This window comes from Micropterus salmoides, unplaced genomic scaffold, assembly GCF_014851395.1.
Source record: "Micropterus salmoides isolate LMB-PRFRI ecotype aquatic unplaced genomic scaffold, ASM1485139v1 Ms_hic_scaffold_3, whole genome shotgun sequence".
Classification (NCBI taxonomy): domain Eukaryota; kingdom Metazoa; phylum Chordata; class Actinopteri; order Centrarchiformes; family Centrarchidae; genus Micropterus; species Micropterus salmoides.
This window is the reverse complement of record NW_024042261.1, coordinates 16,087,754-16,200,088: the sequence shown is the minus strand read 5'-3', so window position 1 is coordinate 16,200,088 and position 112,335 is coordinate 16,087,754. Positions and strand designations below refer to the sequence as shown.

Genomic DNA, 112,335 nt, shown 5'->3' with positions numbered 1-112,335 from the left:
GGCTTGCCAGAAAATGTTTGGGAACCGTACTGCTTTTGGAAATGACAAAATGATTCTGAGGAGTTGTTCATTTGATTCACAGGTTAAATGGAAACGTTAATTAAACACTCCTGTGATGGGATGTTAAAACATTTTCAGGCGCACAACCAGAGGTGGAGAACCAGTCAGATGTGATGATGTCAGCGCCACCCTGTGGAAAACTTAATGAATAACACTTTACACCACACAATTATTAACATGGTCATGTAAGATACTAATTTCTGATGGTAGGTGTCTGTGAAAACCAGTCAAACTTTAACCATCATTCTAAACCAGTGCACAAATAATATTAACTTAACCATAGCAACAGTACTCTTTAGTCAACTCTCACAGGTGAAACAGACTTCACCTTGAGCATGGCTGGATTAATCCACACGGGACTGCAACGACCTGTGGGCCCTTGTCATCCCTCTGGTTATTTATTTAGGAATATGCACCATGTTTATTTTGACACAGAGCACCTTTAGAAGACAGGTAGACAAGGCAAGTGATAATGCAGGCCCACATAATAAGAGTTGATATTGTGCTTTTATTGGTGCATGTTCACAAACAAATTTTCAGTTAATGAGACTACCACAAACCAGTTGAGACATAATAAATATGGGGCCTTTAGGGGCCCTAGGCAGATGACCAGTTTTGTTAGTAATTCAGCCTTGAAAATAAGTTAAACAAACATGAATGATTGGAGCAAAGCTTTTCGTTTAATATTGATATTTGAACTATTTGTGATAGTTTGACAAACCCTCTCACGTAGTTACAACTGCAGCTTCACAGTGCGCCTGTTATCACATGCTGATCCACCCAAATATGCCTGTGTGGTGTCACATGTCATCTGTGGGGATAAGCAGCTTCACATGCACTCATGGTAACCACAAGGCAGAGCGTGACGTTATTCATTACCTCTAATTCGAATGGGGTGTGATAGGTGCATCATAACCTTTACTGTGCCCAAAGATCTTTTGATCAAAGAAAAGGTTTCAGTATGGTTTCTGTTTAAGACTTTCTTCTTAATTTTGTTTTTAATGTATTTTGTGTTTACACTCTAATTTGGATCCTCAGAGTTACAAACTAACACCTGAAAGTTACAAGTCTCCCTTTAGTGTCTCACTGCTATGAATCAATAATAACATATGCTGATTATTTTGTATTTATTAACAGGATGGTCACTTACCACCATGGATCAAGAACAAGCTTGAGGTCACATTCACATATCCTTACTAGACAACACAGAGAAATGCGAAAGCGTACTTCAAACAATGACAGAAGTCAAACTGTAACTGTCATCTTTAGCTGGCAGTCTCAGATATCTGATGTCATTCTGTGACTTCTTTTGATTAATTTAGACAGCAAAACTGTAAAACTGCTCATTATGAAAAACATCAAAGGCATGATCACAGTGATAGACTTAAAATAATAATGAATCTATAAATTAATCAATCTTTATTTATATAAAAAATCCTACTTATGTGATATGGGCTTTACAATTAATAAAATAATAAAATGTATTGTTCAGATATCTGAGGATTTGCTTGTTGTTTTAAATGTTCTTTCTTAGTTTTACTTCATGTAAATGTAACATAATACACCGACACAAAGCATCTTTTGAATTTCAGGACACTGTTAATTCATTATCCTGAGGGGGGCTTGAATGTGTAAAAAGTTCATGGCAATCCACCCCACAGTTGTTGAGACATTTCACTCAAAAGCACGAATGTCAACCTCATGACGACGCTAGAGGGAAAGTCAATGGATCACCTATAAGTCATAAGAATTTACCATGTTGGAACCATGAATGTCTGGCAATCAATCAGAAAATAGTTGTTGTTAGAATATTTCAGTCTGGACCAAAGTGGTGGACAGAATGATCAACCATCAGACCGACAGAGTCATTCCTATAATTACATATTGTGTAGTAACAATTATTGCTGGTTAATTGGGTGTTTTGTGGAAATTATGTCATTGCTGGTGTGATATTTCCAACCTCTGAGGAAACAGCCCCTAAGTTAATAATGTGTGTGTCACGCCCGTGCGTGTGTGCGCGCACGCAGGTGAGGACCAAATCTCAACAGCCCACTGTTGCTGGGAGGACATTCGAGTTATGAAAACAAACCACCTTTTCAGTGATGGCCCCGAGACTGTGGGATAAACTATCTGTGAGTCTGTTTAGGGACACTTGTGTTTGTCTGTATTGTTTTTCTACTTTTTTGTTGTATGTCATAATTCATTGGCCTGTTTTCATTTAGGCCTATCTGTTGTTATTTATTTTTAATTGTATAACTTTGTTTGGTACTTTGGTCAACTTTGATTGTTTTTAAATGTGCTTTATAAATAACAGTGACTTGACTTGATGAGGACAGTCTCAGAAAGTGATTACAGGCTCGAATTTTATGATTTGGGCTTAAAAGTACACTTAATTGAAAATCTTTCTTTTTAATTGTATAACTTTGTTTGGTACTTTGGTCAACTTTGATTGTTTTTAAATGTGCTTTATAAATAACAGTGACTTGACTTGATGAGGACAGTCTCAGAAAGTGATTACAGGCTCGAATTTCATGATTTGGGCTTAAAAGTACACTTAATTGAAAATCTTTTCTTCTGGTATTACATTGTTATTCCAACAGCACTTTGTGTTTAGATTTTTGTTGAGCCTGTCTAACATTCATTACAAAATAATTGTAGGTTATTTGTCCCGTATGATATATTTTCACTGAAGCGGAACTACACGCAGTTGTGTTTTGACACGTCAGCTGTAGGAGCCGGACACATTTAGACGTCGCACGCGCCGCGCTTCCTCGTCCTTCTGTGTTTTTGATGTTCACTGCTGTAATCAGTTTTAACTCAAACGGTAGTCATTTTCTTATTTTTATTAAGATGGCGCCAGTTAGAGATTGAATAAACACAGAATAAAATCGGGTTTCCGGTTGAATGGCTCCGTAATTCAGCCGTTTAGTTCTGTTTTGTTAATTTGGCATGCTGTCATCATCACCAGGTATGTATGAATCATATTACTGCTTGTCTTTTACTTTACTTTTTCACCACATACATGCCCTTTGTATGTCTTTATATTTGCCCTAATTATTCTACTGGAATATACATATATTGTATCGTTTTGTATATGTAAATTAAATGAATCTCCTTATATTTTTAGGCTAACATAATAACTGGTAAATTAATGTGGACAGCTACACATTAATTGATTTATCTGCTCTATAATAAGCCTTAATTGCTTTCTGCCAGAGACTGATGGTGTCAGCGAGCCAAACAGTGTGCACACATTGTATTAGTTTATGACTTTTTTTCACACAGTGGTCGGTCAGTTTGTCTTTTTTTGCTTGTACTTTACCATACGGTATATCCTCCTGAGAACCAAGGAAAATATTTTTTTCCTAATCATATTTTTTTGTGATTCCAGACCTGTTCAGGGTTAAAAAACCATCCTACAATTCACACATTTTTATTTTTATTTTTTATTTTTATTTTACAGCATGTCCACTGTAGTAGACGACAGGATCATTTGAGTACGAAAACAGACACATTTGGTAGATACAAATTTTACCAGATTATAGAGTTTTTTTAACTAAGAATACATACATTTTGGGCTGTAAATTGACTATTATACAAGAATGCAGACATTTTGATTATAAAATAGACACATTTATCATTCTTGAACACTTTTCCTTACATTTTGCAAATATATCTTTACTATTCAATCCTTTTATTGGTCCCCTTTAATCCTTGAGTTATTTGAACAATGAACATAGAACTAATGTGAAACTGATTTTTTGGGGATTTATTTCTTCTGTCAAACTGAATCCAATCTAGTTTTTCTTCACTCTTCATTTTGTTCTTAGTATGTTCTTTGTTAGTGGTGATAGTCCTGGAAGCAATTTCTCTTTTTGGTAATGCAGAGGAACATCTTGCATTTGGTACATCTCATGTACGTCTTGCTCTTGCAGCCCTTATTTCTGCATCTTTCTGCATGCTTGGTATCCATCATCTCAGGCATGTGCATGGCTCCTAGTCTGCGCACAGATGGCTCTGGTTGTGGGATCCTCATTTTAGATGGTGGCTCATACTCATCCTCACTCTCTTCCCAGCTGTTATCCAGTTCCGGACTCTCCAACAGCTCTTCAGCTAGGACTAATTTGAAGTCCAGGTACTGATGTGTGTTCTTGGATGCTCTGTGCAGAGCTTTGCTGTCAGACTTGTATTGTATCCAGGAGTTTGTGATGGCAACATCAAAGAAGTGACTGATCACACGCGATGTCCATTTCTTGGTCCTGCTTGACATACGATAGAAGCTAAGCATGCGATCACAAAGATCCACGCCACCCATGTTGTCATTATACTGCTTAATTACTGCTGGTCTTTTAACCTGGACCATGTGCTTTTCTTTCTTGGACCATCTGGTACAGATGTCTTCTGGGTCTTTCCCATGTACAGTGGATGCCATGAGCACTGGTTTGTTGTCGAACCATTTTGTGATGGCCAGCTCAGGACTCTTTCTGGCCACTGACACTGATGTTCCTCTCCCCTCTTTTTTCAACTGTTTGTCTTCTGGCAGCTGGCACAGCTTTGGGACACGGTTCTTCATTATAGTTCCAGTTGCAGGAAGGCCCTTTGCCAGCAATGCATCCAATAGATCTATGGTTGTGAAGTACCTGTCGAAGAATATGTGGCTTCCTTTTGGAACAGATTCAACCATGCGTAGAACTGCTGCAGCTCCAACTCCTAACCTTTGGACTGTAAAGGTATTCTTCCCTTGGTAGACTTCAAAATCAAGCATCAGACCATTTGGGGATGCGAGGACAAAGACCTTTAGGCCAGTAGGGTTTGGCTTGCCAGGAACATATTGCCTGACTGGACAACGGCCTGTGAATGGGATGATTTGCTCATCAATGCAGACCCTCTCTGGTTTTGCAAGGCTGAGACAGCCTTGCCGTACACGATCGAGTATTGGCCTAACTTTCCAAAGAATATCTGCCTTCTTTGTTTCCTCTGTTACAGCCAGGTCATTGACAATCTTGAGGGAGTTTCTTATCCTGAAGAATCTATCCCTAGACATTTTGCTACTTATGACTGGCACTTTAGTTTTTTTGGCCCAAAACATTTTAATTCTGGGATAGCCAAGGCAGGCCATGTGGACTGAAATGCCAAAGAAGATTTTTATTTCTTGTGGTGTAGTGTTCATACACACTCCTCTGCTTTGCAGCTCTCTTTGATTTGTGTATGTTGCCAAATCTTCAAAGACCTTGTTGTCAATGTACTGTGAAAAGTATTCAATTGGACTCCAGTCTGCACGTGTTGTAGGGTCATCTTGACACACAGGAAGCCCAGGTAACACAGGTGCAAATCTGATATGAAGGGAAAAAAAGATTAATAAATGATAAATAAAAACTCAATGCAGCTAAATTTAAAATTGTGGAACTGCATCAAACATACATATTACTCCTGGCCCACAGGGGGCGTCGAGTTTCCTGCTCATCCCTGTCTGTGTCTGACTCTGTGTCTGCATCTGTCCCTTCAACTGAGCCTTCTGCATCATCTTCATCTTCTTCATCACCGTCTTCTCTCACTGGTTGAAACTCATCCTCATCTCTCTCATCATCTGACAACTCTAAATCTGAATCTCCCTCGACTATTTTGTAAAGAATTCTTTCTGCTTCAGTTCTGTTTCCTATAAAAATGTGGAGTCATTATTTACATGAAGATAGTCCTGATGTCCACTATAGTTGACATTCATAAAATGGCAAATTTTTCAAAAGATACATAATGTATTTGCTATCAGAACTAAATATATGATTCCTAACACCTTAATGAACAAGAAAATATATGATTATCATAGTAACAAAACCATAGACAAACAATATTTGACTCACCTCTTATCTTTCCATAAAATGTGCTTGTTCCTATGCCGTCCATTTTGGATTGAAAGATAGAGGGGGTTCCCGGCCTCCCAGCCAATCAAATAACATATCATTGAAAAGCCCAGGATGTCCTCTGTACAGTACAGCAGGAATTAAGAGACTAGCACAAAAGATTTAAAGGAGAGGGATGAAACTCAAATGTCCACTACGGTGGACATAAGTCAATGGGCTGGGTCTCAGGAGGATATAAACTACAAGACATTTTAAATTCAACATTCAATTTTCCGTGGGACCCTGAAAGTGTCACCTTCACCTTTCACCCCAATAATGACTGACTGTCTCAATTTTTAATTTCTTTACAAACTAATTGCACAGGTGTCTGCTTGTCATATGCAGCGTGTGTATAGTGTGCACAGCACACATGATGAGCGTCATATCATCATTATAGTCAGTCAGAAATTCACTTGACCAGCTGTTTGATCAAGTGCAGTCCATATATCACCACTGTTGGCTGTTTGCATCCGCATATTCAGAATGACAAGACGTACTAGCATTAGACAAACCTGTTGGTTCAATATTGTATTGTAGTTTTTTTGTTGTTGCTGCAGCCTTTCTTTCCATAACTTGCCTGCTTTCAAATAGTGGGATTTACATAAATGAACATATTCATGGGGGCTTCAGAGACTTTCAGTTAATGCCTGTTTTGCTGTCTCAGTAGTTCTCTCTCATCTTTTTTTGCAGGTTTGTTGAGGGCACAGCGGGTTTGATGCCCACCGCTCCAAAATGGAGCATTCAGATTTGATCACACATAAGAACGGGCGGCAGCGGAAGCTGGCGGGTGCCGCCCTCTCTCCTGAACACATGAGAGACATGGACAGGGGAGAGATGAGCTCCTCTGAACCAGAAGTGGAAGAGGAGGCAGAGGGTCTTATCAAAGGGTCTGACTCTGAGGACAGGAGGCACAGAGTCCGTCCTGGGATCCGTGGCGAGTTAGGGAACGTGTTGCTGCTTCTGTTCCTCTACGTGCTGCAAGGGATTCCTCTGGGACTGGCTGGTAGCATCCCTCTGATCTTGCAGAGTAAGAGTGTCAGCTATAAAGACCAAGCCTTTTTCAGCTTTGTCTTCTGGCCATTTAGTCTCAAGCTTCTCTGGGCGCCACTGGTGGACGCTCTCTACTTCAGCAGGTTTGGCAGAAGGTAAGAAGGACACGTGTATACTGTTAATGTAGATGTTTTCATCTGTGTGGATTCTTTTTGCTGCCCTTATTTCTCTCCACTGTCAATCCTCCCACCTGATTTCTGCAGAAAGTCATGGCTGGTGCCCACACAGTACCTGCTGGGCCTCTTCATGCTCTACCTTTCCATGACGGTCAATTCACTGTTGCAGAGTGAGGGAGGACCGAGTGTGGTAACACTTACTGCAGTCTTCTTTATGCTTGCCTTCCTGGCAGCCACACAGGTAGGAAATCATGAACACTGTGTCACAAACACATATTCAGGAAGAGAAATACATTCAAGTAGATCATTTCTGTGCCATTCGTCAAAGGCTGTATCTTCTCTGCCTCAAAGGACATAGCTGTGGATGGCTGGGCCCTGACTATGTTATCCAGAGAGAATGTGGGCTATGCTTCTACATGCAACTCTGTGGGCCAGACAGCTGGCTACTTCCTGGGGAACGTGCTCTTTCTGGCCCTGGAGTCTGCAGACTTCTGCAATACATACCTCAGAATAGAGCCCAAGGACACAGGCATCGTCACCTTGTCAGGTATTACCTATCCTTGACCTAATGGATTAACAAGATAAATTATAATTCATGTGATACTTTACAACGCAACAGTACTTTGGGGGATGGAAGTGAATTTCCTAATGCTTTCTGTTCTTCCGCTGTAGACTTCTTGTTTTTTTGGGGAGTGGTCTTCCTGGTTTCCACCACATTGGTTGCCATCATTAAAAGGGAAAATGAGCACAGCAAAGGAAAGAAGAGGGTGCATGAGGAGACACAGGGTGTCATGGAAACCTATAAGCTGCTGTTCTCTATCATCAAGATGCCCACAGTCTTCACCTTCTGTGTCCTGCTTCTCACTGCTAAAGTACTTAGTACTTTAAATATTTGTTTTACCTTTTGAAATATAAGTTTGAAAGTGTTGCTTTTGCATGTTTGCTGCTTAACATTAAGTATTCATCGTGAATGAGGAGATTTCTCGTGTGTCTTCTCTCAGATTGGCTTCTCCGCAGCAGATGCAGTGACGGGTCTGAAGCTGGTGGAGGCTGGAGTTCCCAAGGAGCAGCTGGCATTGCTGGCAGTGCCCATGGTGCCCCTGCAGATCCTACTACCTGTGATCATCAGTAAATACACAGCAGGTCCCAGACCTCTGGATGTCTTCTACAAGGCCTTCCCTTTCAGGTTATAACACACACACAGGGGCACATAAACCCATGCTTACACACATTCGGTAAGCTAAACACTAACAGAATGGTGTTGCTTTGTGGTGGCAGGTTGCTCATAGGACTGGAGTACGCTCTGCTGGTGTGGTGGACCCCCAGTGTAAAACATGAAGGAGGGTTACCTCTTTACTACTACGCCATAGTGCTTGTTAGCTATGCACTGCACCAGGTTTGTTTTTTCTGTTAATTTCTTTATTGTCTTGTTTTTCTTTTCTGTCTCTAGCACAGTCTTTTAGCACAGTTTTTTCCAGGTGACAGGAACTCGCTGAAATGAGCAAATATGACTCTGATTGAGCACAGCAGGCAGTTGGTTGCAATTTGTCATTGTTAGACATGTTAGCGGCATGGTCCTTGGAAATACTCTGTTGAGATGGTAAACATTATACCTGCTTAACAATAGCATGTTAGCATTATCATTGTGAGCATGTTCGCATGCCGAAGTACAGCCTCAGAGTGCATGACTCTTGTTGTTTGGCTTTATTACTGTAGGAATTAAAAGGAAATTCTGTATGTAATCTATTATGTTGTAGACACACTAATGGATGTTAACGTCTCATTTTTTAGGTATAATGCACAGGTACATAAAGGCCAACAAGTAGTCTTTTTCTATGAACCTTATCTCATTTCCTCTCTCTGCCCCCAGATGTCACTGTGCAACAGAAATAAATCTAAAATCTTGTTTTTTTTTGTTATCCGGTCATGAGGATCCACACAACAGTTAGAAACATACAGTTGATGTGACAGGAATGAAGTCTTTAAATGTCATGATCAGTTTGAACAAATGCTTCTCATGTTGCTACCCTCAGGTGGCGTTGTACAGTATGTACGTGGCCTGCATGGCCTTCCATGCCAAAGTGAGTGACCCCCTCATCGGCGGCACCTACATGACTCTGCTGAACACAGTCACTAACCTCGGTGGAAACTGGCCGTCCACTGTGGCTCTGTGGATGGTGGATCCACTGACCTCTAAGGAGTGTCAGGGGGCCGTCGGGCAGAGCTGTGGCTCTCCAGACGAGGCAGGGGTAAGTAAGCACGGGGAGAGGGGGAGAGGGGGAGAGGGGGAGAGTTGGGGGGGGGGGGGGGGGGGGGGATATGCACAGCAGTGTATGTGATTACCTAGACTTTATAAATGAGCAATTCTTCTTTTGTGTCCCTGTCCCCTTCTCCAGCTGTGCGTTAAGGAGGGCGGTACTTGTGTGACAACACTGGACGGCTACTACGTGGAGTCGGTGGTGTGTGTTGTGATCGGTTTGGCGTGGTGGTTGTGGTTGGGGAAGAAAATGAGGCGGCTGCAGGAACAGAGCCCCGCTGCATGGAGGTGCAGAGCTAATTAGTGATGACACTGTATCAGCAGTACCACAGAGTCTTTATTTTTCTTGCAGCTCTGCATACTGTGCTCCAACTATGACTGAATGGCGGACACACGGTCATTCCACTCTAATCCATCTGGTTTTGTCCCTCTGGTCCTTCTCTAGCTGCTACGTTCAGAAAACCCTCACACTCACACTTTCTCACCTCTGTCACCTTAAAGTACATAAATCTTACGGAAGACACCATTGTCTCTCTGGAGCTATAAATCCATCTCATTGTTACTTGTGCTACCTGTGTTTGTGCCCTGAAAACTCCCAACAACTGGTCAGACTAGTTAACTTTTGCAGAAATTTTTTTTCTTTGTTCGTTCTGAAACCATATTCTGCTGCTTAAAACAGCCTAACCAAACCAGAGCCGAGTCAAAGGATATGGTTAAATCATTTTCTGGGTTTGTATTAACCTGCTTGGATATCCAGATTGTTGAGTTAACTGTGTGCGAAGTACAAATTAAGCTGTTCTGTGCAGTGTTTGCCTTTTGCCCTAAATAGCTTTAAGCTTTAGTAAACTCAGCACTTCAGACCGACTTGTTTACCTTCCTGGCCAGTCACCATTTCATCTATATTAAAGGGATACTTAAGGGAAAAGAAAAGCAAAGCATACAAATGCACTTCTTCGAACTGACTGTATGCACTCAGTTTGAGTTTGACTTCAGACTATCTGAACTGTCCTGATGCTGTTTAACTCAACCCATCTGTGAATCCAAATGATTTAAACCCAGTGTAAAGAACATCTTTCTCTGCTGTTGGACTCAGATCTGAACCAATAATTATTTAAATTTCTTTCCTCTGAAATAATGTGTGCCTTGTTTAGTTTTTCAAAGTCTCTAGAAGCCAACCTTGTTTGAGCTGCAGTGAAACACAGGCAGGGAATATTACAGTCATTTGAAAATGAAGCACTGAAAACGATGAATACTCATTGCGTAACACTGTTTTCATTTATATGCTGTAATTTGGTAGTTTACACAAAACATGCCTGCTTTCGTTACTGTAGTTGATTCTCTGTTTCTACACACACATTCCTTACAAAGATTTTAATTTGCACAGTGATTTATGGATAAGATATCAATATATAATATGACCAATATCACCAATGGTTAAATTAATGTCTAAGATATTAAATGTTTTTTGGTTGGAGTAATGTTTTTATTTTTCCACACTTTACTTAAGTAGCAATACTGGACAGTGCAGCTTTTAAGTTTTGGAACATCTTGTTTATCAATTGGGCCTGGTTGGTAAGTTATTTTTAGGTCACAAGAAGAAAAATAATATTCACAATAAACATGCATATTTCTTTTTTTTGTTAGATTTATATACACGTTATTGAGACACGTTGCATGCTAAAGGCCAATATACTGTAAACTAACTACTAATGCAACATACGATTACAGGAGTCCTAATTAAAACACCATTTGCAGTGTAGATGAAGGGTCCCTTAGCAGATCCCATCTGAGTGGGACATTACCACCAGCCTGAAAAGTATGCAGGTGAAAGAAAACAATTCAGATGCCAGACCAGCAGCCTTGGCGAGAAACTCGATAAGCCAATGCTCTGTTTGTTTTGCATATTGTACAATAGAATTGAATGTTACAGTATTTTCTCCAAAGCCAGCATTGAAAAGAATCCAACGGCTCTGTCAAATGTAAATGCTGAAGCACACAATCAGGGTTCATATGAGGACACAAGAGGAAAATACTGAATTTTTATCACATTTTGCATAGTTTCTGATTTCGATTGCTGTCTTTGTGAATCGACGTAAAATGTCAAACGTCTCCAGATAATGGTGGTTATTTTTTCTCTTTTGTCCGCCGATTCCTGTGAAATGCAATTAGTCCCTTATGCTGTACATTAAACTCACACTGGGCAACTCCTATTAGTTTCCATACTACATGGTGTTGCTGTGATGTTTTTTAGGCCTTTCATGTTCATTTGTGCCAGTACAACACTGTAATGTCACAACAATCCATCCTTAGAGCCTTTTGCCAATAATAGGGCAACACTACGTTTTATGTTTTGATTTTTTTGACATACTAAACTGTGTGACCGTTCATTTACAGCAACATGTGTGTTAGGTTTCATAATGTGGTTTTTAGGATTTGACTTCAGTTTCTTAAAAAAAAAAAAAAAGGCTTTTAAGTGGTGGTGAACTATTATTTCAGCTACAGAGAATTTAATGCATCTTGAAATGTTACCTCACAAACCTTTTATTGAAGACTTTTGTTTTATGACAATTAGTGATTTTGTTTTTTTTTTAAATTGCACAACTTTTGTTTACATCTGAATCCCCAATCATATAAAGGATTGCAGTGTGACAGTATAGCGATACATTTAAATATATTAGCAGCAGTGCTCTGATGTTTTGATAATGAAGTTGGACATTCATAAGATCCAATGTTGAAAAATAATGTAATTTAAAACATATGTAGTTTGTTTTTCCTGAAACTTTGAATACAGATTATAAAGAAAAAAACACGACGCACTCTGTTTTTTACATTTTATTGTAATTTTCCTTGCTTTTCAGGATTTCTAAAGTTTCCCTCCTAAACAAGTGAACGCTGATGCAAGAGGTTATAAATGCTGTCCCATGTTTTTGGAGAATTAAACCCCACAACTGCAGACAGTGTCCAGATCAACTGGTGCCACGGTCTCTAATTTGAGATCACTCCAGGGAGTCCCCATCACCGCCACGGCCCACAGTCTCTTGGGTGGCTGGTGTGGGGTCATACACAAAGCAGCACCATGACCAGTGTGAGGTTTTGGGTGGTGATGGGAGAAGTGAGGCGCTAATGTGGCATCAAGCTGAATTATGCCTGGTGATGCGTCAACTTATCCAGTGATAAATCCCTGTGTCATACGCCCGAAGAGCAGATAATGTGAATGAAGTATGGGTCCCACATCAAACACGCCAATCCATAACACCAATGCCGAAAGAATGTAAAAAGTCAACATGTTTTTTTTTTTTTCTTGTTTAATTGAGGCTCTCTGATTCATCGTTGATGTATAGCACAGTTAATACATCCATTTTGTAAAACATCATAAGACATTAAGCTATATTCATCAATATCAGAACCTCTGCTTGTCCGCTGCTCACAATGATGATTTCTTTGATCTTCAATAGTAAACCTAATTCATAACATTTCATTCAGAACCAGGAAGCATCTGTTTAAGAACTCTCAAAATCTCCCCATGGAAGCAACTTCCTTGCTGGCATTCATTCAAACAGCACAAAGCAGCACTTTGGACGCCGTCTTGAATTGAGGCCAACAGCATTTTTAGAGTAGATCGTTTGCATACTGTGTGATACATTATCGCCTTTGATTTCCAATTCGCACAAAGGCTGTAGGCTCCTCAAAACATTTCCAGTCCTACTAGTCCAGTTCAGAAGACAAAGGTCATAAGACCTGAGGTGTCAGAGGAGTGGTGGTGAGACAATGATGTTGTCGGTAGCACTTTTAACTGCAGCACGCTGGAATCCCAGACCCATGCACAAACTCCCAAGTTGTGACAGTATATGTAGTGTGCTGATGTGCAATTTTGGGATTCTAATTGTCTCTAGCATCCGTATCTTTTTGCTTCATTTCTTAAAAAATATCAACAAAGAAAAAAAAAAAACAGAAATAAACTCTCCTAAAGAGGCGCGGTGGGTCATAGGTTCATACGTAGATGTTCTGGCCGTTTGGCCATGACGGGATAGGTTTGCTGCTTCATCTGAGCCAGGTTGACCCCGGCAGGCTGACGGATGGGAAGAGGGGCCGAGGCCTCGGAGCTTGTTGTGACGTCCATTTGCTCTGGGGTGGACAGCTCCATGGCCTGGTCCTGAGGTGACTGGAGGACGCTTGGTCCTCCGCCGGGAAGGAGGGGGCTCCGGGCCCAGCACTCCCCCCCCTGAGAACTTGACTGGGCTGAAAAGACAGGAAAAGATGAGGCATTTGTAACGACATGGAAGATTTGTTGATGATGTGTCTTTCTGCTATGTTACCGACTATTTCAACAGTCTTCAGAAACCAAATTCAGCCACGTAGAACAGAACTGAGATGAGAAGTTTTAGGAGAACAGACTTCTGGGCTTAATCTATTAGTGTGCATGATAAAGCGAGCCAAAGCTCAACATTATTACTGAATAGACAACATGTATATTATTATTTTCATTATGTAGATTAAGATGCCATATTTTTCTCAATATCAGTAATTAATGTAAGGCCCAGTGTAGGAATCTGGGGGCTTACCAGTCAAGGACGTCAACCAGTACACAATGTCAGACATTTGTCTCCCTAGTGCCTGCTGCAGACACGCCGACATACCTGAGGGGGGTTCTTGGGCTGTCCATGATCCGTCGAGGGGAGCGGATCTTTGGCTCAAATGAGAACTTTTCTTTGATGTTTTCCAGGACTGATGGAGCGACATACGTGAAACCCTACAAGAACAAAGACATCAGAGATAAAACACAGGTACGGTTGGGGAACATTTGAAAGGCAGAGCTAGCGCTAGGAAGAAATCATCAATTACGGAGCCAGAAGCAGCAGCGTGATCCAGATCTAACTGGCCAAAGAGCTCCAGCTGACTGGTTTGGTTTCTTCTTATTATGCACACCAGAGTTGTCTTATTGATTGAATATATGACAATACAAACTTATATTGCGGCAAAATGGAAGAATTACATGTTTATCATGAAAACCTGTGGTGTTTTTGTTAACATTAAATAACTGAAAAGAGAAGTAAACAGAGTTTTCCATGCTTTATAACAGAGGATAAGAATGCAAAATGCAACATTTCAGTACAAGCTTATGAATCACTTCTTTGCATGTAAAAGGTTCTGTGATTTCTCACCGTGTTCCTGAAAACATGAACCTTTGGGGAGTTTTTCTTTTGTGATCAAGAGACACTGCCAATTTAAAATATCAACGAGCTGTCAGAGAAAGATGGGGAAATGTAGTCCGAGAAGTTACCAGGAAGGCTTGATTCGCACTCTCACTGAGGGTCGAGTCATCCGGGCTGTCGACTGGCGTCTGACTGGTGAACTTCGAGTCAAACTGACTCACGTCTTCAGCTGATTGCTGAGAAGATGGAAGAGAAGGCAAACACAGGTGAGGAGGTGCGGCAATATAAGTAAGATGTGTCGACTAACAACACGTGGGTATGAAACAAGAGAGGACCCTGGTTCAGTTACCGAAACATATTCAGTTTCGGGCTGCAACTAATCATATTTTCACCGTGAATTATTTTCTCAATTAACTGATTAGTTGTTTGGTTTATAAAATGTCATATCAGTATTTTGCAAATCCCAAGATTACATCCTCAAATGCCTTTTTTTGTCCACAACCCAAAAATATTCAGTTTAATGTCATAGGGGAGTAAAGAAGCCAGAAAATATTCACATAATGGAACTGGAAGGAGCTAAGGAGCTTGAATCAGAGAATTGTGACTTTTTTCCTTAAAAAATAACTCAAACCGATGATCAAAATAGTTCAAGATTAATTTAATAGTTGACAACTAATCGATTAATGATCGCAGCGCTAATTCAATTGGTTTCATCTGAGCAGGCAACCAGAATTAAACCCTTCTGGATTTCACAATCCAAATTTGTGAGCTGACAGAGATCTAACTTAAACATTTAACCTTCTTATATTTCCCACCCTAAGACTACAAGTAGAAGTATCCGATTCAGAATTTCCCAGTGCTCTGCTCAGATACTCACCAGAAAAGGTTTGAAGGGAGGCTCCACTTTTCGAGCCAGCAAATCCTCCCAGTTGATGTGTCGAAAGAAGGGATGAGCCTATGGGGTATCAAATGCAAACAAGAGTGTTACTGTATGAACAGACGACCATAAAACATAGCCTCTCAGTCTGGGAAAACTTAAAACAAGTTGCCATTCATGCACCCACAGCTTTTTCCAATAAATCAGAGTGTGAGTACAAGCAAATCATAAATAACTTCCATACACAATGTTAAAATGAGTATTTTTCCCTGCGGGTGTTGCAGCTGCACAGATGAAAATATTAGGTAATAATATTTTAGTATTTTGTAAGTCATGCTCCTTAGGGCACTGTAATTTTGGCATATAAAAGCAGTATACTGGTGTTCAGTGCTCAGTAGGAGTTGGTGTGTTGTGTCGTCCAGCCCCTGCACGTTCTCACCTGCACCTCTGTGGCATCTCCAGTTCCCGCTCCCAGCCGTGACGAGGCGTTTCTCTTCAGCAACTGTACAACCAGCAGTCAAAAGTCAGAAGAATACACAGCACACAGCAACCCCACACTTATTCTGGATAAACACAAGCGGCGTACGCTTTAAACAAACAGGAGATACCCGCTTCAGAAGATCTCTAGCTTCTTGTGTGAGGTAGGGCGGGAGGCTGAGCTTACACTTCAGGATTTTGTCAATAGTCTTTTTTCGGTTTTCACCAGTGAATGGTGGCTACAGCGGGAAAAAGAGATGCATATTTTATAACAGTGCATAATAGTGAGAGAGAAGTAGAAACTTTTTTTTTCATATGTTGTAAATGTTTAACTGACCGCTCCTGTGAGCATGTCGTACATCAGAGCGCCCAGACTCCACCAGTCCACGGCTCTGTTGTGTCCGCTTCTCATCAAGATCTCGGGGGCCCTACAACAAGAAGGTGAGTGCACATTTCTTACTAATGAACTAATGTCAAGGAGTCAACGGTAAGCATGACAGAAGGAGGAGAAGCATGTTTGTATGTGAGAGAGGGAGAGAGATCAGGAAGAAAATGAGAGAGCGCTTTTTGTGTTAACAATTGTATACACTATGATTTCCTGCTGTGAATCTATTCTGTACATGACATATATTGCATCTCTGTCTGTCCTGGAAGAGGGATCCCTCCTCTGTTGGCGTTCCTGAGGTTTCTACAATTTTCCCCCCCGCGGTTAAATTTTAAATTTGTTTTTTTTGACAGAGGGGATTGTATGCTGTACAGATTATAAAGCCTCTTGAAGCACTTTGTGATATTGGGCTATATAAATAAAAATGACTTGACTTACATATATTCAATGGTACCACAGAAAGTGTGGGTGACTGTGCCGTCGTGAATTGACTCTTTACACAGCCCAAAGTCTGTCAACTTTACATGGCCTGAAAGGAAAAACAAAAACACATATTCAGTAATCATTTACAATCCTTTTCACCCCTTTGTGGTGAATATACTGGACAAAAATTGCATTCAGTCACGATAAGACCTTTATTTACTTATAGTCATGAGGCATGCGTGATATTTGTGCATATGGATGCTTATGTTATAAGGTTAAATACTGTTTCTTTTTTTGGACATATGCAGGAAAGGTCTGAGCTCATTTCTTGCGTGCGCGCACACACACACACACACACACACACACACACACACACACACACCTTGGTTGTTGAGCATGATGTTCTCAGGCTTTAGGTCTCTGTAGATGATGCCCTTCTGGTGCAGATGGCCCAGAGCCATGGAGATCTCTGCCAGGTAAAAACTACACAAAAAACAAAACAAACAATGAACATATTTAAATATCAACTTCATGCCAAGAAACAGCACTTTACTTCTAAATAAGGAACTGGTCTGTTTAACCGACTGTCATTTTACTGGTGAGAGTTGACTGGTAAGAAGTTTCATATACTGTACCTTGAGTTTGAAAATGGTTAAACTGCTGATCAAAACTGCGTTTGAGGTTTCCTGAGGTGCAATTTTAACAGACGCCTGCCAGCCAATCAGAAACGGGTATTTTCCACAGTGATGCCGATAGTCCTGCCAACATGTCTGTGCATCCCTATTTACTATGAAGATGAACAACGCTCACCAGGCTGTGTCTTCCATGAAGATGCCCTCCCTCTCCAGCTGCATGAAGAGTTCCCCTCCTGCACAGGTGAACACATGTTTATGCCATTAACATGGGTGACACGCATATGTAGGTTCCCACCATCCCCAAAGGTTAGGCTGTGTGACTCTTACTACTGACTACCCCGGAGGAGACAAGTAGAAAGTTTAGCTGCCTTTCTACTTATTAGATAGTCTGTTTTGGCACTGACCCACAAACAGAAACCTGATTCCTTCTTCATGAATCACACTATTAATAGACTGCCATACATAAGATAGAGCAAGATTATACTTATGCCATTTGATGGAAAGGAGAAATGAGAAGCCAAGCTACAACCTGTACTGCAATATTTTTTTGTCATTTTGCCAGTGTGTATACGAGAGGTAGAGAAAAACAAAGGTGTGAGAATTTGATACAGAGAGACTGTCGGTGTGTGTGTGTATCCTAAGTTTGTGTGAATGAATCAACAGACTTATGATAAAGTTATGCAATCTGATTATTTAAGCTTATCTAATTTAGACTGTAGACACAATTAATCACAATAGCAAACACTAAAATACAAGCAGCGTTTTCACACTTACTCTGCATGCGTAAATCTTCCTGCAGAATGAGTGTTTGGAGTGGACAGACTTTATTGTCCCTGAGGGGCAATTTGGTTTGCAAACAGTCGACACAATAAAAAGAAAAAAACGCATAAGTACATATAATAACTCTACAACAGATGCAATCAGAATAAAGTTGCAATGAGCTATAAAAGCACTAAGAGTCCACGACTCCTCTGTTAAAGTGTGTATGCAATAGCAACTAGAAATACAGTTTGTTTAAGAACCCAACAGCTGAGGGAACAAATGATCTCAGATAATTGTTTGACTAGGCCCTCCCAGGGGAAAAAAAACTGTACCTCCTCCCTGATGGCAGAAGTCAAAATACTGCATGGAGAGGGTCTGAGTGGCTCTAACTTGATAAACCTGGCCAAGATCATTCAAAGCGGTGCCAATGGTCCAGTTGTGTGTCTATGTGTACATTTCTGGTACTAACCACTCAGGTACTCCAGAATGAGATACAGCTTCCCTCCAGTCTGGAAGGCGTAGATGAGATCAACAATGAAGGGATGCTTCACTTCCTCCAGGATGTTCCTCTCTGCCTTGGTATGGGCCGTGTCCTTGGCGTTGCGCACAATCATAGCCTGGTGTGTCCCCACCCCACCCCCGAAAAAGCATATCAACGTTAAGTCATGTTTTGACCCATGCAGATGTGAAATGCTCCAAACAACATTTCCTGCCAACAGGCTTTGTGTCGCTGCCTGACGAGCTGCTTGCTCGTTTGCTCTGCATGACTAATAGAGACAAGTATTCCACTATACAACATCTGAGAGGCAGTGGTTGAGCTGGGCAATTTAGGCAACTATGTCACTGAGATAGACGAGCGCCAATTCTTAATTATTGCTAATGTAGTTTAATGAATAAACAAAGTTCAACAAGGCAGATCATACTACTTCTACATTTTTATTAGAAATTATGCTCAGACAGCGACAGGCCTTTACTACTCTAAAACTATACTAAATTTTTTTTTTATAATAATAATAAATATATATATATATATATATATATATATATATATATATATATATATATATATATATGTGTGTGTGTGTGTGTGTGTGTGTGGATTACAATCCTATAGAGTTTACTGGTGTCAATAGACTGATCACTATTGTGGTTTTCTATGTACAGTGCCTTCTGTTCCGCTCCTTTCTACTGCTCCCGGTTCTGTTTATGTTTGCTAACCACTTCTGTGCTGAAGAGCTTTATGTCAGCAATAATGTTGTCTCAGCTTTGAGTGTTAGAACTTCGACAACAGATGGAGCTCGGGCAGACTGAGGCTGTGACAAGACCTTTGATTTTTAAAGGTGCAGTATAGCTTGCTGACTGAGATGTCTTTACATTTCTTGATCACGTTTTGCTTAGGCCGAATACGAATTAGGGACTGTGTTCAGTCCCTTCTCACTCACAAACGGGGCTTTTGTTCACTTTACTGGACGACCAAAAACAGTAACTAATCGTCATCTATTAATGCAACCCTTGTAACTGCTCTACTATGCTACTGGCCATTACTTCTGTTGTATAGTCTGGCCCGTGTTTATCAAGCATCTCAGAATCCCTGTAGTTCCACCTCAGAGTAGGGGGCGCACACACACAGCAAGGAATCAAAGTTCTCATTTAAGACTAAATGACATGACTGGTACATGACACTCGTATCAGCATAAAGAGAAAAATTTAGAAAAAGAAAAAGTTTTTCTCAATGGTTTCAATGTGCAGTCAACACATTCAAACACAAACAGGCTGAATTAGAAATAATGTGAAGCAGGAAAACCTATATTAATTACAGTATTATATTGCTTGTATTACAACTTAGTTTTGCCCATAGAGAGACTAAGAATATATTTGATCAAAACATATAAATTACACACTTCTGAAAAGTAAACTGCATATTTCTCTTACCACTACAGCCTGCTGGGAAGTGCAAACAGGTTAGGACAGTTCTGCAGCTCTCTGGAAAGACATGAAAATCTTCCTCGTTTGAGATAAAGTTGATAAAGTGCTTTCACTCCTAAGCCTATATGTGAATGTGAGTTTTGGGCAAGTCAGGGCTGATTTCGTACTCTGAGATGCTTCATAAATGGTTGGACTGGTTGGAATCTGGTAGGTGTCACTGGGGTCTCTTTAGCCAATCAAGCAGAAGCAGTGTGACTATCAAGCTGAATCTAACAGGCTGAGGCAGAGAGTTTTAAGTGCCAAGGCTGCAGCAGGACATATGGCAATCTACCAACAAGCAGTGAAATCTTACCCCACCACAGGCTTCGAGGGCAGCCAGTATTTGCAGACAGAAGCACCATAATGTTTGTTTGTAATAACAAGCATACAATTATATTCATAGGATACAAACTGAAGGCAGCTGTACATAACTCTAATTGAAGTGACTGAAGCTGGATTGTATTTCGGCATTGACAAGGGCAAAAAATTAAGTACCTTTTTTAAAACTTTCATGGCAAATATTTTGCCCGAAGCGGCTCCAACAACTTTTCGAACTTGAAAAACCTGCACAGAAGGGAAAGCATAAAATAATCAAATCAACAGCTGAAGGAATTCTGACTCAAAATCACTCTGTACTTCACATTACAGAGGGAATCTACAGGAGTGTGTGCATGTTAAGTGAACTTTCTCATGTATTTTCTTAAGACTTGCTGCTGCTTCTCTACAACAAGTACCTTTCCATAACCACCTTTCCCCAGGACCCGCAGCAGCTCAAAGCACTCCGGTCTGATGTTCTCCGTCCCCTGATTGACGTTGTCCTCTGATATCTCAATCTTCTCGCAGTCGTCCATGTTGCTGCAGAGGCACATTTAATGCATTGTCCTCACACTTTCATGAATTCAATTGCAAAAATCACACAAACACAGGTGGACATATTGAATACTTACAACTCAAATCCACTGCACTGGTCCATGATATTGATTTGAGCCTGGAAGGAAAAGTGAAAACACAAGTTATTTAGTGTTTTTGGTCATTCTTTCTTCCATTTTTCCTTTTTTACACAATACACCTGTAGGAGCGTTCGACCTCATATGAACATTTCTGTATTTTGTAACAGAAGTGTTTCAACACAAGGAGAAAAAAAGGAAATACAGAAATGTACTATGATAGTAAAGCATTTATAAAATGTGACATCCTATACAAATAAATTCCTATCAACAGGATTATGGCTGCAATTAAATAAAGAAGAAGTTATTCAAATCTAAAAAATAAATGTACTTGAGATATAACATTTCAGCATCGCATCGCAATGTGCCCTTGCGCAATAGTCACATCGCAGAACAATGCAATGTCAAGTCAAATTAACTCAAACAACATTTTTGCTGCTTGATACAAAAGGAAAACTTGCACGGTTCTCATTTTTCATGACTCATCTACAACAGAAGTCTGCATGCACAGCAAACCACCTTTCACAATATTGTTCTTGATCAGTTTATCATATAGCCAAAACAGGCCACGCCCCCGACAACTTGAAAATGAGTGAGGAACATGAGAAAACCACAGAAACAGTGGATTTGGATGCAAAAAGAAAAGAAACTTCTGTATAGCACTCAGGGGGATGGTGTATAGCTGCTCTTTATTTTTTCCTTTAATCATTTAGTTTAAAATATGTTTACTACATTAAAGCTCAAGAAAGGATAGTTTGCATTCAAAAAAAGTATTCTGACTAAAAAGAAATATTTCAGCTTATTTATTTTTACTATCTATGTATTTCCCTTACCAAATCTCCCCAATATTTCTAGGATGCTTAATTCTTTTCAAATAGAGCACTTGAAGTCATCTGGTGAAAATTCCTGTATTTTGTCATATCGCAGAAAAGAAAAATATTGCAATGTCAGTTTTTTCCCCAATATCGTGCAGCCCTGTTTTAGATGACATCATATAACTACTGAGCTAGAATAAAACTGAATTACATTTAGAGCTGCAACGATTAATCGATTAGTTGATCAACAGAACTGCTTTTCTATGTTTTGATATCATTGTAAAGTGGATGTCTTTGGGTTTTGGGGCTGCTGGCTGAACAAAACAAGACATTTGAAGGAAAATCTGAAGGGCAATTTTCACTATTTTCGGTCATTTCATAGACCAAACAACAACAAATTGATTAATGCAGAATTTAACTGTCAGATTACCCGGTAATGAAAATAATCTCAAAAGATATACTACTGTACAAAACTTTAGACAAACTATCTACCTCTTTACAAAGTTGTTTGGTGTCACATTCACACCTGGGTGTGATGTGATACCAACAAACAAGAGCTATTATGAGGAATAGTTGCCCAATTCATACTAAATGAACATCAACATGATATTTAGCAAAAGCAGAACAGTTGTTTCTCTTAATGGAAAATATGTGTATCTCCTGTTGAGTAACGTTGCTACTCCTTTAATAGCAGGCAGTGATGGTTTTGTTGTAACAAGATACCCAATCACACTAAGTGTTGGTTGATGTTAAATGCAGTGACTGTCTGTAGTAGTTCTGTGCTGCTGCTGCTGCTGCTGCTGTGACTCTTGTGTGAACAGAAACACGCAGGCGACAGCTTTAATTAACTCCATATAGTTTCGGTCTGTCAGTCTTGCCAAAATAAACTGTTGCACACGGAGCCACATTTATCACTGCAGCACCTTTGGCCAAGTAAGGCTCTGCTTGCACAACCCCAACATGACAGCGGTAGTTTTTAGACGTGACAGCCTGAACAACGCATGCATTTTACCGCTCGCTATCGTTACTAGTAAAATAAAGACAGAACAAGTGACAGCTCTGTCATGATTGCTGTCAGGCTAAAGGCGGCGAGCTAGCATTAGCCTCGGTAAACCCTGTTTGAAAAGGCCCGAGAGCCCCGGCTGCAGGAGCAGGCCCACGGTGGCAGGCAGGCTACCAGGCTAGCTGCAGCTAGCTGCTGTGCATGAAGTGTTTCTGCTGTGAAAACTCTCGCAGCTACGTTTAACATCTTCCATCAAAGTACCTCCTCAATCTCATCGTCGGAGACATTTTCCTCCGGCTGGTCCAAATCAATGTCAAACACTCCAGCCATGGCAGCGCTTCGCTCGAATCGCTCTGTCACAGACCGCAAGGATAGCAGGCTTCCCCCACCTCATGGACAAACACACACCGCCGCCATAACCGGCTACTACACTGAGCATGCGCACTGCAACCCTCAACAAAAGGGGCGGCAACCTGAGAGGTTTGGTTTTATTTTGTCATAAAACAACAACAGCACACGGTGCATTCAGAAATATTAAATAAACCTCCTCCAATAAAGTATTCCAAATCCTGGCCCTTATCAAAAGCACCTGGATCCGGAATCCAGTCTCTGGTAACACCTCAGCTGTATTTAAACATTTATGCACGTACTCTGCTACTAAATACTGGAATGTATTATGTTTAAATGGGTTCTGTTTTCTACTAAAACCACCGTAAAAAGACAATAAATCCACGTTGAGGAAAACATCAGATGTTATGTTGTTGATGCCTGTTCAGTTAATTGCCCGCATTCTAATCACACACATCCAAATAACAATAAAGGCGAAAGGCGGGGTACTACTACTACTACTACTACTACTACTAATAATAATAATAATAATAGTAATAATAATATTAATATATCCAAATTATATTTTAAGAAGTAAAGTTTTTAGGATTTAATCATTTTTCTTTTGAACTCATCACCACCGTATCACCAGGAGTCACTTGGGTTTATCTTTTTAATACAGTTTATGGTAGGGATGCTTTAGGGAGGCTGTCTGTGGCAAAAAGAAGCCCATTTTGTGACATAAAAACCTACAAGTCATTTAGACACCAAAATATGTAAAACAAAAAAACAACAGCAACAAAATAAAATTGGGCCCAGGTTTAAAAATACCAAATGGTCCTTGAAGACGACATTTATCAGCGTGTTAACGCTTAATGGTTAAGGTTAACACCTGTGGTTACCACGGCATATTTGTACTCTTAGAGTAGTAGTCTACAGAAAACAGCAATGGTCTTAAGAGTACATAAAACAGCTTGCAAATGCTATTATTTATTTAATATATTTGATATATGACGTGTTAGATAATGCATTTTGTACATGTGAGAAAAGGTTGCTTTCGTCCTTTTGGACAGCTTCATGCACCTGTAACGTTACCGTTACAGTCGCATGTGAAGTGGAGTTTTATTTTGAAATGTTTGACCGTTTGTGCCGGAAATGCCGTTCTAACGTCTCATGGCGGCACACGACAGTACGGGCACCTCTTTTAAACCCCATACCGACAACTCCGTGGAAACAGTCATGAAACCGTTCAGTCACAGCGTGAATTCACCGGTGGATCTCACATGGTATGCGCTCATCCTCTGATCGATAAACTATCGATCCTTCAGAGAAGTCTTCATTTACATGAGTGATAATGTCCATAGTAACAGTGCAGCTCGGTCAGTGTGGTAACCAGGTGGGTCATGAGTTGTTTGACATCATCTGCAACGATGCTCGCGAGGGACAGAGGAAAGAGTACAGCACAGCCAGCTGTGAGCGATTCTTCCACCACACAGCACAAGGAGGTAAGACACCTGTTCTGTAGTCCCCTTTTCTGGATTAGGCTACATACTGGGCACACCTGTTCACCTGTCGTGTCTTCCTGTCCATTATTAACCAGACCTTGTAGCCAGGGCGGTGCTGGTCGACATGGAACCCAAAGTGATCAACCGGAGTATCAGCAGGGCTGCCAAATCTGGCATGTGGCGGTATGGAGAAACTTCACACTTCAGCCAGAAGCAGGGCTCTGGAAACAACTGGGCTAATGGGTAAGGACTGCTAACAAGAGGATCATTTTGGTAATCATGTCATGTCAATCCCAACTCAAGGCCCACTTGAGCGGTTGGTTTGCTCAGTTGATGGATCTCGGTAGCTGTTATGACCTCATCAAAAGCACTTTAAGGGCTTATCAAGATCTATTTTGCCTTTTATGTTAAGTATAACATAATTATCTGGAATTATCTGCAGATCAATTTCTAGATCAATCGAATTATCGATTTGTTTAATAAATGTTTGAAAAACAGTCAGAACCCAAGGTCATCATGTTTTCAGATGTCTTGTCTGGTCGACCAACAGTCCCAAACCCAAAGATTAGAAACGTTTACTATCATTCATGACAAAGAAAAGCATCAAATCCTCACCTTGGAGAGGCTGGAAGCAGCAAAGTTTGTTGCTGGAAAAACAGCTGAGCTCAGAAATGAAGCATTAAGGTTCATTCTTGACCTTAGAAAAAGTAGTTTGGAGGCTGGTAATGAGCTTTTTATGTCACCCTAGGTTCTGTGTCCACGGCCCGCGTCACAGAGACGTGGTGGAGGAGCTGGTGAGGCGGGAGGCGGAGCGTTGTGACAGACTGGCCGGGCTCATGGCCATGATGAGTGTGGCAGGGGGAACGGGATCCGGGGTCGGAACCTACGTCACCCAGTGTCTCCGAGACGTCTACCCCAAGTCCTTCATCCTCAACCACCTCACGTGGCCGTATGGGACTGGGGAGGTACGGACACTGCGGTCAAGTGACTAGTGTTTAATGTTAGTGTAGAATATTGTGTTATTAAACCTCCTCGTCCCGTCCTTTCAGGTGATCGTCCAGAATTACAACTCTGTGCTGACGCTAGCTCATCTCTACCAGCTGTCAGACGCCATCCTGGTGCACGAGAACGACACGGTACACAGGGTTTGCAGCCAGCTGCTCAACATCAAGCACATCTCCTTTGGCGATGTCAACAGGGTTATTGCTCACCAGCTGGGCAGCGTCCTGCAACCCGCCCTCACTGCTGACTCCCACGGAGTCTACAGCAGAAATCCTCTGGGTGAGAGGCCAAGACACACACACATGGCAGGTTTTCCACAGGGCATAGATTTCCTGGAATATCATTGGATTAGTCTATTTACCAACTTTCAAGATGTCACATTTTAGGCATAGAAGGATACAGACACACATACACAGTTATCTTCTTGGGTTACACACACAAGAAAAACGAGTGTAAATTTAGAAAATGAAAGTCACAATGCAAAATTTTTGTTAACTAGCAATACTATCATGAATGCAAATTAGAAATATGACCCATATATTACAATATGGAAACTAATTATTAGGGTGTTAAGCTGTCATCTGGTCAACATGCACTTCCAGTTGGACAGTTTGTGTTTGGTGTTTACTTGGGTGGACACGGTTGGCCCGTTGGTCAATCAAGTTCAAGCCTTCCTCTTTGAGACAAGGTAGCCGCACAGGTAGAAACTGAACTCGGAAAATGCCCTCATTATCTCAGCGTCACATCCATCTGCCACTGATTCAGCCACACCAATAGGTGGAAAGAGAGCAACTACCAACATCATCAGATCAAACCTTCATAGATTCAGTCTTGGCATTGCATGTACTCTTGTCATGTCCTAAACCTAAATGGTAGCACTCTTCTTTAATGTCTCTCAGGTGAGTTGGCAAGCGCCCTTGCATGCCACCCAGAGTACAAGCTGCTCAGTGTGTGTACGATCCCTCAGATACCCAGTTCCTCCATAGCCTACAGCACGTTCAGCTGGCCAGGCCCACTCAGACACCTGCGACAGATGCTCATCTCCAACACCAAGATGGAGGAAGGCAAGCTCTGTCACAATCTCATTGATGCACTTCACTTCAGTTTATTGACAAGATAATGGCATGTTTATTAAGTTATTGTATGGCTTGAAAGTGGAATCGTGCTCGCCTGTAACGAGTCAGAGCACCTCTGAGGGTCCTTGGTGTTTGTCCTGTGTCAGGTATAGACTGGCAGGTGCGTCCACTTGCAGACTCTGAGCGGACCAGGAGCCTCACAGGACCCAGCTTTAACACCTCTCTGGCCAACCTGCTCATACTGAGAGGGAAAGACGTCTTCAGCGCAGAGACAGGTCAGAGAACTGGTTAAAATGTCTGGATTTTTTTGTTAAAATACCTAGACTAACTGGGTCAAATAAAAATTCTTGATTTGTTACACCTGATGAATCCACAACAGTCATAAAGGACATGAACATGATGTGATTCAGAACATGTCTTACAATAGCATCTACAGCTTTCAGTTTTTAATATTTACAACTCTTCAGATGGAGAACAAGGGAATTATGTGAAATATGTTCTGCCCGTAGTTGGCTTTGAGGATGCAGCCCTGTACACCTCCTGGCTCTCATCAGAGGAGGCCTTCCACTTGTGGAAATCCCCAGTGCCTTTTAATAAGTATGAAAAATCTGCCACGCTGGTCAGTAACAGTCAGGCTCTGCTCAGACCTCTGGACAACATGGTGGGAAAAGCCTGGAATATGTTTGCTTCCAGGTGAGTTAGTCCTGTTACTCAGAGAATTGCTTTATTTATATATATATATATATATATACACACACACACGTACCCACTTTTGTTGCTGGTGGTTTAGACATTGATGGCTGTGTGATGTGTTATTTTGAGGGGACAGCAAATTTACGTTATGTAAGCTGTACACTCACTACTTTACATTGTAGAAGTGTAATTTCTTCAGTGTTGTTACTTGGAAAGATACAATCAAATATTTTCAAATATGTGAGGGGTGTACTCACTTTTGTGAGATACTGTATAAATATACATACGTACAGTCCCCTCAAAGTATTGGAACGGTAAGGCAAATTCCTTTGTTTTTGTTGTTCGGCCTCATGTTTGTCGTGTTCTGTCCATAAAGAAAAGTTTAAAACCACATTTAACCATCTGGTTTCTTCAACTTTCACTCAGGAGCAAAAATAAGCTTTTAAAGTGGAAAAGAAACAATGAAACAATGACTTGCCATTTAGTCTTTTTCCTTTCCCATGTTTTCCTCTGTTACAGGGCCTACATCCATCAGTACATTAAATTTGGGATCTCAGAGGAGGATTTTCTAGACAGCTTTACATCTCTTGAGCAAGTCATTTCCAGCTACAGTCAACTGAGCTAGAAACCACTGTTCCTTTGGACCATATGTAGACAAGAGATTACCATTATGTGGGACAACAATGAACATGTAAATAAAACTAATTCCCTGACTTTGACGTCTGCAGTGGAAAGGACTAATGCAATTTCTTTACACCGAAAGTATCACACACAAAATAGGTGCCTTTTTAAAAATTAACTGCTGTTTCCAAGGTCAACAATAATGAATGGACTCAACTTTTAAACAGACGAGAAGCCTCAGACAAATGGACAGGTCAACATTAACAATTCTGCAAACCAAGCATCTCTGCTGAAGATGATCATGTGATGTGATCTAAAGCTCCAGAACGGCTACTAAATGGACGTTGGGGTTGAGATCAACAGGGGCTAATATAGTTTGTGTGAAATGTGAATTTTTAATTAAGCGTGTTCAGCAATTAGGAATAGCAGCACTGCACAAAGAAAAGCAACAAGGGCATCAGTTTACGTACTTTATTGATCATTAATCTTACATAAGTTATCCAAAACTGGCATGATAGGCAGAAAATCAGAGCGCCAGTAAAGAAAGGTCATTGTATCCACAAATGGACCAGCTGGCATGATGACCAACGACGTCGGCCAGCCTACAGACCGCTGTTGCCATATTAATTTAACAGCCAACACCAGTCTGATAAGCTAGCCGATGGGGTGGGAAAGTGGTGACGAGGAGTGTGCCAGCGAGAAGACATAAGGGGACCTCTATCCAGTCCACCGTAATGTGCCAGATATGTTTCAGGTAGAATTTATCCCCAACACAGGGAGGATTTTAGGAGTCAGGAAGGTGTTCCAATAGGAAAGTGTGGCTCAGAAGATCATTCAGATAAAGACCAAAAGGCAAATTTAGCTGCAACCATTGAGACACAATGTAGTAGTTCTTCCAAGAATTACTAAAAGGTAGTAGAATGTATGAGTGCCGAGCTGTTCACTTACCTTAAAGATGATCATTTGAGAGAAAAATATGCATTAGCTCTGGTGTGATGGTTACATAAAAAGAAATGGTTCTTAAACATCACAAGATCACAACAGAGCATATTTGGAAATATTTGAGAACAGGGTTTAAAAGTGAATCTTGTCCTACAAGAGAACACAAAAAAAATGACACTCAGACTTGGAAACAGGTGCCATGATTTACATGTTTTATCCATGATCTGATCCAAGTTTCAACCTAAATGTACAGTATAGAAATGGGACTAGTTAACTAGGCGTACAATGTCACTTTACAAATGATGTCACCTTTTTCTTTTTTTTGTTTTGGTTCAAGATAACTCACGTCCACACAGACCATTAGAATAGAAATACATCTGCGCATACTGTCAAAGATATTTACACAATGTGCAAACCATCAATACCACACTGTTTTAAGTTGATATTGCTTTTTTTCCTCTACCATTTTAAACAGAAATTTCTAGAAACAAAAAAAGACAATTGGTCTTACTGTTTTAACAGGACAAAAACATGAGGAAAATTAAACCCTGAAAAGCAAGACCACCCATCGCAGTTATCATGGCAGCACACTGTACAAACAAATCAAGATCCATACATACATACATGTTACAAAATTAAATAAAAATCAAGTTTATAAGTCAAGAACTATATTCAAAAGGAAGTTAGACCTTCCAGTCTTGCATAAGGCATAGCATCTAATGGGCACTGCCCGTACACAGCAGTCACCACCAAACCGCTGCTTCTGAGGTCAATGAATGGGTTCAATTTACCGTTAAAATAACATGTTAAGACCAGCGTTAGAACCAATCGTACTACACACACCTAGAAAGTTGAGATGAGGGGAAGAACTACAAAACTTGAAGAGGGACAAACAGTAAATAGCACATACATCCTCTCTAAAGCACACACACACCAACAAATAGTGTCTGGTGTTTTGTAACGTTCAGTCTCTGAGAATGGATGGGGGGTGAGGTTTGTTGTTAAGTTGTGAGTGGCTGGGGCTGAGCGGAGGGCTCTCAGCAGCAGCAGAACAAACACAGTCACTTGGATGTTTGCACCGCTTTGTCTCATCATCACTTCGTTTTCTCCTCTGAGTGCCTCTGCTGCTGCAGGCGCTTGGCGTAGCTCTGAGCCATGGAGTTGACGATGGAAATGACAAAGTAGCAGACCATGACCAGCACCACCTTCTCGAACACCCACGACAGCCAGTTCTCATCCTGGAAACCCAAAGTTAGGGTGTACATGCTGTTTATTACCATCATAAAAGCAGACTTTAATATGACAGTTCATGAGCACACAAATCCAGGTATGACAGAGAAAATGTTGGTAATACTGTTGTATGCATCTTGCATACATGACAGCAGTACATGTTGGATGAAACTGGTATTCAAATATAAAGACAAACTTTCCCCATGAGTGTGTGTTTATCAGCAGCCAAAGAACTAAAAACTGATAAAATCCTCCGATATTAGCGTACAAACCTATTTGTATTGGCGCATAAATAAGAAATAGTACAGAATCACTATCAGAATAATTAAAATTGTTTCTTTGTTACATAATTTGTCCACCAGAGAGCACTGACAAGTATATTGTCAACTAAAATGTCTCAGTACATATCTAATAACCATTTTTATAAAAAGGTCCTTAATTTGGTTGTTTTATTATTTTTAAGCTTTCAAATATCGATATTAAACTCAAACTCAAACATCAAGTATCAAATGGGCTATCTTAAAAAAAAAAATCTCCCAACTATGATGTTGCTATTATTTTTTGCTATGGCAGTGTTGAAGTGAAGAAAATTGGGGAAATTTTTTGAAAAAGTTTATGAAACCTTTTTAAGTCTGACAAAAAGCGTACATACATACAGTTGTTAATCTTAAATAAAAACATTTATAAAGCTAGTGAAGATATGGTATTGTTCTTACCGCTGGTGCACTTCCCCCAGCATGGTGCAGCTTGTTCCTCTGTGCTTCCAGGTACTGGCTGAAGGGCTTCTGAAGTGACGGTCCAACTCTGGGCACAGACCTGACATCGCAGCCCCGTCGCATACATCCGCACAGAATGGCAAAGAAAAGAAACAAAAGAGGCAGGGAGGAAGAATGTTAATGCACTTACCCTTTACGCACCCTTCCTTTGACAAGGAGCCCAAAACACTTGCTCCCTATAAGCCGCAAAGAGCAGTTCCTGAAGACTTGTCTTTCCCTGAACACTACCAAAAGGCCCTCATCACTGATCCACCAGTCAACCAGCTGCTGAAGGCCCCATCCTACACGTGTGTCCTGTCTTGCAGCTTCCACGTTCTCTACTTAATGCTGTGAGCAGGAGCAGGCAGCAGAGAGGAGTGAAGCAGAATCTCTTCAGCCCTCCTTTTATACCTCTTAGCTCTCTATAGGCGACTGTGTCAGCCCCTTCAATCAGGAAGTGAGTCGACATGATGTCATCACCTTTACCACCCCTGCTGCCTTCTTGGTGGAAAGACATCTAATCAGGGCGTGCTCATGCCCTTTTTAGGCCGTGTGGATTAGCTCACCAGGGGGCCAATCATAACGGACACCAGTTTATCAGTTCACGTCATATAGAGGCATTGGTGTTGTAGTTCAGCAGTGGCGCAGTTCAAAGTGGTTTCTGCATGACGTGAAACTTATCATTAACATGAAAAGAAAAACATAATGCAGGCTATCCTCAGACACCGCATACCCACATCGTGAATTAAATTCTGTCCCTGTTCAGGACATAAACAAAAACTGAGTGACCCTTTACTAAACAAAACACCTAAAAGGGGAGTGCAGTTTTGACTGACTCATTCTTGATATCGCTCCTACTTTACAACTGCCAAAAAAAACATCCTGTATCAGCACTGAGGCACTGTTTGCACTCATCATAGCGAGTCATCGAGGGAAAGAACCTTGACTTTTATTTCTAATGAATAAATACAATTTTAAAAAACAGGACACTCCAAATATGAGCAAAGTTACTACCTGGACATTACATACATGTAAGTGAAAATTTACCAGCCAATTGAGATTGAGATTGAGATATATATATATATATATATATATATATATATATATATATATATATATATATATATATATATATATATATATATATATATATATATATATATATATATATATATATATATATATATATATACACACACACAAACTTTTTAATGTGAATGGCAAATTTCCTGTACATCTTTAGTTAAAACCAACAAGTCAAGATAAATTGGCTAAATCTGACATTAGTAAAGTAGTCCTACAGAGTTTTGATTGTGTTTCCCACCTCAATGGGGGAAATTTTCTCAGAGCTCAACTTGGTGAGTCAGATCAACATGTTAAGATGGGACCTCATACGCGTGACCACCAGTGCTACACTGATGGATTGCAGTGTGGCGGCGGAGACGGTGGGGGATCTTTGTGTGGAAAATGCATGCACATACCCCCCCCCCAGTCAAAGCATTTATTCATACAGGATCCCCAATCAGTGGTCAAAATGCATCTGAAAATGTTTACAAATGCGTTGCCAACCACAAAATGAGGGGAAAGACAATGACTCCACAAAGTACCTGATTAATGCAGTCTCTCTCTCTCTCTCTCACACACACCCACAGACTTACCCGATGAGCGACACCATTTGCTCCACTATGTGCTTGCTGAAGGTAATGATGACAAATAGTTTCTGTAGGAAAACAAGGGAGAGATAAATAAACCCTTTACTTTCTGATCACATGCAGAGGTATACACATTTTATGATTGACAGACATTTTCTAAAACAGCAAATGCTTTATAACAACAGAAGGAAACAATAAAAAAGTAACAATTAACAAAACAAAAAGAAACACGTAAGACAAACAGATAAATCAATATATAGACATATATTGTGATTTTAAATTTTACAGCTGTGGGAAATTGGGGCCACATCAGCCACAGTCCAAAGACATTATAAAACTCAAACCTGGCGCTAAGCTAAATGTTGGACTGCGGGGGGCTTTGTATGGTTTGCAATCTGCCAAAGGGGGGAGGGGGGGGCACAACCACAATGTGCTTCTCCGGTCCTGAAACTGATCAGCTTTAAAAGAGCATGACACATGGCCCCCTGGACAAAATCAGACAGGATATGACACGTGATGTCCGCAAAAATTAGGGCAAGGAGTTCCCCCTGCAGCCTCTTACCGTCTACTCAATTTCCCTCTTTCATGTCTACTGTCTCATGTCCACTCTACATCCTCTATAACCCCCGCTGCCCTCCGGGCCCCTTTATCTGAAAGGTCTCTAGAGTGCTCACTGACTGGTACCACCAAGAGATGGATAGGTTTAGTTTGTTAAGCCACTCAGCGACTCACCGACAGACAGACAGCCTCTTCTAGTATACGCTTATATTAGTCACTGATGTGGCAGACTCAACAATACGCTCCAAATTCTTGTTAAAGACTTCTTAAAAGCTTCCCTCGTTTCATCTGGAGCCTGTTTATATGGTCTGGATTGCATCGCAAAGCTAAAACCAGAATAAGGAACCCCCCAAAAGACCAGAGCGCCACCAGAAAGAGTCAAGAAGTGCCCAATTAGAACTTTCTCACAGTCACCAACTCATAATCTAAGCACTTGGTTTAATCTCATCTCTCCCACACGTTTTGAGGTTGTGGGGACTGATTTAGTGAAGTCAGCATTGCATACCTAATTTTCTTAAGAGTGGATTTTTTTGAGATGCATTTTTCAATGTGGACAGAATTGTGATGACACGAAACTACAGTTGAGTCATATTCGAAGCAAAGATGCTGCAAGTATGGTATGCGGCTGTATGGTTTGTGTTAAGAATGGAAAAACCTGGTATTATTTTAGGTGATCTGTTCTAACCACCACTTTTAGTTATGCTACCGACCTGTATATGCATCTTGATGATGGCTTTCCCAATTAGAGTTGCGCCAAAGAAGGTCCAGAAGGGAACCATAAAGTGACCGCAAGTTATACCAGCCAGATCAAAGAGAGGATTGGGGATCTGAAACACACACACACACACACACACACACACGGTCAGATAATATTACTCAAAGTCTTATCAATTACCCTGACAGGTTACAGGTTCATTTCCTACTGTGTTCATTAGCATCCACAGGGACAAATGAGGAAAGACACTTTAATCTTTTATCATACATGTATAAAAATTGCGGGGACATTATAAACAACCTCAATTAAATAAACTTACAGAGGCACAAGCCAAGATCCCAAAAAATCCCACTTTCTGCACCATGTGCTGGACTCCCAGTTTAGCTCTTGTGACAAAATCCTGCAAACAGATTAAAAAAAAAAAAAGAAGAAGAATTTAACACACACATTACTGCTGTAATACCTATACGAATGGGTAGGATTTTCAAAATGTGACTTTCATGACCCATAGTTTGTAAAACCACACTGCAACACAAATTTAAAAACACATGGGTGTCTCTAAACACGTCACCCTATTATTCTTTTCTTAAAGTCACACTCTGTACTTTCTGCTGATGTGTGGTTTTTAAACCAAACACCAGTGTCTGCAATGTTATTACACAAAATGAGGTGCAAGAAAAGGGGGGGGGGGTGTACCATCATAATATATCTGCTAGTTCTGAGAAACATACGATTATTTTTTTCCCCCTTGATGACTTGGGTGGTGTTACAACTGAAACCTGTGTGGTACAAAAGTGCTGAGAATCTTCGGTTCCATCTCCATCCTTGTGGGGGGTGAAAGGTCTGTGGTAAACAAGATCACAGCCGATGCAGGAGGGAGATTAAGAGGCAGTCTCAGAAGCTGGCATCGTGTCAATGTCGATATTGGAAGCAATTTAAATTTCAGTTGAGCCTTAAGTCCTCACAATTAAAGTTTTCATCTTCAAATTAATTTTAGTTAATGTCAGTTACTTTTATAGTCAATATTTGTGGTGCCTGTTTTTATTCAGAATTTAGTTTTCCTCATGTAGATAAATTACAGAAAAAAATCCAGCCTTGAGATTTACAAAATAAAATAAAAAAATGACGTTCTGATTAGTTTTTTCATTTTTGTTTTAAATTTATCTCATCCCTTTCCAGCGATGCCAAGTCATTTTAGTCCAATGAAGTCTATGTCAGTAAAAAATAATCATCATTAGTTTAATGAACTGATAATTATTGTAAAAATTCAATTAAAATAAATCTCATATTTTGTAAATGCTTTTCTCTTTTTGTCTACTGCAATTCTTCACACTTTTTTCATTTTTATCATGACTTAAGGATACGGACTAACAGGTTTTTACATCTCTAAGTGCTGTACTTCTCTTTTAACATATTTGGTGTGATATTCATTCCCCCTGAATCATGTGGTGTTCTTGGGATCTAAACAACAGTGCATCTGACTCGCCTGTGAGATTGTTGCTTAGAAAACATAAATGCACATGTGGATACATCCTGAATGCATTCCCATGATGAAAGACATGTGACAGGAGGCACCTTCACCCATTCAGCTGAGACCCAGTGAAGTGAGAATAGGTGATGGAGACAATGTACACAATGTCTCTGTTCTGCTGACTCAACATCTGAGCTCAGCCGTCTGTAGTCATGTGAACTTAGTTCCTGACTGTCATTCAAATTAGAGACCGGTGAAAAGAGAGAAAGAGGGAGTGAAGGAGGGAGGCAGAGAGAGCAAAGCCCGAGGGATGATTAAAGGGGGAGCTGTGCTCAGGGTGACTCACCCACGAAAAGGCAGATTTACTGGAAGTGTAAGGAGGGAGGGGCTTCATTGAAGTCACATGGCATATTAAGACCAATCACAGGACAGTGGCTCTATGGTCAGTTGTGCATTATAAAGATGAGGCCAAAGCAGATATGATCATATCATGGCAAAGTGTCAACACCTATGTGAATATGAAAACTAATAGAGGGATGGATACTTCAATATAATTCAGTGTAACTGCTGTGTGGAAAGCATTGGGTTGAGTCTGGGCAACCTTTTATGCTAATTATAACTAATTTAGGGATTTTTTTCCTTTTACATATATGCTGTTCTTGTGCACTTTCGAAATTCTTGAACTGAATGAAGTGAAGAATGACACACCACACGTTAAAGGTGTCACCTTCTGACATGTCAAATCAAAAGAAAAGTACATCTGGGCTGGGTAATGCTTTTTAAATCTTCGTGCAATGTATTCTTTGTATTTATGTGCCCATGTATATGACCTGGAAATGACCATGACAATGGTTCTTATAATAGATGTGTACATGTGTGAAACTCTGACCTGAGCGCCTTCGGCCTGCTCCAACATCTCCTCAAACTCCTCATAGTCTTCATCCTCTGGATCAGCTCCTGACTGACGAGCCGCTCTGGCCATGAAATATGGAGGCAGCTCCCCGATGGCCGTGCCTGCCCCCTACACCAACACAATTTATAAATGTTCCATGTCAGCATTTGCTTATTTCTTTCCCACATTCACACATCGGCGACTATTCGCGCCACCATGAACTTTTGCAATTACATGCAACTGCTTTGTGTAAAGTAATGCTAATTTTAAGATACAAGAGGAGCTTTTATAAGTTCTGTAAGCATTAAAACTTTTTAGCCCGGCCATAAAACATGCTGAAATGAGGGAGTCACAATTCTTGGAACAATTTCCAGCTGCCACAATCGAAACCCACTGCTGGCAATGACAAACATTGCCATTTTTTCCAGTCTGGATCACTGTATTGTCTCTTTATTCAAACTACTACTCACCCACATGCATGCCTCCAGGCGGACCTTTGACATGATTGAGAAGAGGGAGATGCTTCCCTCCACCCCTCCACCTTGGGGACAGACAAGCTGGTCTGGGTACGGAGGCTCTGGGAAGTCTGTGGAGCCGCACTCGTATGCTGCCAGGGTTACTGATGCTATGTGAGGACCCTGAGAGAGAGTTAGGACAGATGGATAGGATGAGCTGCGTTAATGGACTGGAAACCACTAGGACACTCAGTGTACTGGCACATTCAATCATTTTGTCCAATGTGTGCCATGAAACACTTGTGCCTATGTGATGTGATTGAAAATGTGGAAAATACTGTAGCTTGGGGGAGCTGAGCAATGGGACACTGAATACACACATAATCTGCAATGGTCACGGGTAAAAAGATATTTTAGATTCAGATATAGTTACTAGTTTCAGTCTGTCTCAACATCTTGAATATTCTCAACAGCAGCAGGAATTTTAAAATGGAGAATAGTTTAAATGTTGCTAATACCATTTGTCATTATTTACATGACAGTTTTTAGGTACACCTAGCTAAAACTGATGCAGTCTACTCCAACAGTCCTGTAATAAATCATCCCTTTGTGAAGGTTATAATTCACTTTTTTGGATTTTGGAGGCTCTAGTGTGTGGCGCTGTTGGATTATATTGGAATGCGAGGTGTTTCCAATATTTAGTCTACACTCACTGATATAAACACTGTTAGAAAACACTTCTCAGTACACTCAACAGCACCGCAATCTGCAGCCTCCAAAATGATCGCAAAGCTGAATCAACACCTCTCTAAAACAGTTTCAACAAAAACTGATAACCTTCCTAAAGGTTTTATCTACTGCATGGCTGTTGTATTAGATTGGGGTCATTTTAGCTGACTGTATGTATGTATGTATGTATTAACTGTGGAACTTTTAAGAATGGTGTAAAGTTATTTTGCACAGCCCTACATAAGTACGCGTGTTAAATTTAACCTGTTGTTGCATGGTTAAACACAGCTCGTGCACTAACAGACTCATCTGCCCACAGGTACAAACACACAACAGTAGCTGAGTCACACAGTCTCTCTGACAGGTAGGTATGTCATCATTTAGCATTGTATAGACGTCTGGTTAGGCCGAGCCACCTGGCCTCAATAACACTTGGCCCACCTGTAACTACAACACAGCTCTTCCATTATGCCTCCTTAAGGTGATACAGGCAACACGGACAGTAGATTGACAGCTCACAATGAGTCTGGGTTGACTGCTCCCCCATACTAACTCACCACCCCACCCTGAGTATGAGCACACAGGAGGCTTCTTCAGTTTACAAAACACAGTCTGTTTCAAACCATACACAACTTCACTTAACGGCGTTTTTCATGACACGACAAGTCAGTGTTAAGAAAAACCTCAGCCGTGATTCAAACTCTGAAACCGAAATTCGGATAGACTCATTTGACAGGCAATGCAGCGGCCCTGTGGTGAACGTCTTCGTTCACTAAAGTCAGCAAAGCAGAACTCTCGAAATACAGGGCAGATAAACCATGTCTTGGCTAAGCAACTATTCAGCAAGTGGATTTCATCAAGTACCCGTCAAATGAAAAAGAATTACAAATCACATTGACTTAAGAACACAATTACTGCTGAAGCTTGAAACTGCAAAGCACATTACAACCCAGATTACCAAAGTGTTGAATGGAACCAACAACATAGAGATAGTTTTTTTCTGTTCTCACCAGAAATGGGTGTAAATTTGTCAAGGTTATTGTGAAGGTGACCCAACAGGAAGGGCAATAGTGTCATCAAAATGGCTTATCCTCTTAGCAGCGTGAATGAGCTTAGGAAATTTGTGAGCAATCTGCTTTGTCAGTTTGACCTGTGGATGGCGCAAGACGAAAGTTCTTGGGTGTGGTTCCCGTGTATCACAAAAACTGTTGTGATTAATGCTCTAGGGATCATGAACAACCCCTGCAAATTTCATGGCAATCCAATGCTCACTTTTCAAAATACCGTTAGTGGCACGCAGTTACCAAAACTAAGAACCATGCTCTGGGCATCGAACAAAATTCATGATAAAGTGAGCAGTAATGGTCCAGATATCTTGTTCTAAACCAAAAGAGATGGCTGAAGAAATGGCTGGATTGACCAGAGTGGTCTAATCTACAACATCAACATCATCTCCCATGATTACAGGGGTGCAAACTGAAAGAATCAAAACAGCCAAATCTACATGTAAAAGCAACATTATATGAGCTCTTGTTTTAACTACATTATAATGACTAGTATCCAGTGCTTAGATGCAGGGCAGTGACCTCTAAAAAAACCATGATGAATCATAAGATCATACTGGTGAGTGAATCCCCTTTCCCAGGAGCAAACTGATCTCATCCTCTCTATGGAGCTGTCTATTAATGCTTCAGACTAGAGGTAAATTCACAGTTTTTCTTTAAAACTTGACACCGGCAGTTTCCTGCCTATGGCTGACATTAACCCTGAGTAGGCAGTAGTGATAGCAGCTGTTGCACCGTGAACACAAACTATGGTTTAGTGAACCGGGAAACAGGAAATAGTCTCCTTATGAGCAAAGGGCTTACATCATGTGGCATCATGGTACAGAAGGATTTTAGTTTTCTGTGAAAAATTAGAGATGGTCACAGGAGTTTTGGGACACTCAGCATGGTGCTCTTGATGCATATGCTCAGGATATGCAGTGAGATTCACACAAAGGGGGAACACTGATAGGTTGATAGACTGTTTCACTTCATGTTTCAACTTTTGTATAGACAAAAATATTCTCATCAGAAAGGTATGCTGTTTCCTTAATACCCACACACTGGATTAACAGCTCCCTTAAGGCCCTTTGGAATAAGTAACAAGCCCTTATGGCACGGCATAGTGAGGGGTTAAGTGGTTATAAGTGGATTTTAAATGGAAGCTAGAGGAAGGCAAAGGCTCCTACAATAGGATGTTGGAATATAAACTAAAGGGGAATGAGATAAAGGATGCCAGGATTGCCAGCTTTGGGCAGATGGCAGAAGATGTAACAGAGAGGAACTGGGAAAAGACAAGTGAGAGTAGTCCTCAACCTCTGCAAAAGCATTGCCCCACAGCTACAACTCCTTGAACATGCTGTTGAAACTAATCCTATCTCTAGTCAATTAATAATGTAAAGTTAATGAATATTCAAAGCAACACATTCTAGCTGTCAGGCCACTAGAACCACCTCCAACGGCAGAGGTGAGACATGTTACGATCTTTCTAAATTTCAAGATTGCCGCTTCTGCTGTAATATGAAGGAGAAAAAGAAAACATAGTGTAGACTGAAAATAGGAGCCATTCAGATATTGAGGACTATTGTCTAGACATTGTTTCTGATTATATTTTGATTTTATCCAATTTTAATTTTAATAATCTCCAAGTGTGCAATGTCACGTTAAGAAGTAAGGACTTTAAGTACAGTAAGGACTGTACCTTATCAGATGAGCCTCCAGATGGCCATCAAATGTTTAAAGGACACAAAGGGATGAGGTTTTCAAAAAGTGGCTTTTAAAATAGTCTCTACTGCAATAGCAAAAGCTGGTAATTGAAAAAGAAAATGAAGGAAAACTGTCTTAACAGATGCCAGATGCAATGACGGTGCCTACTCATAGAAAAAAACCTCCCTCACACAGAGAGGAGAGAGAGATAATGTCCCACCTTCCCAGTATTATGACAGATACACTAAGGCTTTGTTCAGACTGCAGACAAATCAAATTTGTTTCTCAAATCAGATCTTTAAGACTAACAATTAAGGCACTGTTATTTGCACGTGATCAGATCGGATTTGTGTGTCCAGACATCACCAACCTATCTGCATGGGTTGTAGTGGTAAGGACACAGGCGTCAGTAACAATGTAAGCTGTGTGGCACATTATGAGTAACGCAAAAGATACTTTGAAATTCCACTTAAGAGGCCAGAGCATCCGGACTGAGATGCATTTGTAGAAATCCGATGTCAAAGTGAATTGCATTTCAAACCTCCTCCACATGAAGACTGGATCGATATGCAAAAATCGTATTTCATGTGTTTTTTGTTTCTCCACGCTTTCTATCAGTCTGTATTTGGGCTGGAACAAGGCTAAAGAAACACAAGAGTGCACACATGTACACACACAATACACCGTTTGAGCCACTGTTACTATTGCGACACTGTTGAACACAGTATATACAGTAAATGAAGACTAAGACAGTTAAACCACTCAAAACACGCAGTGAGCTGTAAAGCATTAGTTGAACGAGTGTACATCAACTCTGAAAAACAGGAAGGTCAGTTACATCTTTTCCCATGATTTCATTACGATGGAAATAACTGACTCAGCTGGCCCACATCTGCACATGTTCTACAGAACAGAAGCCACATCATCATCTTAAAGCGGACTATGGTGCAGCATTTCTTCCTCTCTTTCATTTTGCTATGTTCTCCTTTTTACCACAACCAAGACAAATGGCACATTTTAGTGACTCAGGCATACAGTCATTCTGTGACTGCCTATCAGGGAAAAGCTACACTTAACTTTTGGTTAGACAGACGGGTGACAAAATGGAACGAGTTTGAAGAAGCAGAAGACAATGAATAATGGAGAATGACGCCACTTGCTGGCAATTACAGGGATAGCAACACTGGGAACTAAAGAAAAAGAGTTTCATGTCATTTATGCAAGTATATAAAGAAGAAAAAAGCTTGCAGGTAATTTGATGGAATTTACATCTGAACAAAAAAACAGCCTGCATATAATAATAATGATGAGTTACCAGTTTCTCTTTATAGCCACTATCATTTTGCAGCCGTTTGACTGTTGAGATATGGGTTGCGTGTGGGCCAGCTGAGTCAGAGTCAGTCAAAACATATTGACGATTAGATCTGAATGTGGTTTAAAATGAAATTCTCATGCATTTATTGTGTCTGTTTTGTGAAGCTCCACTATTTTGTGTGCACGGGTGGGCGACTGAATGACTTTAACACTGAGACATTTCCAGCTACTTTTTTCTGCTATTACAATTACAGGCCGCTCATTCAAATGGAATTTCAAGACGCCCAACTAGGGAACATTTGCTTCAACATTATGCTCAAGTTGAGTTCAAATTTATTTAGCGCACCACAGTACGTAGCTTCAAATTTTACAATGATGTGTTAATTATTCTATTTCCTCAATTGGGGCTTTTGCTATGTTGCTCATTTTGAGCCTCAGCTGTCCTCAGGGTGAGGTGGCTGACTCCTGTTTGAATATATTTACAAATAAAGATGTTGCATGTGCATTTTTACTGTCACTGTTGGCAAGTGTCTCTGTGTTCTGCACTAAACCAGTTCAAGAACTAGTTTGTACACTTTTGCCAAACCATTAAAAAAACTTGTTCTCTTACCAGATAGAGGAGGAAGGTGTGCAGGCCAGTCCCAAGGCCTACTGAGGACAGGATCCCAAGTCCTACCCAGTAGGCACACCATAGGAACTTCTTCTCCAGGTACTCAACATACTTAAGTGAAGAAAGTCAAATAAAACAGATTAGAAGGCAGGGGACACAGGAAATGCTATATTTATTACTGATAATTGCAATGCACTTAAATTCCAACAAGAGAACCTTCTCAGTTGTAGTCATAGTATGATGATGACCAAAAGAAAATATATCTATCTCACATCTTTAATTTAATTAGTATTAACATTTAAAAAAATTTATTTGTTCTTTCATCTCATCGTATACTTTAAATTACCAGTAGTGGGTTTAACTGTTTAGATATAGATTGGTGATGCTTCCCTGAACTGTAAGAGACAATTGCACAGAGGAATTTGTAAACAAAACTCTCAGCCAACGGACTATATGATCAAGGGTTGCTTGACAACAGTGCAGACCTCATTATCTCCCAACATAAGCTTTCCTCTAAGAAGGTTTTTAGGTGGAGTGACTTATCATTAACCTTTAAACATGCTGGTGATGGAGCAATGGTGTTGATTATTAACAAAAATAAAAAAAAACCAAAATCAGTCAAGCCTTACATGTTGGTGTGCTCCCTCAGTGGAGTAGGCAATGGAGAACATAGAACATAACACCAAAACCAAAAACACTGTGCCCCGTTGCTGCCAAAGCCTGAAAGGGAATACAAGAAAACAAAATATCAATGAAAAAAATTCCAAACACACAAAATGAAAAATAAATGTATGGCTGTTAAATTTGATTGGAGGAGCCTGACATCACAAACATCCAGCTCCCTATATAGGGGAATCACCTAGTGCGTCACTGCATTTCCCCCAAAAAATGTTAATGTCTTCGATCCGTCTATAGTATAAAAGTATGCTCACTATAAGCTTCATAACTCCAGCTTCTCAGGGACAGAGAAATTACTAATTAGAGAGAAATACAATGTCACAAGAAAAACAAATAGGACAAAAGGTCACAAGCTTGGGTAAGCACAGATCTCCTGGCAAAAGCAGTGCACCAACAAAGGCAGACTGGAAAAACCTAACACCTTACTTAAATGTCCACTCCTTTAGCTTGATCAGGGTCTCCAGGAGGAAGTAATGAAGCGTGGTGACAGGTCTCCTCCATACCACTAGAGACAGGCGGTCCTCCTTATCTTTCTGCCGCCGCTCTCTCACCGAGGAGTCTGGAGAACAAATACAATTGCAATCACCCTGACATACTGTAATACTTGTATCTACATCAATTATTGCACCCTGATGAAATGGTAACGCTAAGCACATGATACATCAACGAGTCTGGGTCTGTTCTTGTTCTGTTGTTTGTAACACCGGAGGCAACCTAAAATAAGCCACCTTGAGGCTTTTCATGACTCATTCAAAACCATTTGGTGGCACTTATCATTCTGTACCATCAGATGTTACACAACTTTACTGGGGCACTTCTTATAGGAGTGTTAACTTCTCTACTGCACTTTGTCATACAGATGAAAGTTTACCAAAACTGACCTGTAGACCTGCCATTCTGCTTGTCTTTAGCTCCTGCACGTTTCTGAGGCTGTTCACAGCTCGCTCCATTGGCTGCCATGTCAATCAAGATTTAGTAGGTCAGGCAGTCTAAGGACGAAAGAGAGAATGACAAGTTGGTGTCTCACGTTCAACAGCTGCTTATTCAGCTTTCCACTGCCCGCGAGAATATGACAGACACGGCGGCCAGTCATAAAATACATACCAGAGACTATTAAGCAATAAAATATCAGCCTGGTAATGTGAACATGTTGCAACAAGCCGGCTGACATTCAAATTACATGATGCTTACAGAGAGAAAATAGCATTTAAAGCAACAAGGCGAAGACGAAAATGTCACCGACTGCCTCACGTACAGTTAACTCAAATAACAGTCGGTGTGTAGGTCAATTTGTAATAAGATATGATGCCAAATACGTGCACATCATCCTCCTCCACATGCTAACCGGTTAGCCAACCTGTTTAGCAAGGGACGTTGGCAATCTCTATATCAAAATAAGGGTTTTAAAAACAATAACGAGTCGCCTTACTTGTGGGGAAGTGTGTAAAAATGTTCCTTGCCGTTGCGCTGTAACAGTAATGAGAAAAGACACACCACATAGAAGGGAAACCGAGCGATGTTTGGTAAAATTAAATGAGTCGTACCCCTTTCCAGTCCTCTTTACCCGGAAATAAACGCTGGGCGTGTCAAAGTAAACTACTGCTGTTCAGCCTTGAATCATTTTCTTCAAACAAGTTTGTTTATAACCTGGAATGGTGAAATATTCATTTGTATGAACATGGAAACATGACACAGCATACATATATAATTATATTACCTTCAGGTTCCAGTTTAATGGTTCAACCCATAAACAAGATATCTTTATTGTGAAATTTTAAGCGAAGAAGTATTTCCGTAAAGTGTGTCTTTTGGTCCAATCAGAGGTTGCCAGATTTGCCAACAATTGCAATACAGCAACTAACCTTGGACTTTCCATACTTCTTTATTTTACCAGACACTTACAACAGACGTTTACCTCTTTATGGAAATATCGTATCCTGCATTTTATGGCAATATTAAGGGGCGTGGGAACATAATAGCTAAGAGTTAAAGGGGCAATAGGTTCATTTCAAGTTTGAGTCATGTTGTCTAACAGCTCCCAAGTCAATTCCTAAAATTGTTGCTCAGTCCATTTCTGCCTTTATGTCCATCAGGGGTGATCCCTTAAATAATTATTTACCTCACACAGTTAAGGGAGCAACAACCAATACATTTAACTACACATAAAACACACTGGACTCTGGCATCCTCCCAAAATTCACATGTGATATTTCAAATAAAGCTTCAAGTTTAAGATGTACAACAGTACTGAGCCAACGTGTGCATACTGAGGAAAACACACAAGACTGTTTCTTTGTTTTATTACAACATTGAATGAAGCCTGAGTGTGCACATTTGAACAGTTACAGCCTTTTCATGCTCACTGATTCAACAACAAAACATAATCTATACACGTGTATGCCACACAATATAATCTTCACATTAGTTTATTTTTCAATAACCAGACTTTTCTGAGCATGAAAAACTAAAATAAACGAGAGCTCTTCATTCAGTGTTAGTAAAATTACTGTTAAAGACGTATTCCAAAATGTATATTACACACCAACCTGTCAGTCAGTCGCAGCTGGAGTCAAATATTGACCATGGAAATGCTTTGAGTCATATATTTTCACAAAACCTGTTTGTTTTGTTGCAATACAAAACAATGATTAAAAGAGAAGTGAGCATGAGAACGAAAAAAACAAAGTGCCTTGGTTACCCTACTGCTGCTGAAACTAGTCAACCAAATCAAAGTCCATCATTGGCTGAAGGAGACAGCTTATAAGGTCACAGGCAAGGTTATTAACAGGGACCATAGGCACTGGTTCAGTAGATGGCTTGTTCTATTCCTGGATAGTAACCGAAGCAGGTAGCGTTATTAATCCTTTCCGTTTGGTGGTTCCGTTTCACTCATCATAGTGAAGTGAAGACAGGAACTTATCCACATCCAAGTCATGGGGGAAGCAATCAACAAGTTTCTTCCTTTCCTGCAGATTTAAACCAAAAGTCAGAATTACAAGACAAAAACATGTCTTACAATTCCTCTTTGCTTAATGAGGTAATCTATTTTAGTTATCAGCCTGGCAGTCTTTGCATAAACACTGCATTACCATGTAAAATGAAAAGTACTGATATCAAAAGGCAGTTCTGCTGATGAAATCACCACAATTTCTGATCGTGAATAAAACGCCACGCTGGTGGCCCTGTGTGGTCATGATGCTTATTACACACCAAAAGTGTTGGACAGATGCCAAATAGACACAACTCAGCTATTCTTAGTTCTTCTGAGTGGGATAAAATATATATATAGATTGCCGTGATGGTGGCACCAGAATAAAGGCCATGCTGTTGTTACCTCTGTACTAACTAACTGTTCAGTGTGATGAAGAGGACACTGGACAGACTGCCAGTCTATTACAGGACTAACATGTAGACATCCAAACACATTCACACTTGCAGGCAATAGCTTCCAATGCACCGAACCTACATGTCTTTGAAAGGGTTTATCAGTTGTGATGTGGTCATTTTTATCTCAGTCAGCTTGTCAGGCTCAGTTCAAAGTTGAAAGCTCACGTTTCATCAACTATGCTGTTTTGTCAGGCTCGGCATAATATTATTACAGCCAGAGCGAGACCATATTGGTAGTTTGTATGCAGGGCTCTAAGTTAAGTATGTCCCGCCGTCCTGGGGACGGAAATTGATTAGGGACGCTTAAAAATAATACATTTGGGAAGGTTGCAAGACAGAAGATAAATCTAGCCTAAAAAATAAATAAATAAAACGATGTGATTACTGCGATTAAACCATAACATTAATCTGAAATTGTCAACGTAGAATTGAGTACACAATTCAGGAGTACACACACAGCGAGAAGATAAAACGCAACAGTGACATCTGAAAGCAGTGTACATGTACCTAACATGGCTGTCAGGCAGTTACAGTGGATTTCTGCTGTCCCTGGCAGCCACACCAGCCAAATGTACCACAGTAGATGAAGAAATGTTCCAATAAAATGAAGAAATGTTCCAATAAAATGTGAGCTAATTTATAATTGAATTAATTCCACTGTGTTTTATGTATACCACACATCACTTTTAATTAATTATTTAAACAATTCTATTGTAGAAAAACAGCCATTTTATAATAATTGGGGCGGCCAGGATTTACTTTCGGGACGGTTGAAACTGTATTTCTGGACGGTTTGGGATTGTGGTGAAAAAGTTATGAGTTTGTTATATCTGTGCTTGTAGGGTTGTGGTAGTTGTAAGTACTGTAGAGCTGAAACAATTAGTCAACTAACTGAATAGTTGATTGAACAGAAAATTGATCTGAAACTATTTTGATAATCAATTAAGCGTTTAAGTAATATTTCAATTAAAAATATCAACCTGTGTTGTACTCACTCTGTCTTTCTTTGCTGGCGGGCTGGTTGTGGGCGAAGACTGTTTACGTTTCTTAGAGTTCTTTGAGCTTGTGGGCGACTTTTCTCCAACTCCCTCCTGACGCAAACTGTCTTTCAGTGGAGTGCCTGTCCTGGCGATGGCAGCACGTGAAAGAATCATGAGTGTGTGAGCAGCCATGTTGATGCTGTTTTCGCTGCCAGCCTCACTGGCCGGGCTGCAGGTGGGGACATCCGGAGTGGTGGGAGGCAGCAGATGCTTGGGAGTCCCCTCTCCATCTTTACCCTTCTTCTGTCGGGAAGGGGTCTTGGGACACTCAGCCAACTCCTCCTGGTTACGGCCAGTCCCAGGGGTTCGGGGAAGACTAAGGTCTGTACTACACGCTCTAGGCCTCTTGACTGGGGTGGAAGCAGAGTTGAGCCCCTGTATGTCGTGCAGCATCTCAGCTGCCTGTTTGGCAAGAGAACTGGTCTTTGAGGGGGCTTTTGTAGCCTTGGAATGAGGATTAGATGTAGGCTGGGTGACAGCTGGAGGGCTAAAGTCTCTTGTTGTGGAAGATGAAGATGTTGACTGCTGTTGTTGCTCTTGCGTGCTACCCTTCATTTCATTCTCCTTGTTAGCCGTCACATTTGGCACCTCCTGAGAAGGAGTCCTCTTTTCTGTACGCCCCTCGCGTGATTTGGCAGGAGCTTTTTCTGCAAGTTCTTTCCTGCTACTTTCCTCTTTCTCATTTCTACTTACTGAATTCAGTGTAGAATCAGAAGATAATGACCTAGGACCATGTGAATCCTTAGCTTTTGCTCCCTCGCCCTCCTTATCATGACTCTGTTTCCTGTCAATAGATCTTGATCTCCTTACTGATTCTGGCTTTTTCAAAGTCTCAGGCTTCGAGGCATCAACCCTGCTGGTACTTGCACTTTGACACTCTTGGTTATGGATGTTATGATCTTGTTTGCGAGAGTCCTTTTTAACAGGTTCTTTCTGGTGCTGTTGTGGAGACGTGGATTTCTCTGCCTCCTTCACAAAGCCTCCTCCCGTCTGGGGATCTGCTGAGCATCTGATAGGCTGCACCCTCCTCTTGGGCTTGTTGCCACCCAAGATAGTAGGCTTTGTTCGAGTGACCGACTGCGTATTATCTTTCTCCGTCTGCTGGACAGATTGTGATGTAGATGTATTTGTAGCCGGAGGTTTCGCGGTTCTGGTTGTTTTAGCAGTTTGTTGTTTCACTTCTGCAGAAGAGTCAAAACATAAAATTCTCCTATGTCTAGGAACCTTTGCTGCATCCTGCTGGCTTGTGTTTTCAGCTGACAAAGGCTGAACCAACTTACCAAACAGATGTTGCTCAGTGCCTGGAATTTAGAGAAATAAGGTCAGACAAGTAAGGCAGAGACATTGAAACATTAAGCAGAGCAACACTGATGACATCCTTTGGTAACATAAGGTAAAATGATGTTTGGTCATTTTCAACCATTATATAGCTCTTCAAGTTAACCTGTATCTTACCAGCAGTTGTAGATCGTTTGATTGCCACTGTGGAAGATCTGGGCTTGACAGCTTCTGACTTCTGGACTGGAACTGGGTTTGGTATGGCAACAAGCTGTAAATATAACAAAGTTGATAAGCTTTATTGTTCTGGACATTGCTAAAGGTCTACAGCCCGGGGGGGGGGGGACTTTGGGGCGCCAATGTGACCACACATTAAACAATTATAAAGTCTTGGGAGGATTGAAAAACATACTAACATTTTTGTTACCATTAATGCCGAAATTAGTTAGGACTCTTTACTTTACTGAGGTGACAGGAAGTAAATTTCATGCAAATCTGCCCATTAGATCTCAATATACTTTGACATGGACCAAAGAGATGGTCAAAGAGAAATTTCCTCTATGGGGCAGAATGGTAGATGAAAGGTTGGAGGGTTACAGGAATGATCAGGAATCATCCTATTATTCTGGTGAAAATGGTAAGAAAGATAAGTTTTGACTACAAACTTACAAACTGCAGATAAAGTTATGTTACCTGATTGGACACCATCTGAACATTCCCCAGAGTATTTTGGCTCATAACAGAAACAGGAAGCATCAGGGGCTTAACAGGCGATGGTAAGATGAGTGCTGGCCCTGCATGTGAAGAACACAGACACTTTTATAATAATACCAACGCTAACAGTAATGGGCTTGACTGATGTTAGGCAATAAGCAACAAATATCCACAAAACATGACATCTCCTCTGCACCAGGGACAACACAAAATAGGTGATGTATCCTAGCGTTGTAGTCAACACCGCCCAAACCGAGACCAAGTCAAGACCAAGACCAGAGTTTGTCGAGTCCGAGACAAGACCAAGACCATCAAAAAGTGGTCTCAAGACCAAGACCGGTCTCGAGTACTACAACACTAATGTATGCAGCTGCGGAGTAGATTGCCCTTCGTTGTTTAACCTGTGGACAGCAATTGCCCTGGAATAAGAAAACTAATCTCAGCTCGGAGGCAGGACATAACCTGGTGCCAATATAGGACGACTATGTTTTTACATTCAAAACATTACTTCTACTACATTTATTAAGGAATACCTATTATGCTTTTTAATATTTTCTGGCATTTCTATAATGTTACAATGTCAGATGTTCATGTTAAACATGACCAAAGCTTCAAATGAGGTAAAAGTATTTAAAAGAAATCCCTGTGAGCCAAAACATTAGATATCCCCCTGTTCTGAATGCTCTGTTTTAAACAGTTTTTTCTACTAACGACTCGGTATGATGTCTTTCCAAGTTGGATTTCTATATTTGGTCATTTGCTACAGGCAGGGAATGCTGGCCACGCCCACAAAGGAACATGCAGCCTCATCCCTGTGGCAATTTGGTAAACAATGGCCAATCAGAAGACTGTGCTTTGGAGGGGGCGGGGTCTCAAAGAGACAGGAGCATCTACAGCTTGTCTCAGACAGAGGCTGAAATGAAGGCCTACAGTGGGTACGGAAAGTATTCATTCCCCTTTAAATTTTTCACTCTTTGTTTCATTGCAGCCATTTTCCAAAAATCAAAAAAGTTCATTTTATTTCTCAGTAATGTACACTCAGCACCCCACCCTGACAGAAAAAAACAGAAATGTAGAAATGTTTGCAAATTTATTAAAAAAGAAAAACTGAAATATCACATGGTCATAAGTATTCAGACCCTTTGCCGTGACACTCATATTTAACTCAGGTGCTGTCTATTTCTTCTGATCATCCTTGAGATGGTTCTACACCTTCATTTGAGTCCAGCTGTGTTTGATTATACTGATTGGACTTGATTAGGAAAGCCACACACCTGTCTATATAAGACCTTACAGCTCACAGTGCATGTCAGAGCAAATGAGAATCATGAGGTCAAAGGAACTGCCTGAAGAGCTCAGAGACAGAATTGTGGCAAGGCACAGATCTGGCCAAGGTTACAAAAAATTTCTGCTGCACTTAAGGTTCCTAAGAGCACAGTGGCCTCCATAATCCTCAAATGGAAGACGTTTGGGACGACCAGAACCCTTCCTAGAGCTGGCCGTCCGGCCAAACTGAGCTATCGGGGGAGAAGAGCCTTGGTGAGAGAGGTAAAGAAGAACCCAAAGGTCACTGTGGCTGAGCTCCAGAGATGCAGTCGGGAGATGGGAGAAAGTTGTAGTAAGTCAACCATCACTGCAGCAATCCACCAGTCGGGGCTTTATGGCAGAGCGGCCCGACGGAAGCCTCTCCTCAGTGCAAGACACATGAAAGCCCGCATGGAGTTTGCTAAAAAACACCTGAAGGACTCCAAGATGGTGATAAATAAGAAACTCTGGTCTGATGAGACCAAGATAGAACTTTTTGGCCTTAATTCTAAGCGGTATGTGTGGAGAACACCAGGCACTGCTCATCACCTGTCCAATACAGTCTCAACAGTGAAGCATGGTGGTGGCAGCATCATGCTGTGGGGGGGTTTTCAGCTGCAGGGACAGGACGACTGGTTGCAATCGAGGGAAAGATGAATGCGGCCAAGTACAGGGATATCCTGGACGAAAACCTTTTCCAGAGTGCTCTGGACCTCAGACTGGGCCGAAGGTTTACCTTCCAACAAGACAATGACCCTAAGCACACCGCTAAAATAACGAAGGAGTGGCTTCTCAACAACTCCGTGGCTGTTCTTGAATGGCCCAGCCAGAGCCCTGACTTAAACCCAATTGAGCATCTCTGGAGAGACCTGAAAATGGCTGTCCACCAACGTTTACCATCCAACCTGACAGAACTGGAGAGGATCTGCAAGGAGGAATGGCAGATACCCAAATCCAGATGTGAAAAACTTGTTGCATCTTTCCCAAAACGACTCATGGCTGTATTAGATCAAAAGGGTGCTTCTACTAAATACTGAGCAAAGGGTCTGAATACTTATGATCAGTTTTTCTAAGTTTTAATAAATTTGCAAAAATTTCTACATTTCTGTTTTTTTCTGTCAAGATGGGGTGCTGAGTGTACATTACTGAGAAATAAAATGAACTTTTTTGATTTTTGGAAAATGTCTGCAATGAAACAAAGAGTGAAAAATTTAAAGGGGTCTGAATACTTTCCGTACCCACTGTACATTAAGTAGGGATGGGACGCTCAATACTGACTTGTCGATGCTGTGTCGAGATCCCGAAGCACTGCTCTAAAGCGTGGTTCAAAACGTCAATGTCACGTGACCATAGTGAAGCGAGGCTTCGGTGTGTTTCATCCCTGTTTCAACAGGTGGCACACCTGCCGCTTCTACGCTTGATTCACAGCATTTGGAACAAACCTCACATCAGCCTCTAACTCATTTGACAGATTTGTTCCAAGGACACACAATCATTTGATTTATTGGAGCGACGTGTTGTAGTATATCCGCACCTGTAGGCCTATGATGGCAAAAAAATACTTATCTTTGCCAGCAACAAATGTTTCATGTGACCAAATTTTTCCAAGGCTAGGAATGTCAATTATGAAAAACCCTCCGACTCAGCCCCAAAACAGCTGAATATTTCTGAATACAATTCTTGACATAAAAAATGTGAGACATTGTTCCACTTTTCATTTATCATTCTTGAAACAACTTCAACTTTACTCAGTTACGGATTTTTAATCCATTACACCTCATCACTGCCAACACTCAATATTATTAATTATTATTACACTAGGGCCTATATCTTTCCTGCTAATTATCATTACACCTTTGTTAATAAGCTACTGTATAATACTGTAGATATCCACATTTATTATCAGGCTATATTCTTAGATCTGTATACTTTATTATATTCTCTACTCTGCTCCTAAGGTGCGCCCTCTGACATAGCAATTGTGAGTCGCTTTTGAGAAAAGCGTCGGCTAAATGAGTGATTACTTATGAAACAACATACTTTTATTGCAATCTCCATCTGCTGTCTCTGACAATCTGAAAGCGTTTGTTTGTTGTATGGTGATTTCTGCAAAATCCTGTTGGTCATGTATTCATAAGACGTTTAGAATTGTAAACACGGTTCAGTCATTGTTTCAATGAAACCCCAACCAAGATGTGTCGATATCAAAAGTGACCAGTAGGTGTCGAGTGTCGAAGTGTTTCGAAGTCTCGAAACAATTCCGGCACAATTGCTTCAAACGTTTCAATGTTTCACAAAGCCTCGCTTTACTCATCACTAACATTAAGAGCCAGTATAAGTTTTTTTTTAACTTTGTATCATGCAAAGCTACCATAGAGGAGTCACAGAACTACAATATAGGGCTGGAAATGCAGTATAATAGGTCTTATTTAAAGTAAAATGCACTCTCTTTTACTCCCTATTCTGTAATTGGGCATTTTTGCAAATTTTATTTATAGAGATAATGCTGTAAAAAAACAGATGACCCACTGTTGTCGTCTGTTGTCTCTTACCAGTGGAGAAGCCTTGAGAACGAGTTGGTGTGGTCATCCCATACTGGTTGGGGGGCAAAGGTCCCTTTGAGACACCAGCAGGCAGTAGCAGCTGCCTGGTTTGAGCATCTGCAGTTGGGGGTTCAGTCACAATGAAATAGCTTGCAGTGGCTCCTTGGAGGGCAGGGTTAGTGGTGTCCAGGGGTAGTTGAATTATGTAGTTTTGCTGGGGCTGTGATGTCCCTATGAACGGGGAAGCGACTACAGCCTTACTGCAAGGACTAGTGTGTGCCTCAGAGCTTTGTAGGCCACTAACTGCCTGTGCCACCTCATCCAAGTTGGCCTTCGGTGTGCCAGAGCTTCCAAGGGACTTAGCTGGAGAGGAAAGATAGATGGTAGGTATCTTGTTTCCAGAAATGCTAGAAATTGCCTGATTCGAGGCTGTGTCGCTGGAAGAATTGTCATCCTGGTTATCGCTGATGATGATCTTCAAAGAAACAATATTGGAATCAGCTTCAGCCTTGCTTGGGGCAGCGTGTTTGGTGGATGGAGGGTCAGGTGCTTCAAGTCCTGGCACACAAGAGGAGGAGGAAGCGGGCGAAGCTGGAGTGGATGAGGCAGGTGTAGCTGTAAGCGTTGCAGAGGTAGAAGCAGATGTGGGTGAGCCAGATATTGCTGTGAATGGTGCAGCAGTGGAAGCAGATGTGGAAGAGGCAGCTTCAGGTGACACTGAGAGAGTACACACTGGTTGAGTGTCTCCACTGCTTGAAATCAGTATATGAGGTAGGTCAGCATTCGACGCTGGAGTGTTGTTCAATTCGACTTGTAAAGGGGACAAAAAAGCAAGTTGATTACTCAAAGATGGAGAAGGGGCTGTAGCAGGTTGCTCTCTAGATCCTTGTGCTTGTTCATGCTCCTGTATTTGGTCCACATTATAGGCCGATGCTTGTTCCGGGGCAGCGATTGCAGCAGGGGCTCCTGATGAGGAAACTGTGGTTGATTCACTGAGGGCAGCTGTGGTCGAGGTGCTGTCCTTTGTAACAAGCTCCTGAGTGGCAATACTGTCCGAAGGAGGGGGAGGTGTATTCAATGGTTCATCAACATCCATTGGTGTCACAAAAACACTGTTATTAGAAAGCGACTCTTTTGCTTTTCTGTTTGAGTCCACTGCAGCAGATGAGACATCCCTATGCTCCCCATGACTCACTAACATTCTGGCTGAACTGTTTTCAATTCTGGATGCTTTGCCACTGGGGCCAGTTTTCTTTAACACAGTGGGAGCAGTAGACTTTCTGGTCTTGCGCTCCTGTCCAGCTTTCATCTTCACTGTCAATGGTGTTGTATCCGAAGCATCTGTGTGTTGAGTGCCTAAAAAATAAACTGATTTTAGAAATTAGCATGTGACACAAATTCAAACACAATTTCTCTGTGTCAATAGTATGATACAGCTGGCCAGCTGTCGTCAACAAACTGTGGTGAGTATGCACACTCTTTGTGAAGCTGGTGAGTTTGTCCTGCTTTAGACATGCACTAACAACAACACAGATAATGAGGAATTCAAGTGCTAAGGTATGTTGAGCAACAATTATACCTGTGTGACTGATTTAAGGATGATACTATGGCTGCATGCATACACAGAGACACATATGTACTTATACACATACACACATAGAAAGTTGTTTAAAGTGCAAAAAGTAATTGATTATTGGGAATGTAATTGTTCACGCCTCCTTTCTCACATGGGGACTGTGTCCAACAAGTTCTGTACCTTTTACAAAACTGACATTCACACCAACTTCAGGATGCGATCGGCAAGAGGTGAGAAAGTAAGCAGGGTTTATACTTCTTTCTCTTTGAACTGTATCTGTTCTTAATTGAACATGAAGGTTTTTCTCTCTTCCAAAGTTTAAATTTTCAAGAAACCTGCCGTGACCTGTGTGAGACGGAAGACAACATTTAAATGTTCTTCTGAGAGCCTACTATTAGCTTGTAAGAATACCTAGACTGCCACTCTGAAAGGGTTTGACTGCAGATGAAGGTCCAGCAGTGTCACTCTCTTCTGGACTACTGCTAATATCTCCATCCCCTGGTTCTCCATCAGTGAATCTGGTTTTATCTGGAAATAAACATTATAAAAAGTCTGTTATGAATTTGCTTTCAATTGTGCTTTCATACACAATTGAAAAGGATAGCAATTCATTACTCTGCACAACAAACGCTGGTAAATGAAAAGTGGGTCATAGTTACTGTAATCAAAGAGGTCATAGAGGGCCTGAAAAGCTGGGTCAGACTCTGTTTGCTCCAAAATGTCATGGATGGCATCGTCACTCATATGGATTTCCCCCTGTACCATGTTAACAATGCACAGCTTAATAAAGTGATCATGATAAATGCTTACAAGAAAGATTTCTGAGGGGAAAAGGAAAAAAGAAATAATAGTATTTATAGTTTTTCCCGCACCTGTAATCCTAAGATTTCATCTATAGACTGGTCTTCCTCCATTGTACTTGAAGAGGCCTTTGTTGTTTGGGGCATTGGATCACTGAAATTAAAGATGAAACAGAGAACAAAAAAAAAAGTACAGCCATGTTATTTGCTTGCAGTCATGCCACAAATTTGACCCTCTTTACACCTGGCATTTCAATGTGTTTTGAGTGATTGTACTGCAATCGGATGGTGCTTGACCTTATGAAAGTACAATTGTAAATGCATACAAGACACATTTCAATTTAATTTTTGTTTTTCAATTCAATTTTATTTATATAGCGCCAAATCACAACAACAGTTATCTCACACAATATACACACAGAGGTACAGACAGTGAAGGTGATGTTGCTATAGACTAAATGAAAAATGGTACAGATATTACAGACATTGAGGACAAATTGTGATGTGATCAGCAAACCATCTCCAGAGGTGGTCAGGGATGAATTGTTACCATACTGAACACAAGTATAAATGCAAATGCTTTGTCAATCTACATGCAACAACTACGTGGGCAGAAACAGCGCATACAGGCAGTGTATCCATACAGTGCTGTGCGAGAATGCGCTTAAAGAACGCAGTTCACTGAACATGCTTATGTTTTTGGTGAATGTGAACTTGCTCACTGTTAAGATAAACTCAACTACTACTCTAAACAACTAAATGAACAGAAATGAGTACACAGTATGAAGAGCGGTAAGGCAAGGAAACGATGCCAGGCTGAACTTAAGTTTCACTTTTACTTTTCAGCTGAGCTATTACATCAACTGCTGAAGAGAGGAAAACATGGGAGTATAGAGAATTATTTTGGACTTGTGCAAAGAAGAGGAGGATGTGATGAAATGTAATCAGGTTAAAATCATATCTAGATACAATCTGGATATGAGACACATTTTAATGCGAGGTGTAAAGGGGGTCTATGATTGGCACTGACATAATAAATCATCTATAACAACTTCATACTTAAAAACTTTACACTTACCTGGCAAGGATTTTGTTGATGTTTTCAGCAAGCTTCTCTTGTAATGATCTGTCCCCTAATATCTTGTCACGGGCATTTTGTATCACAAGTTGCTGTGGAGATTAGCATGTGTTGTGAAGTCACAAAATGTATGAATCATATATCTAAAAAAAAAAAAAAAACATTCAAGAGCGAGAGCATGCCATTGCTGATGCCACAGTGTTTCCCATACATTCAGTTATTTGTGGCGGCCAGCCACAATATCAACACTGACCGCCACATATTGATTTTTGATTTTTTTACTAGGCCTATTTAAAATCGTATTTGAGCTGTAGGCAGCGCGTATTCACGTAGCACATCCTCTCGCTCGTCCCTCTCACCCGTCCATAGATCTCACTCTCTCTCTCATCCGTCCCTCTCTCTCTCCCTGATGAACACCGCTGCACAAATCTGTCCAACACAACGCTGTCAATGTCGGAGACCCAGCTATTAAAAGTTATTATCAAGCCATGTATGGTAAGGAGCCTAGCAAATAAGGAGAGCTAAGATAAGTTAACAGCTGGGGTTTCGTGGCTAGCATGCTGTATATAGCTGCGCCACAGTTACACCGTCATTCTGTGGGAAACACTGTGCCATGAGGTTCTATTATCACGTATTGCTTCTAGAAACAGAGGTGTAATGCTAAGAATTAGCTAAATAATTATTCGCAGGACTGAGCGACAACAGCCCCTTTCAGCCCTTCCATCCCTGAACTCACATGCATATATAATATAAAATATTACATTCAATCAGTGTCAACACCTGTTCCAGTGGAGCTGACCCTAAACAATGAACCAAAAATCAGCCACAAAAGTATTAAAGCCTTATTCTTCTGTATGTGGAACATCTTGTCATTCACCACACAAAACACATTTATTTTGACCTACAAATGTAACAATCTAAAAAGCTAATTAAGCCATAATTTCATGAGTGAAAACACTGCTTGTCTATTCAAAATGTCTCTGTGTTAAAGAAACCAACACCGCAAATTCAGATCTGCTTACAGGAAAGTTCCCATCGACAGCCTCTTCAGGTTGGGTTTCTGCACTGAAGCTGCTGGCTGTGATGGCACATCTGCCCGGGCCACTGGATCCACTCGTAGCACCACCTCTCTTCCTGGGGGTGTCCCTGAACACAGCAAAACAGATTATAGATTTGGCAGCAACATGCACATGGCTTGAGCAAAACAATACAAGCCCAATAAAGTGGAATCGCACGCAAAAACACCACAAAACTGAAGCCACATGTCAGATCAACACATCTGACATAAAGCAGAAGCAAGCATTAAGCTGAACATTTTCACACCTAACTCTTTGAATGAAGGGTTTGTCTTGACCAAACAAGAGTTGACCACAGTTTTGGTGAGTTTTATGATGAGTTAACAAGTAAATTATTTCAAATCGGTCAAAGACCAAAACTTGAATTCAGAGGGTGTATGGTTGTATTTTTCTGTTTGACAATGAAAACCGGTGTAAGAACATTTTCTTTTCGACATTTTGGGAGTTTATCTGTTAGCATGCTAACTTCAGTACATATCTCTGAAACACAACACAGACATCGTAACATAATGTCAGAACCATTACTACTTCACATACTGTTGATCATGTTTAAAGTGAATGTTTTAAACTAAACCTCTGGCCAATTTTTTTTTCCTTCTCTTTTATTGAATGCTGTGTTGTTTATTCTTGGTTGATTGTAAAGCACTTCGGACACCTGTTGGTTAATGTAAAGTGCTATATAAATAAATGTTGATTGAAATAGTTACACCTGTACTTTCCCTGCAATCACTTGTCAAAATATCTTCTGTGACACTAATATTATGTCTCAATTTGTGTTCTTCTGTACTTACACTTGCTATATTGAGTGCATAAGTGTGTTCACACTGACAATTATAGCAAAATGAAGTGCAATATGAGCACCTGAATGGTATACTTGTAACAGTTAAAAAGTTGAGTGTGAAACGCTGGAAAACCAGAATGGTCGCTATCTTGGCTACATGGCGGAAGGGGAGGGAAGCTGCAGCGGTTACTCCGGTGAACACCACAAATGTAAATTATACATTCTTTTTTCAAAGTCAAAGAAGAAGAAGAAATACAACAATAATAAACCTTACCATTTCCGACGTCCAGGCGACAATGGGCCTGGATTTAGCCGATGTTCAGAAACAATTATCTGTACAGGTGAATCTCCTGTAACGGACACATTTTGTCACACACTATATAAAAGCATATATTTTTGTAATTTCTGATAGCTTGCAAGCATGCTAAAATATCTTTCAACAAGCCCTAATCAAAATGAAGCACAGGGAAACTTTTTCAAGCCATTATAAAAATGCATAATAAGCTGTATAAGTATCATCTGCATACAATAAAAAAAGAAAATAATCCAACATAATTTCAACATAAATATTGTATTCAATATTATATAAAAAAGACAGCCTTTTTTCTAATAAGTGGAAACAAAACACAACATTCTCAATTTTCATCGTAACTACCCGATAAATAAAATATATTTTGAGTACTGCAAGTATTTTATACTGACTGGGCGTAGCTAGTAATCGGCTGACATCTTGGGTCTGCGGTTGGCTGTGTGGGGCAGTGTAGCTCATGGGGGTGGAGTGGCCGAGCATGCTGTGGGAAGTGTGCGCTGGGCTGAGGATGGAGCTTGTTTCAGAAACTGATGAGCAGACGACACCACCAGCTGAAGCCACGGTCAAGACCCGCTGCCTCGCCATGTTTGCCAATCCTATGCGTGAACGTGCTGCAATGAAAAGAGGCTCGTAAGTAAAAGGCCTTTGTGTAAACCCCGAGCAAACACATGACTCAGACAACCAAATTCATATGATCTTTTTTTTTGTGGTTTAAACCTTTATTGGACAGTTGACAGTGAAGTGACTGACAGGGCAAAGGAGGAGAGAGAGAGGGCATAACATGCAACAAAGGCCTCTGGCTCGAACCAAAGAGGCGATTTCTAACATCACTGTTTGACTACCGTGTTAAGAGAGGGTGATAATTTGCACTTTCAATGTATTAACAACAGGGTTTGGTGCTAGACACGCCAATATTAAACACTGTAATTACAATAAGATTCTGATTAAGGAAGCCATTTTTCAGGCTGTCAGATTATCCCAATTTGTAGCGATGCGTATGCCATAAACACATAATCCTAACAGAATATTTTATATCTTTCAACTGCATCTCCACACATTTGAAGGGTAGAAATCATAATCCAAAAATCTTGATGGCTGGGAGTCAATAGAAATGTATGGGAAACATTGCGATATTATATACAGCAATTTTTCCCATACATTTGGGATCAGTGTTTTTGTACCAATAATGTGTCTTTTACCGGCAGATTTTTGCAAGAGTAAGCTATTAGTAATAAATTAAAATGGAAAATCATTAACAGACTTACTTCTTTGAGATGCTGATATAGCGGGGGAGTTCTGCAATGACCTAAGGAAAGATATAGAAGAATAATGAAACAATATCAGTTGTTGAAGATCCCTGTCAATATCAACTTTGAACAGAAAACAGTGAGAATTGAGATTGTGGTCAGTTTCATCTTATAGCAACAGTTGCAGTGATTTATGTGATAAAAACTTAAGGCTCTTTACCTGATCTGGTTCAGTGTAAAATCCAGCTTCTTCCACAATGAAGTCATCATGGCAGGTACCTCGGGACAAGACTCTGTTCAAGACATTGACAGGTTACCAACAACACAAGCATAAGGCATGAATAAGAATATATCATAAAGAGTTCATTTTGTAGTGTGAACAATATCAGATTATCTCACCCTTTGTTTTGGCAGCCACATACTCATTTAAGATTGTTGTTAGGCCTTTTCCAAAGACAGACTGTGTGAGGGAGAAAAAGCAATGAATCATACACGCAACGTGTAACTATTATGCGCATTACATTCACATGACAGTGCCGATCAGAGAAAAGGGGACACACTTACAAACACACAAGCAGGAATAGTCCCATCTTCTGTGGTGTGGTCGGCATACTCTTTCAGGTTTGGGCTCTCATGGATGAAAGCTTGGCTTGTGGAGGACAGTCCCTCTTCTTGGAGGTAGCCTGGAGAAGACGTTTAACGTTACAATCACCCAGTTAACGTTAGAGAAAGCAGGGGTTAACGTTACGTTAACATTACAACAAAGTTCAAATGGCAAACGGATAGTTACCCTAAATACACTGCATGTTTATCGTCGACCGTTGGCTTGTCAACGGTTAACAACTGTAACAGTTCAGCTTTGAGCCGCCTGTTTACAGTTAAAGCTAAGTATCATTGTTGCTAACGCTAACTATTACACAGCCGCTTCGCCCGACAACAGTAACATTACTTACCCAAAACAAGCCGGGCGACGTCGGACGGTAATAACATGTCTGCCTGTTGGTTGATATAAAGCGAGTAGTAGTGAAGCGTTAGTTTACTACATGTTCAGGAAAAGTATCTCAAAATTTAGTTAAACAACATCAAATTAAAAACCGTCAGCGGTATTATTGTGAAGGAGACGTCCTGAGGACTCCGCTGCTTACTCAAAAGGCGGGGAACTCAAGTGCGCATAACCCGGAAGTTTCAAACCAATCTGCCGTTTGAAATGCTGGTAGTTGTAGTCCAATTCATAACATCAAGCTCCACTACATCCAAGAGGCTGCCATATACACATATATTGATCAAATATATCGAACGTGACTTATACCTGCCATATAAAACTTTAATAATATTGCACCCCCAAAAAACAGTACGTTTGTTTTAACGTTGGATACTAACGTAAACGGACACGGTTCTAGCCGGCATCAGGAAGTGATGTGGCTTCTTCACTGCTGCTGCTGGGGCGGGAATTTCCTGCGTTTCCTACGCGTGTTTGAGTGTGTCTGTTTAGAGCACGTCAAGATGGCAAAGTTCTCAGGAGCACAGCAGCAGGCCCCCCCAGCACTGTAGCATCTCAGCAGGTAACATCTGCACTTGCACGTCTGACAGCTCCGTGATTACAATCAATGCAGTAATCAGAGGTCAGTGAGCGCAGAGAGCTACAGAGCGTACTGTTTGAATGGACGTTTGTGAATCAAAGCTAGTCTTGCACTGTTGTGTTGCTAAAGTAATTAGCTCGTGTACAAGGCCAGGCTGAATGTGGAGTGATCTGCAGAAGTAAGGTTCACTTGTAGCTACCTGATCTGGCATTTCATGTAAAAAGTTTGTTAGTAACGTTAGAGATTTTAGTGTAGTAATTTTAGTGTCGGCATAATTTGAATGAATAACAACATCCTCTCTTGTCAACATCCTGTCAGGGCAGGTAGAATAGTCTGCCCTCATCCACTGTGAAGCACAATGAGTCTGGCTCTTCATGATCTCCTGATCTGCTGCAAGGGGCTGGAGAATGACAAAGCAACAGAGAGGAAGGTAATCACAGCTGCAAATAAACTGCATTTAAACAATGAAACGAGATATATTGCACCAAGCCTTTGTCATCCGTACTATAGCCACATTTAGCCTGCAGTATAAATCAGTTGACAGTTGTGTCCTTCACACCCCCAGAAAGAAGCTGAGCGCTTCAGGCGGCTCCTTCGAACTCCAGAGGTTGTGCAGGAGTTGGATCGAACTTCAGGACCCAAAGCTAAAGGAGGTTCCAAGCAACTCACATGGGATGCTGTTTTCAGGTAGTCTTCCTCTGCATATTTGCATTTTGTTACAGAATGCATATAAAGTTATAAATTAATGTTTTTCCTGCCAACAAAATGGGCCTAGTTTGTTTCCATCTCATCAGTTTAGTTTCACTTTTGTTTCTTTGCACTAATGAATACCAGCTGACTGCCTCACTGTGCTCAGTAATCAAATGGAAATGTGAGAAACTGTACTTAATAATACAGTGAATATGATGGTTTTTATATTTAGAAATACTGATTTCTTTCAAGTTGTTTCACAAGAATCTGTTCTCGTTCCATATTGTGCAAGATACCTGTAAATTGTGCCTTTGCCAAGCACTGTAATTTATTAAGAGTTTTGTTTTTGTTGGGCTCATTTATTGGTCAGAAGCCTATGGCCTTGATAAATCAAAACTTTCTATTCAATTATTTTTCCATGTCAGATTTCTGCAGCGGTATGTCCAGAAGGAGACAGAAAGCATGCAATCAAGTAAATCCAACGTCACAGCAACTACTCTGGCCATGCGGAAGAAGAAGATTGCTCAAATGTGCAGCTTGATCAAATACTTCATTCGCTACGCAAACAAACGTACGGACCAGTAGTCAGTTAAAATTACAGTACAATTTTAGGTCAAATGATTAATTTCACATTACATTAAGGAATGTTTTTTGTACATACGTTTAAATTATATATTTTGTTACTTCACATGACTCATTCATATGTGTAGAAAACAGTGAAAATTCTGAGCAATTAGTTTGAAAATGTTGAAGGGATTGCAGTTACAGTGTCTCTCTCCCTCCGCAGGCGGGCCCCGTCTCAAGTGCAGTGAGCTGCTGAAACATGTGATGGAGGTCCTGCAGAGTTCGTACTGCTGTTCAGCCTATGGAGAAGATTATAGCAGCCTCCTAATAAAGGACATCCTCTCCGTCCGCAAGTACTGGTGTGACATCACTCTTCAGCAGTGGCACAGTCAGTAGGATTACTACAATTTATATGAATGGTGTATAAAGCAAAATGTCTATTTGTGTTATAGCGTGTTATTGCTGTTGTCTGATGTTATACCATCTTGCCTAATCACTTTACTGAATCCCTGTTTGTTTATTTTTGTGATTCTTAGGTCTTCTGGACTTGTATTGTGGCTTCTTTAACTCTTCATCCAAGTCCATCAACCGTGTTCTGGTGAGCAGAGTCATCCACACGGTGGTGCAGGGCTGCTGCATGCAGACTGATGGATACAACAACGCTCTGTTCAGCTTCTTCTCCAAAGCACTGTTAAATGCAAGGTGAAGATGTTTACCAACATATGATAATCCCTCTCAATACTATTTTGGTGCTATCATACAGTACACCAGTTAAGTAAATAAATGCAAACATGAGGAACTTTAGTTTTCATGTGTTCACAAGTGTTTTCTTTTTTGAAATCATATGCCCCTCTTAGGCAGGAGAAACATCTGACTGTTTTGGAGCACCTCATCTCGGCTCTCAACATCTTCCTGAGATCCGCAGCCATGAATTGTCGGATGAGAGTGTGTCTCCTGGGAGAGGAGCTTCTGCCTTCTATACTGTATGTCTGGGCGGATATGAGGCCCTCTGCGGTTCTCAAAGAGGAGATTGTGGATTTCTTTAACCTGCAGATTTGTGCTCACCACCCCAAAGGAGCCAAGACACAAGATACAGGTAGAGTGGTCTTCCTTTTTTTTCTACATTTTTTTGTTTTCTAGTCGTGCTTACACCTTTGGATGTCTGTGTATGGTGTACAGGATTTATTATGGGTTGTATATGGTTCGAAATACGGTTCCACTCATTTGACTGTTCCAAGCAATGGAAAAAGGAATTGGACTAACTAACTAACTAACTAACTAACTGTGTTATCGAGTGTAACAATTAAAGATGGATCTCCAGCAATCTTTGAATGTGTAATTAACTAAAACACCATGAAGTATTTTATAGCATGAATTTATTGAAAACCGGTGGCTGAACTCGAGTTGCTTTAGAAAATCATTGGCAATAATGTAAACATTTAAAGGTAATGAGCTAAACCACTTTAAAGTTAAGGTGTGTCCTTTATCAAGCGACCAGTCACAAGTTGTTTCCCCTCTCGTATCCTAGGTGCTCATGCTGAGGACTGGACCAGGTGGCGAAGTCTGTTGTACAACCTGTATGATGCGTTAATCAGAGAAATTAGTCAGATAGGCAGCAGAGGGAAGTACGTCACAGGGACCCGACACATAGCTGTCAAAGACAATATCATTGAGCTCACAGCTGACATCTGTCACCAGGTAATAAAGAAAGAAAGAAAAGAAGGGAATTTTTTATATTTCCGTTTTGTTTAACAGAAATATTTATGCAATGATATCACCAATTTCAGCTAATTTAAATGTTGTACGTGTCTGTAACATTATTTCCTTTCCTGCATGTAGTTGTTCAGTGATGACAATGACACCCATGTCTTGGAGGTGACTCAAGCCTCCCTCAGAGCCACCCGCATGAGCAGTCCCACCCATGGAACGGCCAGCAAGCGACGGCGCATCGAACTGGGCTGGGAGGTCCTCCGGGACCATCTGCAGCCTCAGCATAATGACTTCGATGTCATACCATGGTATGAAAATCACAACACAATTAAAATTAAAAACATTTTAGAGGTAAACAAGTTAGTACAGCTGCTTAAAAATGGTTTTATTTTATGGTAGAAAATCGAAAAAAGTAGCGTGTTGTTTCTCTGATTGTACCCACTCAAGCTCAATCATGTAAAGATATTCTTCTTTCATTTTCACATTTCAGGCTGCAGATCACTGCAGTGCTCACCTCTAAGTTCCCGTCCATGGTGCCCGGCCAGGAGCTTGTCCCGCTGCTGTCCGTGTTATACCAGCTCCTGGCAGAGCAGCGGAAAGGAGAGAGGGGGCCGTACGTGCTGCGCTCTTTGAAGGAGGTGGCCCGGTGCCAGGCCCGCTACCCGGAGAGGGCCCAAGTTTACAGGACGGAGCTGGGCAGGCTGTGGGGTCGGGTGTGGGCCCTGGCACTGCGAGGGGTCAGCTCGCCCCAAACAGAGGCCCTCAGCCTGGACCTGCTGAGCTCTATTGTTCACGGTGGCCTGATCAATATGGACAGAGAATTCTGGAAGCTCTTCTCTGGATCAGCATGTAAACCGTCTGAGTGAGTATCCGCCATGAATTTAATCTTAATACTGAAAATGTCTCCATATAATGAATGTCTGTGTTTTTGTGTCTGCATGTAGTACCCCTTTTTTCCTCTCTTATCCACAGGGGTGCTGCTCTCTGTCTAGCCCAGGCCCTGCTAAAATGTCCAGTCCCTAAAAGTCTCATCTCAAGCTCAAGCTGGGACTATGTGGGGGTCACAGAGGGATCTGCTTCACCTAACCTGAAGGAGACTCTCATAGCATGGTTGCTGATGACCGATCAGAGCGATGAGATGGAGGATAGCTCCAGACCTCACCCTATCATTTGCAGGTTGCCACTGTGTTGTTTCTATGTTAGCTGTGGATTTAGCTGCAGTTGACTGTAGATCATTTGATCCTGGTTCAGTACTTGCTTATTGAACGATGTAATGTCTTGAGACTGTCTTCTTAAAAACTCCAAACATGAATTACAAGCTTCTCTCTTTGTTAAGATATATCTATTTTGTCTTTGATTTTAAGATACCGGTCTGTAAATGTATGTTTTGTTGTGATCTTGTGTGCAGAGACTTTCCTTACAATGTAATAGCAAACATCCTGGTCTCCCTGACCTTGAAAGACACGAGAACAGGCCTGAAGTTTCTGCTGGGTACTGAAGGAGTAGAAAGGTGCCTACCATAACCACCTACATGATAACGAATCTTAATCCGCTTATTCTGCACAATCCATGCATTACTTGTTTTTTGGCATCATTTTTAAGACGTCAGTTTTTTGGGAATAATGATAATTTCAATTACTTTTTTAAAGCGCCTTTTCTCAAGAACAAACCTTATCCAATGCCAAAGACAACCTGGAGGAGATTGAGAGGCTGTACTTGCAGTTCAGCTTCAACACATTGCCCTCAGCGATTCGAGGGACTGACGAGTCAGTGAAGACGGCTTCAACCGACGGCCAATTCGCTGCCATCCCCGGCCTCAGAAACAAGTTGGAGCAATCCCTGCTTTGTGTGGCTGACAACCTACTCAAATGCTACTCTCCTGATGTGAGTGGAAGTTAACACCTGCGTGTTTATGTTTCTGTGTAGGTCGTCACAGTGACAAAGTGGTATTTGTTCTGATTTCCCGTCCACAGTCTCAGGTCACCCCTCCACACTGTCTAGTGCGCTGTGTCAATCTGCTGACTGGTGTTCTAACAGGTTACGTCTCCACTGGGTTTTTGACTGAGGAGGAGGCCTGCCGCTCACAGCTCTTCACTAAAGCCAAGGTATCATTCAGACGTGTACATAAAAACATTATGTATTGTATATTAGTAATGTTGGAATTTACCCCTACTCCATATTTGTATACATTTATGTGTCCTAAATTACAGTTGAAATTAAATAATACACTTTTTGCAATTAAGATTGTTTGTGTATTCTTGTGACCAGGCTCTGGCCCAGGACATCTGCGGTTTTGTTTCAGGTGTGAAAGTGAAGATGACAGAGGAAGGAACCATGAGCACACTGAGATCCGTCATGAAGCTCTGCACACAGTCAGCGAGAAGAAAAAACAAGGTGACAAAAGGCTGAAATCATACAGGATTTTCAGTGGTGTGCGAAAGTTTGTGAGCCCTTTAGAGAATTTACTTTATTTCTGCACAACTATGACGTAAAACATACTCAGACTTTCACAAAATAACACAAAAGTAGATCAAGAGAACGCAATTAAACATATTAAACATATTTTTCTGAGATCCACTCACAGCTATGCAACATTGTTGTCCCATTTGTTTAATTGGGTTCATTTGATATTGGGTTCTACTTGGTGTGACTTGTGTTAAAATCTGAGTTTGAGGTCATATTTGTGCAGAAATATAGAAACAAAGGGTTACCAAACTTTAGAACACCGCTGTAGATTAATCTAACCAATTTATGGAAAATCCAACCATAAAGTCTCTCTGAACTACAGACAACCACCAAGTTGACCACATCTTCTACAGTCCTCACACATTCAAAATGCAGTCTATTTAGTAAATCCTTTGTCCTTTCTTCTGCAGGATAATATTTGTCCTATCTCCTCCAGTCTGTTCACTATGATTCTGCCAGCCAGTCTCCTCAGTGAACTGGCTGAGATCTGCAAACTGTTGGTAAGTGACACATATAGTAAAGAGCAGATTGGAGATGTTTATGACCTAAGGATATAAAAGTGAAAATAGTCATTTCCAAACAAGAGAGCAGCCTCGAAGAAATAATTTTCCTTCTTCAGTTAAACAATGTTTCTAAGAGAGTCAGTGTTGTGGATGAAGATAATCATATGGATGATGATTGGGACATGAGCAGAACTCATCAAGGGGACGACATTGACCTGTTTGATGATGGTGAAGAGTCCCACAGCAGCGCCAATGGGACCCAGAGACAGAAGGGAGACAACGGTGACGCTCCCTGTGCACCAGGTAAGGACGGGTCATGACCACACAGACTTTGGTCCACTGAGCATGACCTTCTTTAGTGCTGTTTTATTGTTATAATATTATCAATGTAGTAAGCAATGGTAGAATTTCACTCCTATTTGGGATCCATTCTGTTTGATTGATGGCTGTGCTAATACATGCTGCAAAGTCTGCCTCGCATCAAGCAGAGGAAGTTTTTGTATTGTTTAGGTAGTATAAACCTGACACCTACAAAGCAATTTTAGCTTAAGTTGCTGATGATCCTCTCAGTGCATAACAGGTAAATGGTTCTGTCCTCCATTAGGTGCAAAAAGTCTGTTAGCAGACGATCATCTGGCCCACCAGGACTTGGCTCTCCTTGCAGTCTTAGAGTTCCTGTGTGAGTGCGGCTCTGTCCAGCCTGTCCACGGCCTGCTCTTCAAACCCCAGGAGGTGCGCCGCAGGCTGCTGCTGCTGGTGGAGCAGATCGACTTCGACAAAGCCCTACACCTCTGCATGGTGGGTAGCAGCTGCTGTGGAGAGTCACATCTGCAGTGGCAGGGTGTGTTCAGCTGGTGAACACTAATATCTGGTTCTCTTCCAGTACCTTGTCCTGTTGGAGAAACTTCCTGCCGAGGACTCGCTCTCACCAGAGGAATTCGATTCACTGCTTCGTCCTTTAGCGTAGGGAAATCTATTTGACACAACTTAAATCTAATAATGTTTTAATGTATTTCACCTAATTTGTTTGGTGTCCTGTATTTACAGGGACCTGTGTTCTCAATACCGTCAGGACCAAGAGATCTGTGCTGCTGTTCTGCTTGGTTTGTTACCCACCGTCAGGAGCCTGGGGAAAACACACCATGTGCCGGAGGAAATGAGACATGTTCAGGGATCTCTGCTGCAAGTGGTGTCTGGATTCTGGTTAGTGGCACATTTTTACAACAGAGATTATGTTAACCTAAGATGGAGCCTCTGTCTGTGGCAAAGAACCTTCAGTCTTTGATGGAGGATGATCAGGTGTAAAATGTGCCCTGCTGGTAGTCTTGTCAAAAAATGATTTTCCGTCTTTAAAGGGATAACTACAGTATTAGAATTTGAAAACATGAATCATTGTTTTCTGTATCCACTCTGTCATAATCTGTGTACAGTTTTTCTGTGATCCAGTTTCTGATACTAACTCACTCACCACTGTGCTTTGTTCCAGTTTCCTGATCCAAACAGGGAAGTGCATGGCAGCTGTACGAGCTGCTTTAGTGCGATGCCTGGTTGCCCTGCTGGAGGTAAGCTCTCACAGAGGTTTCCCTGCCTGCCCTCAGGGAATGCAGTTGCTAAGTTATTGTATGTATCTGCACAAGAATGAAATCTTGCTTTTCTATGTTTGATATCTCATTCTGAATAAATGACACAAGCCAGACTCTTTGTAAAAGTTTATCAAACTTTGAGGATCCACGTTAATATGTTTGACTGGGAAGAAAACTGGTTTCTTTATTGACTAAGTCAAAAAAAGATTACAGCTGCTTTTAATATTTTTAGAACAACACGATTTAGCACCAAACACTGAGACTAGAGAATAAAAAAACTTACCACAAAGTTTCACCCTCTTCTCAACTTTTCTATAGATTCTCTTTACTTATCAATTAAATATCAATATACCAATCACTATGTTAGCACCCCTTTTTGTATTTTTGACATCTCTCCTCTTTTGACAGGCTGACCCATGTTGTAAGTGGGCAGTCCTAAATATCCGAGGACCTGACAGAGAGGAAGGTCATCCAGTATCGGCCATCCTTCCTTCTCACCTCGCAGATACCCACCACCAAGTCCGTATGCTGGTAGCCATGTCTGTGGAGAGGTGCGCTTTAGCGAGGGGGCTGACTTAGCACCGCCGATAATGAATCAGAATACATTTTATAGAAAGTAGAAGTCATTAAGTGGATCATAAATCTGTTGTCACCATTATTCTCTTATGTGTCCAGGTTGTTTCTGGAGATGAGACCAGAGGATCCTGATAAGAGAAAGATGCTGCCGCTTAGACACCAGCAGGCGGCTTTTGAGGCTGTTTACCTGAAGGCTCAGGAAGGAATGAAGCTCCCAGTAAGTTAATTAAGTGTTAAATAGTTTATTACATGTGCGTGTGTTCTGCCTCTGTTTGACTGTCCTAATACTTCTTGCATCTGTGTGATCCTTTCACAGAAAAGCAGCTCTTCAGAGGACCAGCAGGACGAGGCCTTTAACCGCAAGGCCGCCCTGTTGAAGAGTTTGTCTGTCGTAATGTGTTGTAGCCCAGTCTGTGAAAAGCAGTCTCTGTTTGCCCTCTTCCAGTCCTACAAGGAGAACAATATAGAGGAACAGCTCATCAAAAAGGTAACGGTTTCAGGGTTGCATGCATTGTGGAAATGGAAGAAAAGTAAAATTTAGACAGCATCAATGAAAATAGTGACATTTTTGCTTTTGTGCTACAGTTACCCTTTTCACCTATAAAACAATGAACTACAGAAAGTGCAGAGTGAGATGAACTATCCTTCTTTATATCACAGATGTTGTGCTGTGTATCCAAAGCGCTGGGCTACAGAAACGTGAAAACATTTGTCACTTCTCACCTGTACTACCTGGTAGCTGAGTGGCTCGCGCAGAGACAGTCTGACGATCGCTACACTCTTGGATCTTTCCCCTACACCCTCCTAGACCACGACACAGTCAAAGAGTTCTATAAGTGAGGAAATAAACGTCTTCTGTTATTTTCATTTCATGCCATTTGAAGGTGTTTTGTGGCCACCTTTATTTTCTGCTCCACTTCCACTTTCATAATACAGTGATCTAACACAATGACGTAAAGGTTGATAACATCCAACTTCCCCCATTGTCTTGTGTCCCCTTGAAGCTCTTCCTACCAGGTATTGATCCCCCACCTGGTCTTCCTGGATGACTTTGAGCAGGTGAAGTCTATTGGCAGGTATCTTGAGAAGGACTGGAGAGGGTTACTGGCAGACTGTTTCCCCAAGATCATGGTCAACATCCTGCCATACTTCGCCTTGCCTGGCCAGGATGCACAGGTTGCACAGCAGAGAGAGAAGGCCCACAGAGTGTACGACCTGCTCAAAGACGCCAACTGTCTGGGCAAACAGGTAAACACAGCTGTCCAACATCAGCCTACATGTGCATCTGGGGTTAGACTTCTTATTTCATGCAGTTTTTATACTTTGACCATGTGATGACAATAACTTTTAAAAAGACAGCAAGGGAAAGCAAATAACTTTACCCACACAGGACATTTGTTTTCAGGACCAAGTGTGGGCACACAGTACACTGATCGATCAGTGTAAGCCACTTCTGCAGTGTTTCCATAATGCACCGTAACGCGACATTTGCTGGAGGCCTTTTACATATTTGTCTGACGTGTGTTACATTTGCAGGACAGTGACAGGACAGAGCCTGAATAAGTTGGTAACCTGCGCTTTGTCGGTGCTAAGATCGGAACACAAGTTATACAGGGTCACAGGCTCAAATGTGCAGCGTGTGCCACTAATACATGTCTGTCCCCGTGTTTGTGCATGTGTCCGCAGCAAATTGACAACCTGATCCACAGTAACCTGGCGGACATAGTGGTGGAACTGCTGATGACTCTGTATGAAGGAAGTGGAGCTGAAGGAGACAGAGAAGACCTGAAACGCTTTATAGGGTAATGGTAGTTGAAATTTACCATGATTTGTTAGTTCTTAGTTAATTTTAGTAATTTGTTTATTCATTCATTTGATCATTGTGATGGCAACTTCCCAGTTTCAACCTGGGTATAATTTAAAGACAAGAAATCAAATGTATGACAAAATAAAATAACTGTTTAACGCCCCTCAGGGAACTGGACCCCGCACCAAACCCACCATACTTCAGCTCTTATGTCATTAAAGCTACACTGGACTACCTCAGCAAGTGCCATAGTGCAAACCACAAGTCTTTGGTAGCCATTCTGTCAAAAACTCCGGTAAGATGTTTGACTTATCCCCCATTTTGATCAACATTCTTTGCCCCTGAGTGGTTTTGACTGTTATAACCTGATTGTGTTTTCCCTGTTCTGTATAAAATTGTCATCATTGTCGTCCCTTATTTGCGCTTCAGATTTCTATCCAGAGGATCCTGCTGGCGGTGTGTGAAAGAGCAGCGGAGACGACCAACAGCTACGAACGTCACCGCATCCTCCTCATGTATCACCTGTTTGTCAACCTGCTGCTCAGAGAGGTGAAGGACGGCCTGGGCGGAGCGTGGGCCTTCGTCCTCAGAGACATCATCTACACGCTCATTCACCATATCAACGGCAGGTTGGTGGACACATATACTCACAGGTAACATACTTGTGTACATGCAGTATTACACACACTGTGTAGACACACAAACCACAGCCGTCTTCCTTAGACAAAGTCGGACAAGTTGGTATTTCTCTCATCCTCAGACCAGTTCAGTGTGACGAGGTTTCTAACCGAAGCCTCGCTCTGTGCTGCGACCTGTTGACCTCTGTGTGCCGTGCGGCTCTGCAGTTCTGTGATGATGCTCTAGACTGCCACCTACAGGTCATCATAGGGACTCTCACGGCTCAGGTGACCAGCCAACCTGCCATCTCAAAGCAGGTAAGTGACAAGGAGTCAATTGAAGAATGTTCTGTTTTGCCAGTTTGCAGATTCATTATGAATTATGTGCAATTTAAAGAAAATGCAATAAAATGATGCATTCAAGATGCTGTGCATAATAACAGGTAGGTTACCTAAAATGTACAAAAGCAGTTACTTTCTCAGTTGTAAGTTTTTAGAAAGTTTTTACATCCAGACACTAAAACCACAGAATCCAGACATCCAGACACAAGGCTGGCCTGGCTTTTACATTATTTCTGTTCTCTCCTTTCAGTATTTGTGAGCTTCACATTTTCATTTTTACTTCTCTCTGGCCTTCTAGGTGCTCAGTCTGTTGCAGTTTCTCGTGATAGAAAATCAACAGAAGTTAAAAGGAGCCATCAGCAGGTTGGAGCCTTTTCCTGACCTCCCTGAATTCAGAGAGCTGCGGTCTGTACAGCACAGGCTCAAATATAACACCGGGACCTTTACGCTGAGACAGGTAATGGTCTTACTTGTATACATGTATTAGGATCATGCAGGTGATTTTCTTCTGATGCATATGCAGCTCTGATTCCTCGGACATGTCATGGTTATCCATAAAAAATGAACAATCCTAAATTTCATTACTGACAGAGATCCTCATGTTTCCCCTTTACAGGAGATCGCCCACTTCCTGTCAGTGATGTCCTGTGACTCCTTACCTCTGACCAGACTCGAGGGCCTGAAGGAGCTGACCAGACAGCTGCATGACAACAAGGGACAGATCAGAGAGCTGCTCAAAGAGTGCCATGGTATGATGCCACATGAGGAAAATAAAGTCTATGTGTAGAAAAAGTTGTGGCATGTTACAAATTATTTATCACTTTGTCCTCCTTGTAGCTGACCCCACTAACAGTGTGCTGGTGAAGCTGATTCTCAGTCTTCTGCAGCTCTGTAAGCTAGCAGCCAACCACCCTGGAGGAGCCGACATCTTAGGTATAAAATCTGATAACTTGTACTAAAGCAACCATAGGACATGTCATGTTCACTTTCACAAACACAAATCTTTTCCTGCAGAGGCCGCAGGCAGCTGTCTGGGAGAACTGGGTCCTGTGGATTTCTCCACCATCGCCCTGCTTCATGGCAGAGACCCCCTCTATGAAAAGGCCATGTCCCTGTTCACCTCCACTGAGTCACAGTGTATTTACATCATCCTCAACTGCATGAACGACGCGCTCACTCAACAGCGGTACATAGAATCCTGGATCTCCGCAATGAAACATTTATTGTGCGAGACGGTGTATTGATATTTACCGTGTTCTGTGCTGGGCTTGTCTGCCAGTATTGAGGTGAGGAAGGAAGCCGCTCAGTGTGTGAAGAACATCCTCGCCACGCAGTCTGGAGTAGACTTCTGGGAGCAACACAAGGACAACAGAGACCCCATGCTGGCCTACCTTAACCCCTTTAGAAAGGCCAAGAAGGAGGTGGGTTAAGGATGGTTTTGTGTAAAAATATAAATTGTGTCCTCTTTACAGTGTACGTGTACCAGTGTGTAACAATTTCTGTCACTCTGCACTCTCACTTGCTTGTTATATAAGTGTTTTGGTTTATGTGCTTGTAAACGTCTGTGTCCGCCCAGTTACTACTGATCATGTCCCTGATTAGGTAGCAGCTGTGGGTGCTGAGGAGAGTTCAGAGGCCAGGGAGAAGCTGGAGAGTCAGGAGTTTTGGATTCCCCAGGCGGGCGGCCACAAGGCCTGGCTGAAAGCTCTGTGCACCGCCCTGCTGGACAGCAGAGGAGTCAGGAATGAGGCTCTGCTACTGACACGACCACTGTGTTTGGTGAGTGCATAGAAGTTAGCTTAAGATCTCGTACTCTGGATTACTGGACTGCCTCCATCAGTCAGTACTCTGCCTTTCATTTCATTTGTTAAGAGCGCATGATCCAAATGCTTAATGTATCCAAATCTTGGATCATTTTTATATGCGCTTTAGAGCATTTTGTCACATACTGTATATCAACTAGTTCCGGTCCGAATCCATCCTCTAATCCAGAGCTCCAGATCTAACTGCGCCTGATTTCCTCCGTCTGTCTCCAGGTGAGTGTGGACTGCTGTCAGAAGCTGCTGCCCCTCATCATTCACTCCATCCTTCTGGATGACTGTAATGGTCCGTGGAGGCAATTGCTCTCCTCGCACATTCAGGACTTCTTCAGCTTTTGTTCCAGAAGCGCTCAGGCCTCCAGTCGGTCTGCCACACCTCTCAACTCTGACTCTGGTGGGTTTGAGAGTATGACAAATGCTAATTTATCTTTCTCTTCATCTACTCTAGTCTCACGGCACTTGACTGTGGCTTGTGTTCACAATCAGTATTACATTTGGGCTGTTAATGATAGTGATGCACTGTCTTCACATTCAAGAGTCTATATGTTTTGTGTTTATTGTTTGTGATTTAGCATTTATTATTCTTTACAGAGTCAGACAGTGCCAGCCAGGGCTTGCATGACAAGACCTCTCTCCGCACCATGCTTGCTGTTATTGACTATCTGAGACACCAGCAGAGACCGCTGGAATCTGATAGGTTTGCAGTGTTATTGTAATCAAATATGTTTCAGATAATAGTAAGAAGTTTTTTTTGATGAGTGTGTAGGCGCATGTAAACTGACATATGCAGTGTATTATGTGAAATAAACAGTGTATTGTCCTTCCAGCAACTCCTGTGGCACGGTGTGTGATTCAAACTTCTGGCTGGAGCTGAACTACCTGGAGGTAGCCAAAGCAGCTCAGTCCTGCTCAGCACATTTCACCGCCCTGCTGTATACTGAGATCTATGTCGATAAGATCAAAGCTAACATGGAGGCAAGTCGCAGGTAAGCCAGGAGAAAACTGAACCAAATTTTTCTACATTCATGTCGATTACAACATGATTTACATTAGATTATTTTAATTTCAGTACACATTAAATGTTAAATCTGCTCTACACATTTTGTTTTTGCCATTGTAATGTTTTTTTGTCTGGGTCACAGTAACATGTCAAGCATCTCATTTTATACATTTTGAGGGTTTTATCCGATTCTCCTTTTGGTGATCTGTGTAATTACCAAATCCACAGAACCAAGTCCAGAGCGTCACGTAAGATCAATTTTGAAGAGAACAGCCAGAACTTCACCATCTCGAGCCTGACTGAGAAGAGCATGGAAGACACCAATATCAGTCTGCAGGTCAGTTCTTCTTGTCAGATTTGTTTTTTCAATGACAATTTTGTTTCCAAAATTAACAAAACAAAGAAATTTGCCAATTCAGATTTCTCGTTGATGTGTTTCTCATGTCCACCTGTAAATAACAATAAAATACATTCAAAACTTGTGACAAATGTGAGTTACCAAAGCTAAACATGCATTTTAATGTACGGAGGTGTGGCACAACAATGTTAATGGCTATAAAATAATATGCAATGACGTGTATTCATTTGTTCTTTGCAGGAGCTGCTGATTGAGGTGTATCGGAGCATCGGAGAGCCCGACAGTCTGTATGGCTGTGGCGGGGAGACGATGACCAGTCCACTGACAAGGTAGTCCATAACTAGATCAATGAGACCTGTGGACCTGCTCATCATCTTTCACATTATCTCTCTTTCCTTGTGGTGTTCAATCATTATCAGAACTACAGCGCTTACTAATTACTAACGTACTAATTTGTAGGATTCGAACTTATGAGCATGAGGCTATGTGGGGGAAGGCCCTGACTTCATATGACCTTCACTCTACTCTGCCCGAGGTCACTCGACAAGTCGGAATCGTGGAGGTAAAAAAATAACGAAACGTTTTATTGTCTTTTTCTCTTTTGTTCAAATACACCTGTCTCATCTGAATAAACCAGAAAGCGGAGATGGTATGATGAAGCTTGATGAGATTTGACCTGTTTGCCCAAATCATATGTCTTATGTCGGGTACTAATGCTTTCAATGCAGTGCAATGCAACCCCTTCAGTGGTGATGTTCCCTTTGCCTGTCAACAGGGCCTGCAGAACTTTGGCCTGAGCAGCATCCTTGCCACCTACATGAGGGGTCTGGAGAGTGAAGGGGTAGAGTGGGGAGCTGAGCTAAGAGAGCTCCGCTTCCAGGCGGCCTGGAGGAACACACAGTGGGACTGCGAGGTGTCAGAGAGGTGCGGTTAAGGGGCCTTAAACACACAGCCGAGAGTGCGGCGCCTGCTTCACAAAACACAACTGTAACCCCATCAGCGAATCAGATGCACTTGCTCACTTAATACCTCTTTTTCCTTCAAATCTAATTTGTTTTATCAGGAGTGAGAAGTCCACACCTGGCTACCATGAATCAGTGTTTTGTGCCCTGCAAGCACTAAGGGACAAAGAGTTCTCCCTATTTGATGAAACTATGAAACAGGCCAGGTACGGTAGATATTGACACACTCATGAAATGTCAAGATTTAACTCATTCAATGCTCCACTGGAAAAATAATTGTGCTATTGTGTTTCCGCAGGGGTGCAGAGGTGGAAGACCTGTGCAGGGGCAGTCTAGAGGCTGTGTCTTCTCTGTACCCGGCTCTCAGGAACCTGCAGAGCGTCAGGGAGCTGGAGAGTGTTAAACAGCTATTTTCCAGGTGATATCATCTGTCAAACATGCAGTATCGATCATTAAGACAGGAAAGAGTCTTGGGGATTTATCGGCAGGGCCAAACTTTGTTGTTTTGAAGGCTTGCTCCTTCCCATCTTGGGTCAGGCCGGTGGAGATGTTTTCTGTAGTGAACGCATTAATATCATTCCTCTTAACAATATTTTTATATCAGGCCCTTCTCAGATTTGACTCTGAGGGAAGTTTGCAGCCAGTGGCAGCAGCACTCCCAGCTCCTCGTTGATAGTGACTTTGCTTTGGTGGAGCCCGTTCTCGCCGTTCGCTCTGTGTCCCAGCAAACCCTGATGTCCAGAGTGGGAGACCCCGATAGCACCCAGTACCTCAGCTCCGTGCTCACCGACCACCTCATGGAACTCTGCCGGCTGGCTCGCAGGGCTGGGAATACACAGGTAGCGCGCGTGTGTGTGTGTGTGTTAAGTCAATGTTTCCTTTTATTTTGCATGTGAATATGTTCAGAATAGGCAACTACAAAGTACTCACAGTGTTGTGATCCCTTTCCAGCTGGCTGAGCGGGCAGTCTTCCAGATGAAGCAGCATGGTGGTGGGGGGTCGTCCTGGACATCATTCCCTTTGTCATCATGGAAACTAGAGGAAGCCCAGGTGTTCTGGGCAAAGGGAGAGCAGGGACTGGCCCTGGGCCTGCTGAGGCAGATGATACACAACCTAGAAGAAAAGGTGAGACACAAACACATAGACTCAAATCAAAAAGCCTACTTTTGAGTGCCTTTATTTTATTAAAAAGCTCACTTTATATTTGGAACATACCTAAATGTTATAATGCTGTCCACCTTCTTTTCTTTCTTTTACGCTCCTAAACATCCCCATCTTCATCCTACATCTGATCTGAAAATGTCGAGGCTTCATTGAACTATTCTCTATGTTTTGTTTTTCTGTTGACCAGGTGGACTTAAATCCTGCTCTGGCTCCGGTCTACACTGAGTGCCTCAGGCTGTGTGGTAACTGGCTGGCTGAAACCTGCTTGGAAAGCCCTGGAGTTATACTGGAGAAGTACCTGGAGAGGGTAAGAGGAAGCTAAAAGATAATAATTGCAGCCCAATATAATCGGTTTCATCCAAACGGAGTTGTCCACAGTTGCCTGGAAAACTCTCAAAAAATGTCATAAATTGAGTTTTGTCACACACAAATTTGTGCACAGCAGGCTTCCCTCAGAGAAATGAATGAGTTATTACCCATCAGACAGTGTCTCGCCACCCACACTCGTGTATACACACATACACACACACACACACACACACCTCTGAATTATTTATTAATGTCCAGATAAATAAGGAGTAGGCCCAAAGACATAAATATTAAACTTTTGCCAGTTTACGGTTTCTGTCCTCAGGCTACAGCAGATTCATGTGGACAAATATAAATTATTAATACGTGTATGTGAATGTGTTTGCCTGTTCCTGTGTGTGCCTCTATACATTGCCACCTAACTGACCGAACTGTTTTGTAGTGATGTTTCTTGAGCTTTTCTACTGAAAACTTGTGCTCCGTTTTTACATTTTTGCCACATTTACCATACACATTTGTTTTCACTACTTCACCGTCAGTATTATTTTGATTTCAATTAGCTTTTCAAATCTGTAAAATTCTCTCCTGTTAACTTCTACCAGGCAGTGGAGGTGATTGAGGGCGAATCAGGAGTTCAGGACCCCAGGCTGCAGAGTCAGCGGACGGAGGCCTTCCTGTCTCTGGCCCGCTTCTCTGACGCTCAGTACCAGAGCATCGACAAATACATGAACTCCTCTGAGTTTGAGAACAAGCAAGCGCTGCTGGAGAAGGCCAAAGAAGAAGTGGACTTGATGAGGGAGCGTAAAGTGACATCCAACAGGTCTGTCTTTCAAAAGCACTGATTTTTTTTCTTACACAGCAGATGGGATCAATTTAGCTAAAGAGATGTTGTAGATGAAAAATCCCAGCAAGCTTTGATTCTACTTCACAGGTACACAATAAAGGTGCAGAGAGAGCTGGAGCTGGATGAGAAGGCCCTGTCCAACCTGCAGGCAGACAAACAGCGTTTCCTGTGCAAAGCGGTGGAGAATTACATCCAGTGTCTGGAGGAAGGTGAGGAGCACGACACCTGGGTGTTCCGCCTGGCTTCACTCTGGCTGGAGAATGCCGACGTTAAAGCTGTAAATGACATGATGAAGGTCAGTAAAACACACCTGAATGTGCTTATTTTCACATAATTTGGGGATAAAAGCCAAAAGATTGAAATTCAATGCTTTTCATTTTCTCAGAGCACCGTCACTTATTTTTGTGTTCCAGAGAGGAGTGAAGCAGATCCCTTCCTACAAGTTTCTGCCTCTCATGTATCAGCTGGCTGCTCGCATGGGGACCAAGATGGCAAATGGCATTACTGAGGATACAGGCTTCCATGTTGTCCTCAGCGATGTAATGCAAAACTGTTTTAATTTACATTAACAGCAGTATATCATTGTTCTCCTGCAATATTCACCTACAGTTGACTTTTCTAGATGACTTTTTGTACATGCTAAATTACTCCTACCAGTGTACCTCAGTTCCTTAAAAAGCCAACTTCAAAACAGATTTTTGCTTTATACAAATAATGATTTTTTTTACCGCCTTTAAAAAACTGCTGCTTCGGTTGTTTTCTCTCCTCACAGCTGATCTGCAGAGCGTCTCTGGAGCACCCTCACCACACACTCTTTATTATCCTCGCCTTGGTGAACGCCAACAAGGACGAGAACTTTTGCAGGACTCGGCTGTCTAAGAGCGCTCCGCGGCAGCCCTCGCCATTTGACCTGGTGAGACTTTAAAAACACTCGTATGGGTCACCACCCTATTAACAGGGATAGGATATAATCAGTCTCTTAAGAAGGAATTGAATTATTTTCGATAGATTGACGGCTAAATGCCTAATAACTGAGTAAGTGAAGGATTAATAAGGTGGAACATTATCTGATGAAGAAAAGAAACAGATCAGATGAATAGTAGATATTAAGTGATGAACCTGATCTTATTTGCAATAATTAAGTGAAGTATGTGATCAGAAACGTAACGCTAGGGTAGTTAACTGGGTATAAATATATTTTACTTGAAGCCAGATCTTCACACAGCAAAACCTAGTCTTTTGAAGAGGTTTCGTCAGCTTTCCAGCATTGTGTGCTGGGTTGAGGCCGCTGTGCAGTCTCCATAGTTTAAAAGCGCAGCTGCAGGTGATATTATGCTCTAAGGCGACTCATTGAGAGCATTTGGTCACCGAGTGGATGAGGTGTCCTAGCCGGTCCGGCAGTCTTGTTTCAGCCACAAAGGGCCAGGCCAAGATGTTGCGGGCACAATTCTCAGGAAGAACAACTAATTCTCAGGAACAAAATTAACTTAAAGAAAGACATCTAAGAAAACTAGTATAAAATAAAACTCCAAGATGTGAGTTAATGGGGTTGAGAGGCTAAAACGATAGATCTTTAACTCAATTCCGTTGTCTTAAGGGACACGTGGTGTGGAAATAAGTTTCACATTATTTTTGTCCAAGGTAGGGCAAAACAAATGACAACGTGGTAGCTAACGAATGACATCTGACTGGTGTGTTCACTGTCACTTGTCTAACCTGGTCCGTGCTTCTAAAATATCCGACATGTCGTGACTTGAAACGTAATCATTCTGTGTTTCTAAGAAAAATGCTACAATGTGTTGCCTAACCTGGGCGGACCGCTGAAGTAAAGTGTATGTGTGGGAAACACTGAATGAACCGTGTTTTTCTTTTTACAAGCTAGGTTTGCAGCAGTGTTGACCGGTGTGACACCAGAATGTGTGACCGTGTGAGAATGTGATCAGATTCTGTGACCCAAATGGCAAGTTAAGCGCCAGAGGCTTTGCTGACTATGTGAAGTGGTTGCAGTTTGGTTGGTTTTAGGCACCAAAAGTACTTGGTTATGGTCTTTTGGGTGTAGTCACAGAATCTGATATGTCACAGATTTTGGTGTTACACCGGCACTGTGTCTCCCTCCATGTTGTTGTTTGTGAGTAGACTGCTGCGTGCAGACGCACAGGGAGGGGTGGGGCTGCGTGGTGAGGGAGAGAGAGGAGCAAACGCTGGCAGGACTTTACGGAAACATACTACTTCAGTCAATCAAACTATATCGGTATTCTCTAATTTTACATCTCTTTTGAAATTATATTTGTATACCTTATAATAGATCTACTGCACAGCCCTAGTCCAAGGTAATAAGGAGGATGGTGTGCTTATTGCTTATCGTCAAATATTTAGTTTACCTTGAGCTGAAGTGTTCCACACCTACTTTTGGTATTGAGTAGCTGCATTACTGCTGCAATTTCAAAGTCAAATTTTATCACCACCAGCATTATGGATGTTGCTCGTGTAGTCTGTAACAAATTTGAAATTCCCTCCTAAAGAAACAATTTGAAGTCCTCTCCCGGATAACATCGTGACATTCATAATGTTTTATAGCCATTAGTTTTATTCTACATTGGTTTTATTCTATACAAGTTCTGTTTTACAAGTGATGTCTTTTGTTGTGCAGGAGCGTTCAGATGTGGCTCAGAAAATCATTAATGTGATCAGGAAAAAGAGAGGCGAGATGATCCGAGGGATCGAGCGTCTGTGTGATGCCTACATCACTCTGGCTTATATGGATGCCAGCAAACACAAGACCGAGAAGAGTGAGTAGCCGGAGCACAGTGGTTTCACACCATTTCAAGGTTTTTAATCTTTTAAATGTCAAGAAATCCCAACATTTATCCTAATGCTACATAATTAGGCAGTTAGTTAATAATTGAGTTTTTAAGGGGTTCACATGGACAACTCCTCATTGTCTACCTCTAAATGTGTTTATGTCCAGCTGATGTCATCTTACTTTGTTTCATTATAGAGGCTATTCCTATTCCAGCTGATCAGCCCATCATGCAAATCAAAGACCTGGATGAGGTTGTCATCCCCACAATGGAGATCAAGGTGAACTTCAGAGTTTTCGTTGTCCTTAATCATTTTAGTTTTGGTATGATGGAGGTAGTATGGCCAACTGAAAGAGGAAATTGATTTGATTTAATTTGATTGACTTTATATCATTGGATATATATAATTTCTTTGTTTTCATGTGAAAAAACTAAGATCAGGTGTACAGACTTCACAAAATTAGAATTTGTGATATAAAATCAATTTTTTTCTCACTTTGTTCCTGTCTCACATGTTAAACAACAGTGCAACACAAAACTCCTCCAGACCAAATCAGCTCCACTAATGACGCCACATGTACATTGAAATATTTACCACTCATTGTATGATCAATGTTTGTATGATTGCGTAAATAGGTGGATCCATCTGGTTGTTATGACAACCTGGTGACTGTCAGATCCTTTATGCCCCACTATCACCTGGCCGGAGGAGTCAACCTGCCCAAGATCATCGACTGTGTCGGCTCTGACGGCAAGAGCAGGAGACAACTGGTGAAGGTACAGTAAGTGTGCCTCCTGTGTGTGTCTTGTCAGAAGTATGCTTTTGATTTTTGTGAGGTTGAGTTTATGTTAAAAACAAGTGTAAAGACATTTCTTTCTGTCAGATATGTGTGTTCTCGACTATAATAATCCCCTCTCTTTGAAGCTAAAAGCTGCTGTCATGTGTGATTAAAATGTGAGCAGCCCTGACAAGGAGCCTGCTCACTTTTAACTTCAGTTCTTTTCCTTTTCAGTTTGGCTGTTGGTAATTAGGGGTCTGACATGCGAAGCTGCTGGAGCACTATTGTATTTGTTCTCATTGTTCTTCTTTCTGCGCTAAAATTGTTCGTGCTGCAAAAACTGTAAGTCTAAAATGCTTCAAAATTGGCATGTGGGTTGCAAATTCCACCCACTACTCATTACTCATTGACCTCAAGGCCTTTTTTTGCAATTATCTCAAAAATGACTTTGCTTAGAGTCAAAATTCTTTCATCATCTTAATCTCTCAATTTATCCGCATCTTTGTTCCAATGGTCTTCTGCTCTGAATATGTCAGATTTTGCATTTTTCGCAACTTCTTGGCTCCCCGATCAGCCACTTGCTTATATATTTCTGCATCTTGTACTTCTGTCTTGTACAAGGCCAAATACAGTAAGTTTTTTAGATTAAAGACACTTGAGACAGTTTTTCCAAACATTAACCTCATTTAATTCGATTTTTATATAAATATGTGGTATCAATGTGATTTTTATTCACTTTATTTATGTCTCATGGAGGAAAATGTGTAATATTTAGGCATTTCATAAAATTACAAAACACATGTACACCTGTGGTACATTTTATTAACCTCACATTTGGTTTTTGACACTTAATGAGTCTGTCGTGTAATTTCGCAGTTGTGGAAAATAAGGCACTTATATTTTACGTGAAAAGTTGTTGGGAAGGCTGTGTATCAAAGCTAATATAGCTTTGAAAAACAGACATAAAACAGCAGGGATTCCCTGACAGTCAGTCAGAACTGAAGAGGCCTCTTGGAAGAAAGGCGAAACATCTTTGAGTATTTCAATCAAGTCCAATTGCCCTTGATTTGAACCCACCTTGGAGACATAAAACAACAGGACAAGACCCTTTTCTTATATTTTAATAACCTTACCACTGGTAAAAAATTTAAATGGCCAAATTAATATTAAAATGAGGCTCAAAATTAGCTTCTCAATGCTCCTGGGTGCTATAGTAAACTATATGTTCTCCGGTGACCTTTGCCCTCTCGGTGTGAACAGGGTCAGGATGATCTGCGGCAGGATGCAGTGATGCAGCAGGTCTTCAGCATGTGCTCCATGCTGCTGCAGCGCAACACGGACACTCGCAAGAGGAAGCTCAATATCAGACGATACAAGGTTACACACATTATTTATTTTACTCATCTGTTTGTGTTTTTAAACCTTTGCTCTTTAATTCAAAGAGAATAATAAATCAGGACTGAGTTGCTCTGTTGCATATTTCCTTTGATCTTTGCGTCATCAACTTGTAATTTGCTTATTTTCATCATCAAAGTGGTTTAAAAATAAGAAAAACAGACTTACACTTCACCTGCTTTCTGTCTCTTCATCCCAGGTGGTGCCGTTCTCACAGCGCAGTGGCGTCTTAGAGTGGTGTTCTGGCACGGTGCCTATTGGGGAGTTTCTGGTGGATCCCAATAAAGGAGCCCACAAACGCTTCAGACCCGGTGACTGGACCAACCTAGCCTGCCGCAAGAAGATGATGGTGCTGTTCTTTGTATTTGAATTGATTTGGCTGAACTGGCCTGAGAATCTTTTTCCTTTTCTTTTTAATTTTCTGTACAACTGCAGATCCAATCAGAACTGCACTGTCTTCATCCCTAAAAGAGTAGCTTAAAGACCTGTCCTTTTAATCTTCTGTCGTGCTGTTATTACAGGAGGCTCAGAGACTGGCGTATGATGAGAAGCTCCAGGCCTACAGTGAGGTATGCAAGAGCTTCAGGCCGGTCTTCAGGTATTTCTGCATGGAACGATTCCTGGACCCCGCGGTGTGGATGGAGAAACGGTTGGCTTACACTCGCAGCGTGGCCACCTCGTCTATAGGTACACACAGTAATTTTATTAATTTTTTATTTTACCATAAAGTCCCATTGAGATCAAAAATCTCTTTTACAAAAGACCTGACTAAGGTAGCAGCCACATATAAACACAAAATATTAAAATACTACACTGAACAAAATCATAAACACTTTTGTGTAAGACTTGCCTATTTCTCTCAAATATTGTTCACAAATCTGTCAAAGTGTGTGTTAGTGAGCACTTCTCCTTTTGCCGAGATAATCCATCCACCTCCCAGGTGTGGTATACCAAGATGCTGATCAGACAGCATGGGTATTGCACAGGTGTGCCTTAGGACATATAACAAATTGTAACCGTTATTATATATTATAATTTTAAATTTCATTATAGCAAATAATGGTCATATAATAACACATCTTGGGGATTTGAAATCATAGACGACCTGTTTTCTTTCTCCTTTTGATTCAGCCAATAAATAACTTTTCTGTTTTGTGCCCACAGTTGGCTACATCGTGGGCCTGGGGGACAGACACATCCAGAATATCCTGATCGATGAGCAGACTGCTGAACTGGTGCACATCGATTTAGGTAAGATAATTCTCATTTGTTACTTTATGTAAAAGTTCCTCCTCAGAAAAGGTCGGGCTGTTGTCAAGCAACATGGAGCAGTCTCCCGACTCATCCTACATTTGGAGTTTGACCAAAGTGCCTTTTTTGATTTGACAATTAGTGATTCAAATGAAATCATAAATGGACTCAGATCAGGACATTGTGAATAACGTGGCGTGTAACATGCATCCCTCTCTCTATTTCCTCTTTATGCGTTCGGTGTTCAGGCGTGGCCTTTGAGCAGGGGAAGATCCTACCCACCCCCGAAACGGTCCCCTTCAGACTGTCCAGAGACATTGTGGATGGGATGGGCATCACTGGAGTGGAGGGTGTTTTCAGGAGGTGAGGAGGAGCTCATGGTTGTTCTCTGGCATTGTCAAAAATAGAGCCTGAGAATGTTTTCATATGGTGTTCTCCCCGCCCCTCCTCATAATAATTGTCATGAATTAACCACAAATCTATTTCATATTTGTGTCATCAATCCACATCCACATGCAGGACCAGTTTTTAAAACATTTTGGTTTGTGGTGCCTTCAAGGACACTCTGAATAAATAAAATTAAGTAAATGTAATGAAATGCCACTGCAGTATTTGCTTAACCTTATCTATGTTTTCTGTGGCCAGATGTTGTGAGAAGACTATGGAGGTGATGAGGAGCTCTCAAGAAGCTCTGCTGACTATTGTAGAGGTAAGAACATGAGACAACTCACCCACACACACACGCACCACCAACCTCTTAGTTGCTGGTCACTGGCATTTCCTTCACCTCGTGTTAAGCATTGTCTCTGTGTGTTTCTATGTGTTTATGGGCTGTATAGGTACTGCTGTATGACCCTTTGTTCGACTGGACCATGAACCCGTTAAAGGCCTTCTACCTGCAGCATGACGAACAGCAGGAACTCAACGCAACCCTCAGCTCCACCATGGGGGGAGATGACATAGACAACCACCGTAAATCCAGGTGTGTGTGTTACTGTTCCTTCACAGCATTGGACCTGCATGAAAAATCCATTTTGAATTAATCAAAGTGATTTTTAATCCTTTAATTTCAAAATTAGAGCCCTTTCAGCAACGTTATAGAACTGTTTCTGCCTCAACACCTTACACACTACTTCTTGCAGTGACAGTCAGAGCTTCAACAAAGTGGCCGAGCGGGTGCTCCTGAGGCTGCAGGAGAAGCTGAAGGGGGTGGAGGAGGGCACGGTGCTCAGCGTTGGGGGGCAGGTCAACCTGCTCATCCAACAAGCCATGGACCCCAAAAACCTCAGCAGACTCTTCCCAGGCTGGCAGGCCTGGGTGTAGACCTGAAAGAAGGCACACTTGTTCAGTTCCTGCTGCAGGCAACAAGTGTAATGGACTCCTCTATATGATAAGTAGAGGCAGTTTCTTGGTCTTTGCTTGTGCCAGAGAAATTCCCTTTAACAAGTCAAACTATTGGAAAAATGCTAAATGGCCCTCAAAAATAATGCTGATTTTGTCTGCTGTGATGGCAAAATATCACCACACAGTGGGCAGACACCATGGAAATGATATTTTAAATATAAACATGATATATGATTGTTATTTTGGTTAGTCGCTATTGTCACTAAAAGAAAGTTCTCTGTTGTTTATTGTCATAACCCAGCCTAAACACCAACACATTGAATTATTCATTTCTGCTAACCTTTGCACTTTAACAGAACATAAAGTCAATTTGGCAAATTGCATGAAATATCACCTGTTCTTCGCCGCAGTAATTTGTGAATTGCAAAATCCTGACTGAATGTAAAAATACCTATAAACTGTGGCGCTGAAACAGACGAGTTTACTGTAAAGCGAGATTGTTTCTATATTTTACCCAGTGGGATGTGAATGTTTTCATACTGTTACAGTTGTATGACGTGATTAGGTATTTGCAATAAATAACCAACACTGCCATGAATACATGCGTTATAAATGTATGACTTGATTTTCCATTTAAATCCTTTTGTTTCAGTTCAGATATTTGTTAGTTCAGTTCTTTTAGTTTTAAATTACTGAATATTATGTTGTGCTGTAATGCTTGTATATCTAGGGCATTTAGAAATGTATGATGTGTGTACAGATTTCAGCTACTCATCTTTTACATGATTGCTCTATCAAATACATAAAACAAACAGCAGTAAAAATACATTTGTCAAGTCTTGTAAAAATGGTCTCTTAGTTTACATACGAGTTGTAATTTACCTGCTTACTTAGACACTACATGTTTATTTACAGATATAATTGTGCTCTCTGCATTTCCTGTCAGTCAGGAGTATTGAAGCTCGTTATTGTGCTTGTTGTGTGCGCAGGAGGGAAACTTTAAACCGATGCCAATGAAGTGCAAGGTGTGACCACTCTGGCGATCACGCAAACTCTTAAATGTCATCACTGTGGTGTGAGGACGGAGAGAGCAGAACAGCACAAACATGAGAGGAGATGCTAGAGATCTGAATTTTATCTATCCTGTAAGCAGTGATATTGACCAGATTATTTAACTGCAAGTTAGACTGATGTTTTAATTATCTTTTTTTGATCACTGCCTCCGTCAGTAAATTGCAAGATATTGTTAGTTAAACAGCAAATATCCACCGATACGGTAAGTTTTCATTGAAGTTGTATTCGTATCAGTTTGAAGAACCTCTTAAAATAGAAATATCCAAGCAAGTAGAGGGACTCTTATTCAGACTATAATAATACCAATATTGAAAATATCATGTAGAAATGTGAGCATCACAGCGTTTCTCTGCCCCTCCTCTTCTGCCACTTTCCCTCCTTTCCACATCACCTGACTGCCCCACCTGTTTACACACCTGCTCCCACTTCTGTAATCACCCCTGCAGTACTTGCCAGATTGTCCTTGTGTGTGTGTGTGTGTGTGTCTGTGTGTCTCACATGTCTTGGTTCCCTGTTTCTGTCTGTCTTGCCTGTGTGTTTTGGACTTTTGATTCTTGTTTGCTCTTTGTCGGCTTTGTTTGCCTGTTTGGACTGCATTCTCTGGTTTTGATACTTCTCTGCTTCACCATCCCATAAGCTTGTGTTCATCTTATTGTACAAATAAATGATTGAACTGCATGAAGTCTGCCTCAGGCATCTGCACTGGGTCCTACCCCTGTATTCCTGTTGCCCTGCTTGCACCAGTCGTGACAGTGAATGATAATGTGTATGATTTTTGTGTTTAAAATTCTAGACAAATCTCACTTGTATGTTTACATTTTTTCTGGTTTGTTTGAAACCAAAAGCTCAAATTCTTAAATAACCATCATTACAAGCAGCAAAAGTATCCTTTTCATTTAATTAGTAGTTCATACTAGTAAAGTAATTTTAACAATAAAGAAAAATTAATTGCAAGGACAATATTAACTGCATGCATTTATGTTTACTTTAGAATGACCCTTAATATGAAACAAAATGTTAATACACTCTCATAACTAAATACTTGCAGGCACACTGTTGACATTTTAATGTTGGATAGAGATAACAGTGATAATTCTAACGATTAATCTGACAAAATAAATGGGATAAACTTAACCTTTAAACGCCAAGCGTATCATATATCATACATGAGTTTTAGAGACCTCTTCATCATCTGTGTGATAATTTTTTCCCCCAAAAACCTGATGTATACAATCGGATACATGCAATGCACGGGTTACCCACCACCGGGCCAAAATTCCTCCTACATAGGTCCTTCAATTGAGACAGCCAAAATGGTGGTTGTCAATCGGTGACCTACTGGTGGTTTTGCAAGGAAACTTTTGCCAATTTTGAAGGAGTTAAGGTGAGAAAAACATTCAAATTGTTTTGGATACTTCAATATGAATATTTACTGGATTGAAGCAATGTATAGTTACTTAATATTTCATAACTTATTTTATAGTAAAATCGTGTTGAAAATGTGTGTAGCAAATTATCTACAGCAGGTATATAAGGTAATTTATGTATACATTTGTATAAAATCATAGTTTATTGCATATCCTTCATTATGCATTCTATTAAGATGCATACACTCTTTTAATTATTTAAGTAAACCTATTAAAGGCATAATTAGGTGTATTTAGAGAAATTTTGCAGCCTATATTGTATTTTCCTGTTGTATCCAAATGCTAAATGTCTAATTGGATGTTTCCAAGACTCACTTCATAATAATTATCTTTTGGTCATTGATTTTAAATCAAAATTATTTTTTTAGTAAAGTGAATTGAGTTTGGTTTGTATTTTTTAAATGGCAAAAAAAGTACACCATTGAAGATATCACGATTATGGATGGCATTTAGAGTTAGTTCTAAAAGATGATGATGCTGCTGCTGATAAAAGGCTTAAAACATGCTCTGCATGTTTTTTTGTTGTCTTAAAGAAACATGATGTTGGCAAAACAATGCAATAAAGTCTGAATTTATCAAATATGATACAAAAAAACCTCATACGTGCAAAGGGCTATTAAAAAAAAAGATTTTTTAAATTTGGCACTAGATATAATAACCACTCCATATTCAAAAAATTAGAATTTTCTGGCAATCATTTGATGGTTCAGGCTTTACAGGGCTAATATTTAATTTTGATTTCCATATTGAGGACAGCCATTGTTTTACATTATGATTAAAAATACAAATGTTATTACTTTAAAAGATTCTGCTTAAAGTAAATGTCTCAAACAGCAGTAATTTCTGTTCTAATTAAATTAGATAAACCTGGCTGAAAAGATGCATTTATTAAATGCATTTAACAAGTGGGTAAGGTGAGTGTAAATGGGTTTCCAGTCACAGTGTGTGTTGACCTGTCAGATGTAACAGAGGTGTGTGAAGTTCCCTGTGGCTGCCGTGATCTGCCTGCTGCTCTTTCTGCTGGTGGCTGGAGTCCTCCTCGCTTATTGAGCGCAGGATTTATCCCAACTGTTCACTCTAACAACTCGTACACTATTTCAACCTTTACGTGAACTGAACCTTGAATACACACAGTGTGGGATTATCACACCTCTGTCTCGCCTTGTCTCCCAGTTTCCTCGTCCTGTGGTGATGGGAGCTGTGTGTGGGAGTCCCAGCAACTGACCATCCTGCAGGCCAGGCTGACGCTCACTGCAGTAAACAAACCTCATCCAGGAGGCCAATGTGGAGGATGAAACCCACTTGAGAAATCCTGCAATCTGTTCACTCACCTTCATACTTATAAAGCGCAGTCTACACTCTTTTACAGCTAAAAGGATCACCTTAATATCATTTTAGAGAAGATTACATAAATGTTCTGTGCCTGTATTTGTCAGCTTTATGTAGTTGTGTTATGATGTTATAAATAAATCCCTTATACACATTTAGACATTAATATAATGTAAATGGTTGTAATATGATAAGTGTCAGAACATCTGTGAAATTGCATCTAGGTACTTCAAGTGAAGACTGCTTAGGATTTTGTATTCATTTGCATTTAAATGTACTTCAGACACCACCGTTGTTGTTGCTGTTGTTGTTGTTAACTGGCAGCCCTCTGTGCATGTTACACTAGGTCTGCTCCTGGCTGCTCTCTTCACCTGCTTGTAACAAAATATCAAGACAGTGTTTGTGTTTGTTGTTTTTGAGCCTGCACGGTTCCAGTTTCCAGTTTCCCATATCTTCTCACCTTGGAGTAAAAATTTGATGGGCTGCAGCGACCAGCATGGGAGAGCAAGCTGCCAGCATATTGGACACACAGCAGGTAAGATGCTCCTGTGTTTCACTGCATATTGAATTTCAAACTGTTTTCTCTATATTCTGATGTGTGAATGTATGTGTTAAAATGCAATTGTTGTTTCCAGTGCATGTTTTGTCAGGGGCACAGTGCAGTCTGACTTCAACCTTGAGGCGTCCATACAGCAGAAGTTTGTGCTCAGGTTAGTGAAAATGGTAAAGATAAACCAGTAAAAAGTCGTTAACACTAAATAAATGAATATGACACTAATTCTACCAAAAATCTCTTTTTTTTGCCAAATGTCTGTCCCAACAACATTGCAGTGACATTGTGTTGTAATGGTGTGTTATTACACATTCAACAAATCAATTTTGTATTTATCTACTTCTGCAGTCATGAGGTTGTAGGTATATGACATAAAGGGGTGGCTGAATATTGGGATTGGATCTTAAGTAATAAATGTCTAAAGACAGATATTGGAACATTTTGTAAGCAGGACTGATCGTTCTCTGTACCGCTTTAATCTCCTTGTTCATGTTTCTTATGACCACACCAAATTCAGTGTGAAAAAGATATTTAAAAAGCCTGATGCTTTGATGTGTCTCTCAAGATGCTTCCAGGTTTAAGTAATTTTTTGTAGGATATTCTTATCTGTTTCATTTATAACTATATTTGTCCATGCATGTGAGCTTCTCCAGTGATTTTTACCAAAAATTCTATCAAAAAAACAAACATTTAGATGTCCAATTTGCTCATAAAGGCCACATTAATGAATGCCTGCCCTCATGACAACACTTTAATTATGAGTTCATTGTCCTGTATGTCTTTACACTTTGACTGTGGTGGTACATGTAGTTGTGATCTGCTTGTTAAAGCCCTGTAGTAATGAAATGCGTCCTCTATAACAGCAGTTTTGTCCTCAGATTGTGAGAGGGGTGAAATCCAGCAGGGCCTCTGGGGGTCCCTAGGGGCCTGGTCAGTCAGCCTTCAGGTGGCGGGCTCCCACTGCTGTGAAGAAGCAATCATCTCCCCCTAATGGACAGTCACTGCAACACACTGTGGGGCCAGGTGAGGTCTTTTCATCTCACTTTAGTGGTTGTGGTCTGATCAAGCTTGAATCTTCTCTCTACTGTCTCTCTCCCCTTCAGGGACTCCAGCCCTGGATACATGGCAGTGTACGCTGGTATAATGAATCCATTAGTCACTCTGTTTAACCCTGCTTACTCTATGTGCTGCATCATGGCCCATGAAGGCTGCAAAGGTCTCACTTGCAGGAATGACATGGCTCTATGATGCGCTGTAAACCTTTGGACATCAGAGGTGCTTATAGACAGATTGACATACACAGGGGATGCAAGACATATACAAAATGAACAGAGCCACACTCTGCAAAGTTTATCCCATCTTAACACGTTTCCCGGTAGCCTGTTTTCCAGTTTGCAGAACTTAAATCTCTTCACAAGTGTGGTCAGTTACTGTAGTTTGAGTAATAACATAACACATATGGTATATCCCTCATATACACTCAGTTGCCAGTTTAGCAACTAGCTAAAACTAGGATGTACTTTGTGGTGCTGTTGAACTGTGTTGTACTGTACAGAGAGGTGCTTATGTTTTGTCTTACAGTGGTATAAATAGGGTGGACAAAGTAATAGAAACACGTGTCAGTATAACTACATCCAGTGTTGTGAATTAAAGGAAAAGAAACTTGTAAATACAAGAAATCAGAACACAAAGTTCAAAGTAGATATTTACTTTTGAAGTGTTTAAAGATCGCGGCTGTCTGCTATAGTGTCTACCACTGTGTGTGCTACCACTGGATGGCCCCCATTGACTTGAACTCTTACTAGTGATCTTATTTAAATAGAATGTAAATGAACATATACTAAAATGACTTGAATTAAATGAGTTCTTTTTGTTATTAGACAGTCTCTGTAGCCGACATGTAAGATAAACCAGTGACACACACTTTTTTTCTCTAAGAGGTGTCAAAGTGAAAAAAATGAAATACTGAAAACAACACTAATACACATTTTCTTTTATTAATGACATAAACAGACACATATTAAAACATGTCATAAAGTGCAGTTTGTTTTATTGTATGATGAATACAGGATGGTTGTCATGTGACTGCCGCCACACTGGTCCGCTGCCTGCAGGGCTTCTGTGTTCAGGCTGCAAATAGTGATCCTATAGAGCAATGTCCTCAAAGAAATCTGTGTTCACATGAGCAGCAACAAACACTCTTTTAATGAGATTTTCTGTTACAATTCAGTTTTTCTCGCACAAATTGAGCAGCAACATAAAAATAGTTTCTGTTCTTGAAAGAAAGTGATTTTCATGCTCTTATGTAACTTGCTTTGAGGGATAGTCAAACAAGACATGCACTATGTTCTGTACATGGTAACAGCTTTTTAAACAAGCAGTTCCACTTTGTGACTTATAATAAACCATTTATACAGTCAACAATGAATGTAACGTTCGAGCACTGCAGCGGCAGCTGACCGTTTTAGTTACACTAATGCTTTTCATGGAGCTTATAAATCACTGAAAGGTCTTAAACTGAATGAATAACAGTTAGTGTTTCAATTTGAAATCATTGTAAAGCGCTTCAGCTTGAATGTGAGAATCTTGATAAGTGTTATATGGATCGTCCAGAGGGTGCAGTTCATAAAAATTCTCTTCAATTTGTGCTGAATCTTTCGGACACTGACATCCCTCTGGTGTCCCTGAAGAATGGAGTATGGTGTCTCAGAGGGGACAGAATTTGGGAGGGAATATTGCACTAAGCATAACAAACCAGCTGTTTATGGCACTGCCACCCATTTTCCCGACTGGATCCACCATCAGATGAGGGTAAAAAAAAAAAAGGATTGTAAAGGCAGATCAGCAAACAAAATAAGGATTTCCAGATAATTCATAGCATTGGATTTAATCTGCTTTGAGGACCAGATGCAATAAGGTTTATCTGTCTGGCGCTTGACTCATGCTGGATATGCAGTAAGAATTGATTTGAAATGGGTTTTATTATTTAACATTAATTGATAGAAAATACACACACACACGCAAATTAGCCACAAAAAAAGTAATTAGCTACAGCATTACTATTAAAACGAGTTTGTTAATCTTTAGCTATTCATACTGAAGTGAGACAGCTGCTTCATGATAACAATGTACACTATTTACCCCTTCGCTTTAACTTTTACAAAACACAAATTATCACATGTAACACAAAACCAATAGTGTTTGTGTTTACAGAAGCATCAAGATGGCCGGACCAAAGATGAAGATGTTTGCTTACATTTTGTGTTCAAGTGTGCAGAGATATTATATATATATATTATATCTGGAGTATCCGTATCACTAACATAATTTATTTCCTACATGTTAATACTGTTCTGTGTCTTCATAATTTAAACTGTTGATGCAAATTTTGGTTTTGCCTACATTCATGTAATAAGTTGTTCTCATATGATATCTATACGTTGTTGGTTTTTTGTTTTTGCAATTTATGTAGATTACATAAAGTCCTTCTTTTAGTCTGTATAACTATGATTGAAAATTACCATTGAATTAATAGTGATAATTGAGCCAGTAAATGGAGATTCCGTGTGTCAACACAAGATGTCACTCACAAACCACATCAAAGCCTGTTCCCACTGACTCCCAAAGGACGCACTGTTCCTGAGTAACCTTTCACAAAAAGAAATATTTATTCATTTAAAATGATTTACACCTTTGATTTGGTCACAAGTACAATTTTGGCACAGGCAAATTATGTGAACATTCAAAGATTCAAGTGTACCTCTACAGCTGATCCTCTGGTCAGAACCAACAAGCACATATTTCAGATTGATTGTGCAGCACAGGCTCAGCGGAGGAGCACGTTTTATGCCCTGACTTTTACATATGAAGATGTCACTAGTGTAAAGAGACTACGTTTTTCTTGCTAACAGGTCAGTCTGCTTTGCTAAAAAAGCTCACTGGAGTCCGCGGGAGGATCATGTGTTTCAGTTTCAAAAATCCTTTGGCTTCTAATTTAGTGTTTGTATAAAATGTGCAGAATACATATGTACCATTCAGCATCTAGTGTCTAAAAGGAAAATAATTGTAATAATACAAATTACAAAGAGACTGAAATATTGATCTTTAGAATCCTATTACACTTTTGACTGAAACAAAGTGCAATTCAGCAGAGTAAGTCTCAAACTGCTGATACTGTATATCAATCTGTATAAGCGGTGAGCTGACACAGGCACTGTAAACGTGTGTAACCTCTAGCAATATTCTTCCTATTAACATTGATAGTTTGAGCAGCTTTTCCCCTTTACTTCAACAATATATGGAGGCACTAGAAACATTCCTTCACTGATCACAGAGTTGGGTTACAACAGTTGGTTGCAGATTATCAACTGTAAAGGCACATTTTAAGACAAATTAATAATACAGTTTGCCTGGAAAAAAACAACTTTTCAACTGTTCAGTGCATCAATAGTTGTCGTGTCTTTCCAGTTGAGAAAAGGTAAATCAGGACTAAAAACTGCCCTGTAGCCACATGGCATTATAAACATTTAAAGCTACACTCAGTGGAGAAAGTGCACCTGTTCGTCTGATGATATAACCAATTATTTGAGAATAAGAAAGATATGTCAACAAACAAGACATTGGCACCATGAATGCTTCACCAACAGCTGTTTTTAAGATGTGTCTTCAGGCGGGATTTTCCCTTCAAGAGGCAGTTTATCTGTCTGCGTCTACCTCTGTGGGGCAACCTGATGAGTACAGTCTAGAGTCAGTCAGACATTCAGAGCCGAGTGTCACTGTTCGGTGCAGGCCGAGCCTCACCCCTTTCTCCACTGCTGCGGATGGGCTGTCCTCGCTGTCCCCCTGCCCGTTCACCCTGTCCGCCTGCCCATTTCCTCTCAGTCACTTGATGCGGTGCCGGACCAGCGAGGACTCGTCGGTAATCTCCCCGGAGCTGTCTCTGCTTCGGCAGGGTAGGACCAGCAGAAGAAACAGGATGATGAGCACCAAGGCACAGACTGCCATCAGGGAGTAGGCGATCACCCACATAAAAGGCTCCTTCACCGTCCCGCCCGAGCAGTTGGACGCCACGTCTGCTGCCGAGAAGGGCCCTGCGATCTCTGACAGAGCCACTTCACCGCTCACTGCAGAGAAGCACAACACAGATAGTTGCAGACCTCATTTCTGAATGGAAGAAGAATTAAACCAAATGACCCTTTAAAAAGTAGCTATAAAGTTTTTTGATTTAAGATTATTATAAGGAAGAGAAGTCTATGCTTTACCTGATGATGAACAAATGCTTATTACAGATAACAAATGTCAACTGTACTGTGATTAAGCTTAGATGTCGATTTACTCATGGCAGCTTCTTAAAGCAAATGTTTGACTGGCAGCAACTGAGCAGCAACGTCAAAGTAATTTAAGGTTATTTGCTTTACTCAAGGGCAACTCATCAGCAGCTGAGAGTTTTCTCTGTCTAATTTTTACAACCCAACTGAGGAATTAGAGCTAGCAACCCTACTGTCACAAGCCTGCATCTTTAACCTTCAGCCTACATCTGCTTCAAGTCTGGTTAATACAGAACAAAAGTGATCTTTGTACTTAGATGAGAGTAAGAAGTCTTGCCCAAGCTCATATTTACACATAGGGAAGTAGCCCTGTTTAAGGTTTAACATTTGCTGTTTAGGTCCTGCTGAACGGGTTAATCATAAGGTCTTGGTCAGTGACCCTGCAAGTAGTTGTAAAATGGTACATTGCACAACTTACAGTTTACATTTCTGTAAGTTATCGATTAATCAAGGCACTTTACAGACTCCTGGACTATGATTTTTCTTTCCCTGTTAAAAGTTAAATGTCTTAAAGCAATTTCATCAGCAATATCTGCTGTAGCTGAATAAAGATGAAACCATACAAAAGGAATTTAACCTATAGCCCTTTCATAAAGGCTTTAATATATACACTAAGATTTGACTAGTATGATTAAAGCCCTGTTTGCGCAAACTTCTGTGTCATTTCTGCTGTTAATGATCAAGTTCAGAGCTTCATACATAGACACAATAAAAATAGTAGACAGAGTGGCAACACATATTTTAAACCACATGCAAAATGCTATCACAAGGTTGATAATATGGGTATTATAATCTGTAGAACTTGATGCACAAATCCTGTCTCTTGTTAGCGGATTACTATCCAAACCAATGTTTTAAGATACTCAGTGAACTCATTTGTTAAAATTAACTTACAGTGTTTGGACACATGACAATATATGTTTAACATACAGTTCCTTCATAGTAACAGTCTTATATTTACCGGCACAGCTGCTGAGTGCGAAGCCCAGTCTCTGTTGAGCGCGGTCGAACATCACGTAGAAGCCTTCCATAACAGTGGCGCCGATCACCAGGCCGTTAGCTGATGAAGACACTCCAAAACGGAAGCAGTCTAACGTGCCATCCACGTCTGCGATTAGCTGGATATACAGCTGCAAGACGACAGAAGAATGAGGACCAATAAGTGTTTGTGTCTTGTTGACAGAGAAGCTCTTGGGAGGGGATGACTTTTGTGTTTATCCAGCTACCTGAGGCAGGATGGTGATGCGGAAGGACTGGCTGTTGTTTGTGGCCCTTAGGTAGATGGACAGCTTGGGGAAAAACTTCCAGGGGGTCTCTCCCTTCATCCAGCATGCAAGCTTTGTGCCATCCCAGAACCCTGAAGAAAAATCCTGGATCTGAACCAGAGAAACAGTCAAAGAGACAGAAACAGAAGGTCAGTACAGCACCAAAACAGGTTGTGTTGCTCGCTTTCATTTTCCCACTTGGGAATAATCTGCAAGGATGTTGGTACATTAATTGAAAACGTTGCTTCTAGGTTGAGATTAACCTTGAGTGCTGTTTGTGTGCGAAAAATGTGTAATGTAGGATTGGATTAAAAAAAAACCCAAATAGATAAACCAAAGCATGGGCACACAAACATATTTTTACAGCAGAAAAACTCCTGATCCTTCCTCTCAAAGCTACTATGTCCTTGAACAGTGAGTGTGTGCTATCCTGCCCTGAATCTCTTTGCTCTGACAACATGTTTCATCATTGCCTGTGGAGAAACGTCAGCGTACCAGAGAGCTGTGTTTGATGGCTTCTACCACCGCATTGAAGACGTTGACAGGAAGACGCAGCAGTGTCGTCCCACTGTCAACTATAGCTTTATCCATGTTATACTGAAAGAAAGGGAGACAGAGTGAAGTGCAGTTTCTCAGTTCAACTGGCTCCTATGGAAGTCCTTGAGCAAACAAAAAAGCAGAAAACAAGGATTACATTCCCTTGCAGCACTGCTGCTCAGATTCTGTTTCATTTCTGTATTGTAACCTTAATATAATCAACTCCTCAAGAATGAATGTTGTACGACCAGCGCTTCCGTTCTGCTTCAAACATAAATGATATAATTACTAGCATTTACTGACCATCATGGTGGTGAGTGGTGTTTAACGCAACAATGCAGTGTGAAGTTTACCTCTCTGCAGTCCAGTTCCAGATTCTGGTCTCCAACCTCCAACTTCAAAATCTCCACTTGGTAGTACCACTCCTCTACTATAGGGGTGTACCACACTGACCCCCGGTACAACGTTGGTTCAACCCCTCCCATGATCTGAGGAAGGAAGAAATATACCTCACCCGTCTATGGTTCAACAACAACACAGTGAATATCCAACTAGAGAGTAGCAAAGGTTTTATCCCTCCACATTTTGGAAGGATACATACCCTACCCACTCACACACACACACAGCCATCTTAACCATCTGTCTCTATCATTGGGTCATATGATGGAGATGCAGTGAGCGAGGGACAGAGGCCGTTCGTATAACAGTGACAGACCTGCTCTCAGCAGGATACCATCTTAGCTTAATTAGCTTCACTCTAACTAGACTGGGCCTCCGATGGAGAAACCACATTGACAAGGAAGATACCAGCTATTATGTTTCTATAATCGTGCACTCTGCTGTGATGTCTGATCCACTAGTGAAGGATTTTATTTTGTCTGTGAAGAGTGACAAACAGTGAAAAAAAAGTATGAGTGAAGCACATAATTGAGGCTGCACGTATTAAACAAGTCCAGACACAAACTGCATCACAAAAATACAGAATTAGAGGCAGAGATCATATATAAATATTAAAAGTGTCTTTACAGAACAAAGCTTATTTGCCATGTTCATTTGATCAAACTCCTCCCCAGGCAGCCCCTCCTGACTACTCACAAGACTGCCTCCCGCTGGGTCTGCTGTGCTGCTGGCTGACAGTCCAGCGCCACACATCTGGAGGGAAAAGATGTCAGGAATTCCCATTTGTTGCACCAAAGAATTGAAGAAGGGCTCCACAGACATGTCGGGCTAATTAAGAGACAGGAGATGTGTCATCATTAACCCGTGTTCATCAATGTGATCTTTTACATGCTTATTTATAAGCTTTTAGTTTGTGAGATTACCAAGACGGACTAGGTGTACTTTTATTTTCTTTTGCCAAAGTATAGACAACCAATAACATAAAGTTAGTTCTAAAGGAGGGGGAAAAAATCAAGTATCAAATGTGAAATGTAAAAAATAAACAAACAAATAGACCCATGAAGTATTTTATGGTTCATGGGTTCAACTGCTCAAAAACTCTCAACTGCTCATGGGTTATTTATCAGTCTAGTCTCCACTGCCTGTCCTCAGTTCGTGGCATATTTGGGAAATGTTTTTCCCTTAAGGTTTTATATTTAGGACATGAGATTAGAAAATGCAGCTCTGTCTCTACCTGTCCTCTGTCGCACTGGGAGCAGAGTCTCTCCTTCTCTCCGGGTTTCCATGTCAGTGCTGTGTTATCACGTCATACGTGACAAACCTGAACTCTCAGGACTCACCAGTTGCACAAAGTGGTGAGTGTGAGCATATCTGCCCCTCAATCATTGGCATTTGAACCCCAAAGGTTGCTGTAGTCAGCACAGAATGAAAGAACGAATTGTGCCAGTGTGCGCTGACACCAAATTACCACCTAAAGAACGCAGACACTGGCTGAAACATCTTGGTTCTGTGCCTCTGTCACTCGCACATAGGATGTTCTTGTTACTGGATTAAACGGACTAATTTACTGATTATGTACAATATGCTGGCTAATTCTTTTGAGTTGTTGAACTCTTGTCTGAAACTGAAGGTGTAAAGTAGATTAAAAAAAAAAAAAACTTGATTACGCAAAAAGCATCACACCCATGGCAGCTGAAAATAAATCATGAATATGAAACTTTTCTGTTGTCATGTGAAATGTCCGTGACTACATCCAGATAAGATCTGTTATTCAGTGCTGTAAAAAATAAATTATGCATTACTGTTTGATTAACATGATAAAACCTGATATTATCAAGTAGCACATTTTTCTGATATCTACATTTCACTTCTTTGCTAATTTTGATGACACACCAATGTGTCCGGGTCCCAGAAACACTTTTTGTTCTTATTTTTCATTATGTTTCCTTTTTGTTGTTGAATGAATCTGCTTTTTTGATACGCAACGTCACACCCAGCTAGCAGTAAAATCAGTGAAAGGGGAGTGGAAGCCTTTTCTACTAATGGTGCTATCTAAGGTTTACATAACGCATCTCTCTCACCCGTGCCAACATGGGATAGGCCAGTCCCAGGATTCCCTGCCAGTTGATCCCAGGAAGGAAGAAGCCGTCAGATGACAGGATGGCAGCTATGTTGGTGATGATGGTCCCATTTGGGCCTTTGGGGATGGAAACACGATCAATGCCCAGTTCACCTTCCCAGTTACCCTGGGTGTACCTAACAGCCACTGTCCGGCCGACTGACTCGTAAGTACTGGAGCTAAACACAGGGGAGGAAGCAAAGACGTATCAATAGTTATAAAATTTGTGTTAACTTAGGACTTGGACTGTAACAAAGGGGCTACCTCAACTGAACTAGGGCTAGGAACTAGGGAGAGGTGGGACCGATCAACCACTTTAAAACAAATGTAAATGTTCTTATGCAAAAACTTATAAATTATTTACAGAGGAAAGATTGTGTTATAAATGAGTAAAGAACTACTAGGGAAGACTATTCTTTCTGTGAAAAAGCTACAATCTCTGATCAATTTTATTAATAAATTCTGCCTCTGTCAGAGCAGACAAGAAAAATCTATCTAAATATTGACATTTCCAGGAGCCGGATTACAGCCACTCACAGTTCTGTGTTGAAGTAGTGAGTAATGAATGGGTGTGGAGCAGCAGCCACGGCAAAGTTGCTGCTGCCTGTATCCACCAGGATGTTTAGCTGTAAAACACAAGGCAGGGTTTTCTTTAATGACTATTACAGTTATCTGATACAAGCCAACCCCACCCTAACTCACAGACCTCCTGAGTCACAGGGTAAAAAAGACAGCTGTTGAACAATGTGATACATTAATAAGCAGACTTTAAGCTTTTAAAATGCAACTAAGGCATTAAAGTCTCCGTACTAATATTAATAATAATTACAGGAGGAAAACGCAGAAGAAGAGAGACGACATAGAGTGAGAACGACAAAATCCCTTACAGTAAATATAAAACACAAAAATGATAAAGAAGTTAAACTGGATTATAATGAGAGAGAGAACATAAGAACATACACAATACAGACAAAAAAATCTGAAAGACACGCTTTAATCCACTGGTATGCTTTTATAGTGACACATATGCCTTATAAATGGACATTATCCACAACTTAATAACAATGTCAAAGTCTACAAGCAGCTAAAATGTGTGCTGTGTAATAATTATTAAAAGCAACAGACACTGTTTCTTCTTGAGGCGGTATAAACAAGCACTTTTTGGCCATTGTTTCTTTAAGTAAAATGTTTTACTTTAAACTGACTTGAAAGGTGCACTGTACAGCTGCATTATCATATGCAAACATCACTGGATTATGAACTTGGCTTGATTACAACAAAACCCTGACTGGGTTATCCATAATGTCTAGAGATCCCAAAGTCACACAAAGTGGTGTAAAAAGAAAAAATGACAATGCATGTCTAATATAATTGCTCTATAATGTGTGATCTATGAGTCAAACATGACAGCCTCTAGCTACTGACATGACCTATCCTGCCTGGCATGTGTCATGTGCACAGTTGGGACCAGCCAACAGCAGTTGAGATAATGTTGTCTTCCAGGCATCAAATCAGCGAGCAGGAACTAATTAGCTAGCAGACTTCTGTCACCTCCTCTACTGAGCAGGGGCCACATTAACACTCAATAGCAAGCATTCCTCACCCTCAGGGAGTCATAAACCTAACGCACCTGATGATTCAACCACAATGAGGTCTATACAGTGGCTCTTTAATGATGTCACACGAGACAGCCTCTGAAAATATGTATAATGCATGTCTATAATATATAATATGTGTTTACTGAGCATGCTCTGCTGCACGGCACAAACAGTATCTAACATCACTCCTCTGTGGCTGACATTTTTAGACAGACCAGACCAGCAGGAAGTTGTTTATTTAAAACGTTAAAGGGTTTCACAGGCCAACAATGAATTCCAACAGTCACATGAAGAAATCCACTTCCTCAAGCCCTCGAGCCCATCACACCAAAACCATGTCTAACTAGAGCTTGTTCATCAAATGCATGAGGTTATTATGAAACAATTGGGAGGAAATTATCAACAATGTGTTACCGTGTCAGTCAGGCACAGGAAGCCCCAGCTGGCCCGTCCGTGGAAGTCAGGCTTATCAGTTCCACCTCATTGGACAGGCCCTGGTCCCATCACTGCAACTGTGCCATCTAAAACTCCACTGCTGCCTTGCAGATGGCATCAGTCCATTCACATGAAGCCCAAACTGGCCTAAATTGGAAAATACTGGAGCCTCGTGGTAAAGGAGGGGAGCAGGGGCATTTCCTTATTTCCACACTAGCAATCTTTTCTAGTCACTCTATCCTCCCTTAGCTCGGCTGCTGAGCCTCGGGCAAATCTCTTCCTCCCGCTGCTGCGGCAGCCTGCAGTTGCCTGCAGTTGAGCGTTCACTGCCTAATTGGCAGTGGCTCCATGGCGGCAACGTGCATCTGCTACCTGTTTGTACCAATTAGCAGATGTGAGGCTCTCCAGCCGACACCTCAGCCTGGCTGTGCCATATGCTAACAGATGCTGCAATTAGTGGCTCATTTGAATAGTGCCTCATTTAACACCACGGCCCTGTAATCACATCATTTAGTTGGAATAATATTGAGAGTATAACTCAACAGTATTGCGTTATAGGACATTTTGGCACTGCACAACCAATCTCAACCAAGGTGGATTGAGCTCTACTGACATGAATAAGTGATACGAAGGTTTAACTGTGCACAGAGCAGGAGGAATATCACGAGGTGGGACAGTCTCTTCTACCTATACTGTGCATTATAACGCATAACTCCTAAGACGAAAGACATTGAAGAAATTGTAAAGTACAACAATTCTGATGCAGTGGTGTCTCTCTGTACCATATTTATAGATATAAAATATGATACATTTGAGATATCAGAAGATTTGCTCGATGCAAACTGCAGCATATTTTCCTCAGAAGCATCATCCACAGGTGCAACATTTAAAGTAATATTTCTTCAGAAACATCAACCTTTACTTCCTCATGAGCTGCCTCATGCTGTGTAGAGAGTAGGGCTAAACAAATGCCTGTGCTTTTTCTGCTGACAAAAAAAGTCAAAATGTCTGCTGTGAAAAAGGTGTATTAGAAATCAACAGGTGAGGCCCCCTTGATGTGTACCACCTGCTCTCTTAAGCAACCTGCAGAAGGTCCACAGGAATAAAAAGCTGTTTTGAATATATGATAAACTTAATGTCTGAACATACATTAAGTTTGGGGAATTTCCGCCTTTGAGGAACACTTTAAACTGTGTTTTTCATTTCTAGTCATCCATTAGGACAGCAGGTGTTAAGTATATTTTACAGCTTTGGAGTAGTTGTAAAGTTGTGTGGGAACTGTACTCTGACAAGTGCTTTAATGTTATCCTCTCAGAGGTTGACACAGGGCAGTGGCATGGCAGGCAGCACTGATAAGCCCCTGTGAGCCTGAGAAACTGAGCTGTGCCACCCAAGAGCCTTAAAAGCTCTGATCTGTTTAACTTGAGAGGCCCGGGAACAACAGGTCAAGTCACTAATGAGATAATTCACCTTTTGTTTAAGCTCCATTTTAAACACATCTACTTACAACAAAATGGCAAAGCGTAGCCTTAAACCTACAACACCCTAGAGCGTCATGTATTTTTAATAGTGACGGGAGAATCCCTTCCTTCCAACCCTTCCAGGAACACTTAGTCCCCCTTAATCATTAATATGATCTTGTTAGGTACTTTACATAAAGAGCAACAGTATAAAACGATGACAGTAAATTACACAGCCATATTTCCGTGCAACTAAAAGAAAATAAGCAGTAAATGTGCCGAACCAGGGCTACTGCTGTTTTGTACAACTCTGGGGCTGCTCTTTGCTCCCTGGGAGCCTCATAATCCCCGTCAGCTGCCCGGTAAGAAACAGTGGTCCTCACAGGCAGCATCATGTGAGTGCATGTGAGCAGGGTTTTAGTCTACCTACAGACCCCGAGGCTGTAAAGACTTGAGCTAGCTGCTGCACTCCACAGCCATGATACCATCCTGCCATGATGGTCCCAGGCAGGCCTGGAAATAAATAGCTGATTTTATTTAAGGACAGTGATAGCAAAATATATATAAAATATTATATTCCCATGACCAATGTTGTTTTTTTTTATCTGTTGGTGGTGATATTCAACAGTTAGGTACACTAAATGATAAGATCGTGCATAGAAAGGTAGCCAATAGGGCTGAACAATTAATCAAAATCTTATCGAAATATGACCTTCTGCAATTTTCATATCGCAGGAGGTGCAGTCATAGGTGCCATTTACACTGAGGACGCTGGGGACATGTCCCCACCACTTTTTGAAATGGCTGATTTTGTCCCCATCACTTTTTTAAAGCATAATTTGTTTAAAAAACATTTTGAAATATAGCTTGCTGTTAAATAGCAAATGAAAATGCCTTTAGAAAGGTTTATTTGCACCTTAAGAAAACATGCAATGCAATTAAAATATAGAAGAAACAAATGTGCATTATCCAAAAAAAGTAACTTACGCAAAAAAACAAAACAAGCAACTGATTATAAAATGATCCAAAAACAGCATGCACCAATGAGTAACTTTAAGAAGTTATTGACACGGTCCTTTTGAACATGACAAAAGAGGAGGGAAGACTAAATAATGCCTACATATGTGCACTTTTGTGAGAAAAGTTGATCTACAGGAGAAACAGATCTGAACAACAGCAACAGAATGACTAAGAGCTGCACTGACTTATATTCTATTAAAATGTATGTCACCTGTTGCCTGAATTTTGTGTTTCCTTTTACATAAATAGAAACATTTCCACCATAAATTGGTCCAGAAACATTTGACCAGAATTTAAGTGTTTAATGATCAACATTTCACATCTCTCCACATCGAAGATAGCTTTAAAACACTATTTAAGGATATTTTTGTCTCGTTCTCCTGAATCTCATATCGCCTATGGTGATGTGATCAGTCCAAATAATTGCAATTTTATTTTTTCAAAATTGTTCAGCCCTAGTAGCCAAGGCCCTGGGATGAAACATACACACTCGGGCCACTCAGTGGATCACATTGTGGGCTGTCCGGGGCCCCTGTTCACACACACAGCAGACACACATGACCTTGCGTAATTAATCCAATGACTGAAAAGGAACGTAGAATAAACGAAAGAAAGGAAAAGCGTGGAAAAGGAAATTTAAAAAAGAAAAAATTATACTAGAGTAATTTTCACCTGTATAAATGATACAGATCTTAAACCAAAACAAGTGACACAAAAACATTTCATTACATTACCTTTTGGCCAGGTGTACCAATGGACAGTTCTATGTAGTAGCCTCTTCCAGAGTCCCCTTCTAAGTTGTTCACCATGTCCAGGAAGCTCACTGTCCCAGTCGGATCAGAGGCCAAAGAGAGGCCGTTAGCATCAGACGTTAACGCGACTCGCCGGAGAGGAGTCAAATCCACATCCGAGGATAAATTGTATTTCCCTGTGTATATTTTGAGTGGTATGGAAAAGTAACACTCGGACACGCTGAAGCATAAACTTAATGCAAATGCCCATGTCGAAAAAGAAGTAGTGTGTGCCATGGTGGCGTTAGTTTCTGTAGTGATAACAGGGGGAAGTCTGGGACAAGATTCCAGCTCCTTGCTCAAAGTTTGCTACCTAAGTTTTCAGTTTAGCCGTCATGGAAACGCCTGTGCCGCGGTAACCGCCATCGTGGAAACGCTGCCTCTCCACCGTCAAAAAGCAGCTATACATACTGACATGGTACTGTCAGACACCGAAAACAACTTTGTCTGAAATCGTTTCACCTAACTTACATCCACTCCTCCAACAGTGTCAAGCTGCCCAACAAGGAGAACATAACTTCCCGTTATGTGGTCTTTCAAATTAAAGGAAACCCTAACGGTTCTGTTTTCATAACGTACAAACCGTTTTGAAAATTGTTTTAATAAGTCTATGGTAAAAACAGAGTTGTCATACGCACATAAGCCACACACAGCTTTATATAAATCAGAAAGGAAATAACAAAATTGGAAAACCTACGGGTATAAGTTAAGCAGAGACGTTCACTTTCTTCAACTCCTCTAACTTAGACTAACGTCACTCGTTACTAAAATGCCTTGTGGTCTGTGTCCATATTGTAGCTTCATAATAACATTTAGCATTTTTATCATTTCATCATGTCGTGTCATTTAACTTAAATGAACACAAAACACATTTTGTTGGTTTAGTATTTTGTGTTTTTGTCTCATGAAAACGTTTTATTTTGAAGGCAAAGCGGCGAAGCCGTTGGTATATTTTTTTTTACCGACTTGACGCTGCTGTTAAAACATTTCCCGAGCGCCCAGTGGTGACAGATTGTTAACCAACCATGAACACTATCCGATGTGAACGACTTCCCACCACATGTTAAATTGACAACGATAGACACACAACGATTGTGGATGTTTGTGTATTTTTATTACAGTGTGACAAAAATTCCACAGTGTTCCACCGTTTTTGCTTCGCTTAATGTGTCCGCATTTAGTGCAGTGCAAATCCAATTTTCTATACTTTGTCCATAGCCTTGGCTGTGTTGTTATGGAAGTCTAGTAAAAAGAAATTTCTTCCTGCTTAGCCTACATCAGATACTTCATGTTACACTCAGCAAAAGTTAGATATTAAATCTATAGCCTAGCCTATATCTTAGTTGAGGAGTTAGGTGGGCTATTTATCAAGTTGATAGCCCAAGAAGGTTGTGAATGTTTTGTTTAGTAGGATTGCTGTGCAGCAGCAAATTTGCGTGTTTAATGACATATCCTGAAAAGGATGATTTTTAAAGGCCCTTTTTATATGTTTCTCATACAATTTATAATGATAGCAAGAGGATTCATATGTCAAATAGTGCATGATTTCCGTAGATGTTTTTTGTTATTTATAATTGTTATACTTTTTAAGTTGTTGGCTAATTGTAAAGACAATCCCCTTATACATCCAGCGTATTGGTATTGCTATCATATAGAGTACAAACCGCATTAATATTTCAAAATGCTCAGTAGTCTATTGCTCGCTGATATTTACTGGTTATTACACATTATATTTAATCCACCATAGCAGCCCAATCAGCCGCGTTGTATTTGTAACACACCACCTGTATACAGACAAACTCCTTTCATATCTCAAAATGAGTTCAGATAAACACATTATGAAGTAGAAGGGTTTTAATGCCCTCATTTACTCCCATTGCATGTCCTTAGCCAATAGCCTACATAAACCATCAATGCAAATCAGCATCAATGCACACAGAAATCACTTTCATTTTATTCAAGGAACCAGGAATAACTGCTGGTCAGTGATTGTCCACTACAATATGAGGAATAATACCAGCTCTGGTATAGATATAGTTATAGAAAAGACTTGACATTACATTTTCCAAGTTCCAAACTCAGAGGTTTTGTTTTTTACATATTTCAGCCAGGACAGTCTCATTTTGCTACCGTGCAGAGAAAGAGGAAGCAGATCCCACTGGTGAGGCCACATCGATGTCACAGGCCTTCTCCATGCTGCCTGTTTCACACAGAGAAAAGCACTGTCTTGCTCTGAATTCCTCTTGAGTCCACAGTTACACTGTCACATGTTCACCCCGTCTCTCTCTCTCTCTCTCTCTCTCTCTCTCTCTTTCTTATTGATGTTAATCACTATAGTTACAATATCCTTAATGATGTGGGGGAAAGGCTGTGACCACAAAAAGTCCTCTTTCCGGTGTATTGCTTGTCATGCACTGGGTCTTGTGAATGACCTATTTAAGCACAATTCCTGTTTCTTCTTCCCTGTGACATTGAGATACATCCTTGGCCTGAGAGTATATAAACAGGGGGAAGCAGGAATGCATCGTTTGTCTGTTACTACCCATGAAATACTGCAAATCCATTTTATTTCATTTTACAACATTAGATAACATTTTGGTAAATATGCTAGCCAGCATCATTTTCAACTGCAATCCTTCGGCGAGATGTTTTTAAACCAATGATGGTTAAAATTAAGTTAAAACAAGATGCCATAAAAACAGCGACAACCAGAACCAAATTTTAATAATGTGCCTGTGTTGATTCAGTTACTTCTAATTTGTCCATGCAGAGTCCTCCTGCAGTTCTTCTGCTGGCCACAACAAGGCACTCCACACCATCCCTGTGCCTTTAATCTAATATGAGGGCGCTGTAGCGTCTTCTGTGTGAGCAAATTAGGCAGCTTAGGAGAGCCAGTGGTCCCACATTTGGCTGTGCAAAGCTGCTTTACTGGGACATTGGTACTTAATCCTCATAGCTCTGATCATTACAGCTGATGAGAGAGAATGAGAGCGTTTTAGATTATCTCACATGCACCCACCTTTGCCTTAACAACAGACACACACATCTCCACCTGATCACATATACATTACTAGAAGAGTGCACTCAGTAGAGGATGATCTCCACCAGGTGTGTCTGGAGGCATGTGGGTGGGGAACAGGGAATGCAGGGCAGGCTGTGTGTATGCACGAGACTAGTGGAAGGAAGGGGGAATGTGTTTTTGTATAGTGTACATTTTCTTAGATGTATGCAAAGTGTCAGTTTTCTTTAAGATGCATAGAATAGGTATTGTAACCTACCGTCCTGGGTTCGCTGTATAAACTTAATAAGGAAACAATTAACGGGATATTGTCCAAAAATCTGAATTTAAACATTGTTATTTATTTAGAACATTTTATTGTACCATACCCCACAAAATAAGACTTCCCTACCTCTCCGCTCCTGAACAAAGAAGAGCTGAATCTCACTCAGTTGTCCCATCCAGCTCCCTTACAGTCAATATGGCAGCAAAGATATCAAAAACAGTAATTCATCCATCTCTGATGTGCCATAACATAACATATTGGTTATCAAATTAAGCTGCAGATACTCCGGTTAATAATGAGACCACACTTTTCTATGGATGTCAGTTTTTGAGCAATGACAAAGGCCAAAATGCGGCCTGTAACAGATTAGGCCTTTTGCTGCGTCATAATGCATTTTGTAAAATGGCGAATACCACTGATAAGACAAAAGTCTAAGCTTTACGACTATCAATTAAATAGGTTTCTCAAAAATTGTGAATCACTGCAACAACAAGAGGTCCTTGAGCATACAGTCATAAATGTGCACAAAAAATATTGGGCTGATGGGTCCAGTAGTATGTGAGATTAGTTGTAGCAGTGAGCACCACTCTCTGGCAACCGCCTGATGGGATCCACCCTTTCTAAAGCATTTAATCTAACTAATGTTGGGTTGAAATCTTAATATTAGATTACATAAACACTGAATCTAACAATCCAGACTGCCAGATGCCAGATTTGTCTTCACAGATCAGATTCTTATTCTAAAATATAATTGTCGGGCAAACAATACAATAAATCATGATGAATAACACTACAGTCCACATTTAAGATTCTTTCAATAGCCAAAAGTTGAACAAGATTATTTCACTTTTATATTTTGTTTATTGCTGTTCTTTTACTCAGTATGATTGAACACACGCTGCAAAAAAACATTTTAAAATTGAATACTGGTTTGTCAGTTGATCTTTAACAGGTATGACTAACACCAGGCCTGCTTTACAAAGGAGGAGAAAAAACTTTATGACTTTTACTGAATCTGATGATCTAAAGTACCAGATACAATGTTTTCCTCCAAAACACATCTGGTGGGAATAAACCCTAGACCTACTGTGGAAAAAGGAGAGAAATTTAAGTTAACCTTTTCACAAAACCTTTATTTAAAACAGCCTTAGCCTTTTAAAAAAAACCTATTACATCCTACAAGCCTCACTCTGCCTCCATTTTAAATTTACTTCACAAGAAGCTGGCACAACAAGTGCACACAACAAGAATTCTCCTTCTGTGTTTCTTTCCCTCCATGCCAGTAGGGGGAAACAATGATTTCAGCAGTGACTAAGAACCATGAACGGGGAGACCTAAAAGTCTGTCAGAGATCCATTATTCATATTTGGCCAAACAGCTAATCTGACATATCAATGGACCTCATAGTTGTACTGGCAGTGTTCCCTCCATAATTCAGTGCATTAATGAGCTCACTCACCAATTGGTCTCTGGACTCTGGTGATGCAACCAACCAGGTGATGTTTGGACAGACTGTGAGAGAAGTATTGAAAAAAGGAGAAACCTTCTCCACAGGGACCTGAATAAAGAACACTGATAGAACCAGAAAGAACAATATCACACAATGGCCTGTATACTGGAGTATACTGGGTGCCAAAGAGCAACACATGCATCATCAAAACATGATCATTGGTGTCTTTTCCACAGTGTGGATCTCCGCAAATGACCTCTTTAAGTTTTCAGAGAAAGGAGAAAAATAATCAAAGACTATCAGGAGTGTAGACTAGCAGTGTGTTTTAGTGATCAATCAGCCATATCAATTTCATCAAATGTGTAATTTAATTAAGCAAAGTCTTGAAAGCTAATATCCTGACACTAAGGCGAAACCTTTTGCAAAAGACGCTAAAATTAATCTGTTTTGGAGGAAATTGGTAATGTAATGAAGGAGGCAACAGAGCCCATGAAGCTCCAAAATTACATTATGCAAATAGGAAAAAGTATAGAAATATAAAAGCTTTGGATGAAATCTATGATGCACTTGATCAGCTATCGGTTGTACTTTACTACCAACCAAGTTAGCACTAGCGTTGGCTGCATTCCCCGGTCCCACCTATTGGCTGTTAAGGGCGAATGTTCATAGTTTATGAAATACTCCAAAATTCTATTTAGATGCTTCGATTTTATAGTTAATTTTATGTCCACTATATTTAATGCCAGTTTCCAGGTAAGAATGCTCTAATATGTTAATAGATTATTTATCAATTAACAAATCTAAATTAAGTCAATATTTGGTGTGACCACCCTTTGCTTTCAAAACGGCATCAAGTAGGAGGAATACAACTGGGTGAGGGACTACCACAGCTAACAAGGTGAGGTTGTTGAAGACAGTTAACTGTCAAAAGTCATACACCGTGGCAAGACTGAGCACAGCAACAAGACACAATGTTTTTATACCGCACCAGCAAGGTCTCTCAGGCAGAAATTTAAAGGCAGACAGGGGTTTCCAGATGTGCTGTCCAAGCTCTTTTGAAGAAGCACAGAGAAACGGGCAATGTTGAGGACAGTAGACTCAGTGGTCGGACAAATAAACTTACTGCAGCAGACATCACGCTTACTTCCTTTCGCAATCAGAAAATGTCCAGCAGTGCCTTCAGCAGAAAACTATGTCTGGAGAAGTCTGGCCAGAACGTAGACTCGTACTTTAAAGTCATACCTCAGACATGGAAAAAAAGACCAAGGGACTCAAATGGGCACAGGAACATAGGAACTGGAGTGCAGAAAAATGGCAGCAGGTGCTCTAACTGAAGTCAAAATTTTACTTCTAAAGGTTTTTGTTTTGTGGTCACTCATTGTTACAATTGTGGATTAGAACTAATTTGAGAGTTGATTTTGAAGCTGCTTTTTTTTTTTTTAGCTGATTTTCTACTTAACATAATAGCATTCCCAAGTTTAACAATCCAACATAACTCCAGCATTAATGAAAAGAATTATCTTATGTATTGATCAATTTTGGACAATTCTGTTTACAATTGGCTGCAACCAGTGGTGTGTCCAGACTTTTTTTTACTTAGGTGGCCCAAATGGGGCACTGACTTATTCCGGGGTTGGCATGAAGTATGTTTGTGCACACACGTCAGAAATGCATTAATTTACCATTTCAGTCTCAACTGCTCATATCTACTTTAATTACTAACATTACAGTATCTTACAGTTAATAATAATAATAAATTATCAAAACTGTTGCCGATAAATTGTCTGTCAATTGACTAATTGATCAATTGACCAATGATTTCAATTAATCTGTGATTTCTGTTTTAAAGTGCTCATGCAATCCGCAATGA

At 40.9% G+C, this 112,335-nt stretch overlaps 7 protein-coding genes across 14 annotated transcripts; 3 read left to right on the top strand and 4 right to left on the bottom strand.

Moving 5' to 3' along the window:
- Positions 1-2,801: 2,801 nt before the first annotated feature.
- On the top strand, positions 2,802-12,189 carry slc33a1 (solute carrier family 33 member 1). Its single transcript, XM_038692616.1, has 9 exons — positions 2,802-3,028; positions 6,648-7,102; positions 7,211-7,364; positions 7,475-7,670; positions 7,796-7,995; positions 8,125-8,309; positions 8,402-8,519; positions 9,157-9,372; positions 9,520-12,189. Exons 2-9 carry the CDS (start codon positions 6,690-6,692, stop codon positions 9,682-9,684), a joined length of 1,647 nt encoding a protein of 548 aa, XP_038548544.1. The 5' UTR covers positions 2,802-3,028; positions 6,648-6,689; the 3' UTR covers positions 9,685-12,189.
- Positions 12,190-12,667: 478 nt separating this feature from the next.
- On the bottom strand, positions 12,668-23,265 carry rps6kb1b (ribosomal protein S6 kinase b, polypeptide 1b). The gene is given in 16 exon segments (XM_038692617.1): positions 12,668-13,605; positions 13,607-13,619; positions 14,018-14,130; positions 14,662-14,769; positions 15,411-15,488; positions 15,850-15,912; positions 16,019-16,126; positions 16,225-16,315; positions 16,711-16,801; positions 17,078-17,178; positions 17,506-17,563; positions 18,562-18,709; positions 20,553-20,621; positions 20,792-20,912; positions 21,005-21,045; positions 23,084-23,265. Coding segments are annotated over 16 exon segments (1,515 nt in total). The 5' UTR covers positions 23,153-23,265; the 3' UTR covers positions 12,668-13,362.
- A 1,045-nt stretch (positions 23,266-24,310) lies between these two features.
- On the top strand, positions 24,311-28,159 carry tubd1 (tubulin, delta 1). The gene is made up of 8 exons (XM_038692612.1): positions 24,311-24,654; positions 24,750-24,897; positions 25,403-25,619; positions 25,704-25,935; positions 26,556-26,720; positions 26,879-27,007; positions 27,242-27,425; positions 27,945-28,159. Exons 1-8 carry the CDS (start codon positions 24,504-24,506, stop codon positions 28,048-28,050), a joined length of 1,332 nt encoding a protein of 443 aa, XP_038548540.1. The 5' UTR covers positions 24,311-24,503; the 3' UTR covers positions 28,051-28,159.
- A 1,019-nt stretch (positions 28,160-29,178) lies between these two features.
- Positions 29,179-44,383, bottom strand: vmp1 (vacuole membrane protein 1). Of its 3 annotated transcripts, none has more exons than XM_038692613.1 (12): positions 44,227-44,383; positions 43,679-43,786; positions 43,224-43,356; positions 42,749-42,839; positions 42,120-42,230; positions 36,732-36,899; positions 36,259-36,390; positions 34,218-34,298; positions 33,894-34,010; positions 32,632-32,693; positions 30,935-31,034; positions 29,179-30,226 (listed from the first exon to the last, which is right to left on the bottom strand). In XM_038692613.1, the coding sequence occupies exons 2-12, from the start codon at positions 43,755-43,757 to the stop codon at positions 30,083-30,085; spliced, it is 1,218 nt and encodes a 405-aa protein (XP_038548541.1). In that variant the 5' UTR covers positions 43,758-43,786; positions 44,227-44,383; the 3' UTR covers positions 29,179-30,082. The 3 variants fall into 3 exon arrangements, with proteins under 3 accessions (XP_038548541.1, XP_038548542.1, XP_038548543.1); XM_038692614.1 differs by having other exon boundaries at positions 44,342-44,378; XM_038692615.1 differs by lacking the exon at positions 44,227-44,383 and adding an exon at positions 43,902-43,920.
- Positions 44,384-45,081: 698 nt separating this feature from the next.
- npat (nuclear protein, ataxia-telangiectasia locus) lies at positions 45,082-61,094 on the bottom strand. 2 transcript variants are annotated; one of them, XM_038692611.1, is made up of 18 exons: positions 60,886-61,094; positions 60,497-60,615; positions 60,332-60,392; positions 60,153-60,225; positions 59,951-59,991; positions 59,078-59,296; positions 58,650-58,725; positions 57,541-57,664; positions 56,519-56,610; positions 55,513-55,594; positions 55,300-55,396; positions 55,052-55,168; positions 53,074-54,420; positions 49,196-49,296; positions 48,680-48,773; positions 48,505-48,525; positions 47,180-48,405; positions 45,082-45,763 (listed from the first exon to the last, which is right to left on the bottom strand). In XM_038692611.1, the coding sequence occupies exons 1-18, from the start codon at positions 60,920-60,922 to the stop codon at positions 45,683-45,685; spliced, it is 4,008 nt and encodes a 1,335-aa protein (XP_038548539.1). In that variant the 5' UTR covers positions 60,923-61,094; the 3' UTR covers positions 45,082-45,682. The 2 variants fall into 2 exon arrangements, with proteins under 2 accessions (XP_038548539.1, XP_038548538.1); XM_038692610.1 differs by having other exon boundaries at positions 47,180-48,525.
- A 271-nt stretch (positions 61,095-61,365) lies between these two features.
- atm (ATM serine/threonine kinase) lies at positions 61,366-87,027 on the top strand. 5 transcript variants are annotated; one of them, XM_038692604.1, is made up of 63 exons: positions 61,366-61,494; positions 61,831-61,942; positions 62,078-62,199; positions 62,628-62,773; positions 62,990-63,154; positions 63,303-63,468; positions 63,624-63,862; positions 64,295-64,464; positions 64,606-64,784; positions 64,967-65,338; positions 65,449-65,652; positions 65,885-65,986; positions 66,126-66,360; positions 66,450-66,581; positions 66,745-66,870; positions 67,353-67,442; positions 67,562-67,748; positions 68,050-68,243; positions 68,329-68,408; positions 68,493-68,648; positions 68,932-69,007; positions 69,437-69,579; positions 69,704-69,821; positions 69,921-70,091; positions 70,265-70,440; positions 70,609-70,852; positions 71,291-71,406; positions 71,580-71,706; positions 71,841-72,064; positions 72,172-72,346; positions 72,669-72,827; positions 72,987-73,119; positions 73,208-73,303; positions 73,385-73,556; positions 73,650-73,791; positions 73,973-74,149; positions 74,407-74,584; positions 74,782-74,887; positions 75,018-75,176; positions 75,419-75,527; positions 75,789-75,877; positions 76,008-76,110; positions 76,324-76,472; positions 76,612-76,716; positions 76,809-76,928; positions 77,115-77,349; positions 77,462-77,635; positions 77,862-77,981; positions 78,586-78,803; positions 78,915-79,122; positions 79,241-79,366; positions 79,600-79,740; positions 81,478-81,616; positions 81,826-81,908; positions 82,265-82,405; positions 83,668-83,784; positions 84,002-84,151; positions 84,324-84,489; positions 84,967-85,053; positions 85,302-85,416; positions 85,699-85,762; positions 85,893-86,035; positions 86,196-87,027. In XM_038692604.1, exons 2-63 carry the CDS (start codon positions 61,871-61,873, stop codon positions 86,374-86,376), a joined length of 9,312 nt encoding a protein of 3,103 aa, XP_038548532.1. In that variant the 5' UTR covers positions 61,366-61,494; positions 61,831-61,870; the 3' UTR covers positions 86,377-87,027. The 5 variants fall into 5 exon arrangements, with proteins under 5 accessions (XP_038548532.1, XP_038548537.1, XP_038548534.1 ...); XM_038692609.1 differs by having other exon boundaries at positions 71,841-72,040; positions 86,196-86,376; XM_038692606.1 differs by having other exon boundaries at positions 61,390-61,494; positions 61,836-61,942; positions 86,196-86,376.
- Positions 87,028-93,736: 6,709 nt separating this feature from the next.
- On the bottom strand, positions 93,737-106,225 carry bace2 (beta-secretase 2). The gene is made up of 9 exons (XM_038693495.1): positions 105,675-106,225; positions 100,965-101,053; positions 100,390-100,606; positions 99,005-99,136; positions 98,263-98,397; positions 97,868-97,969; positions 97,334-97,483; positions 97,069-97,237; positions 93,737-95,903 (listed from the first exon to the last, which is right to left on the bottom strand). Exons 1-9 carry the CDS (start codon positions 105,966-105,968, stop codon positions 95,662-95,664), a joined length of 1,530 nt encoding a protein of 509 aa, XP_038549423.1. The 5' UTR covers positions 105,969-106,225; the 3' UTR covers positions 93,737-95,661.
- Between the last annotated feature and the right edge of the window lie 6,110 nt (positions 106,226-112,335).

Excerpts from the sequence above, each read along its gene's own strand:
- atm (XM_038692604.1), top strand. The coding sequence starts at position 61,871 with ATGAGTCTGGCTCTTCATGATCTCCTGATCTGCTGCAAGGGGCTGGAG. Across the intron at positions 63,155-63,302 it reads CACTCTTCAGCAGTGGCACA|GTCTTCTGGACTTGTATTGT; the intron begins GTCAGTAGGATT and ends TGTGATTCTTAG. Across the intron at positions 76,929-77,114 it reads GTTAAACAGCTATTTTCCAG|GCCCTTCTCAGATTTGACTC; the intron begins GTGATATCATCT and ends TTTTTATATCAG.
- slc33a1 (XM_038692616.1), top strand. The coding sequence starts at position 6,690 with ATGGAGCATTCAGATTTGATCACACATAAGAACGGGCGGCAGCGGAAG. Across the intron at positions 7,671-7,795 it reads AGGCATCGTCACCTTGTCAG|ACTTCTTGTTTTTTTGGGGA; the intron begins GTATTACCTATC and ends CTTCCGCTGTAG. Across the intron at positions 9,373-9,519 it reads GCTCTCCAGACGAGGCAGGG|CTGTGCGTTAAGGAGGGCGG; the intron begins GTAAGTAAGCAC and ends CCCCTTCTCCAG.
- vmp1 (XM_038692613.1), bottom strand. The coding sequence starts at position 43,757 with ATGGCAGCCAATGGAGCGAGCTGTGAACAGCCTCAGAAACGTGCAGGA. Across the intron at positions 34,011-34,217 it reads GGATCTTGGCTTGTGCCTCT|ATCCCCAATCCTCTCTTTGA; the intron begins GTAAGTTTATTT and ends TGTGTGTTTCAG. Across the intron at positions 30,227-30,934 it reads CTGGGGGAAGTGCACCAGCG|GATGAGAACTGGCTGTCGTG; the intron begins GTAAGAACAATA and ends TTGGGTTTCCAG.
- tubd1 (XM_038692612.1), top strand. The coding sequence starts at position 24,504 with ATGTCCATAGTAACAGTGCAGCTCGGTCAGTGTGGTAACCAGGTGGGT. Across the intron at positions 25,936-26,555 it reads CTACAGCAGAAATCCTCTGG|GTGAGTTGGCAAGCGCCCTT; the intron begins GTGAGAGGCCAA and ends AATGTCTCTCAG. Across the intron at positions 27,008-27,241 it reads CGTCTTCAGCGCAGAGACAG|TTGGCTTTGAGGATGCAGCC; the intron begins GTCAGAGAACTG and ends TTCTGCCCGTAG.
- npat (XM_038692610.1), bottom strand. The coding sequence starts at position 60,922 with ATGTTATTACCGTCCGACGTCGCCCGGCTTGTTTTGG. Across the intron at positions 57,665-58,649 it reads TCGCCTGGACGTCGGAAATG|GGACACCCCCAGGAAGAGAG; the intron begins GTAAGGTTTATT and ends TGCTGTGTTCAG. Across the intron at positions 54,421-55,051 it reads CTTTCAGAGTGGCAGTCTAG|GCACTCAACACACAGATGCT; the intron begins GTATTCTTACAA and ends TTTATTTTTTAG.
- bace2 (XM_038693495.1), bottom strand. The coding sequence starts at position 105,968 with ATGGCACACACTACTTCTTTTTCGACATGGGCATTTGCATTAAGTTTA. Across the intron at positions 99,137-100,389 it reads CCTATCCCATGTTGGCACGG|CCCGACATGTCTGTGGAGCC; the intron begins GTGAGAGAGATG and ends TCTCTTAATTAG. Across the intron at positions 95,904-97,068 it reads CGCACTCAGCAGCTGTGCCG|TGAGCGGTGAAGTGGCTCTG; the intron begins GTAAATATAAGA and ends GCTTCTCTGCAG.